This window comes from Delphinapterus leucas, chromosome 8 (genome assembly GCF_059928025.1).
Source record: "Delphinapterus leucas isolate spDelLeu-1000000601 "Yukka" chromosome 8, BTC_Dleu_Yukka2, whole genome shotgun sequence".
In the NCBI taxonomy this organism is placed as follows: domain Eukaryota; kingdom Metazoa; phylum Chordata; class Mammalia; order Artiodactyla; family Monodontidae; genus Delphinapterus; species Delphinapterus leucas.
Window position 1 is genome coordinate 87,126,390 of NC_143136.1, and position 144,179 is coordinate 87,270,568.

At 35.1% G+C, this 144,179-nt stretch overlaps 1 protein-coding gene across 3 annotated transcripts; it reads right to left on the reverse strand.

The window, feature by feature from the left end:
- Nucleotides 1–9,359: 9,359 nt before the first annotated feature.
- KYNU (kynureninase) lies at nt 9,360–99,566 on the reverse strand. 3 transcript variants are annotated; one of them, XM_022569647.2, is made up of 14 exons: nt 99,244–99,566; nt 94,969–95,150; nt 85,258–85,378; nt 77,335–77,417; nt 67,968–68,029; nt 66,332–66,403; nt 65,052–65,126; nt 62,115–62,261; nt 42,448–42,546; nt 41,567–41,640; nt 19,794–19,846; nt 17,848–17,933; nt 12,030–12,260; nt 9,360–10,718 (listed from the first exon to the last, which is right to left on the reverse strand). In XM_022569647.2, exons 2-14 carry the CDS (start codon nt 95,135–95,137, stop codon nt 10,572–10,574), a joined length of 1,419 nt encoding a protein of 472 aa, XP_022425355.1. In that variant the 5' UTR covers nt 95,138–95,150; nt 99,244–99,566; the 3' UTR covers nt 9,360–10,571. The 3 variants fall into 3 exon arrangements, with proteins under 3 accessions (XP_022425355.1, XP_089772996.1, XP_022425356.1); XM_089916870.1 differs by lacking the exon at nt 99,244–99,566 and having other exon boundaries at nt 94,969–95,335; XM_022569648.2 differs by lacking the exon at nt 94,969–95,150 and having other exon boundaries at nt 9,361–10,718; nt 99,244–99,542.
- Between the last annotated feature and the right edge of the window lie 44,613 nt (nt 99,567–144,179).

The window sequence follows — 144,179 nt, forward strand, 5'->3', positions numbered from 1 at the left end:
TCAGTGAGTTTAGGTGGTAACAATCCAATGCCCCCACTATGTACTTTCTCATCAACTTTTCCTATAATGTTTGATCTTTGCCTGAACCAATTATTCTAATAAGAATTGAAAATGAATTATTTTCTAATTCTATTATTCCTTAAGTATTAACTATAATTTTCTATAAAGGAATGTTTTTCCAAAGTGGAAGCAAGTATTTGTAACATGCTACTATATTTATTATATATTATATAAGGAAGGAGATATATATATATATATATTTACCTATATTTATATCTATATCTATATGTAAAGTAAAAGAAAGGATAAACCAAAGCATGAAAAAAAATGTATAAATACTGGGAGGAAATAGGGTGAAGGGAATAGGGACAGAATCTAGAGTTTTCTGAGTGTACCTGGCTTGCAGATTTGAAGTTGAAATTGTCCAATTATATGACACAATTCTGAAATAATTTTTATATTTAAAATGAAGTTTATAAAGATTGAAAAGATAATTCCAAAGTACTGACCCTAAATATGTATACAATTGGTGATGGAACCATACAGAGAAGAGTTATTACAAGTGCCTTTAAAACACAGTAATCTGACTTACTATTCCTAGTCAGATGTATTCTAAGGCCAAAAAGAAGTTTCCAAAAGATCTTAAACTGTTTTCATCATATTGTTTATGATAGCTTTAGTATTACTAATTCTAAAACTATATATATAATATATATGCATATATATGATAGTGTATATTATACATGATAATATTACTAGAACAAAGATTTTCAGCACAAGAGATATAAAATAGATTAAGTTAAATAAAAACTCTGTTATCCTAAATTAAATGGAATGAATATGAAATAAAGATATAATTTCTCATAAAAATATATATTTCCTAATGCTTTTACTGAAAATCATGGACATAATGATCAACCTAATTATAATGAGCACTTGTACTGTTAAGATTATAGTTTCTAAATGCCACTTTTCTCCAAAAGAAATTGAATATTCTTAAAGAAATGAGTGATATCAAGTTTGAGGTAGGAAATATACAAAGTAAGCCTACATTTTGTCAGACCAAAAGCAATGAAGCTATCAAAAAATAGCTGAGGTAATGTCAAAAGGACTCAGGAGCCACTTTAAAGAGTCAAAAATCGGAATACTAGATCATTAATAAAAAGAATAATTGCAATAAGCCAAAACCACATCAGAAATGTTTAAATCCATTATAATGATCCTCTTTATCATTTTGTTCTTTGAGAGTACATCTTGCCGAGATTAAAAATACTACTACTAGAGGGCTGGGTACATATCCTGTACCTTTCTCAAACACATAGTGCAGATGCTAATGGCCCACACAAGCATCAAATCCATCATCTCAGTAATAGGGTGCCCTAATCCAGTGATTACCATGTTGTGCTTTATGGTGTGCTTTCAGGGTGTTTGCAAGTTTCTTTCTTAAGATTATGCCAAAATCCATTTACTTAAAAACCAATGCTCTAGCAACTTCAGTTTGTGAAACAAAGACATAACAAAATTTGAATGTAAACCCGTATAGTTTTGAACTCAAGAATAAGTAGAAAGTTATTGCGCAGAAACTAGCTGTAGAAAAAGTTTATTTCTTTAATTTGAAAATAAGTTATTGACTTCACATCCAGCTTTTTCTCCAGTAAGCTTTGTATAATAATTTCACGTTACACAAACAGACCTATGTATTACAGTAGCACCCAAGGGCATCGCTATAAAAGAATTGATATTTATATAGATGTGCATGAGTTATGGAGAAAGTGCAATTCATTTTTCACACATTCTACTTAAGAAAACAGGAAGTATATATATATATATTTTTTGTTTTGTTTTGTTTTCAGTCATAATCCATTTCTTGACAGTTTAGCATGTTGTAGGGGATTAGATACCAGAAAGAAAAAAAAAAAAGAAAAACGACAACAAAAAAGCCTTTTAAAATGAGATGGCACAGAAGTGAGAAATTCTCAGAACCCCAAAATGAAATAAAAGCAGGAAACTGGGAAGCAAGAAAAGATCAAAGTAAGCTTAGGATCAAGGCATGGCTTTCATCCTCAGAGTTTCTGCTGAATCCCAGAGTCACTGAGCTTCAGTGTTGATAACTAAATAGGACATGAGACAAGCCTAGGATTGGCCAAGGTAAGTAAGCTGATAGGAGAGCCTGGCATAAAGGATCAGCAAGAAAAATTAATAACTTGTGAAGATTTGTAACTATTAATTGGTCCTCACATGGATTAATATATCTAGTTACATGCTGTTCATGTGATTTGAAAAACCTGAAAACAACTCAGAAGTGATCCTCGGCAACTGGCAGAAGCAAATGTGAATACCTTTCAAATAACACACTTTAACCCAGTTCTCAAAGAACGAGCACTTTAAAGTTAAGAATTACAATATATACAAGGAAACTAGCATTATATGTGAAAAGCAACAGAAACAGAACTGTAAATTCATCATATATTAGATATAGAATATAAAATACTTATGATTATTAAGACTAGTAAGGAAATGGTGTCTTAGATTTGGTTCCCTAGGAACTTGAGACAGGAATTTGGATAAATATGTTTTACTGAAGGAATTATACAAAAAGCCTGTGAAGGAGAGGATAGAAAGGAAAAGAGGCTGATCAAGTGTAAAATTCAAGTAAAAATCTAGTTTTGGCTTAATCCACAAATTAAGGATGGTGTCCAAAGCATAAACTGATGTGTTTGTGTGTGTGTGTGTGTGTGTGTGTGTCTTAATTCTTTTTTCCCTTTCTTCTTGTGTGGAAGTTAAACATTTATTCTCTGTTATTTTAATAATCACCTTGGCTATTTTTTTTTTTGTGGTACGCGGGCCCTCTCACTGCTGTGGCCTCTCCCGTTGCGGAGCAGAGGCTCCAGACGCGCAGGCTCAGCGGCCATGGCTCACGGGCCCAGCCGCTCCGCGGCATGTGGGATACTCCCGGACCGGGGCACGAACCCGTGTCCCCTGCATCGGCAGGCGGACTCTCAACCACTGCGCCACCAGGGAAGCCCCACCTTGTCTATTTTTATATGTATACTACTGGCAAGGATAAGGAGCAAGGGAACCCTCATGTCCTACTGGTTTGGCGTGGAAACCGGTACAACCACTTTAGAAAAGTTGGACAGTACATAGTGAAGTCGACCATGTGTGTGGCCTATGACCAAGCACTTCCACAATTATAGGTCCTGGACAAACTTTTGACGTGTGCACTAAGAATGTTAATAGCAGTATTGTTGCAATATTACAAATATTTGGAACAACTCACATCTTCATCAGTAGTAGAATGAATTATAATTCTAATTATACAATAGAATACTGAGCAGCAATGAAAATGAATGGAAAGCTATGTGTAACACATGAATGAATCTCAAAAAGCAGGATGCTGAGCAAAAGAAGTAGAAGAATATATACAGTATGATTACATTTATATAAAGTTCACACACAGGCAAATTTAGCTAATATATTTTTATGGGTACATGCATAGTTATAAAATTTTAAAGAAAGTAAGGGAATGATTAACACAAAATTTAGTTCAATGATTATCTCTGGGTTTGGGGGAGGAGGGGGTGCAAGTAGGAGAAAGCAAGTTTCTTTTTTTTTTTTAATTTTTATTTTACTTATTTTTTTATACAGCAGGTCCTTATTAGTCATCAATTTTATAGACATAAGTGTATACATGTCAATCCCAATCGCCCAATTCATCACACCACCACCACCACCCCCCTGCCGCTTCCCCCCTTGGTGTCCATATGTTTCTTCTCTACAACTGTGTCTCAATTTCTGCCCTGCAAACCGGTTCATCTGTACCATTTTTCTAGGTTCCACATATATGCGTTAATATACGATATCTGTTTTTCTCTTTCTGACTTGCTTCACTCTGTATGACAGTCTCTAGATCCATCCACATCTCTGCAAATGACCCAATTTCGTTCCTTTTTATGGCTGAGTAATATTCCATTGTATATATGTACCACATCTTCTGTATCCATTCATCTGGCAATGGGCATTTAGGTTGTTTCCATTACCTGGCTATTGTAAATATTGCTGCAATGAAAATTGGGGTACATGTGTCTTTTTGAATTATGGTTTTCTCTGGGTGTACGCCCAGTAGTGGGATTGCTGGATCATATAGTAATTCTATTTTTAGTTTATTAAGGAACCTCCACACTGTTCTCCATAGTGGCTGTATCAATTTACATTCCCACCAACAGTGCAAGAGGGTTCCCTTTTCTCCACACCCTCTACAGCATTTGTTGTTTGTAGATATTCTGATGATGCCATTCTAACTGGTGTGAGGTGTTACCTCATTGTAGTTTTGATTTGCATTTCTCTAATAATTAGTGATGCTGAGCAGCTTTTCATGTGCTTCTTGGTCATCTGTATGTCTTCTTTGGAGAAGTGTCTATTTAGGTCTTCTGCCCATTTTTGAACTGGGTTGTTTGTCTTTTTAATATTAAACTGCATGAGCTGTTTATAAATTTTGGAGATGAATTCTTTGTTGATTCGTTTGCAAATATTTTTTCCCATTCTGAGGGTTGTCTTTTGGTCTTTTTTATGGTTTCCTTTCTGTGCAAAAGGTTTTAAGTTTCATTAGGTCCCATTTGTTTATTTTTGTTTTTATTTCCATTACTCTAGGAGGTGGATCAAAACAGATCTTGCTGTGATTTATGTCAAAGAGTGTTTTTCCTATGTTTTCCTCTAAGAGTTTTATAGTGTCTGGTCTTATATTTAGGTCTCTAATCCATTTTGAGTTTATTTTCTGTATGGTGTTAGGGAGTGTTCTAATTTCATTCTTTTACATGTAGCTGTCCAGTTTTCCCAGCACCACTTATTGAAGAGACTGTCTTTTCTCCATTGTATATCCTTGCCTCCTTTGTCATAGATTAGTTAACCATAGGTGCATGGTTTTATCTCGGGGCTTTCTATCTTGTTCCATTGCTCTATGTTTCTGTTTTTGTGCCAGTACCATATTGTCTTGATTATTGTAGCTTTGTAGTATAGTCTGCAGTCAGGGAGTCTGATTCCTCCCACTCCGTTTTTTTCCCTCAAGACTGCTTTGGCTATTCAGGGTCTTTTGGGTCTCCATACAAATTTTAAGATATTTTGTTCTAGTTCCATAAAAAATGCCACTGATAATTTGATAGGGATTGCATTGAATCTGTAGATTGCTTTGGGTAGTATAGTCATTTTCACAGTACTGATTCTTCCGATCCAAGAACATGGTATATCTCTCCATCTGTTGGTTTCATCTTTATTTTCTTTCATCAGTGTCTTATAGTTTTCTGCATACAGGTCTTTTGTCTCCCTAGGCAGATTTATTCCTAGGTATTTGATTCTTTTTGTTACAATGGTAAATGGGAGTGTTTCCTTTATTTCTCTTTCAGATATTTCATCATTAGTGTGTAGGAATGCAAGAGATTTCTGTGCATTAATTTTGTATCCTGCAACTTTACCAAATTCATTAATTAACTCTAGTAGTTTTCTGGATTAGTAGTTAGGATTCTCTATATATAGTATCATGTCACCTGCAAACAGTGACAGTTTTACTTCTTCTTTTCCAATTTGTATTCCTTTTATTTCTTTTTCTTCTCTGATTGCCATGGCTAGGATTTCCAAAACTATGTTGAATAACAGTGGTGAGTGTGGACATCCTGATCTTAGAGGAAATGCTTTCAGTTTTTCACCATTGAGAATGATATTTGCTGTGGGTGTGTCATATATGGCCTTTATTATGTTGAGGTAGGTTCCCTCTATGCCCACTTTCTGGAGAGTTTTTATCATAAATGGGTGTTGAATTTTGTCAAAAGCTTTTTCTGCATCTATTGAGATGATCATATGGTTTTTATTCTTCAATTTGTTAATATGGTTTATCACATTGACTGATTTACGTATATTGAAGAATCCTTGCATCCCTGGGATAAATCCCACTTGATCATGGTGTATGATCCTTTTAATATGTTGTTGGATTCTGTTTGCTAGTATTTTGTTTAGGATTTTTGCATCTATATTCATTACTGATATTGGTCTGTAATTTTCTTTCTTTATAGTATCTTTGTCTGGTTTTGTTATCATGGTGATGGTGGCCTCATAGAATGAGTTTGGGAGTGTTCCTTCCTCTGAAATGTTCTGGAAGAGTTTGAGAAGGATGGGTGTTAGCTTTTCTCTAAGTGTTTGATAGAATTCACCCGTGAAGCCATCTGGTCCTGGACTTTTATTTGTTGGAAGATTTTTAATCACAGTTTCAATTTCATTACTTGTGATTGGTCTGTTCATATTTTCTGTTTCTTCCTGGTTCAGTCTTGGAAGGTTATACCTTTCTAAGAATTTGTCCATTTCTTTCAGGTTGTCCATTTTATTTGCATAGAGTTGCTTGTAGTAGTCTATTAGAATGCTTTGTATTTCTGCGGTGTCTGTTGTAACTTCTCCTTTTTCATTTCTAATTTTACTGACTTGAATCCTCTCCCTCTTTTTCTTGATGAGTCTGGCTAATGGTTTACCAATTTTGTTTTATCTTCTCAAAGAACCAGCTTTTAGTTTTATTGATCTTTGCTATTGTTTTCTTTGTTTCTATTTCATTTATTTCTGCTCTAATTTTTATGATTTCTTTCCTTCTGCTAACTTTGGGTTTTGTTTGTTCTTCTTTCTCTAGTTCTGTTAGGTGTAAGCTTAGATTGTTTATTTGAGTTTTTTCTTGTTTCTTGAGGTAGGCTTATGTAGCTATAAACTTCCCTCTTAGAACTGCTTTTGCTGCATCCCATAGGTTTTGGATCATCGTGTTTTCATTGTCATTTGTCTCTAGGTATTTTTTGATTTCCTCTTTGATTTCTTCAGTGATCTCTTGGTTATTTAGTAACGTGTTATTTAACCTCCATGTGTTTGTGTTTTATATGTTTTTTTTCCCTGTAATTCATTTCTAATCTCACAGTGTTGTGGTCAGAAAAGATGCTTGATATGATTTCAATTTTCTTAAATTTACTGTGGCTTGGTTTGTGACCCAAGATATGATCTATCCTGGAGAATGTTCCATGCGCACTTGAGAAGAAAGTGTAATCTGCTGTTTTTGGATGGAATGTCCTATAAATATCAATTAAATCTATCGGGTCTATTGTGTCATTTAAAGCTTGTGTTTCCTTATGAATTTTCTGTCTGGATGATCTGTCCATTGGTGTAAGTGAGGTGTTAAAGTCCCCCACTATTATTGTGTTACTGTCGATTTCCTCTTTTATAGCTGTTAGCAGTTGCCTTACGTATTGAGGTGCTCCTATGTTGGGTGCATATATATTTATAATTGTTATATCTTCTTCTTGGATTGATCCCTTGATCATTATGTAGTGTCCTTCCTTGTCTCTTGTAACATTCTTTATTTTAAAATCTATTTTATCTGATATGAGTATTGCTACTCCAGCTTTCTTTTGATTTCCATTTGCATGGAATATCTTTTTCCATCCCCTCACTTTCAGTGTGTATGTGTCCCTAGGTCTGAAGTGGGTCTCTTGTAGACAGCATATATATGTGTGATTTTTTCGTATCCATTCAAGGAGCCTGTGTTATTTAGTAGGAGCATTTAATCCATTCACATTTAAGGTGATTATCGATAAGTATGTTCCTATTACCATTTTCTTAATTGTTTTGGGTTTGTTTTTGTAGGTCCTTTTCTTCTCTTCTGTTTCCCACTTAGAGAAGTTCCTTTAGCGTTTGTTGTAGAGCTGGTTTGGTGGTGCTGAATTCTCTTAGCTTTTGCTTGCCTGTAAAGGTTTTGATTTCTCCATTGATTCTGAATGAGATCCTTGCTGGGTAGAGTAATCTTGGTTGTAGGTTCTTCCCTTTCATCACTCTCAGTATATCATGCCTCTACCTTCTGGCTTGTAGAGTTTCTGCTGAGAAATCAGCTGTTAACCTTATCGGAGTTCCCTTGTATGTTATTTGTCATTTTTCCCTTGCTGCTTTCAATAATTTTTATTTGTCTTTAATTTTTGCCAGTTTGATTTACTATGTGTCTCTGCGTGTTTCTTTTTGGGTTTATCCTGTATGGGACTCTGCCCTTCCTGGACTTGGGTGGCTATTTCCTTTCCCATGTTAGGGAAGTTTTTGACTATAATCTCTTCAAATATTTTCTCGGGTCCTTTCTCTCTCTCTTCTTCTGGGACCCCTATGATGTGAATGTTGTTGCGTTTAATGTTGTCCCAGAGGTCTCTTAGGCTGTCTTCATTTCTTTTCATCCTTTTTTCTTTATTCTGTTCCGCAGCAGTGAATTCCACCATTCTGTCTTCAAGGTCACTTATCCGTTCTTCTGCCTCAGTTATTCTGCTATTGATTCCTTCTAGTGTAGTTTTCATTTCAGTTATTGTATTGTTCATCTCTGTTTGTTTGTTCTTTAATTCTTCTAGGTCTTTGTTAAACATTTCTTGCATTTTCTCGATCTTTGCCTCTATTCTTTTTCTGAGGTCCTGGGTCATCTTCACTATCATTATTCTGAATTCTTTTTCTGGAAGGTTGCCTATCTCCACTTCATTTAGTTGTTTTTCTGGGGTTTTATCTTGTTCCTTCATCTGGTACATAGCCCTCTGCCTTTTCATCCTGTCTACCTTTCTGTGAATCTGCTAGTGTTGGAGGGTCTCCTGTAGAGGCGGGGGGTGGCTGTGGCTCATGGTGGGACAAGGACACTGGCAGCAGAAGTTCTGGCAAGTACTCCTTGGCATGAGCCCTCCCAGAGTCTGTGAGAAAGCGAGTTTTTAATGCTCTTTCTTCACCTGGGTGATGAGGACAGAGTGCTGATGATGCTTTGAATGGTTTGTTTACATAATTTGATGTAATTTTAATGTGATTAACATCAAATATTTTAGAACTTTACCTGATAGGCACCTTCATATACCTTTCCTTACTCAACTGTCTAGTTAATACCCTTAAGATTTTTCTCTCATAGTATCACCGTTTATCTTTAATAGAAGAACTTACAGTTTGTAATTATATATTTACTTGGATGTTTATAGGTTTACTATCTGTTTCCCCACTAAGCTACCTGTCCCCTGAGAGCTGAAATTATGTCTTTTTTGTTTACCACTGTGATGTTCAAAAACAGTTTCTTCTAGATGAAGTCATGTATGGTCAGATTTTAAGGTTTTGAGAATTTTTCCATCTATGAAAGATGAGTTTTACCAAAAGTGGAGGCGGGAAATTTTTCTAAAGCAATTATGCAACCACTCAATTAAGTGAGATAACATGTAAATAGAATAGCACAATACATGGTACATGGGAAGTACTCGATAAATATCAGTAGTTGCTGATGCTGGTGTCGGAGCTCTGCAACTTTTTATTTAACTCTACCACTCAAAGTGGTTGGCTAAGCTAATACCATCATAGTCACTCTTGCTGCTTATGTATACAAATGTAGAATATTTTGCCAATTCATGAATAGTGGTTATGGAATCAACAGCTGAGAACTAGGGGAATCTTACAGGGCTGAATGTAACTGTTGTGTTTTCATAGTGATTAACAAAGGTCCATAGATTTGGGATAGAGGTTGAGTGGTGAAGCACTTATTTCCTAACTTTAATCCTCAATCACAAGTATCTTAGAGTGATTTATTTCACTATTTTAGAAACATAGTAGCATCTGAAGTCTTTTATCAGGAGAAATTCCCATTAAACAAAACCAAGAGATTATGATAACATTAAATAAGGGGACATCCTTGAAAAATGGATTAGGACCCTAGAGTGAGTAAAGAAATCAACTTAATGAGCTTCAACCACCATTAGTTGTAATGAGATAAAATAATAAATATGAAAGCACAAGCAAATAATTTATGCAACTTTTGTTTTTACTATATATACCATTTTTAAAACCAGATCTAGGATGATATCTACTCACTATGAAAATCATGGTAATGTCAGGGATGGTAACATGAAAGAATGGCCAATGGCAATTGTAAGAAGCTGTGGAATGAAAACTGAAAGACATTTCTTCTTTACCAGATGTTAACATATGATTAAAAAAATTGTGTATTAGAATCAATGAAATAAGGCTTGTACACAAATTAAACTCTGATATTAAATGTATTCCTTAGTGTGGATTGTGACCAAAATATTTGAAAGCCACTGCCCTAGACAATGCATTTTCTGTTCCTCAGATTGGAGTTAGATGGAACATTGTAAAAAGCATACATACATCAGACTGTTCAACTACAGTGCCTATAAGAAACTCTTTGGTAAATTAAAATTAAAGTAATATTTCTAAAATTGACACAAAAATTTCCACGTACATTGTGAAGTTGTCAGTCAAATTATAAATTAAACCAACAAAAAACATTTCATTAACAATGAAATATGACAGCTAATCAAGACTGTGTACATAATACTTGCACCAGTAAAGACTTTGATCCACCAAACACCAAGAAATTGGACAGCCATGCAGATATCTCAAGGCCACAGACCCTTAAAAAATTGTCTTGTTTTTCTGTAAAGTATACAATTCATTGCCAGTTATGTGTAATCAGTTTTGAAATAATTAAAACTTGAATAATAGTAATAAAATAACCACAGGCTTTCCACATTATTTGCTTAAGTTGCTATGGAAAACTTGGCTATTTTTGTTTCTGCAGAGTCAAGTGCAGAAATGAGCAGATTGATAAATTTATAAACATCATGGAAAGAATTGTAGAGAGGAACTGGAGCCACTCGAATCCCATTTGGATCCCGTTTGTCACACTGTAGGGGAAACAAAAAGTAAAACCACAATAATGTTGGCATCATTCATATAATGGAAATCCACATTTAAGAGAAACTTACATAAAACATTCATACTGATTTCCCTAAAACTTAATATATAAGCAATTTTTTTCACTTTAAGTAAAGCATAGTGTTTCTATGTTATTTGAAACTCCCCTCTTAATAATAATTAAAATATTAATGGGTTGGTACATGAATATCCTAAGTACTTTCCTGAAGTCCAGTCAGCAATGATCCTTTTTAAGCAACCAATGGATCGAGTATACGGTTTATCTGTGGAGAGACCCTGGAGAGACTGGAACCCTTGCACACATTTCAATGATTGAGAACCTCACTGAGATCTGGATAGTTTTAGTTATATTTCCATTAAATTCAGTAATCCCTAATCTCATGAATTGGGCTCAGATAATTCAGCATAGTCTGAAGATCACTATGACTATCTTTAAGAAACACGCCCTATGGGCTAGACAATATAATAAATGGTTTATGTGTGCTGGCACATTTTATTCCATAACAACTTTTGAGGTAAGTATTTTTGCAGCAAAAATACAGATGAAGGATCTGAAGTCAATAGTTGTTTACTAACTTTCCCAGGAGCACATGGCTTGTAAATGGTAGAGTGTGATTTGAAATGCTGATATTCTGATTTGTGTCTTCAGAATCTGGGGATACCTCTCCTAAAGGTTTGGAAGACTGAGTGCAGCAGTTTCTAAATCTGGAAATAGATATGTTATCACCATTTTTCCTGAAATTACTCATTAAATACTTATTAGTTCTCTTCAAGAGACTAAGAGGGCTACTTAGGCCCAACAGTTAAAAAAAAAATTCCATACAACATTAACACTCTTAAGATGTGTCTACATATCTTTCTTGACTGAAGTGAAAACGTTGAAAATAATTTAGTTCAATCAAACAACTAAGTAAGACTGATTTCCTTTTTCTCCCTCTACTATATTGTATGTTCTTTAATTCCACTTATTCAATAAATATATAATATATTAGGGTTTTCACTAAATTTTTTTCTGCCCAAACTATAATGAAAATAATGGATAAATTACATAAAACTCTTTCCTGCAACCAAAATTTGTGGTTTCTTCCCTTTTATCAGAAATGACAGATCTCTGTGCCCTTCAGTTAGCACAGTGCTGAATACTTAGTTGGCATTTAATTTATCCTCACTGACTGATGTGAAATAAAATGGAAAAATGAATAAACAAAAAAATCCAAATTTTATCCTCAACATGCAACCCATAGAGAAAAACCTGGTAGCAGAGCAAGAGATATACGTACAACCACTCCTCTTTTTTCTAGTTCTTGGAAAATATATTTAATTGGAATAGAAAATGTTAGGGTTAGCTGGCAGCCGCGATCCTCTATATGGGATGGAGTAATTATGTTCACAACTGTTTTCTTGGTTTCTGCTTTATCCTGGCTGAAGTGATGCTTGATCATGTATTCCAGATAACCAGTTAGCAAAATAGATTTTCTCCTCAGTGCTTTCATAGTTGCTTGCCTAAAGATCTGCAGAATGAGAAACAATCAGGTTCACAGTTTCTTGTTGATTTATAAAGAAGCAAAATTTAACTGTAAATCACACATAAAACAAGGGAAATGCCCACTTTTGACCTTTCCAATAAAACATCCGTTTTAGATAATCTTTTTGTGAAAACATGTCCTCTTTTAAGTGCTTTGCCATTAAAAATTAAACACAAAGTGTCCATGACAGAGAAACTGTACAAATGTCATTTAAACAATACTTGCAAAAGCAGAAAAATATAAGTGAACATAATGTTCCTTCAGAGTTATTTTAAATTAGCTTCATATAATTAGTACAAGTAAAACATACCTTAATAAATGCATTTAACTGTTATAAATGTCAAAAATTTTCCTCCAAACATTTTATACAATCATAATCAAGATTTTTTTCTATTCCCATATAAAGTTTGTTTAATCCACAGAACGGTGCAGTAAGAGCTAAACGCTTATGTGGAAGGCAATGTTACCAATATTATTTATATTCGTTTTACCAATTCCTAAATCTCCTTCAGTTTAACAGCAAGAAAACAAGTAGTTAAATAGTGATGCTAAGTTTGGTCAGAAAAGCAAATAATGTTAGATAATGCATGTTTTATTACTGAAGCATTTGGTCTTTCTTTTTTTCTTCTTTCATCATTTTCTCCCCTGCTAAACTCTAACACTGGTGTGAAAATACTGCCAGTTGCTGCGTGGGGTGTCTTATATTAAGATGAGTGACAAAAGGGCACAAAATAACTGGTATTGGAACATTAGGGGTCAGAACAGACATGCTTTTCTAGCTTATCTCTTAAGGTCAAGTAGAGTTTAAAAATATATTCTACATATAAGAACTGAAATAACTGCAAACAGAGAATGATGCACTGGCAAGCCACTTAATGTCCCTATTCTGTATCATGTTATGCCACTGAGCAAACATAGGGTCATTTGGTGATATCTATACTTTATGAAGTCTATGAAAATAGTTTTTTCTCTATATACACATGGCATGTGTGGGCAGGCATTCTACTAGAACTCAACCATTCAGGCATAGATTTTCTTGACCTATTGCATGGAAGCTATGGATGTGGCTGAAGGAGAGGATGGGAGTTGTATGTAAGGTAATGTCTTGAAGGAAGAGAGGAAAATCAGAGGATAGAAAGCTATCTGCCTCTCTTCCCAACCAGACCTCGTGGACTGTGTCTGCAGCCTGGGAAGAGTTCAGCTGCAAATAGAAGCTGAGGTCTTTGAGGTCCATGTCAAAAGGCATCTGACATATTCAGTGCAAAAAAATGCTACTTTAGGCCAGTTACATGGACTTTGGTAAGAGGCATCTCTTCATTTCCTGTGTAAAACAAAATGTCCATAGATTTGGCACAATGAAGACTCAAGGGAACACCTCCAAGATTTGGATCAAGAGAGCCTGATCCAAGAATCAATATTTGTACAGAGGGCAGGAGCAGGGACAGGTAAGGTGTAGCCCACCAGTGGTTTGGCTATCATGTTTGGAATTTAAAAAAAAAAAAATTGTGACAGGAATCTTTACAAGCTTCTCTTTGGAGATTAATAATAATTTGAGGACATTTTAATTATTTAAATAATTCTAGTACACTTTCTGGATCTGCTTTGGGACCCATAAGATGCAGATGGGGACAATGTGTAAAGTAGTACTTTTAATGGTATTTCATTTGTATTCATAGGTTAGTAAGACTTTGGGGAATATTAAGTTTATAGGAGTTTTTTTTAATGAAGTTTTTTGCTCTTGCAGATTTGATAACAAGCAACCAATTTCTTTTCATGACAAATGTGTCAATTTTAACATATCATGACTCTTTGTTAGTAATAAAATAACTTTTAAATGTAAAACTAATTTCCACATTACAACCACAACAAGAGAAGCTGCATTCTGAGGCGGTCGTAAATTCTTCTCAGAGTGTAAAAGTCTCTACTGAGGCCTCAGATAAAAATATCAAGAGGGGATAATAGGAGTTAACAGTGAAGTAGAATAAATGTTCCTTTTTTTTTTTTTTTTGCTTCTCATTATTTTCATGCTTTAAGTACTGTGAAATATTTTTTTTTTAATTAGGAAAAATGAGAAGTGTAGTTTGAAAATATTCAGCTTATAACAATTCTTGGCAGAGTTTCCACTATTTGGGTGAGTTTTCTTGCTAACTAAAATAAATGCAAAGCTAGAAAAGTTAGATATGTTTAAATAGGAAAAATAAGTATAGCATGATGTTTTCAATTCTTAAATTCTTAAAATTGGCTCCCTAATAACTCTGAGGAAAGACAGTACATTTCTTCTGACTTGCCCTGTATTTTAATTGAATGCTCTAATTTTATATATTTAAGCTATTTATTTAATTATATATTTATGTACTGAAAAAGTCTAAAATTGTCTACCTATCACTACATAGAAATATGACCCTTCAAAATACAATATAAGTATTGTTTAATTTCAAGTTAGTAATTAGAAGGTTGAGGTGACCTCCGAAGTAATCTGGTCCAAACATCTTCATTAAAAAATTGAGGCAAATGAATTCAAGAGTAGTTGTCACTTGTTGAAGGTCACACTTAGTGTCCCAGTGAGGGATAGACTATTTGCCTCCTGCTTCCTACCTTATTGCTCTTTCTCTTGATCCACAATATTTTTTAAATTATTGTACAAAAGATTAAATAGGCAGCACTATGAAGAAACAGTTTGAAACTAATTATAAGGTGCTGTTTTTCATGGTATCCATCAATCAATCAAATACACATTAATTGTGAACAAAGCCATAATTAATCTTTTTTAAAAATTCTCTGTATTGCAAATCCGAAATCATATCCATGTACATTGATTCTTAAGTATAGAATCTCTTCTTCGGTTGGCATTTGACTGTGTAAGAATATTTTTTGAAAGGGAAGTAGAGATAACAAAGAAAGGTAGCTTGATTCATGTATTTATTTCTTTCATTTACTCAAACTTCAGCTACGTGTCTCCTATATGCGTAACTTTTAAATAAATTAGGTAAGTACTGAATAGGTTAATTCACTGACACATGGCAAACTCAGAAACATCTAGAAGGTACAGTGTTTTAACAGTTAAGTAGAGAATGGGAAACAATGAAACGTATTATTTTGTAATTTCAGAATTTTGTAATTTATAATAGGAAGCAAGAATTTCGAAAACACCTTCTTTAACACAAGGTTTGATTACTTAAAGATAATTTTGGTTAGAACATAGCCTCGACAGTGAATGATTTAATAAGATATCTCCAAGAGGATGCAGAGAAACACTTAAGTGATAAGAAGCTCCAGAGCAGTGTACATACCTCTTCTGTGGCATTTAGAGTCTTTTTCTCAGGTTTAAGTTTAGATATTAAAGGAGAAGATAAATCAGTCTTCAGATTCCAGCTGAGAATAGAAACCATGTCTAGGTGACTATAATACAGTGTGGAAGAAAACTATTGGTAGGGAAAATAGGAATAAGACTTCCTGTGGCAGAAGAGGTGAATACTGAAGAACAGTCAGTCCACTGCAGAGAATACCAAAGTGATAGTGTCTAAAAGACATTTTCTAGATACGGCTAGGAAGTCATTTGCAAAGATAAAATCAGAGGAAACTTTAAGTACTAGTTTTTCCTAAGGTATTCCTTGGTGCCTTGTTTTTTCTTACTATAATTCATCTTCTCCCTGATATAAACTTTCAAAATAAGCAAAACATTATCTTCTTTTAAAATGTTTAATGGGGGACATCCCTGGTGCTCAGTGGTTAAGAATCCGCCTGCCAATGCAAGGGAAACGGGTTCGATCCCTGGTCCGGGAAGATCCCACATGCTGCAGAGCAGCTAAGCCTGTGTGCCACACCTACTGAGCCTGCACTCTAGAGCCCACAAGCCACAACTACTGAGCCCTTGCGCCACAACTACTGAACCCATGCACTGCAACAACTGAGCCCGCATGCTGCGACTACTGAAGCCTGCATGCCTAGGGCCTGTGTTCCGCAACCAGGGAAGCCACCGCAATGAGAAGCCCGCGCGCTGCATCAAAGAGTAGCCCTGGCTCGCCGCAACTAGAGAAAAGTCGGTTCGCAGCAACAAACACCCAATGCAGCCAAAAAAATAAAATAAAATAGAATAGAATAAAATAAAATAAAATAAAAATGTTTAACGGAAGTGTTCCTCAGGTTGGATATTTGGAAAGCAAATCAAATATCATTATTTGATTTGCCGAGTAGATTTCATCACCCCCCTTAAAAAGATTTTTTTAAATATGTATCACTGCCTGTGAAATCTTGTTACTGGGTCTATTTCAACTTAAAAAAAAAAAAAAAACCTGCCCAAAAGTGAAAACAGCACAAGCTCCATCTAGTGGTCATACCGAGTATGTGCTCTTTAAATTGGGATGAAATGAAACGAGTTGATTACTACTATCTAGTGGTGAAGCTGTATAAAAACAGCGGAACTTGACGCTGCTGTCCAGTGGCCAAAATGAGAAGCTGCTGTGAATGTTCACAGAATTCTAGAATTTTAAGTTTGGAAGAGATTTTGGAAGTCTTTATCCGGTCACTCATGCCAGAATACGCCACAGTAGAATTTCCTAAACCTAGATGATTTTAGGAGGCTTTCAATTTAAAAAAAAACAGAAAATCAAAATTTTATTTGAATATCTATATATTTAAAATCTCTATTGGAAACATGTATATTTACTTAAAATATATTTTACTTAAATGTATGTATATAAAATATATATTGCCTTAATATATGTATTAATACTATTATTATATAGATATAATTATTAACAATATATACTTACTTAGATAAATTTAGTCTTAATCTGAAATTAATGAATATTCAATATTCCAAATAATTAGTTAGGAGACATATATATGCATTATATGTGCGTAAAAATGAATAGATATAGGTAAGTACCCTATTATTTAGGGTGAGACTAATTTTAAGTAGAAGCATGAATGAACTTAAAGAAAAATATTGAGCCAATAATAGTAGAAATTAAACATGGATATAATGTTATAGAAACCCCAATGAGGAAAAAGAAAATCCGCCCTACCTCATGGGACAACCTTTCTCATCTTTGGTCTACTCTGACTATTCATACTCTCCCCAACCCCCAAAGTCTTCCTATAGTTTTGTCACATGGCAGTTTGTCAGTTCATTGACTCACGGAACTAGAAGAAACAGAGTCCCCAGTAATCACAGCATCGTCCAGCACACAATAATTTCTTAATAAGTAAGTTTTTGAATGAGTGAATTAATCAAGACTTAAATATTGCATGTTTCTTTTGTATAGAGAGAGACCAGTAGAAGATTAAATAACTTATTCAGGTTCACACAAATTCTAAGTGGAACTAAAAATATGTCACCCCATGTAAGTTTCATTGATCATTTATTAAGTGTGCCAAGCCTTGGGTTGGGGGCTGAATATATAAATAAAAAGTGACATTAGCACACAGTCACTGTCCTAATGGAGAACCCTGCCCTTCCTCCATTGTTTATGCACATTGCATATTAATCTAGCTGATTAGCAGATAAACAACATGTCTCAGGTAAAGAGAAAGGTAAAGATGTGGGAAGGCTGAAGCATAGATCACTTACCTCTAAACTAGCATGTAAGGAACAGACCAATAGAATGGGAGGATTTGAAATTCGGAATCCATTGACCCCAGGGATTAGCTGCAGTTCTGAAAAATTAATATCGTGTCACTTTTATAGAATGTGCCTAAAAAGGTATCCTTTATGGATTTTTTTATGACAGTAAAGTAGAGAGGAAAAATATAAGACTTAAAAACTTTTCTTCCTGAGATTTCTGAGATATTTAAGAGAAACGCCATGGACCTAAAATACCGGCATATTTCTCCTTCACCTACAACTTCCATCTCCTCTGCCCCCACCTTCATAGCAGCCTACCAAAAATTAGAGCCCTTAGACACAAGACAAACATAATGTCATCTAGAAGATTTTCGGCACCCCATCCTCTGCCCTCCCATCCCCAAGTCAACATTCCTTGTTCTGCTCCATGCTTTGCCTTTCTATTATGAAACCAGGTCAACAAGGGGAAGATATCAATATTCGAATGGCTTGTAATTGTAATGTCACCCAAAGGCAGAAATATAAATGAAATGACCTAGGAAGGTGACTTTTAACATTAGGATTACTAGGTCAAGTAGCTTCTCTTGGGAAAGAAGAAAAACAAAGGCTTTAAAATAAATGATCTGCCTAAGTATGATATATTAAAAAGGTAAATTAATATCAGACATTATCCTAATTATAATTAATTAGATTGAATATTTGCAAGTTAAATCCAAGAGTTAAAACTGCTAGTTAGAGATAAAGTTAAAAACTAATACTGACTAAGAGTGAGAATTTTCTGGGTCTTTAGAGGTGCATCTAATTAAGGCTAGTCAAACTATATCCTGTGGGTCAAATCTGGCCCACCACTTGTTTTTGTAAATAAAGTTTTATTGGAACGTAGCCACATTCATTCATTTATGTATTTCTGTGGCTGCTTTAGCACCACAATGGCAGAGTTGTGTATTTACCACAGAAACAGCATAGCCCCAAAAACTTAGCATATCTCCAATCTGACCCTTCACAGAAAACTTTTGTCCACCCCTGATCTAATCCAGCTCCCTCATTTACAGGTAAGAAAACCCACTACAAACAATTTAAATAACTGGCATATTAACAGAGTTCATTATTTCAGCAGCCAAGATAAAACACAGCTTTCCTGATATGACTGAAGAGCCCATCTTTATTCTTTGCATCTTGGTTGGTGTAAATGTGAATATATTTAAAATCCTATCTCAGGGTTGGAAGCAGTCTGAAGGATCAAATTTAAGTTTAATTCTCACATTTAGGAAGTTCTCTGTATCCCATGTGATGGAAGAATAAAGTCACTCAGGAAAAAGAAATAGTGCAATTTGATAACTCCCTGCGCATGGTGTACTTTCACTTCTACCCATTGGGGTTACTATTTGGTATGTGGTGAAAGCCACAAAAGAAGGAATATTTGGGTAAATAGAGGGATAAAAATGAACATTTATTAAATAGTATGCTACTTGGTTTATAGCTTAGAATGTGTCCTGCCCTCAAACGAAACCCTGAAATAGTTATTATTATTCACATTAGATATGTGAAGAAAAAACCCAAAAAATCCAAAATGATAAATATGTGCAACATCACAAAACTATTAAGCAGCAAAGTGGGTTTGATACCTAAGTCTCTCTGGGTCTGACTCCAAGCCAACAATTCCTTCCTGTTTTCCCTGCCTGATGTTTTAGGTACTCCATATTGATGAGATCTGAGTACTTTAGATTTCACTTCTTCTTATTTCCCTACAAAAGGATAGGCTCAAAATCATGCTAAAATCTATGAACACTTAGTCTTACACTGAAGAAATGTCATTTCTTATTTTAAGAATTCTCAGTGGCATTTTCAAAGTGCACTCTCCATGAGGCATGTATATTACATATCATACAAAGACGAAAATTGAAATAAAGTTAAGACAAAGTGACTTGTGAAGTAAAATTGAATACACTTACTGTTATCCATCTTAAATCTGGTGCTTAATTCATGGCCAAACCATCCCACTAACCTGAAACATAAATAATAACATTTGATATTTTGGTCTATAAAAATAGTCACAATTAATATAGGACTCTAGGGCCTGCATTTTAAAATCATTTGTGATACGAGTCATCAGATACTTAAGCATATAAATACTATATGATATCATAAGGCAATTAATATTTATAACCTTCTTGAGATTGAGTATAAAATCAATTTATTCTTGTTATTAGTTGTATTACCTTTGCAAAGTTAAATCATCTGGAGACCTGTACTTAATGACCTTGTTCTTATTTAAAATTAAATAAAATGAACAAAAATGTTGTTTTTTTTAGATTTTAAAACAAAGGTGAAAAGAAAGCTCCAAAAAAAAGTGATTAATACAATAATGTATTTTTCTTGCAGTAAGCTCTCTAAGGAGAAATGGCATAAAAATAACCTATATAATTTTTGAAAATTTTTAAATAATTTTCTAAAGAAATTGTTACTTTCAGATTTTAATAAGAATGTTAATTAGCCAGATATAAAATACAGTATATATAGGAAAAATCATATGTATGCGTGTGTGCTTATTAGATAAAAAAAATACAAAATATCTAAAGAAAAATATAAAATTTGAGAAAGAGAAATACAATATTCCTGATAATCAATTCTTCCTAAATAAATTGCTAGTTTTAATACTGCCAAAATTAAAAATTCCAAGTATGTTGTTTTTGGATTTGGCAAAATGTTGTTAAGTTTATATAGAATATATGAGTGAAAATAATAAATTTTGAAATAGAAGAGTATAAAGGTGAATATGCTCTTTATTATATAGCATATTACAAAATTCGTTAAATGAATGAGCACAATACTATTAAAAGAAGCATCAGGGAGACAAATGGAACATGGCAGAAAATATAAAAAACAGTCCTCGGATCATACAACAATTTAATAAGTGATAATTGTAACATTCCAAAAAATGCAGAGATGAAGAAAATATGTTCCTATATTTATATGATTCTTAAAAGAAAATTTTCTAACTATGAAAACCAAAGAAAATATAAAGGAACATATCTATATATTCAGACACATTGCAAATTCTGTATTACAAAGAAAAACCAAAAGAAAAACCAATGATGGGGAGAAGGAAGCTGTTTGCCACATTTAAAAGAGTTTTCACCAAGAGTTTTTTCATCAGAGAACGGGCAGTGCCCCCAAAACCACACAGCCACGAAGAATGGACAAGGCATTTATAAAAGGAGAAATGCATATGCCCCATGAATTCTGGGGGGGAAAAAACCCCTCAATCTCAGTAATAATTAAAAATATGAAAAAACAAGAAGATCAGACCATGCTTCACCTATCAAATTGGCAAAGTCATTTAAAATTTATATGTCTATTTGCATCAAGGATTTAGTAAAAAGGAAATAAGCTCTTTGTCTAATAATGAATATATAAGTAATAAAGCCTTTATGGTGTACAGTTTGAAAATATAAATTAAATATTGTATAGTTTTCTGTCCCAGTACTTTTACTTGTTCCAGTTTATCCAAAGGACTATTCGGATTACACTATTTGTAGTACGCTAAGATGTGTGTGCTAGGACAATGAACACAATACTATTTACAGTGTCACAGCAACCCCAATATCTTGTAACAGAGAAACAATAAAATAAATTATACAACTTTTATATGATGGAATATTATGTAGCCATTATAAAAATCATATTTGAAAGAATGTATATTCAAAAAGAATAAAATGGAGATAACAATATTTAAACTATGTTTCCAATTTTAGGATAAAATATATTGCATGCATTTATATGTAATTATGGCCAAAATGTTAAAATTTTTAATTTTTTCTTTATTCACATCCAAGTCAAACTTAGATGAAATGGAGAAACACCAAATGTACTTTCATTAGTACTAAGATTTTACAGTTATAATAATTGAAAAAAAAGGTAGTAAATTGTCACTACTTTCAAATTATACAATTTTGTAGCTGGTATGAACAAAAAGATAATTTAGTATGGTAATCTGGTACAAAATTAATATGAGAACTAAATATCTGAAGTTTACAATTTCAACAAGCTGATATAATAATAAGAAATATTCCAGACCTACATAAAAAAGTTTAAATACTTCTGAATCTGAACAACAAGAGCAAAAAGACTTGAATAATTTTCAGCATCAGGAAAAACAACAGGACTTCCCTGGTGGTGCATTGGTTAAAAATCTGCCTGCCAATGCAGGAGACATGGGTTTGAGCTCTGGTCCAGGAAGATCCCACGTGCTGCGGAGCAACTAAGCCCATGTGCTACAACTGTTGAGCCTGTGAGCCACAACTACTGAAGCCTGTGTGCCTAGAACCCGTGCTCCACAACAAGATAAGCCACTGCAATGAGAAGCCCACGCACCGCAACGAAGAGTAGCCCCCCATCGCCCCCCAACTAGAGAAAGCCTTGTGCGCAGCAAAGAAGACCCAACGCAGCCAAAAATAAACAAATAAATAAATTTATTAAAAAAGAAAAAGTCAGTTCTCCTCAAATTGATGTATAAATTTATATAACCCCAGTAAAATATACAGATTTTATTTTCATTTGGTACTTGCAAGCTGATTCTAATGCCATATGGAAAAACAAATAATATTAAAAAATCCCTAAAAAATTACAGCTATGACATTGACATAACAGCTACAACATAACAGCTATGACATAACAGCTATGACATAACAGCTATGACAAAATATTACTATATTATAAAAATTCAAAATGAAAACAATGTGGAACTGTGTTAACAAATCAATTAATATACCATTCATCATATTAAAAAAGCTGAAGAGAAAGTTATAGAATCATCTCCATAGACCAATGAGTCATAAGAGAAAGTTCTATCAAGTGATATTTGCAACTTATGTCACAAGAGGTTAATCTTTGTAGTATAAAAATATCTAGAGATAGGGCTTCCCTGGTGGCTCAGTGGTTGAGAGTCCGCCTGCCGATGCAGGGGACGCGGGTTCGTGCCCCGTTCTGGGAAGATCCCACATGCTGCGGAGCGGCTGGGCCCGTGAGCCATGGTCACTGAGCTTGTGCGTCCGGAGCCTGTGCTCCGCAACGGGAGAGGCCACAACAGTGAGAGGCCCGCGTACAGCAAAAAAAAACAAAACTCTCCACTTAACTAATGATAAGAAAAATACAAATGAAAGCTACATTGAGATACATTTGCTGTCCTCTTAGATTAGAAAAAATTCCAAAGTTTTATTAAGGACTCTTTTAGTATTAACATGTTTTATAAGTAACGCTCATGTATTATTGTGGGAATATGTATTATTGATGCACCCCTCTAGAAAACAAAAGAGTAACAGCTATAAAATTTACGAATACATGTATTCTTTGACCTGGCAAATTCAATTCTGGGAGTTTTTTCTCCAGTAGAACTTGTACAAGCATGAAGTGAATTATGTATAAATATAGCCATTGCCTCCCTTTTAGTAATAGTCCAAGATTGAAAATAACCTAAACTTCCTTCAATAAAAGACTAGTTTTATAAATTATGCTAAATTTATATTATAAAATATCACAGTCATTATTTCAAAAGTGAATGAGAATGAGTTCTGGGTCCTGAAAGGGAATGATTGCAAGAGATAAGAAACCAAAAAATAAAGATATACAATAGAACATGTAGTATCTTTTATGAACTTGATAATTATCTTGCTTATCTTCATTTTTCTCCCCCAGCTAGAATGTAAGCTCATGAGATCAGGGACTTGTCTCCTAGTGTTTGTAGAAGAGTGTTTGTAATGTGGATGTGTGACGAATGGTAAAAGATTGTTAGGAGAAGCATGAGTTTGGGCAACTGACTAGTGTGGTGATGGTCAGGGGAGGCTTTGACGAGGAAGCTGAGCAGAAGAATGAGTATATTTCAGCAAAAGAGGAAGGAAAAAGTGTTCCAGATAGTCAAATAGCATATTCAAAGGCCCAGCACATATGAAGATTATGAGGGCAAATTTCACACCACCTCCCTTTTCAACTTTTATTTTTTTGTGTGTGTTATACTGTTTGACTTTAAATGAATTCTGCTGATTTTTTTATTGAGTTTACTAAATTTCTAGGTGTAGACTTAATATTCAACTTCAGAATTGTTTTCAAATGATTTTTCCAGAATAAAGCTCTAAAACTTATTAGAAAACTGATGATCCAGTTTGGGTTCTGCTCCTGCTATGTATGATATCTTTAGTCACATATTAATTGCCAGTTTCTCTTGACTTGAAAAATCTATGGCTTCAGGGACAACTACTGACATAATATTGTTTGGAAAAAAATGTTTGGGGTGGTAAAAAAAAACTTTGAAGGTATTAATTAAAAATTTTCTCATCATTTGCAAATAATTTTCTAAAACTTTCTTCTCCACAATGAATCAATAAATTTTATTGCTTCAGGGTCATTTGTTAAGTGGAAAGCACCAAAAGATGTATACTCCTTTTAGCTTTGAGTTCAAAACAAGCTATTGAAACTTATAGCAGAGTCAATAGTCTTTAAACGCCAAGGCTTTTGACTTGCAGTAGATAGACATTTTGGAATTCTAATTATCAAGTGTCTCATATAATAGCCTAGCATAAAGTTTATGCTGTAAGCAGCAAAAAGAAAAGAGAATAATAAATCTAACCCATGAATCAAATGACCTTGTGAGTGCTGAGGAATGGGAAGCTTCAGAAAGGAAAATAGAAAGACTGGTTTCATATTCCTAATACAGAGCTGGGCTGCACTCCCTACCCCCAGTTAAGTTCTAGGGGATGGGAGTTGGGATGCTTGAGAGGTCAGTGGGAATTCCAGATATGTTTGGGAGGATCTAATGATACGAAATTCCTGAGCCATGTTCCCTCAGTCCTACGTGGCAATCCAAAGGGTTTGTAAGAATCCCTCCATGCCAGGTTGGTGCCATAATCTTCATACAAAAAAGGTTAGCAGAAGGGCCTGTGATAGCACCTCCATTTATAATCTAGGATCATACTAACCCAAGAGACCCAAGAGAGTATCCTGAAATTCCTGTTTCCCCAGAGAAGGAAATCGAAGTGACTGAGAAAGTCAGCATCCCCATTGGAGCTTGAGATAAAGGGCATAGGGTCATGGTAGCTCCACAGACATCTTGGAGGATGTAGCAGTAATGGGAGCAGATGACCAAGGGAGTGCCAGGTACATTTTAATGGATTCCAGGAGATGGCTGTAGACAAGATGCCTCTCCTTTATCTATGTCTGGGCACTCTATACGTCACCCATCGTGCAACCTTAGATGCCATCCTAAGGAGAGAAAGACAAGAAAAGAACTCTGAACTGACAGAGCTTAAATTCTGAATTTACTGAGAAAAGTCACTAAGTATACCTCAAAGTTATAAGACTGAATTTCCTGAATCAAATGAGTTGAGAGATGAAAATAAAGAAAATAAAATTATTTGTCCACCTAAGTTTATGGTCTGGTGACATTTACATATGTAACTTACTAAAAAATTATTAAATTTCTGATGACAACTGAAATCAATTTTAAAATGAAAAGTATGTTTATCAAAGTTCTCATATGTTTTTGTATTAAATATCCAGAATCAGAACCTTTCTTTAGTTAATCTGAACACATAACTGAGCTATATGGATGAGTTAAATTGAGTGGGAAAACAAATCAGTGTACAATGTAATTGTTTATTTGAGGTACTTATATTTATCATGGTGTATATTTATTGAAAACCCATTCTTTGAGCAGGCATAGAACTGTGCTGGGCACTGAGGGGAACTCAGTATCACCTTTTCTATTGAGGCTAAGATTATGTTTGCATAAAAAAAGAGGAATAAAGAAAGGAGTTCTAGCCTGAGTGAATTAGATTCATTCACTATCATTTAATACAGAGGCATTGACTATTTTTTTATGTTATTTCTATCTTTTGAAAGAGAAGAAAAATACTACAATTTGTTAAAGAGAATGATTTCTTCTATAGTTACAAATCAAAAAATAATAATTTTGCACGTAATGCTTTCTTTGGAAACGGATTCAAAATTTTCCTCTTGGCATTTTCTTTTTTAAAAATCTGAGGCAAATACAGTGGCTATGAGACAGGGTAATGGAAAACTGGAATTTTTTTTTCCCATTTTTTTTCAACAGGTTTAAAATAAAAATTGGGAGAGTACTTCAATACTTTTTTTCTTATTTAGCAACTTTTCCTTCATTTTTGTGTGTTCATTAAAAAGACTAGGTATTTATCATTTCTGTTTATGGAGTGCTATTAAAAATTCAGGAGTATGAGTTATGATTGCTGGGCATATCTGACAGAAACATCAAAGACCTAGATACATGGTATCCAAAGATACCATCAAAGACCTAGATATGAATGTGGTATCATAGAAAGAAATTATAGTTCATGCTTAAAAGTACTGATGGCACGTTCATAGCCCAAATATAAAAGGAACAAGTAAATACACGGAGGGAAAAAGTTTTCTTCTTTAGAGGAAAAAATACTTGGACCTGAGTCTATAACTGAGGTCAAGGCATCATTTTTTATGCTTTATTTACTGAGTCCATAAAAGTACTTTAACTTTTTATCTGAAAAAGTACAAATATGATATTGTAATTTTTTCTGAGTTGCCTCATTATTTGATGATAATATGCTTCTTTTGAATTTATTCACTAAAGAGATTATATTTTTCTATCCAATGGCTTCGTACAAAAGATACTGGGAGACTAACCTCTGGGCCAGCCGCATTGGAGATTCTAATTGTTTGCTATCCATCACCCCTAGCCACCACATCTATGTCACTTCTGGATGGAAATTATATAATCCTATAGAACATTTCGGAGTGATCTATCAAATCAAATTGCTTGTTCTTATGCTAACAGGAAATCGTATTCAAAAGGCATGGTTGGACAAAGCTTTTGCATAGTGAACTGCTCAGGGAAATAAAGGACAGAAACAAAGATATGTTTGCTGGAAAATGGGCAAGATCGTTTCACGTCATCTTACTTATTAATCTTTGCAACAACATTCTGAGGTTGGTATTGTTTCCATCATTTTATATTTGAGAAAAGTAAGACTTACAGAGTTTGAGTGATCATCTAAAGGAATGTAGCTAGTTAAGCCCACATCCTGCCCAGTAAGTGAGCAGAAACACTGACCCACAGTGAGAAGCTGTGGTTGATATAGCGTCATCAGAAGGAAGTTGAAGGAGGGGGTTCAAAGCAAGTATCTTAACAAACCAATAAGCAAATAGAAGCTGAGATGGTCAGTCCCTGGAAGCTGAGTAGAATAGCAGATGCTAAAAGTAGACTCAGGTAAAATAAAATAGTTTAATGGAAATTAGTGTGAAGTTAGAGTAAAGTTGATGCTTGTTATAAGGGACTCTATTTCTATCATTTATGTGACTAATTAAATTACCTTTCTTTTATCAAGCTTATTAGAGTTTTCCTATATTTCACTCCATAATTCTTCAAAAATAGTTGAGACACCTTGATAGAAGCAAGAGATAGAAATGGTACAGTGAGCTGTACTAGAAATGGTTCCTGCCCACAAAGAGCTTAAAGTCTGTTGGGTGTGGGTGTGACTCGGGGTAGAAACTAATTAAGCAAATATTAATTCAACAAAGGGTGGGTGGGTAGCCCCCCATCTCTGACCCCTGGTGTTCATGCCTTTATGTGGCTCACAATTAAGAATTGTGGGTGGGACCTGTGTCTCTTCCTCAAGAAGAATGGATTCAGGTGACATAGCAAAGTAGAAAGAATTGAGAGAGGGAAAATGGACTCAAACCTAGATGTCTGATGTTAAACAAGAGCTAAGGAAGACAGAGTTGCTGACAGATTCTGTTAGGAGTGAGACATTGAGTGGATTGAAACCCTGAAAGAAATGAAATTAGAGACTCAAAAGGTAAGAAGTTTCAGTTTCATCAATGTGAATATTGAACTCATTAAGAGAAGGAAAGTAGAGTAGGAGAAACAGAAGAAAGAAAACATGGCTCTTCATAGAGGCTATTTATACCATAATTCCCTAACGATTAGTAGTAAATTGGGTGAGAGTTCTCCAGAGCAGGAGGATAATATATATGGCAGTAAAGTCTAATATCTAGATGTGACAGTGACATCACTGAACTCTGTTACCAAAGCAATTACTTGAAAATAAGAAAAGGAAAAAGAATTCTGTTTATTAAAATAGTATGTTCGAAAGATGAAGTCTTTTCCCCGTTTATTTTCCAGTGCTGGAAAGTGAACAATGTGAAACCAGGTGACTGACTCCTCAAACATCAAGCAAAGATCTTGTAAAAATACTCAAGAGAATTTGATTTGATTTTGTGGGTTCGTCCTGATTTAGGTTCTTGTAGTTGTTTTATTAGTTTTGAGAGCAACAAAAACAAATGTTAATTGAGATTTCATTATGAATCAGACATTGTTCTAAACAATCAATCTTCAAAAGAATCCTGTGATGTAGATACTATCATCATCCTCATTAAACAGATGAGAAAATTGAGGTTCCAAGGTGCTGGATAAATAGTCAAAGATAGGGGAATTCTCTGGCAGTCCAGCGGTTAAGACTCTGCTTCAACTGTCAGGGGCGTGTGTTCCATCCCTGGTCGGGGAACTAAGATCCCACATGCCTCACGTTGGTGGCCAAAAAAATTAATTAAAAAAAAATTAGTTGAAGATAATACAGTTATTAGTCCTTGAAGCCCAAATACCGGTCTAGACCATCATGACCAAGTATATTCACAAACACACGCAAAATCGCCTGGGCAGTCTTTTTTTTTTTTTTTTAAATTCATCAAAGAGTCTAAAAAAAACCCAATATTCCTTAGATTACTTAAATACTGTGCTTAAGGTTCTGACCTGGCAAAATGGCAGGCTAGATGACAGCCACATTTTTTTATACACAATGTTTTTCCTTCCTCAAAAAAAAAGGTTTTTTGACTCTGTCCTTTCATAATCACTGTAGTCAGTTTCTTTTCTTCAAAATGCATGGACCTAGGTATCTAATTTAATGAATCTGAGTATGTGTATCGATCATATATTACACCTTGAAGTCTTGACAGATGGAATGGGGGCTGTTTAAAGTCAAATAAAGAAATGATTATTTCAAAGAATATTTATTCAAACTCAAAATACATTTCTAAGAACCTAGGGGAAAATTAAATTCATTTTAAGACTCCACCACTTGGAATGCAGGAAAGGGAAAATCAAAATACAAAAGAAATGTAATATAAATGAAATCATGGCATGAATTCTAAAGACAAAGGTTCTAAAGCTAATGCAGTAAAATTAAAAACCATTAAATTAGCTTATAAGTAGCTATTATCACAAGCTCATAAATCATATCTACAAATTGAATGTGAACAATAACAATTAAGACACAATCTCATCATACTAGGATAGAAATTTGAATCTTTTGCCATCAAAAATTAAAAATCAAGCAGTGAGTAAATTTACTTAAAATGAGGATGTTAACAGAATTTTGAGAGAAGGTGTTGGGAGAGATCCAATAAATAATAAAAAGTAAAGATTTTAATATGCTTTTTGTTCTTTGAACATCATAAATTTCCTAAAAGGAGTTTCAAATAAGTATTATCAAATGGAAAGCATCACTTACAATAAAGGCATCTTTGAGCCATGATATTCAGATTCAGTAAGAGGAAGCCACTAGGGATCCAATCAATATGATTTTGGATGCTAAGAGTTATGAAATGAAATATCAAAATGCTCCTTGATCTCCTTAGCAAGGCTTTAATGGCAGAATCTCCAGTATGAATCCCTAAATATTTCATGCACTGAATTAATTTAACTTATTCTGCAAACCCCTTACCTCTCCTCACCCCATACCTCACCAAAACTAAACAAAACAACTTATCCCGGTTTTCTTAGCTTATGTTAAAAGTGCAATTATTCATTGGAGCAAAATCCCACATATAAAGAAATAGATCACAATCTTTTCTAAGGAAGTACATTTGCATTAAAAACTGCTTTCATGCTGTCCTTTAATTTGGCAATTTATCACCACACATTTAATAATTTAAGTCTGTGCTTAGGAATATAAACCTGACTGGGAGTAAGTTTCTTTTTTTTTTCTTTTCCTTTTCCTCTTCTTTTCCCTCTTCCTCTTTCCTTTCTTCTTCCCTCCCCTCCCCACCCCTCTTCTCTTATTTCTCTCTCTCTCTCTCGGGCACAACTTAGAACTAAATACAATTGTCTACTGCTTTCATGGTTTCAGAAAATGTGTTGAATCAACAAAACTGTTATAGCATTACAAAAAAAATGGAACATTTGGGGTACAGCATAACTGTTTATTTTTAAACAAAATCTGTAATAGCAATTGTGAATAAGTTTGTCTGTTATCTCATATCCTAATATCCTCCATAACCGAACCTCAAGTGAAAGTATATTACTTAAAATCCTCATCAAATAATCAGGTTTCACAGAATCAAAAGTTCCACAAAGGTTGTTTTATTGAGGATGTAATGAGAAATATATTCATTCAAATAGCTTTTATATAGTCTTAATTTTCATAATAAAAAATTTGGTAGCTGAACTTAGGAAATGTGAACATGGTACTCTTTCATACTTGAGAAAATGAAAAAGATGAGAAAGTTACAGTAAAGTTTGTTATAAATTTCTCTGAACTTACTGGGCATTACTGTATCCACCTATTACAAAAAAACAGAAGGGAAGAGGGTCATCAAACTCATTAATATAACCGATGATGCACAGATTTCCATTAAATTGGTTTTAATTTCTGAGTTATCCCTATCAGCAGTTTACCTTATTCCAAAGCTTCATGTTTATTACTGAAGAATCAGAGAGTTTGAAAACTGGAAGGGAATCTTAAAGATGCCCCAGCCTAATTATTTATTTTTCCCATAATCAAACCAATACCTGGAGAGGTGATGAGACTTGAATTTGCAGTCTTGTTCCATATGAGCAGTCAATGGCACCCCTTTGTTTTTAAGATAAAAATCAAAACTCCTTAACTTGAAACACAAGGACCTCGATGATCCTGCCTGGAACACCCCACCACTGCCTGTTCCCTTTCAGTCTGACTAAGAGTTAGGAGGCTTCCTCCAACGTCTCTCTTCCTTTTCCCTGTCACACAGAATGATAAATCCCAAGAAAACAGGCTTATTCTTGTCTGTATCCCCAGGGTTTGCATACTGCTTTGCCTGTAGTAGATGCTCAAGAAGTATTTTTTAGTTGATAGTTGAAATAACTGTATGACATTTGAGTATTTTAGTATCATTTAGACAGACATCAGTCTGATTCTCCCCTCATTCTTGTCCCTTTAGCCAAACTTTTCTCTATGTCCTCTAATTTCCTAATAACTTTTAACTCTGTCCTGCTTTCTTTATCCCTCTTGCCATTACTATATTTTAGATAATGAGTGGCTCACTTCTGTGTGATTGCAAACATCCCTTAACTGACATCCACATTTCTGTTTCTGACCTCCTTCAGAGTGCTGCCACCTATCTTTTGTAATAGATCTAGAAGCCTACAACTTCTCATCACCTCCTTTGCTGCTCCCCTGCTTTGAATTGTTGTCACCTCTTGTCTGCATTCCTTAATGGTTCCCCAGCAGGTCTCCCAAAGTCTACCCTTACCCTCCTACAACCTATTCCCAAGAAAGCCACCAGAATGATCATTTTAAATTTGCTGTCATGTCACTTTTCAGCAAAATGGGCAATGTATCCCAAGTCTTTACATTGCCTTACAAGGGCCTGCATTTTCTGGACCACTTTGTCTCACTCATCTCCAACTTATTCATTCTATTCCAGCCATGCTGGCTTTCTCAACACACTCTTGTCTTTGAGCTTTTGATAAAATACTCCCACTGCCTGGAGCCCTCTTCACCAAATAATTATTTGGTCCAGTCTCCACCTCATTCACCTCTTCATCCACATCATATTTTCCCAATGGTGAGCTTTCCTGAATGCCTTTTTAATACTGTGCAATGCCAAGGATTCCACAGAGTATTCTTTTTCTTTTTTTCTTTTGTCTGCATTGGGTCTTCATTTCCGTGCGTGGGCTTTCTCTAGTTGCATTGAGCGGGGGCTACTCTTTGTTACAGTACACGGGCTTCTCATCGTGGTGGCCTCTCCTGTTGTGGAGCACGGGCTCTAGGCATGCGGGCTTCAGTAGTTGTGGCACGTGGGCTCAGTAGTTGTGGCTTGCGGGCTGTAGAGCGCAGGCTCAGTAGTTGTGGCTCATGGACTTAGTTGCTGTGCGGCATGTGGGATCTTCCCGGACCAGGGCGAAAATCCGTGTCCCCTGCATTGGCAGGCAGATTCTTAACCACTGCGCCACCAGGGAAGCCCCACAGAGTATTCTTATACCTCCTTTTAATGTCCTGTTTTTCCAGTTGTCTATAGGACTTATCAACTTCAAACATATCATACAATTTGCTCTTTATTATGTGTATAATCTATCTTTCTTTACTGGAATGTAAGCTCTATAAGGGGAGGAATCTTTGCTTTATTTGTCCATATATCCCAGACACTTAAAAAAAATGCCTGGAATATAGTAGATGCTCTATAAATATTTCTTTAATGAATGCAAATGTGGTACAAGGACATTATGCAGCTGTGCCTTAAAAGATTATAAGTCAAAATTCTTCCACAATGTTCACTGACAATATTAACTTCTTTTCATGAACAATTGTATACTTTTTTCCTCTTTCTTTTTGGTTTGTCCAAGCTCTATTCATCTATAATCAGCCAAGGTGTTTTTTCAAGCCTCCACTGACAGTCTTTTCTAAGCAAGCCATCCAATAGGATGACCAAATGCAAACAAGCGTGAGTTTGAGCATACTAAAACACTGCCTTCAGGGAAGTAATATCAGTTGGGTAGGATATGGGCATGGTTGCGTGGGTACAAAAGTATCCCAGAAAGTTTTTAGGCCATTTCTCACAATGAGGCATTAATATTGCTAAACTACCATGCAGAGTAGGCTTGGGAAACAGGAGCACAATTGTTAAAGTTCAAGTTGATATTGAAATTCAAAAATAACAGTAGTTCAGGCACATATAGGAAAGGTGGAGCTACAGCATAGGAATAAGGATCAGAGAAAACAGATATAAACTATAACAAAAGGCAAAAAAACAAAAACAAAAGCTCAACTAAAAATGAGAGAAGGAGCAAGGAAAACCTAAATCCAGGCAGTTGGTGAACAGCATATTTGAAGGAAAAGTAAACTTACGGCTAAGTGATAGAAGCAGATTCAAAGGTGCTAGTGACAACAAAAATCTTGACAAAACAGGATGTTTCAGCCCGTGAATTGTGCATTCATCCCTTGATGTCAGCAACTAGTCCCTAAGCATGACCATTATAAGGCTCAATATGGCCATGACATTAGACAGGTAAAATATTACCAACTCACTCTTAGTAAAGAAGATCTTTATCAGTTCCTATTTTCTAAAAAAATTCATCTATTCACAATTGCTCTGCTCTGTTCTAAGTCAGCTGATTTAACACTGCTTTGGAAAGGGGTTGTGGATGTATGGGGGTTCAATTCCTTTTCCTCCACTCATTTGCCCAATCATAATGTAAATATCATTAAGATAGAGCGCTTTACTTGGTTCTGTTACATATTCAATTACATCTTCAAATCTTACTCAAAAGGAGGCTTGTTAAAATATGTTCAGTGAGCTAACAGTATGATAAGCATAGTTATAAGAAAGTACTTCCTGTTATTGTAAGTTTTGGTTAATGAAAATTGTTTCCTGAAGATTCAGAATAATATGCTGTCCTTACAAGAGCTAAATCAATATTTTCTTAGTGTGAAAGCTTCATTAAGAAAAAATTTCTGCATATGATTCATTGAAATGTATTATTACTATAAAATATTGGTTTATAATCTGTGGTAACATTGGTGCTAAAAGCACAAAACACATCAAGAAGATGTCTGAATTTAGGACTTTAGAAAGAACTATTTACAATGTTGATTAAAATACTCATGAAGGACTTTTGAAGTTGTATATAGCTGGTTTTCATGGATATATTTGGTCTTTGTAGAAGCATATGGAAATGCATATTTAATTTGACAGTATTTTGCAAATCATACCCACTTCAGAATACCTTGCAAAGTAGAAATGCTTCCATATGCTAGAAGATGGTTTGTCTGTTATGCTGAGAGTAAAGAAAGAGCCATATATCCAACAACAAAATTTTAAAAATATTTTCTTGGGCCTTGTGGATTATGAAAGTAAAGGAAAATCAAAAGGACAATGTCCTTGTACTTAAACATTTAGAATTAATTTAGTCAATTTTTCAAACAATCACATTGGACATACTAAGATGAATTCTCACAAGGATCACAGGCCCCCTTAAAAAAAAAAAAAAGAATCAAATGGGCATTTTCTGCCTAGGTTTCCATGCCTGTGCCAAATCTTCTGAGACTCTGACTACATCTGATTGGAGCAAGGATTTATAAGAGAATGAAGGCAAGCTATCTCTACAGGACGTTACCATGATGGGGACAAACCTCCATTCTAGAGAAAATGATAACTCCCACTCAATCAAACCCTCTCCTCTGGGGTAGAGTTAAAAACAAGTGACCAAAGAGAAGATGGATCATAGGAATTCAGACCTCTCTTCTGAGTAATGCATTCCAAGTATTCCTGTGGCCTGTGAAGTTGGCACAGCTCAGTCTTGGAAGCACCAGGACCCAGTGGGTCTGTGTGCGATGAGCAGTTTCCCAAGCTGCCCCGCACAACAGAATCATTGCACCGTGGCTGTTTTGACAGTCATAAAAAGTCAGATGGATACATGTGTTTTCTCAACAAGAACAAATAAAAGTTTAGCAGTAGCTCTTCATAGTTTATATTAAAAACCCTTGCAGATTCTGAAGGTACTTTAGGGACAAAACTTGAAGTAATTAAAACAAGAGCAGAAGTTCTTTGACAAGTTTTACTTTTTGTGTTTAAAAGGTTCACTGACCTCATATATCTCCAGGGACACAAGTCTGCAATTTTCAAAGAGAAAATAAATTTTGAGGTTTCAAAGGACTTCAGTTTTCTCAAATTAATCTTTATGTCATCATTATCTGAGAATAGTGATTTGCGAGCAACAATGTCTTTAATGTATCCTTTTATACTGATGATTACTATTTTGGTTTTCTTTTAAGAGCCAGGATTCCTTTATCTCTTAAATTGAGAAAATCAGATTATTTACTGAAATTATTTTTAACTCTGATCATGCCTCAGTGCATAAACGTTATTTTTATGATCCCAGCTTAAATTCACACGGGAAAATTGTCTAGATGATTGTGCACAGTAAAAAAGTGTCAAGCCAAGAAGATGAGGGATCCTTTTAGAGTTATTGATCTAAAATGGTTTCTGAATGAAGACAGGTATAGGTTATATGCCATGAATCCATAAATGAGTTTTCTTCAATCAAATTGTCTTCTTTTAGATCCCTTACAATGAGGCTTTGGGGACTAGGATTTGCAATAGGTATAACCCACTCCTGAGCATGGCTCTGGAACTAAGTGTATGAAGCATACTTGATTTTACCACTGTTTATAATTTCTAAAATATTGTAGAATAGAGATAAAGAGCAATTTTATGATAATCGGCAGACTTTTAAATGTTAAGTCAATAACTCAGATTCCATAAAAATTCTAGTAAAGAGTATAAAAAGATAAAGATCACCTGACATATCCCTTAAAGAAATGTCATTTAAGTAACTCTTTCTTCTTTATACTTCCTTAAATTTATGAAACCAATCAAGTGAAATCTCCCTCATAGGCAACAATTTCAGCTTTCAAAGTAACAGAGAGAAAATTTACTCACTTAGTTAACATAGCATTCCATTTTGCAGAGGAATTGTATCTGTAAGTTTCACCACCAACTTCTTCAAGCTTTTCCAAAGCAGCTCTGAGTTAAAGTTATCTATTCCTTCACTGTTCCTATGGCAATATCTGAAAATTCACCCAGCAATTATTAAGAAACTGCCTTGTGGCACATATTCTATCCCTGTGTTACCTGTTATTTAAATTGTTTATTCAGCTATTGAAATGGCATCTCTCCAAATAGATTGTATGATTTAAAAATCATATGAAATATCCTATATTTATTTCTATCTATTAAAGTTTCTTGTACAAAAATCTATGTTGTTTATATTTGCTCATGCCTCCTCAATTGACTCAGGAACATTCTCTTTACTTGGTAAAGCAGTGAGCACCTTAGAAAGGATACTCGTTTTGGAGTAGGATAAAATGGAAGGTTCATCATGTTTAATTCCTAAGATTGGAAAGATGTATGAATATATTGGAAGTCCTCATTATTTGATTACAAATGGAATACTGGGAAAAGGCCATTTAAAATACATCTATTTTAAAACAGTAAACCATACTTTTTGAAGTAAATAATGGAGGAAAAAAGAATAAAAGATTTGATTGAGATGCTCTTGAAAATAAAATTTTAAATTGTAAAGTAAATATAATTTGACAAAACTTACATTAAAATTATAATATGCTAATTATTAAAAAGAATAATAAATTGTGGGGTTTTTGTGTGTATTTTAACAAATGTGATAGCAAACTACAATCTTTTTTGTATTATATTTAACTTTTTTAACATGAGCATAAAGATGATCATTTCCACAAAATTTTTGAAGCATTCATCATTTCCTTTTAATCCCTGATATTCTAGTCATTTGCTTTTGAAGTACCGTGTCTAATTTCGTCTACTTCATCTGTTAATGGTTCTGACTCTGACATATTCTCATTGTCCATGATTTTGTGATTCAGCAGTTCTTCAGTATCACTTGCATCATGAAATCCTGAATCTCTTGAAAAATGTTACTTTACAATCCATTTGCATTAAGTTTTTATTGTGTTATGCTTATAACATTCTATAATCAGCAAGAGTCTAAACTTTTTTATAATAACATAGAGATAAATGCTAATACTAATTGGGAAAGGGTATTTAGAAAAGGCTAATTTTATAAATGGGTAGTTCATTAGTGAAAATTTCCTACTATGACAGTTTTTGCTTCCCTACATTGTCATATATCTTTGGGGACTGGAATAATGCTTTGGTAATCAGGAACTCTTGCAATTTGCAATCAGATGAAAGTAAGGGCTAGAAAGTAAGCAAGTGGTAAAGCTGGAAATGCAAGTTGGTGTCTTCTACAAATGTCTGTTGTTGACATAATGACTGTGGATGAGAAACTCCTGGGCAAGAGGACCAATGGTTGAGGCATTGAGAGAATCAATGAAAAAGTGAAAGAGAAAACCTTATAAAATATAGAAGAATAATCACATACATTGGAGCAGAAGCAAGGGAAAGTGGTACACTAGAAGATTAGGGCTGTGGGAGGTACACATTAAGGACAAAGGGGATGGCCAAGTACATTTAATATGGCTGTCTGATAGGGCAGGAAGTTGTGGCTGAGAAGTCATCCATGTTAATTCATACTGAACATCTAACTCCAGAAACATGCTAAATAGGTAGAACAGATGCCCTGGGAGGTCTAGGTCATAGATCAACTAGGAATTCTGTGAAAACTCTCACTGAGAAATCTATTGATACTGGCCTGTTCCATTTGAAAGCATTTGGAGTCTTGTGAATTCACACACCTACACTTCCTTGTTCTCTCAGCGTTTAACAAGACCTTATGCAGATAGTAGACAAGGATGTGATAAGTAGTAAGTCAGAAAGAATCACAGAAACCAAAACAAGGTTTAAATTATAGATGAGTTTTGGGCTATGGTATTCTCCAGTATTGCCTGGAGAAGTATGTAGAATCAAATATTTCAAGTCAGCACTTCCCAGAACAAATGTGCATTAGATGCTCTCTCCATATAACATTAATTGTACAGTTGGGTCAAGCATGGTACATGCTTATAATTTTTTAAGTCTTTTTTTCTAAATTTTCTTGATGCTTATAATTATCCTTTCTTAGACTTCCCTATATTGTTTTATAGGAAACAATGTTGTTTTCTTATATTGTTCCTCTTTTTTTAAGTTCCCTAATAATAATAATAATCTACATTTCTGAGTTCTAAAATATGCCTTAACCATGCACTGATGTCAGCCAGCCTCTTCTATTGGTTCTTTTTAACCTGCAAATTACTTATTATAATAAAGGGGATGACCCAAGTTCTCAATAAAGCTTTGAAAATGTTATCTCTACTTAAAGTCTTCAATCAAATGCTTCTAGCTGTTTATGGAAATGTGTTGGCATGATTTGAAATTCCGGCATTTAAAAAAAATTATCAGTTGGCCCCATTCTTGGCCACTCAGAAAACTTAAAAAAAAAAAAATTGTAGGAGAAACTAGCATTTCAAGAGATATATGAGACCATTTGGAGGTTTTTTATGCCAGCATGGAAAGTGAGGAACAGCAGTTTTCTTGTATGTGTTATTTCATTGGACAGGGTAAAAAAGTAAGCCATAGAAGGAATCTTAATAGCTCACATAATCCACTCCTGTTTTCATGCTAGAGTCTCTCTAAAAAAAAAGAAGAGGTGGGTGGTGGTGTCTTGAATTGCAGTCTATAGGTTCTCACAGAAGAATCTTTTTATGGTCCTCAGATATGCTTGAATCCCCTAAAACCAAAAGGTTAAATATTGATCTGAAGTCTATCAGAAAGGTCAACACTTATAAAGTTAAAAAGAAAAATTCAAGATTTTGAAGTATATTTTTTAAAGTGATACATTTCTGATTGTCAGATTCTTATAATTAAAATATTTTCCTTCATATTTCAGAGCAATAATTAACTGTGTAGACTAAATTGAAGTCAGCCCTGAAGGAAGAAGACACAGATAACATTTACTCACAACCAGTTCTAACTTTGTATAATTCTTAGCTACAGACAACGTTCAGAATATGACACTGGAATGAGAAAAAGTGATGATAAACTAGGAAAAGGTCAAATTCTAGTTGAGAATAATAGCTTGAGTTATAATGCTTAATGCAGTGGACTGACTCTGGCCTCTACTCATTCTTTTTATTGGCAAAGGTTCTTGGAAAAAGTCTTAGGTCATCATCAGGTTTGAACAATGGCCAAAATGCCTATTTAAACTAAAGAAGGAAGTGAAATTTCTTGGTACAGATATAATTTACCAGTTGCTAATGGGGACATCATATAAAAGATACTTCGAAATTATATAATGAATATTAAACTTTTAGAATGCAGGATTACATGTTCCGGGATCCACTCACTATAGCAGGTAGGCCAACTGCCAGCCACTCCCATAATGCCCTTCTTCTCAGCCTTGATAGACATTTATGCGTTATGTTGAACCATGCACCTAGAATGCCCCTCACTAACTTCCACCTTCGTCCTGTCCTGCCTCTTTATCGAAGGCTTTGACTACACAATAATTGCACTATAAATATGGGGTCAAATGATATAAAATAAAAAATGATTTAAATATATATACTTAAAAAATACTTGATAAAAGGATGAATGGACCAGGAAAAGTTATATGTACTCTTTATTTGAAATAATGTGTTTAGCCACTAGATGTCACCCTTTTTTAAGCGACAAAGTTTACAACATCAACAGTAGTTATGTTCCACTATAGGGTAGAAGTTGTTACCATCGGAATTAGTCCCTCTGATATCACATAAAAAGAAGCTTTAACAGACAAACGAAGAAACAACAAACAGGCTTTCCTGTAAGAAGGGCTACATGAGTCAGACTGAATTGAGTCGTCAGTCTCCAAAGCCAGATAGTTAAAATGCAACTATAGTTAATAATGTATAATTTTCAAAAAAGTTAACAGCATGGCTCTCATACAAATATAAAATGAACACATATAAAGATCTCAATCAACTCATTAATTAGCAAGGGAGCCAATTAAGATGGTGAGGCCAGTACGAGAGAGAATTCAAGGAATAGAGACTTACAGGGTCAGTCTGAGCTTGGCAATAGGTACAAAACGGTTTAATGTCCCAAAGGTCACAAGCTGTAATCTTTGAGGCTATGTTTCCTGCTTGAGAGAAATGGTCTCTACTAGGCAAAATTCTACAAGTTAACATGCAGCTTCACACTGAGGCAACAAAATACTTAGCCTACATGTATGGATCACCTGTCATGCTTCAGTGGCTATGCTAAGTGCTTTCCATGCATCATCCCATTTTAATCTCACAGTAATTGCCTATGAGGTGGATGCTGATGTTATCTTTATATAGAGGCTAGAACACTGAAGTCAAGGACATTCTTCAGGTTATGGACCAGCAAGTGAGTGATCAAGCTGGAATGTAAATCTGGTCTGTCTGCATGGTCTTTCTCCTGGGAGCATAGACTTAACAATTGCTTACTGGGTCTAGAGGATGTTGGGATTCTACAAGATGAGGCACATGCGAACACACTACAACCCCTCCACCCTCTCCAGTTCCTCATCCATGAAAGGCAAATAACGGTGAAAGAAATCTGAAGTGCAATAGAGATGCTGTAAAATCAGTTAAACTGCTAACACTTGCATTCTCTAGAATTTGTGTAGATTACTTACCCTCGCTTCCCTTTGCTGATTCCTCTATTGCAATTTAAGTAAGTGGAGAGTTGGAGATGCTCAAGGTAGTGAGTCTTCACACAAAAGCAAGCAATACCTTATATACTGTCTATATGGAAAACACTTATGCTAGGTAAAATGTTATCATTGTGGTTTGCTAAAAATGAAAAAGAGACCTTTTAAAATATGTATCGTATTCCTATAATATAATATACGCTTTATATTCTTTTCAGAGAATTTGGGACAAGGGGAGAAATCTAATGTACTGACAAAATACTCAAGGAAGATGTCTGCCTAACAAAATACTTGCCTAAAAAATGCTCTACTTAATTTTAAAACTTTAAAATCTTGTGGAAATTTTAGACATAATTAAATTAGCTATAGAAAATCATCTTAAATTTGTAAGATTTATATGCACAGAATCTCAAAAATGTGAGGTGCTCCAAGCTTTATTACTAATTCACTTTCAATTCTTATAACGATTATACCACTCAACCAGTGACTGAGAAGATTCAGAAAAATAATCAAATGTTATTATATTACCTATTAGGAGTCTAGACAGTCTCCTCATCACCTACATTCTGATACAACTTTGAAAGGATTTTTTTTACAGGATATTATTTCTTTATCTCCATACCAGATTAAAAAAATAGAAACACTTAAGAGTTCCCCAGTCAAATAAAAATGTGTAAATTTGTTGGTGTATCACATTTGCATTTATACTTGCTCTAAAAAAATGGAGTGCTATATAAAAATTGAAAAGTATTTCTTTTTATGTAGTCAGTCTGTTGTTCAGTGTTCAGCTTCTTCAGTTTTCATGGATTATAAAATTTTTTAGGACAGAAGATACTCCTTACAAGACCATTTTACAAGCTTCCAGCTTTAAAGGTAGATGTAATTTTAATAATCACATACCACTTTGAAGCTCTATTAGGCACAGCTCTAGTTGCCTTTGATTTATTCATCAATGTGAGAAACCTGAAATTTTCTAAAGTCTAATTTTTGAAAAAAAGTTAAGTAGTCTCTTCGCATTAAACCATCTGCTCTGCATGATTACAGGGACTCATTTTTAGCCTTGAAGCTTCTCTTTTGTGATTAAATTTCTTGTTCAACCAAGAGAACTCTTTGGAAACCATTTATTTCCGATAAAGCATATCATTGTTCATAGAGTAGTAAAATAATTATAATCAGTCCAGATTCTTATTGGATAGCATCTTAAAGAGCTCATGTAAATTTAGCATATTACTAATGCAAGTTCATTTATTCATCACCAAAGAAGAATCTAAAGATAGTACTCACGCAGGTTTAATTGTATAGGCATGCTTTTCATGGACAAAGGCACCAGCAAGACCTCCTGCTCCTGCATTTAAATACTGGATTAAAAAAAAAAATACTGGATTGAGAATAAATTAAACTGTATGGGTTTACCTAAATATGTATGACAAAAGTAAACAATGTAATAATTGGACTTTTTTGTTATGAAACCAACTTTTGACAAGATCAGAATGTGTGACTATTTGAACTTTTATAATAAAACAGAATTTAGAGTTACCTTGTTTAAAGAAAAAAAAATGAAACATAGCATTATTAATCGAGAATAAATAGCTATTACTTTTTTAGCCAAATTTTGCCCCAACTAGTAGATAATAGTTCCAGTGACATTTATCTCATTTCAGAGCTCATTCATTTCAATTATTTTGTCACAAACTATTTAAATAATAATAAAAGATTATATTTTTAAAACACGTAAATTTAAATAAAATTGGTTTTATATCCATGCCCCCTGTCAATTAACTTGTCTTCAAATGTCAGTACAAAGTTGTTTCCATAAGAATTATCTTTACTTATGTAGAAATTTCACAACATATCAACAAAAAACTCAGATCAATTTGAATTAAGTTCTAAGTGTGGACCTTTTTTTCCAGAACCTCCTGACTTTTACAGAGCAGCCAGGGAATTGAAGGAATAGTATTCTATAGAGGATGGAAATAGCAAAATTTAATAACCTATACTATTCTATCATGTGCTCTACAGTTAACTAGAGTCAGAAAATACAGTAATGAAAGAAATGGAGGTAAGTAATTCAAATACTTAAAATTGGCCACTGATCCAGTTTTACATTTAGATTAATGTCAATATGGAATAAAAGAATAAAAATATATTAACTAGTTTGTTGATACCTTGTAGGAGCACCAGCAGGCAAAATCAACTCCCCACTCATGTAAGTGGAGTTCAACATTTCCAACTGCATGTGCCAGATCAAAGCCAACCAAACAACCCTGTGGAAGAACATAATAAATTTTGAATTCACTTAATGATTTGAAATAGTAAAGACAGTATACTTAAGAAAATCTTTGACACACTGCTGTACCATAAATATAGCTCATCATCCTTTGGTACAGTGACCCACAAAGTGTGAGTCACAAAATCCTGGGCATTCCCAAGACCCTTTCAGGTCAAAACAATTTTCATACCATGAAGAAGACATTCTTTGCCTTCTTCACTGTGTTGACATTTGCAATGATAATGCAAAAGCAATGATGGGTGAAATTGCTGTCACCTCAGCACAAATCAAGGTAGTGGAAGCTTGTACTGTCATTGTGTGTCAAAGCCATTCAGTTACAGCATAAAAAAGTTAATTTCACTTATATATCTCCTTGATAAAAGTATAAAACTAATACATTTATATTAAATCTCAATATCTTAATTTTCCTATTTTTAAGATTTAATGTGGGAATTATGCATAAGACACTTGACCATATCCTGAAGTAGGATAGTTGTCTCAAAGTAATGCACTTATGCAATTATTTGAGTTGCAAGCTGAATTAGCCACTTTAGCTTACTGGAAAACCGTTTTTGCATGAAAGAGCAACTTATATACAAACAATAGTAGGCCATACTTAGGTATTTGACAGACATATTTTGGAAAATTAAATGAGTCTGTCAATTTAAGGAAAATAACTCACAGGATTTGTTGCCAAGGAAAAAAAGTAGTTACCAAGATAAAATAGAATTTTGGAAAACTTGTATCCACTTTTATGAATATGACCATTTCCCAGTATTTAAAGATATTTCTGATGAGTTTAGAAGTAATATATAATTTTTAAAAGAACATATACTGAAATATGTAAATATCAATATTTGTAAGATATGCATAATAATGAACCAATATTTTCCAAATGACCAACGCTTATTGTTACATATCATGCATGGATAAAAGATCTATTCAAAATGAAAAATCAGCCAATGGAGTTTAATGTAACAAAGCATAGAAAGATCAGTGATTTGGTTTCACATTTCATACCACAACTCCCAAGAAGTTCTCACTTGTCAAATTCTGGTGTAGTATCAAAGATTATTCACAATTAACTGAAAAAGCTATTAAACTACTTTTGCTTTTTCTAAATATATATCTGTACAAGGTCCAATTTCATTCCTGTGGTTCACAAAGGAAAAAAAAAATCAAGAGATTGAATGCAGAAGATATATAAAACCAGTTGCCTGCTATGAAGCCAAACAGTAAAGATCTCTATCTATATAAAATATCTGCCAAATATAAAACATTCCTTTTATTGTTTCTTTTAGAAACTACAGTTTTGCTTCCCTAACAATATATTATTTATGTCAATATGTAATGGGTTTGCCACTTTTGTCCTAAAATAAATAAGTAAATGTATTTTAAAATTCTGTTTTAATTAGAAATACAGTAAATATAGATAGATATAAACAATATTAAAACCTCTTTGAGGTGATCAGTGATTTTTAAGAATATAAAAGGTTTGCATTACTAAAAAGTTTGAGAACTGCTGCTTTAGTATATCCTGTTAACCTGAAGGAGTTAATAAATTTTTCAGTTTATCACTTAACCCCACATCATGTCATTTAATTTGATCAAGTCTATGCATGCTGTAGTAAATTGCCTTAGTGGTTCCGATTCTATGTCCCTTCCTGTATCCATGTCCCTTGCCACGTAACTTTTCAGTTCCTTCACTGAGAACAGGGTGCAATTCTCCGCCACTGGGATCAGTCAGGTGACTTGTTTTGAGCAAAGGAACATCAGCACATATAATACAAAGAGAATGTCCTAATCACTTGAGTGATGAGGCTTGCTCTCTCTTGCCCTCTGCCACCTATATGAGAAGGACTTGCTTCGGCCAACCTACTGGCCCAGATGGAAGATGAAAAAATTGTGGATCAGAGTCATCCTCCCCTGGGCTCAGCCTGGATTCTACTCTCCCACATTCTCTTAGTTGGCCAGAGATGCATGAGTGACCTCAGCTGAGATTAGCAGGATCCCTGCGACTAAGTCCTGTCTAGATCAGTTGACACAAAGGTGACCCATAAAAATGATGCTGTTTTTGACTCTATACTGTGTTCTCCCTGTACATTGACTTGAGACCCTAACAGTCTCTTACTATCTGACTCTATTCTGTCTCAGTTAATGACATGAATTTTTTTAAAAAGCTGATAGTTAAATGGGGATGATAGTTCACTTTGCAAATGTGTCTAACCTCTGAGTTCTTCTGTTGTTAGCTTACTAAGAGCAAACATAATAATTACCTTCTTAAAACTTGTAGATTTCCTGCAACTTCGAAGAAACACATCTATGGATTGAAGTTTTTGAAGTAAATAATTGCAGAGGTACCAATTTTAGATTGTTCTAACACCTCTTAAGAATAAATAACCCCAAACTGCTATTACAGGTACTTTCCCCAGAACAGAGGGATGCAAACCATGACCTGTTCTTTTTTTTTTTCATGACCTGTTCTTAATGAATAAAGTTGTATTTGAGCACAACAATCTCATTTGTTTAGATATTGTCTATGGCTGCTTTTGCAAGCACAAATGAATCACTGCAACAGAGACCATATGAACGAAAAAGTCTGAAACATTGGCTATTTTGCCCATTACAGAAAAGATTTGCTGACCCCTGCCCTATAGCATTGGTTTCCATAGAGAAACTCAATATATTGGGGAGTCAGTTAATTAGAAACCTTACTGTAATGTGGCCAGAACTAGAACATCATAAAAGAAAAAGTTCTTACAGGTATTTTGTTTCTAAAACACAAAAAATGAGCAATACATGTCATAAAAATATGACAGATGCTTCATGCTAACACAAATTTTTGAAGCAATAGAAAAGAAATACAGTTAATCTCCATCAAGATTTAGAGGTCATCAAAACTGAGGTTTGCAGACTAGGTTCAATAGATATATATACAGAGACATACATATGTGCAATTAGTTTGTATTTTAAGATACACTTTTAATATTGAAATTAAATTTGGGGGAAAAAAGTTCTGAATTTAAAATTCTCTTTTTTCTCACCAACACATCCAATTAAAGTGCTTTTTTTTATGAAGAAATTTTTACAACTTAACTTCTCTTAGACAAGTTTTTACAACACAGCTTTTCTTAGAAAACTCAAGGAATAAAAAGGCAGCACTTTTATTTTATTATCAATTATTTATAAAGAATGGCACAATGAAGAAACCATGAAACTTCACCTACCGTATCCTGTTATTAAAAGCTCTGTGGTCACATCTGTGGCACAATGTAAAATAATCACTTGTGGCTCCTACAGTATGTTTTAATGCATGTACAATTCTTTCCCCATGGGTGGCAGAGAACATAAATTATTAAAATGTGACTGTTTTTAGGAAATGACCGTAAGATACAAACTTGCATGAGATCATCACAAAGCGATTTTACAAAAGTTTCACTAGATGGCAGCATCTTAAAAATAAAGAAAAAACTAATAGTTCTCCAAAACCTCTGTATAGCCATGCAGTTAACATTTTCATTATTTTACGAATAAGAGTAGGTAAAACAATATGAATGTGTGAAAACAGACCTCACCCTTGAGTGCATACTTTATGTAATTTTAAAAATAGAAATCAAATATTTTTCAACAGATTTTTATTAAAATTACCCACAATTGCTCAGACTCTCATTGATACAAGGACAGCAGCGGTGTTCAGCCACCGTGTCACCTGGCTTTACAGTCAGTCCCCAAACTATGGCAGTAGTCTTCTAACCATTCGGACTACTTCCAGCCTGCCTTCTTCCAATGAACTTTCTAAATCATACATTTGGTTATAAGACTTCCTGTGTCCCTTCAAAGATCTCCCCATTAACTTGAGAATGTAACTCATTTTCCTTGGTATGGCTTTTAAAGACCTTTATGATCTGGTTCTTTCCAGCTTTCCTGTCCCGGGTGCCGTACACCTACTTTCATTTATTCACATAAACTGTTCTCTGTCTCTGGGGTATTCTTTCCCTCCTCATTTGCCTGGGTAGCTCAAATTTTGATCACAAGATAACTTCCATAGGAAGATACCTTTGCCAAACCCTCTCGCTTCTCTCATCTTACAGCCCTGGTTGCATAAATCTCTTGTAGCAATTTTCCAATCTTAAACTGTCTTCTATTTTTATATAATATGAACTCAAATAATTCAATTGTTGAATAAATAAGTAAAAAAAAAAGTCATACAATTGTCAATAAATATTCTGTAAACTGAAGCTAAATGTTAAAATATTATTTGATATCCTTTATTTCTGTTTCAATTTTATTGCATAAACCATTTATTCAGGCTTGGCATATTTTAAAATGAAGTTTCTTGGACAGTCAAAAGTAGTTTAAAATATATTTAAAATCCCTTTCAATAAAACAAGGAATATCATGGCTTTTTGTCTTTGCCATCTTTACTAGCACAATACTAAAAATTTTTCTAACCAGTGGAATAATACACAGGGTCTGTGCTGAGATTTCCAGGTAAGGAGCTAGATCACTGTCTCTCAAATTTAGTTTATTATTTGTTTATTAATTAAAATGAAATATGGAATAGTACAGTTTAATTTTATCCCTTGTAGCATTAAAGTCCTGATAACTTTATTGATTTATTCTATAACAGATTGGCTTTAGACAGATATTATTAGTTTGTTCTTTCTTCACCAAAAAAAAAAAAATCCTATAAATTATGAAGACCATCAATAAGTAGCAAATTTGGTGGGAAAAGGGTTAATTATATACTTGTAGCTATACACAGAACTGAAAGTCAGCTTGTATGCATTTGTATGTTCAAATAATTGTTAAAATAATAAAATACTTAAGATAGGTAAGTAGCCTTTGTCTTTGAGCCAGTTGAGTAAGCGCCCAGGTTACTTAGGAGGTACCTGCAAGAGATGCCTGTCACACAGCCTGTGGTCATTCATACATACCAGCTGGGTACATGTCCAGACTTCAGTGGATGCCCTTGGCAGTGGCATTAGCATCGTGGTGGGTAAATTACAGGGGCCTACAAGTCCCTTCAAGGCTAGTAATTGGATACTAGTAATAGGAGTGTGACTTCTCTCGTGGCTGTTTATGGGAACTACAGTTTCCACACCATACTAAAGAGATCTTTATGTATTCTAAATATCACTCCTGTTTTGATATAAAGTCACAGGAGACAACTGAAGAAGTACATTCTATAAATTTGAACAATATTACCTTAAATAGAAAAACCGATGGGAAAATTTGAGGACAGTGAACAAAAATTTTTAAAAATGATATGAGTGTGTGTGTATGTGTGTGTTGTTGTTCAACTCTACATAGATGATATGGACAGATGGTGAATTAATAACAACAGGTTGGCTAGTTAGCTTTGATCCTGGGATTTCCCAAGGAAGCTCATACTTAGGGAGGTGTTGACTTGTACTGGGGAGGGTGAAAATGAACAAGAAGCACATGAAAGGTGGTAGGGTTTCTTGCCATAGTCTTGAAGCACTAAAATTTGTAAAATTCATTCAAGTGCTATGATTCAAAAAAATCCACAGATGCTAAGTTAAAAGAAAAAAAAGTAATACCTAGTAAAGATCTCTGTAAGAGGGGCCTCTACCATCTCTGTAAACATAGTATATCATTTCAGAGTGAATTTTTATTATGAAAGTCTTTCCTTTCATCCTAAAATTTATTGTGATCTTCAAATATCCTTCTCACTTTTTTTTTTTCTTTTCATCCAACTCTGGTTATAAGCAGGAACTATGCATTATTTCTTAATACTGTGTTTACTCTGCACTTAAAGTCAATATGTAATTTGTATTACAGTTTCCTTCCCCAAATTATTTAATACAGCTGTCTACTGTTTTTTTAACTACTATATTAAGCCTTCACTTATTTATATCAATAGTTTGATGGGAGTAACTCTTCCTCACTATTAAAACATAAAGCAATACAAAATGAGAATGAACTTTCACAAGTTAAAAGGGACAAAACACAATCTTCCAAGTGGAACTGCAGGGAATATTTTAGAAATCAAGTAGCTTGGCAACTAGAACCAAAACTTAAAATTTTCTGTAAGGCAGAACCTGAATGCTACTCAAAGTTATTTTAGTCCTGAGGCTCTTATAGATAATATATGATACCAGAAAAACATAAGTAATCAGCATATGTACTGCAGGAGAAAAAAATACACACAGTATTCCATCCAGGAAGCTAGTGACTTGATAATTCTAAATGTTCATATTAAGTTCAGCAGCAAACAGGAACAGAAAGAGGAAAAATTGGGAGGGTAGACAAGATTCTACCCTAGACATATGATGAATTACTCCAAGGTTAAGGTCTAATAATTTCAAATGTATCTTCTATCAAAATATCATTTTAAAATGCAAGTGTACAGAGAAGGATGGTATCACACATAACCCTTAGTCTACATGATAATTTGAGTAAGAAAGCTCCCCCATTGTCCTAGAGCTATTGATTGATGGTATTTATGCCAAAATGTGTATACAGCAGAGACAACAAGCCCTGATAAAGTGAACATTGTTCTGTGCCTCTCATGTGGGCTATTGCTAGGGATTTGGAGAGCCATGACTATACTTCTCGGTTTCCAGAGAGCTTAATTTGGAAAAAGATAAGATATCGAATAAGAGAGAGTTTTGAATCAAGAAAGAGTCTTTCATGACAAAGGTTGTGCATAGATATCAGGGAATTAATTAAATTAAAAACGAGTACCTTTAACTTGAAATCAAAATGAAATCAGAATGAATGCTTTCACTCGGTGACTTAAAAACTCTGGTTTGGATTCAAGGGTAAGCTAAAAAGTGAAAGTAGAATCAATTCTGAAATATTCATTTATTTGTCAACCTGTGCAAATTAGACTCATACAGTATTAGGATTTTATTACCCACTTATATCAAGCCATACTTCCATATTTTCAGAAAGTATAGTAACTTATAGTTACCCAAAAGAAAATATGAAGGAAGTGTCCTGTTCGAAAAGTAAAGTGACAGGGGGTGGAAATTTGGGAAGAAGATGATGGACACAGGAAAACTAAGGAGCTTGTCTTTGGATGGAAACCTTGGAGACCTGAATGGGGTGGTAGAACTCTACTCAGGTGCTGAAGATGGCCAACCTAGTGCATTTTTGGAGGCCTTTCTGGGCTCTATTTATGTCACAGGAAATGGAACCTGAATGTTTTTTGAAATTAATATATAACTCAAGGTGCCCTTTGTTTAAATTCCAGAAGTGTTTTAGCTGTGGAACTTACACAGCAGGCCACGTAGCCCATGGGGAACACTGGCAACCAGAGTCTGGAATACTAGCTATGTCCTAATAGCTATGTCCCCTAGTTCTGTGAACAGATGCCTGGAGGAAAATGATAGCTTCCGAACTTGAGTGGGAAATTTTCCCCACACTATCTGACTTCCTCTTGAGTCAATTTGCAATATGTGGTTTTGACCCAATCGTAAGGTAGAATGAATTGGAGCATGTATAACTGTTTTTTGTGGTATTAGACTGGATTGATTTTCTAAGACATTTTCATGGATTTGTTTTTACCCTTGTCGAGCATTAATACACTCTAAAGCAGTTTTCTATATATATGTCTCTATGTCCCATATGATTCTTTAAAGGCAGACACAGTGGGGTTTTTCTTAATCTATTCTCTCTCTGTCTCCCTCGCTCTCTCTGTCTCTCCCTCTCTCCCCCTCTTAAATCCTGGAAACTGATATTAAGTGAGGGGTCAATATACCTGTGAAACAATGAAATTTCTTGAGACTACTCTGCAACTCAGCTACCATTAGAAGGTTCAGTGGACTTCCTGTTGAAATTCTCCCTATTGTCATGTAGATTAGCTTCCCAGTCATATAGGAGTTTGTAAACTCTTAATTAGAGGGGGGGCACCTGCAAATACATCTAAAGGTCCTGAAGAGCTGCTAACAGGAATGACAATGGGGCAATCATTGGTGGGAGCTATTGCCAATAGAACTACCTAAGAGAACCATCAGAAGGAGACCCACCAGTGTCTTGGGGCATCTCTTAAAAAGAGCGGTTGGGAAGAGTGGGTTAGAGGTTCCGAGTTGGGCCACTATTGAATGCTGGCACTGAATAGAATCTTATTCAGCAATAATTCTGTTCCTTATACTTGACATCTAGGGGCAAAGTAAAAATTGTGGTTTTCAATATTCTCTAAACTGAAGAGACAGTTATATCAACCATAAAGACAAAGGTTTCAGGCTCCCATGGAGAAAAATAACCAAGAAAGAGGGCTATACGTATTTTCTTTGACTTTCCAAATGTTGAGACCTCTTTGCCCTTAGACAATCAGTTTACAAATATAAAAGGAGAAAATATAGTGGAAAGAGAGGTATGGTATCGGCACCAGACTCCAAGTCTAACCTTTACTGGCTGGCTAAGTCAGCTTGAGCAACTGCTTAACTTCTCTTGGACTGTTTCCTCAACTGAGCCATGGGAAAAGCTCCCTATTAGGGTAGCTGAGAATATTGTAAATACTACATGCCAAGTGCCTGAAGCACAGTAGGTCATCATCAGCACCTAGTATTATTCACATTTGTACAAAGCACTATTGCAGAAACTAGATTCATCCTTTTAGCCTGGCTTTTTAAAAGTAAATATTGATGAGACTGGCAAATCCAGAGATGAGAAGTAGAAAGTGGGGAGTGTTAGGAGCATTTTGCTAATGAAATTTAAGGAGGGAGGTATCAGTTAAGAAGGTTTGAGACAGAGCTAAGAGCTAACAGCTACATGGGGAGAAAGAGTAAAGGATTTGAGAGGAAAAGCAAAAAAAAAAAAAAAAAAAAAACCTTGAGACCCTAAAGTGTTGTGTAATTTACAGGTAGAAATGTCTTACTATCTAATAGAGTGTGCTTTCAAGAGTAAATTTTAGCTATTTCTTTTACCAGGAAAAAACAGCAATTGTCTCCTCTGTTTATGGTCAGAAGTAAGTACAAAACCAAAGAAGAAAAATAAAACAAATCAAGTAACACTGTTCTCTTCTGGAGTCTTTCTCCAGCTGGCAAGGATCTCACACAAAATATAGTTTGTTTGATTTATTTCAGATACTCAAGATGGGAAAAATAGCTCAAGGCAATTTTTCAAGCTTAATTTAGTTCATTTAACATTTAATAACTTAATGGAGCAGTCTGCATGCCCTAAATGTGTCAAAGAGTAGAAATGGAGTTTGAAAAAGAACTCAAATTTTACAAGTATTTTGATTTTTAGAGCAATTGACCATTATAAGTAATTCTTCAGAATTTTCTGATTCTAATTAAATGGGAGCATAGTTATGTCTTTTATGCAATGTGTGATCCATAAAATCAGCCTAATCCATTCTTGCTGATAACACACATTTATCCATTCACTGGCCAAACAGGTATGCACTTAATGATAAATGACTATGTATGTGTAAAGCACTAGTATAAGCCTGTGAAGTTTGTAGGGTCCACCCTCAATCAGTCATTGAACACACTATTGACAAAAGCTTCCTAAATTTCATAGTGAAGATAGGCATAGAAATAATTACAAGATACTGCAAAAGAGGACCAATAATAAATTTTCTGTCATGCTATGGAAATACAGCAGGAAGACAGATTTAGCCTGACACAGAGGAGCAAGAGAAATTTTATGATGAAGGTGAAGGATCACCCCCTCATGTTTCTACAGGAGTTAGTTAAGAAATATATGAGTTGGGCCTATAAGAAATACTCCACTTTACTGTTTTTGGTAAGAATGCTGCAATGTAAGCAGAAATATATACACCAGCTGTTATTCTGCTTCAGTGCTGAGGTCAGTAGGTAGACATGGGAGTTGTGTTGAAGAACCGAAGTCCCATCTAATGGGCAGAGCTATGATTCAGGCTTGCCACTTGTTATCGTACAAGAAAGATGGTCTAGTGTTGCCAAACCTGTAATTTGCAACTAGGAGTTTTTATATGAAATCTCTTGATCTGTCATTATTGGCATGTGATTAAAAAAATGTTTAATGTACGATGTTTGCATATACAAAGAGGGTTAAACAAAGCAAATCTCTAGGACAGATCATAACCTGTGAAGCAGGTAGTGGTTGAGCTAAGCTGGAGGAACAGAATCTTCATATGTGGGAATTCTAGGAGGAGGGAAAGCTAAGAAAAAAGGCCTGGAGACTGAAAGTATGACATCTGGACAGAAAACATTCAACACATTTGGTTTAGTTTAACTATTAGTATGTGAAGGAGAGCAGAGGAAAATACGATACCGATAACTTAGGTATATGCATAATCATAAAAGACTGAAGTGTTTTTTGTTTCTTTTTTGCGGTACGCGGGCCTGTCACTGATGTGGCCTCTCCCGTTGCGGAGCACAGGCTCCGGACGCGCAGACTCAGCGGCCATGGCTCACGGGCCCAGCCGCTCCGCGGCATGTGGGATCTTCTCGGACCGGGGCACGAACCCGTGTCCCCTGCATTGGCAGGCGGACTCTCAACCACTGCGCCACCAGGGAAGCCCTGAAGTGGTTTTGACTCTATTCTACAAATGGTAGAAGCATGATGGTCATAATTTGGGAAAGATATGAAGCAAGGGATCAAATATGGGATACATGGGCCTAATCACAACCTTTCCAACAATGGGCAGTTACTTTTTGGATGGGTGGTGACTTTTAACCTTTACATTTCTACTTTTATCTACCTGTCTTGTTATAAAGTGGCGTTAAAGCAACTATTTAATTTATCCATCACACGAGAATGATACTGTATATCAAAGAGAGCCCCATTTAGATGGGAAATGAAAGTACACTCTTCCATAAGATATTTTACTAGTGATTACTATGCCAATCTAAATGGTCAATTTCTCAACCAAATTTGCTTATATTATTAAGTTTTACTTACATACTGAACTTGATAATCTTGCAAAGAAGCTTATGGGATAGTTTCTGAAGATGTCACTCTTAAATTTCTTCCCTTAAAGCTACTTTTTATAGACAATGTGATAGTTATCTTCTTTGTTTACCACCTTACTTAATTTGCTAGGAAAGTGAACATTGTCTCTTCAACTGAACTAAACTTTGATACCCCTAATCTTGTTTGCATAAATAATTTAACTGATTAAAGAAGGGGGGAAGTCCCTGGTGGCACAGTGGTTAAGAATCCACCTGTCAATGCAGGGGACACGGGTTTGAGCCCTGGTCTGGGAAGATCCCACATGCCGCGGAGCAACTAAGCCCGTGCGCCACGGCTACTGAGCCTGCGCTCTACAGCCCACGAGCCACAACTACTGAAGCCCGCGTACCTAGAGCCCGTGTTCCACAACAAGAGAAGCCGCCGCAGTAAGAAGCCCGTGCACCACAATGAAGAGTAGCCCCCACTCGCCGCAACTAGAGAAAGCCTGCACATAGCAACGAAGACCCAACGCAGCCAAAAATAAATTAATTAATTTAATAAAACATTTCTTAAAGAAGGGGATCATGAAGAAGGACATTAAGAGAAATCTCTCACATTTTATTGGGGATTTTTTTTCCTGGGGTCTTCTGAAATTCCACCTACCTTGATTGCCATGAGACACACTTTTTCCTTTCCATTCTTATGGTGATTAGTGAATAAATTAAAACGGGTGTGCACATTTCATGTTGTAACACTTTCATTTTTCAGCTTAACAAAGACTTAAATCAGCCTTTTGTTGGTCAAGTGGCATGAAAAATACGGGTTTTAGCCTGGGTCTAAGACAACTTAAGTATTTTATAAAATGCATATCCTCTAAAAAAAAACATAAATATAATATTTCACTTGGGGGACCCTGGGTTTAGATGAGGCTAGATCTGGAGAAATAATTGTCCACCATGGCTTTGATGAGAGTGGTTGCCAAAGCAACAATCCTGATTGACAACTGAGAGTCTTGCTTTTCTCAAATCTGTAATTCTGAAGCATCTTGAGTGCAAATTTCTCTTCTGTTGAGAACTACTCAGTCTTTCTCACATGGTCCATTTAATGAAAAGCTTAAATTAAAACATCTGATGAAAACTTCTTAGAAACAGCTCAAAATTTTTAGATTCTTGGGCACTGATCCTTACCAACATATTTTGACTTAGAGACTCCGGGCTCCTGCTTGGATAAACAGGATAGTTTACTTTATATTTCTAAACAGAATAATCCTTCACTATTCCCAGAGTAAATGATGTATAGTTAATGGGACATTCCATCTAAACTTTAGGTCATTTTTCTCTTCTCTCTCTCTGTCTCTTTGTCTCTGTTTCTGTCTGTCTCTGTCTCTGTTCTCTCTCTCTCTCTCTCTCTCTCTCTCTCTCTCTATATATATATATATATATATATATATATATATATATATATACTTAATCCTTGGATTCTGTGGCTAGAACTAAATCTGGGTGGGACAGCAAGAGCTCAGTATAGATCCTTCATTTCTGATGGTTATACAAAATCTGTCTTTAATAACAATAGGATGATAAGATTAAATAAGAACAATCTCTTAGGAGATCAGAAAAATATTTCATGTAGTATGAAATGGATCTGCTCTCTGGTACCCCTATCTTTTGAACTGTATCATGATAGCGAGTTTTAAAATTCTTGCATAGAGACTGCAACTGACTCTTTACTTTTGCCTACTCATCTAATTCCTACCCATTCCTGTAGCCAGGGAAAATCTTTTTAAAATTAAAACAAAACCTAGTTCTTTCATTGTCTAAAAGCTTTTAATGGCTACCTGTGGCACTAAAGAGAAGCTCAAGATGTATAATATGGCTTAGTGGGCCCTTCTTTACTCAGCCTCTGTCTGCTTTATAAACTCATTTCTTGTCATATCTTTTCTAACTATGAAATTATACAATCTTTTCTACAATCAAATTATACTGAAATATTTGCTTCCTTGTAATTCTGTCATTTTTTAACACTATCTAGAATGGCCCCACCATACTGTCCGCACCCTGGAGGGGATTTTACCTAGTTAACTCCTACTCATAATGTTAGAATTGGCTCTTGTCTCATCTTCCCTGAGAAGGTCAGGCTGACACTCCAGGCTAAATTAGGCATTCTTATTTAGAATTCCGTTATTATAATTTACTACTCAAATATTTACTGATAGAAAGAATGTATAAAAAATTAAAATGCATATCGCTCTGCTATAGAGAATATAGAGATAAGATTCTTTTTATGCGCTAATGATAAGATCCTATTTGGTGAACTGGCAGTGACTTTAATGAAAGAATGGCTGTATTAGTATGATTTCTAGTAAAGATTACTTAATATTGAACATCTCAATGTTAAACCTTTTTGGAAAAGGTTAATTTATTATGCATAAAAATTTCATACAACATGCCAGTTTATATTATAGTTATATACAAAAGCATCAGGTACTGATTTTTCCTAACTGATTGATTGCTCAAATCCTGATATCTCATGCAAGTATTACTGATATTATTCTGTTGTAATAGTCCATGAGACTTGACTCCCAATCTTCAGTACTAGAAGCAGCTCAGCCAAGATGATGTTGAATTTTGAGGCTTGATCAATCATTTGTCTCCTACAAAAGTCTGAAAACATTTTTAACAATAATTTAAACTTTCCCTGAAGATAAATGGATGGATCAGTGAGGTAACCATTTATATATGAGTGTTATTTAGATACCTCAGTTTTTATTAAATGATATTAAAGCTAAAATATATCTTTCTTTTTTATAATGATGTCTTTATCCATATTTCTGCTTTCGTCTAATGTTCTAGATCCAGAATTAATTCATTTTGTTTTTAAATTGTTTGGGCTGTAATTGTGATTATTACTTATTAATAATTTAGGCAACTTATAGTTAGGTCTAAGAGATGTTTGTACTCATACCCAGTAGAGAGTGACACATAACAAGGTAGAAGCTAATAAAGCAAAGCAGAGGTTTGCAAAATTCAGTCTTTTTGGCTGTCATTTGCATTTCAATTTTCAGTAGGCTAAAAGAAAACTAACATGCCAGCATCCATATAAGGTAGAGTAAGATAGTATAAAAGATGTGATAAATAAGAGAATCAATCATTCATTCACTCAAAAATATTTATTTGGCACCACTGTCTGCCAGGCACCATGAATTCCAGAGTGCTGTAGGCCATTTTATGTGGCACTGGAGAGGGAAGGTAGAAAGCAAGCAGTTGGCACTGAGTTTTTTTAGGGATAAGATTATTAAAATTTTTATCAGTCCATTACCCAGACTTTAAAGTTTTCAGTCCAGTCTATTGAGTCCTAACCATACTGCTTAGATTATTGTTTTCTTTTATAATCTAGAGTAGAAGTGTCTAATGAGAGTCTTTAGTTTAAAGTTCTTAATATTTCACTTTCTAAGGATTCATTATTTTTTGTAGGTTGGATATGCCAATGTGATATTTTTATATATTGATAACGTTTACTGATTACTTACAATGCACTAAGTACTAAGTGTTTTAGGGATAGTTCCTTGTTTCTCAGTAGAACAAATCAATGAAGTAGGCACTATTACCTTCCCCATTTGTTAAGTGGAGAAATGAAGTCATATTGGTAAATGAATTAAGCCATTTAAACTATTCTAGAAACTAATGGAAAGATGTGGGTTCAAGGCCAGGTGTGTCTCTGTCTCTACTATCTAAACATTTCATTAATGCAAATGCTATACTGCATTTCAGAATAAGTATCCTACTCTATCAGCAACCAAAAACGCCTGAATTCCAGGTGTGGCAAGGCTAATAACTGTTCCTCTTAAGCACACAAATATACTTAATTTCCCAAAAATGACCATGTGTTAGTCGAGGGAATATAAGTGGAAATAAATTTTTTCATTGTTAAGCTAATGTTTTTAAGATGTTAGTATTCCCCTTTAAATCCCTTTATCCCATTTCTTTGGCTGAATAGTGACAGAAGCTCTAGGGTATGAAAGCCATAGGATACAACCCTGAACCGCTGGTAACCTGAATCATTGCACTGGAGAAAGCTGATCCCTGACTGCTGCGTGAGCAACACAAAAACATCTATCACAGTGAAGCCATTTATGGCTCTATTTAATTGTTACCAAGACTTAGTCTACCTTATACACCAAGAGTTTCCATTGACAGTAATTTCTAATTACCTATTTCTTATCATAATTCAACTTGAGAAATTATAATTTGTGGGGAGCCTATTCATTTCACCAGATGATATAGATTTTCTCTTTATTTTGCTCTCTTTATATTTCATTATGGAGCCTAATCAATTTTCCATGAATTTTTTTCAAATGTTTTGTGAAATGAGGCAAAGAAGAAAATAGAAGAAAGAAAAAAAGCAGGGAGGGAGGGAGGGAGGAAGGAACGAAGGGGGAAAAAAAGGAAAAAAATTAAAGAGGGCTAGAAGAGGAAAGAGGGAAACAGATTAGAAACAATGATGCTCCACGGGGGTGTAATTGGGAAATGCAAGAAGTACTGTCGGTAAATTAACCCCAACCCCTCTTCTCAGCCTCTCTCTAATATAGGGCCATAAAAGCTAAAAACTCCTTTACTCATGCTTCTTTGAAACTACTACTTCAGAAGGCAATGAATCATAAACAGGAAACTGCTAAGTTTTTCTGGGAAAGACTTTGCACTTTGGATGAAAGGGACAGATAAAGCTGTACTGCTACTTCTCCCTTCGTCTTTCTCTCTGCTGTAAATAGAATTGTGATATCTGGATTTGGGACAACTCTCCCTGTGACCATGACATGAAAAGACTGAAGAAAATATAAGAAAGCCCTGGAGATGTCACACAAACACTACTCAGTTGCTGAGTGCATCCTAGCAGCCTCCTGCCTCAAGTCTTCTGTGGTGAGAAAAATAAATCCCTAATCTTTGGCTAATTTTTCTCTGGGATTTTGTTTCTTGCAGCTGAAAACCTTCATAAGTGATTCAGGAATATTAAAGGAAAGACTAACCCTGAGGGTAGAATTAAGAAGTGATTGGTTGAAAAGGTAAAGAACAGGAAAATGTCAGAGTTGAGTCTAAAGGTCTATAACGATGGTGGCATGAAACAAACAGTAGGGATATTCTGGAGGGAGACAAGTCTGGAACATACTGATCTCAAGGTGCATATAGGACTTCCATGTGTAATAGGCAGATGCTCATAAATAACAATTTTCAAGTGTGTGAGTAGCCTGTAGCTTTTACTTGACAGTGATAGCTGAGTCGTGGCAGTGGTTAAAAATCTTTAGGGATAGTAATTCAAAGGACAATGGGGAGCATTCAGTGAATGTAGACAAAAATAAATTATTAGTAGAAATAAGTAATAGTATATGAAAAAAATATAAATATAGAAGTAAGGCAGAGCTCCAAGATGGTAGGTTGGCCAATAATATAAAATTAAGTAGATGGCTTCTAAGACAAAATATGAAAGTGTCTTCAAACTGATGTCTCTTTTCACATGCTGGCCTTCCCTTATAATATGGCTCTCTAGCCTGATCTTATGCTTAATTTTCCTTGGCCTCTCACATTTGTCACCATCCCAGGGCTTCTCCTCAGTTAAAAAAAGTCTCAGCATTCTCTAAATTCATTATGTGAGTCAAAGCCATCCTACCAACTGTTCTTTTATTAATTTATTTATTTTTCCCTTTAGATGATCACTAGAAATCTTATATTTTCTCTTTCCATCAGAGTCAATTTCTGTACCACTTACAACAAAAAGTCAGATAACCAAATACAAAATTGGGAAAGACACTTGAATAAGCATTTCATAAAAGAAGATTCTGAGACAGCTAGTACACATTTGAAAGATCTTCAACCTCATCAATAGTCAGAGAAGTACACATTAAAACTATAATGAATTATTATTACAAACTAATCAGATTTGCTATTGGTGAGAATGAAGAGCAACAGAAACTCATACATGCTAGTGGGAGTATATGACAAATTGATACAAACCTTTGGAAAGTTGGCATTGTTGATTAGGATTTAACATATACATACTTTATGTTCCAAGGATTCTAATTCTAGGTATGTATTTAACAGAAATGGGTATGAAGGCATACCCAAAGAAATTTATAAGAATGTTCACAGTAGAATTTATTGTAATGGCCCTCAAATGGAAATGAAACTCAAATATCTATTCTGATTAGAATGGAAAAAAATAAATTGTGATCTATTTCATACACTATAATAATATAGTGAAGTGGAAAGAAAAACAGGCAAAACTGCTACATACAATATGGATGAACCCCACAAATATAATAGCAAATAAGCAAGACACAAAAGAATATATGTTAATCCATTCATATACAGTTCAAAGATGGGCAAAGCTTATATATATTTTATATATGTATATATTTTATATATATATATATTTATATATGGTTAGAAGTCAGGAGAGGAGGTAATAGGCAGTATTTGGGAGAAGGAGGATTCTGAGTGTTATAAATGTTCTAGAAGTTTCTTGATGTGGGTGATGGCTCTAAGGGTTCAAAATAATTCATCAAGCCACTTATGATTTCTGCTTTTTTTGGTATACATGTATTTCTTTAATAATATATTTTTCAAAATTCCTATCCCCACTTCCCTTTCATATGAAGATTCTACTTCAGAATCTACTCTTGTTGACTTTTATTAATCCATCATTTTTGGTTCCAACCATACTTCTGGAAACTTTCGTCTTTTTTATGTCACTTAGCCGTTCCTAACAGTGGCTCTTTTATGGCTTTTTTTCCCCTCGAATTTCCCAACTCTTTCTTGATTGACACCTTTAATTTTCTCTTTGTCTCTCTCTTCAGCTTTATCTTCATAGACCACCCAAGAGAGCTATTTAAGTCTACATTATAAAGAATTTTTCTAAATCTCCATTGAGAATGGAGGGGATTGTCTAGCAAGAGTATAAATGTCTGTTAAAATAATTTTGATAATGGATAAATTGAAGTCTGCTAGATCGCCATTTCACTCCCATAGTGTCCATCACTCCTGTGCAGTTACATTTATATGGAACTGCTCATTCCTACCTTCCTTTCTTTGACTGAAAACCCAATGAGAGTTTTACCTGGTAGGCACTTACCATATTTTTTACATAAAAGAAAGCGTGCAAAATACTGAGAGAATGGTTTTAGTAAGCAAGGTAGTTAAGAATAAGAATTACATATAACATCTACTAAACAAGTTTATTTTGCTTTTTAATGGGAAATGAAAGAAAATTTATATTTAAGCCACTTTCTATAACTTCATATTTGTTGAGGACAGTGGAAGGAGGGAGGGAACCACCATTTAACAGTAGAATGTGTACAATCCAAGGCATATTTTATATTCTTCATAATCAACACTGCATTTATGAAGTGGGTCCTGTTATCCCAAATTAACAGTTTTGAAAACAGAAATTCAGAAAAGTCAAGTAACTAGCTTGCTTGAGATCATGTAAGAATTAAATGACCTAGCCAAGATATGAATTTCAGACTGAGTGATTCCAAAACCCATGATCTTTCTTCTTTACCATCCTGCCTCATTTCTATGAAGTTTAATGAGACATGCGTGTATACTAAGGCAATCAGGGACTTCTGATTACTTGCATAACATTTTAAAATATGATATTTTATTGGCCTCCCTTTATTTTGGTGCTTAACATTTAATATCTAAATTAAGAAGACATCTTTATATCTTTCATAATGCACCACTTTCACGGTTATTCATCAAACCATTTGGAAGTCTTGGTTGGAAACTCCTAGAGACTGCTGATAACAGTGCTAAATTTTTTTTCATTAGTTCCATTCATTAGCTTCAATAACTGAGTATATTAACTAGATATCACACATATATTAATCACATAACTTATTAATGTTCAGAGTATAATTCAGTTGTTACCTTTTTAAATACATGATTTGATTGCTGAATCAAATAGAACTGTTATTTAAAGATTTTAAATACAAATTGTAACTGTTTAATGTTGTTCCTCTGATTTTTTTTTTCAGGCAAACAAATACTAAAAACACTTTCTTACAAGCACTTATATATAAAGAGCTACTCTTTCACAATAGTAAACTATGTAAGTGTCATTCAGTAGTATTGAGGGAAAATTGCTCGTTATAGGCAGTATAATGGCTTCCTAAAGTAAACTGGGTAAAACTCCATCTACTGATAAACTTTTATTCTCCGTCTCCCCTTTTTCAGGTACATAGTGTTAATGAGCATGAATTATATATAGAATGAGTTATAATATGACAAAGCACCAGAGTTGAGCTTCTAACAGTCCTAGTATATAGTTACTATCCTAAGTATTGTCTGCTTCCTGCTGACTGAGCAGCTCTGTACCAATGACATCACTTACAGGAAGCTCACCTATACTGCTGATTAGAGGTACACATTGGGAGAGCAGATGCTAATAAGGAGGTAAGACCACAGAAGTGACAAAAAGAGGTTTAAATAGAGATGCCTAAAGCAAAATATATATATTTTTTTCAGATATATTTATTATTTATATGTCATATATCATATATATGTCATATATCATATATATGATATATATCTTACTCTTTTTTTAAACTCTTTAAATAATTTTACACAGACACAAACAAAGGTATTTTACTAGAAGTACAGTTGAATACTCCTATAGAGTGATGTTCTGGACAAGGGGCAAAGGAGGAAATGACGTACATACCTTTGCTTGTCCGGCTTTTGTGATGGCAGGCATATTAAAGAGCTGGCCAGTATAAAAATGCAGACCACTGAACAGGATCACTGCAATAGAGTCACCTTCATTCTCAATTACTTCAAGGATATCCTCTAATCTCAGTGTTTCTTCCCCCTAAAGTCACGTTAGGCACAAGTTACATTATATCCACAATAATAAATTTGTCCCTTTACATTTCCCAATCTAAAATTCACCTTGAGATCTTTCCTACCATAAGAAAAATCAAAGATAATTTTTTTCAAATTAATAATCTTCAAAAATCGGGCAAGAGCATGTATTTGAATATCTTTTTGTTATTAAGAAATGATAATAAAATAGTAAAAGAGAGGTTTATAAAGTATCTTTGCAAAACCCTACTGCTTGATTTTATTCTTCAGTTTTTCACTTAATCTTTACTATTTACATACTTATAGATTGTTTCCTTCTTATTCCCATCAAATAAAATACCAGAAAGTACAGGATGTCCATAAAATTTAAATGTCAAGGCAAATTTCTTGGAAATTAGTATTTTACTTATCAATCTAATATTTTTTTCCAGAAAAAAGAGGCACGTATACATCATTCATCTGAGTGTAACTTAACCAATATTTTCTATTAGTTTAAGAGTAAAATCTCCTCCACACCAATCTAAAGATCAAGATCCCAACATGAAGAAAATATCAATAAAACTCAATATTATCAAAGTTACTTTTCCCCCACAACTCCCCACCTAAGACTAGTGATCAGTGACTTTCTGAACATTGTGAATGAATTTAGATTTGGTCTTATAAACAACTTGAGTGAAAATAACTCACCTAGATACATATGGTCTATTTGTATCCTGATAATTCTCACCTATTTATGAAGTCTTCATGTATTTTCTACAGTGCTAAATCTGACATGATTATGAAGTCAAAGCATCATTAACTACATTAATATGTGGGGAAAACTCATTAAGGCATTAATGAATTTTCCGTCAATTATTTTTAATTTTTGGTAACTTACTATTTGCCAGTTACTGTATCCCACATTAGGCATATATAATATGTATCACAAATATAATAATACTCTAATTTCTGCTAATAGTCTGAGACTTGTTTACAAAATGATAATCTATAAAAATAGGATTGACAATGAAATCTTTGAATTATTAAGTGATGCATACTTTATACATAAAGAGAAGGATTTCAGTGATTCTAAGAAAAAATTCAGAGTAAAATTAATAATATCATAACCCCAAACTCTTTTTTTCCCTTAGAGGAAGCTAATACAGTTTGTCCACCATCATTTCAAAAAAAAGTAAGGAAAGTGTTATATCTACTAATACTTTATTTCTTTAAAGAATCAGTATTAAGCAAATAAGAAATATATTTTTCAATGATAGATATGGTTCTCTCTCATGTTGATGTGCCCTAATCCAGTAATGCTAAAGAGTGGTCCCCAAATTATGATTAACTCATACAGCTCTACAACACTTGTCACTTTTATTACTTTTTTATTTTTTTATTTTTTAAATATTGAGTATATTTCCCTGTGCTATACAGTAGGTCTTGTTGGTTATCTACCTTATATACAGTAGTGTGTGTGTTAACCCCAAACTCCTAATTTATCCCTCCCCTCCACCCTGTCCCCCTGCCTTTCCCCATTGGTAACTGTAAGTTTGTTCCCTATTTCATTTTATTTATTTATTTATTTATTTATTTATTTATTTGGCTGCATCGGGTCCTGGTTGCGGCACGCGGGATCCTCGTTGTGGCATGAAGGATCTATCGTTATGGAGCGCGGGCTTCTCTCTAGTTAGTGGCGGGCGAGCTTAGTTGCCCTGCATCATGTGGGATCCTAGTTCCCTGACCAGGGAGCGAGCCTGTGTCCCTTGCATTGGAAAGCAGATTCTAAACCACTGGACCACCAGGGAAGTCCCCACTTGTCACTTTTAAAGTAAAAACTTGTGATATATTAGTGGCTATGCTCATTTTTGCTGGAAATAAGCAATTTATATACAACATATGAAACAGATGTTGTTCCAAAGCTGTGAGAACTTTCTGTTCCATTAATTTATTGCATGTTGGCAAATAGAAGTGAATAGAGTAGACCGTTAATTTCTCAAATTAGTTCTGGGTTGAAAGAAATAAATGTTCAAACACTGGTTTAACAGCCTGGGAGCATCGTACATATGTGAAACCTAAGATTTATTCTGTGTGGATCTCTTGGTGCCAAAATTACACAAGATGCAGGGTTTATAGGTCAAAACCTGTACAACTTAGCCTTATATCTTTATTAATGTAAAGTGCACAGTATTTTAGACCTTGAACATATGGTCAAGCCTGACTAGGTATTTCCTTTGTTGTCTGTTTAAATATAAAGGAATCTCAGAGATAAAGTAACTATCAGAAAGTCACATACCCAGTGGTGGGTCTGGGATTTCCCTGGGGAGTAATAGCGAAGTTCTAAGCCTAGTTTTTTTCTGCTACACCACATCCCTTTCTATTCCCCAGGCCAAGCTCAGAGGAAAATATTTGATCCTTAGATTAAGAGGGGCATAAAAGATAGGCATCATTCAATTTCAACAAGTATCACTAATTTTTAACATGATTTCAATGGCATCCACAAGCAATGGCATTTAAAATTGAAAATGATGTATGCAATTTGTCATCTCCTCCCATCCCATTGAAGAATATGGCAGACTCCAGTGGTATTAATAGGAAAATAGTTTGCTTGTAATAGCCCTTGAAAAATTAAAAAAAATACACTTCTGAGTTAATTCTCTATTTTAAGCAAAATGATCTAACAGTAACAGAGTATAGGCCTTTTATACTTTCTTGAAACTTCCATTAAAGTAATGAAGATAATAAACTTTTGAAGAAAATGAAGAAAAAAAATCAATACTAAATAGAAGAATGATATTTATTTATCTTTCTCATATACCTCTCTTGGTTTTATAAGCCGCATACTTTTCTCAATGTTAAGTCCATGAAGTTGAAGCTGTGACTCAATAGCATACTGGAAAAGAAAGATGATTTATTAAATCAAGTCCAGTGTACAGAAGTATATTGAAATAACTCAGAAAAAAAATAAAATACCAATAAAAGCATATTATTATATTAAATTCAAGGTCAAGGTTAAAAGTGACTAAACAGAATATATCAGAGAAGAATTGCTTAGCATAATTTACATGCAACAGTCTGAACATTCTTTGAAACACAAAATATTAGAAATGGATGGAAATGTGGGGGTCATCTAGACTTTAGGAGTACAAGAGATTTTTAGAATAAGATATTAAATCATCTAATGCAAGTCAAAACAGAATTTACAAAATAACCAAAGTGAGCAGGTGGGGATTTGCTAGGCTACAACAGAGAGTACAGAAGTGGCTTGTCCTAGAAAGAGTAAGCTAGTAAAAGAAAAGGGCATCAAGAAGTTCCCTTCATTGAGAGCCCAAGATATAAATGGGAACAAGAAATTTTAGAAACCCTGAAGTTTTTCAAAATAGGGGTTTGATCCTTTTTAGTAAGATCATGGTTATTAATTTGCATTAATTAAGTGCCTTAAAATTACAAGGTGTAGGCTAGAATACTTAGAAAAGACAGAAATCAAGTTTCTCCAACACTAAAACTGAAATACAGCACTGAAACTGCAATATACTTTAATCTGTGTCTGTCTGTGTCTGGAACAATCATATTTCTTACCAACTGTGATTCCTGAAAAAGTAGCATGATTTTTTTTCTTGAACCACAAGAAATTCTTTTAGTCCTTAATACATTTTTTTAATTATAAAGCATCAATAATTATGTTAGTGTGCTATGAAAACAAATGGACAAACAAATGTTTATATTCCTACTTTATGTACCTAAAAGGTTAAGTACTGGTATATGTATCGATTTAATTTCATAAAATAAAACAGCAACAAGAATTAATAAAACGTTTATAACTGCACTTGATTTAGACCAGCAGTTTGCTCAATGTCTTTAAAAAGACTAATAAATCAATGTTCCCATTCAATTCTTTCCTTCTTTAACACGTTTTACTTGAACCAAAGAAATAAAGCTACAATCTATAAAAAATGCATAAATCAAAAGCATTTGACAGATCTTTTTTATTATAAGGTTACTTGGAAAAGACTAGTGAATAAACATTCAAGTCAGGCAACTGATATGCTCCTTTAGGAAGAGCAGAAAGAATATAAATATAATTTGAAGAATCCTTACATGATCTGAAGGGAAGGCTTTAGCTTCTAGGAGAATTTTATACCGTTTGGGTGTAGGCTTGAAAAACGATAACTGCAATGAAATGGATTTATTGAGAAATGCGTTAATGCACAACTTAGACATTTGTTCGTTTTATATATACCACACTTTCATTTTATAATCTCCAGCATTTTAAAGGCATTAATTAATTACACAGCTAGATGTCTGTCAAAGGTACCTTCTCTGATTAGCCTTGTTTCCAGTAAATTCTAAAACGGAAGAAGATACTTGCTCATTATATTTATCAATAGGAAAGCAAATTTGGGAGAAAATGTGAATCAGATAAAAACACATTCTCAAACTTTACTTAAATGTTAATTGAAAAATTAACTTCCCAATGCGTTTAATGGCAATTTCTCTATTATGAGACAAATATCATGTTCTGTGTATATTTTATTTATATTGATTTATCTAGCACTGCAGATTTGGTTTCTAGTACATAAGATTTCTACAGTTTTATGATATTATGAAATCTAATTTTAGGTTCAACTAGAAGTACCTTTGCCCTAATGAAACATTTGGCATTTCTAGAGACACCAGAGAGAAGTAGCTCATGTGTTCAGTGGGGCCTTTTCATTTCTCCACACAGTTCCTGGAGAAGCAATACTGACTGACAATAATAACAATGAGGATGATTACTACTGTTAATTGGATGTTGACCATTGGCCAGGGTGCTAAAGCAATTTTCACATATTATCTTGTTTCATATGTACGAGGTAGGTATTATCCTCATTTTTACAGAGGAAAAAATTAAGATTTAGAGATGCCAAAACCCTTGTCCAAAGTCAAACAGGTATTAAGTAGCCTAGCTGGGAGCCAAACCAGAGGTGTCTGAACTGAAAACTATGCTGTTTACCATCATAGTTAACATACTCCACAAGTACTTTCCTTCAGGCATATTTAATAATCATGTCTATATTTTATCAAAATAAAATATCAATATCTTAATTGTGCATCTTTGTCTTGTAGACATGTTTTCAAAATCTCACTTAAAAATGAAATACAAATTTTTCATAGCATCAAACAATTACTATAGGTACCATATTTCAAATCAATAATATATTTGACATTCTAAGGCATACACATTATTAAGTTCTTAGGATATAAGAAACACCTAAACACAGTGACTCATTTAAGGTACTAGGTCCTTTTTCTCCAATTTAGTTTTATTTTCTAATTCTTTTTTAATCTACTCCCCCAAAATTAGCCTACAAAGACATACTAATCCATAGTCCCATCCTGCTAAAGCCCAGCATATTGGAAAACTGTCTTTCTGAAAAGCTCACTGTTTGTTACCATTCGTACATCATTGTTTTGTGTGTGTGCAGCAGTTTTGCTTTTTACCCACTGTGACTCTTATTCCTTATGTTCTGAGATAAGAGCTATTCATTATTCTAAAGCTCTTTGCAAGAGTCAACTCTCCCATGGTTACGAAGAAGCCATTCTGTCATGGTCCAGCATTTCCTGGTAGAAATGAAAACAACCTCACAACTTATTTTTAAATAAGTAAACCTCCAAATGCTCATGAATTAAAGATTGAAAAATGTCAGATTCTGTAAACAGTGTATACTAAACATTGGTGGAATAGGAAGCTTACCAATAGAAGATGTAAATTAACAGTCAAACCATTCATTAGGGCTATTTCTTTCTCATTGGCTCCTGCAAAATAAATATATCATAATTTAGATTGTTCTATTAGTTCTAAGAGTACCTGGAAAAACAAACTATCACTCCATCATCCTTAATGTTTTTAGAGATAAGGACACATTTGATGTGTCATCACAAAGAAATGGAAGTTTTCCCACTTGACTCATTTTATCAAACAATAGCTGGACTCATATGCATATAGCTAGCTAAAAATTATATTTCCTTTTTGACATAGTAAATAATAATAACATAATAGTGAAGCATTTGCTAAACTAAAAATGATTTATCCTATCAGCTACGTTGCCAAATTCCCACAGAGGACATTTTTGTGGTAAGTGTATCTCCAAAAGGAATCTAATAAGAAATGAAAGCCCATCACATTTTTAAAGCTGGTTGTTTGTAACATCAAATTAAAATGCACCTTTAATAAAAGAAGGCAATGTTGCTAAACATAATTCACTGTTATTACAGTGAGATATACAATACTGTAGTTCATAAGACAAAAGAGCTAGGAGCAAAGTACAAAGAGCTAAATAGCTCTGGAGTTTATTTATACACACTGATATAAGATAATTAATATAGATATGTATTGTCTGATGAAGAAAACACACAAAATTAAGATATCCACTACACAATCATAATCTGATATAATTCCTGTTAACAAGGGTTTTGCCACTGGAAACAGACCCAGAGACAAAGCATACATTGAATACTTAAGAACTCAGAGCGCAATAACAAAGATAATAATACTTTCCCTATTTTTAGTTCTTATGATGTCTCTTAAAGGCAATTAGACCTGTTTAATAGGAATGATTTCTCTTTACTATCACTGAGAAAAATGGGCTGTGAGCTTTAATGTTTGTAAGGCTGTACTAGGTGTTAGAGAAAATGCATCATACAAGTCTTGCACTTTGTATCCAATGAAATACTTCTGATAGAGTCCCATTTTTACTAAAAGAATAGACAGTAAGTAGAATAATTAATCTAATTAATAGATGGATTTTAGGTTAAGTTCACTTGAGGGAAGGCCACTGGAAATAAGTGTATAATTTAGGAATTTATATTTCAGCATAGCCATTTAAGGAAAGGCCTGTGTCTTCATTTAGTCAAGAAAAACTTTTTGTTGCATTTGATTGATGGATTTCCCCATTTGAATGCAAGGTTGGTAAATAAATGGTGGCTGTTAAGAGATGTATCTCTGGTCATTGTAATGTGAATAGTGTCTCAAGTCAAGGGACAATAACGACAACCTCATTCTGCCTTCCTAGCACTAAATAAAATGTCTCAAACATACTAGAAAGCTTAATTTGTATACAGGGGCATATGTCTTCTCCTACGGTATAAAAGTCTTTTAGAAATATGGTGAAAGAAATGCTGCAAGCTTTATTTTATTTGTTTCTTTGCATTATGGTATGAATTTTTACTGTTATTTCTAAAACAAAACATTATCTATTATATTAATCTTATATAACCCTTAACTCCCTGTTAGCTCTTTACACACATCTTTTCTGAACACTATTCATTTTAATAAAAAATATTCTGGCAGGGAGCGTGGAAGGAGAAAAGGAAGGAAAAATAATACATTTGGCCCTCCTTATCTGTGGATATGAAACCTGCGGATATGGAGGACGGACTTTATTCATGGCACGACTCACTTTATATTAGGGACTTGAGCATCCTCCTATTTTGGTATCCATGGGGGAACCACGCCCCAAACATACTGAGAAAGCAGAATTAGTAGAAAGAAAAGCATTTGAAAGAATGTGGTGGGAAGAAAACAAAAGAGGAGAAAGTTCATAAATTTTATCACAAAATGAAAACAAAGAAATAGAAGAGGCAGGGAGTGAGACTTTCTGTACAAGGTCAGGCATTCCATTTTTGCTTAGTGATTACCTTCTGATTAAAATAATTATTCATTCCTCAGGAATGTTAGTCCTTCAAATAATAGTGTTCATTTTGGATCACCTAAAATTTTTCTTGCATGGAATGTGATGAACCACAAGTGCTAGGCTGAATTAATCTAGACATACACGTGGCGTTTCCTCCCCTCACTCTCAATGGCATGCTAACATTGGATCAATTCTTTGTAAATAATCCCTCACTGAGTTGAATAATTTGCCCGCAAAAATTATCCCGCCTTGGCACACTTTAAATTCAATCAAGCTCTTCACAAAATGCCCTCCTCACCTGCTAACGAACTTTGTCAAGGAGAGGTTCGGTGTACTTAACACGTGCGTGCGTACCTATGTATATCTAAGGATGGTGCAAATATTAATGCTGCAGAACATTAACAGTAATGTTTATTCCAAATATGACCTAAAGGCACTAAAGAAACAAGCATTGTTAACATGAAAGGGCCACCAGTCAGACTGATTTTTAGCCTATTTTCCAAAGGAAATATATCTAATTGACCTATCTCTTTTGGTCCAATATGTATTTCTGAAATCAACATTTGTTGTTTTAAGATATTTCAATATTATCAGCATTCCATAAGACAAAATTTTTTTTAAGCAAGCTGAAATTATTTCAAGTTGCTTTTCTTTGTACCTTTTCCTTCTCCCAAGAACTTTTTGTGAAATAATGTTGAAACATCAATAACTATAAGTATGAGCTGTAATTCCCTGTGCTATACAATATATCCTTGTTGCTTATCTATTTTATACATAGTAGTTTGTAACTCCCCTATTTGGCTCCTCCCTCTTCCCTCTTCCCTTTGGCAACCACTTGTTTGTTTCCTACATCCATAACTCTGTTTCTGTTTTGCATATACCTTCTTTTGTATTATTTTTTAGATTCCACATAGGTGATATCATACAGTATTTGTCTTTCTCTGTGCGACTTCTTTCACTAAGCATAATATGCTCTAGGTCCATCCACGCCCCTGCAAATGGCATTATTTCATTCTTCTTTATGGCTGAGTAATATTCCATTGTATATGTATACACCACATCTTCTTTATCCATTCATCTGACTAAAATTCAAAAAAAAATAAAAGAAAGAGCCACAAGTATTGAGGGCAAATTTATTGGAGGCCAAGGTTTTTTTTAAAAACTTCATGAAAACTTATCAGGATTTGAAAGAGTCTTTATTTTAGAAGATCATATAAAACTCACTGCAGTAAATGTAAAAATTTGAATTACTTCATCTGAGATGGGTGTGAGCCAGGGTTCTCATTTGAAGAGTGCTTTCTTGCTTGCTTATTTATTGAACATAACTTTTTGTTTACCAGAAGGTGAAAGTTATGTACAAGCACTGCCTTCTTATCTCAATGCCTGGCATGCTAACGTTTATTGAGCCCTTATTATGTGCCAACACTTCACAGTAACTTGATAAGGTATCTACTTTGATTTCCATATTTATCAATGAGGAAACTGATGTGCACAGAAATGAACTAACTCGCTTAAGGTCTCACAGATAGGAAGTAGGAGACAAAATCTTATAGAAAAAAATATTAATTAAAATCTTTGTTCAAGGTAACATTTGGAAGTGTTGTCTACATTATCCACTCCCTGTAAGTCAAATATAGGAAGCCCATGTTCATTACTAACATCCCTCTGCACCTTTCTAATCTTCATTTAATTTCAAATATTTTGCAAAGTGAGGTCAGCAGGGTTCCAGGCTGCTTAGTGTTTGATAAGAAGGTTAATGATGGATCTCATAACTGCCATACCATGTTCTGTATATTTTATTAAGCAGATGCAAATGTTAATTGTGGATTTTGTTATAAGGTTTGTAGTTCGGCTAAGTCCGAGAACTTTCCACTCTGTTTTTCAAATAGCAAATTCCTATGGCCTTGGAGGTGGCTAGTGTGTGGTTGAGGATTTATGACTTTGGAGAGAGCTCCCAGGGATTATTGCTTCTCTGAGGGTCAACCACAAGTTTCATAAAGCAAATTTATGTTCACTTTACAACATTTTTATAAGCCGAAATGTATGTATCTAGCCCTTTGTGATGTTTATGTACCCAGGGAGAAGTAGGCTTAATAATAATACTAACAATATTCTTCAGCAATTCTATTTCTAGCATCTTGATAATATGATATTAACTCTAAGGGAAAGTTATTCCATGTTTTGCAGAATTGTTAGCTCCATATAAAATGTTTTATTAATGGTTTTTCTTCTCATTTGAAATGGAAATTCTTTTCTATGTCTGTGGACATAGAAATATAGGGTTGCTCACTGTGTCTTCCGCTTCTCTATCCACTCTATCAATTTGTACAAATAATAATTTTTATTATACTCTTGTTACTTCTTTTTGAGAAATTTTATGGCAAAATACAGGTTGTGGTTTTAAGAACCTGGAAGATTCAGTCATAGTCCAAAATATACAACTTATCTGTTCATGACACATTTAGACAGCCCACAAGTAGCAAAAATCAATTTGACTTCTGCTGCTCTCTTCCGTAGTTACCACATAATTTTAACATTTATTTTGTGATTTATACAATATCTACTTCCAAAGAGGATTTTAGGTTTCTTGCATTACATGTGAGAAAGAATGATTTTAAAAAATTGCAACAGAGTACTATATATGTGGATGAGAAACAAATTAGGAGCTATTAAATATATATATATTTTTTAACTAAATATTTTTGCTACTTCGAACTCCACCAAATTTTCTCAGAACTTACTATCAACCAAGGCAAAAGGGAACCTGCATAGGATTTGCAGCAAAGAAAATAAACATGAACAGACACACAATACCTTCTAAAAGAATCAGTTCCTACTAAATCGAACAAAGTGAACTCATTCATTTTTCAACTTAAGTTAAGAACCGTTTCTTGGACTAATATATACAGTTTTAAAAGTAAAGAAATTTGGGGATAGATGATAGCTACTGAAATTAAAAAGAAAAACAAGCTTTTAAAATATTGCTCATAATATACTTTTGAAGATACTGTCAACAACAAAAATAGTAGAAATATTTCTCCTGATACAACATAAATTGTAGAGAACAAAATAAACATTTAATAAACTAATCATTAAACTAAATATTTAGTTTAATGCACTGACAATATTTCAAATAAAATATGACAATGCATTTGTCATATTAAGGCTTGAAACTTTGAGAATATATATATACTATATATATATATAAAATAAACAATACATATACTGTCATATGTACAAATGTGACTTTGCCCATTTCAAGACATAATTGTTATTTTTATATCCTGTATAATTAGGATCAAATGACTGTAATTTAATTTATACAACATTCAAGGACAAAAATCACAGAAAACATAATGAAGTTTGTCCCATACATTACAGCTTTGTATGGTATTTCAAAGACACACAAAAATCCCTAAAGCTAGAACTGATAAATATTCTTTAAACATTTTTAGTAAGCTCAATCTTCTTACTTATCTAAATAAATCTGAGTATTTAGTTGTTGTTGTTGTTTTTTAATTTCCTTAGTAATCATCATGAGAGGTGGGCTGGTTTAAATTTCATTGATCATTCTGACATATGTGTATTTGCTGGGCAACAAAACACATGCACATTTAATAAGTTGCAATAGAGCTATAAACTTTTAAACGATCAAAGGAAATCTTTTTGCAGGTTTTATGGGCTTCATAAATAAATCTCACTAAATGATAGCCTTACCACTTCCCTGACCTGTATATAAACATCTGAACTCCTCTTTAAAGGATGATAAATACTAATCACAAAATAATAGGATTAGAATGCAATTTATGTTCTGAAAGCAAATCTAGCAAAGAAAGAGACAGTCCACATCTAAGGAAAACATATATGCTCAGGTCAAATTAATGCAGGATTTTTTTCAGTTTTTTTTTAAATTTACATGTTAGGCATTTGAATGAATATAATAGGCGTCTAAAAAATGAGCATAAATGAAAGCATTGTCAAACAACTAATTAATACACCCGTAAATGTAGTCCAGGATTGTTCAGGTGGGAATTCCCTCCATGAGAATATACACTCCTCTGGATAATGCTGGCAGTCTGATCAAATGCTCTGTGCTCCCAAGATCCTGACTGGTTTGGCAGGAGATGCTATGTTTTCACCTTTACCCACCCTGGCTGACAAGGTTCTGGCCTTGAGTTTGAGCCCCAAGCATCCAGGGCTCTGCAGATTCGCCCTGGGGCTTGTGAGAGTCCTGCACTCAGGCCCTACACACTCCTGGCTCCATGCACTACCCCCCAGATATTGTGCTTCCAGCTTTCAACTGCTTCTTTCTCAGCAATTGCTATATTTCTGGTCAGTAGGGATTTCTATTTAATTTTTTTTAGTGTTGCTATATGTTTGTTAATCTAAATTTTTTTCTATCATTTCTCTGTTTTTGGAATAGAAGGGAGCATTTTCAGTTTGTACTTAATGTGTTATCTTAAACTAGAAGCCAATCTTCTGATCCTATAATATAACCACATAAAACAGAAATGTGTGTAGTGTAATAATTACTCAGTAATAACTAGCAGCAAACCGAGCTTGTTGCTTTTGCTTGCAACTCTTCGATGGAGTGTTGGTTTTTTTTAACTTGCTGAATGGAACAGGTTACACATTCATATAGTTCATAAACTAAAAACAGGTTTTCCTTAAAGTCTGGTAGTTTGGGGTGTGTTAAGCACCCACTGTGTTCCCCGCTGTGCATGTGGTGGGGTTTGTCGTGCTATGAAAACCCATGTCAGAACCTTCAGGCTGCCCAAATATCGCAGAGAAGACTTTTCCAGTCTCCTGCCTAGATACTGGGAGCTAAGTTAGCGTAGAGGTGGATAAACATTTATTTAACTCTGTTTTCACAGGGAATATGTTATGGACTGAACTGTGTCCTCCTTGCCTTTACCAGTGAGATTTTAGTCTAATAGAGAATTCTAAGGACTAATTTTTAGTTGACTGAATACCTAAACTTGGGCAGTAGTCCTGCAACCTGGGCTGGGCCATCTAGGCCTCGTTCTCTACCATGTTGAGGCTTTCTGGGAAGCCAGCCACTTTGGGCAGGAGTAAAATGCAAAGTTGTTTACTGAGGATCTGGTTTGTGGGGGTTGATTGGGGCAGAAGACTATATTTATGCTGGGGTGACTCCCAGAAGAAGCTAGAAAAACAATGTCCCTAAATTCTTTGTGGTGTGTTTGCAAACTGCCTTAGATTGTTTTGACTATAATAACTTTGAATTTCTCCTTGTTAAACATAGTACAAAAGCTTGAGGTTTCCTCTCCCTCTTGCAGCCAGTACAGAGGATGTAAATGGTGGCTGAAGACTGAGTAAGCTTCACCTGATTGGTGTGGGTGCTGGTCTCTTGTCAAATGTGTCCCTAAACTTCCTTCTCCTCGCAGGCAAGCCCCCAACCAAACATCTAAGATAGGAAGTGCTCCTTTCTTCCTCTTCTCCCTACATGGGGTTACCAGCAAAGCCAATACAACCACTACTTAGATAGAGTAATGACTTCTGCAAATTCAAGGGTGTTCCTTCTCCCAACCTCTCCTCTTTCCTTCCCTTACAAACCCTCTACCCTAGACAACATCCTCCCCACCACATACACCCTCCCCCAGAGAATCTCTGCTTACCCTTCTAGTGTGGTCTGGTAATATCACCACCTTGAATGTGAATTGCTATCCTTATTGCCCCTGTTCAAGAAGAGCCAGCTGGCATGTTGTCAGGAAGCACTATTTAAAATGTGAATTGTTACAGAACAAATGAATACTGTGTAAGAACATTAAAACAGAGAGAGATTTCTAGTTGTGGCCTTTTCTTTTCCACTTACAGAAGTTTCTTTCACATTTCTTGTAAAGCAGATTTAGTGGTGCTGAACTCTTCTAGCTTTTGCTTATTTGTGAAACTCTTCATCTCTCCTTCAAATTTGAATGATAATCTTGCCAGGTAGAGTATTCTTGTTCGTAGGTTTTTTTTTTTCTTTACCACTTTAAATATGTGATGACATTCCCTTCTGGCCTTGCAGAGTTCCTGCTGAAAAGTCAGCTGACTGTTTTATGGGAGTTCTCTTGTATGTAATTACTTGCTTTTCCCTTGCTGCTTTTAAGATTTTCTCTTTATTTTTTGACATTTTAATTACAATGTGTCTTGGTGTGGACCTCTTTGGTTTGATCTTATCTCTGTGATTTCTGGACCTGGATGTCTGTTTCCTTTCCCAGGTTAGGGAAGTTTTCAGCTATTATCACTTCAAATAACTTCTCTGCCCCTTTCTGTCTTCTCCTTCTGGGACCCCTATAATGTGAATGATAGTACACTTGATATTGTCCCAGGGGTCTCTTAAACTGTCCTTATTTTTCAATTCTTTATTCTTTTCTCTGCTTAGCTGGAGTGATTTACACTACTCTGTCTTCCAGTTCACTGACACGTTCCTCTGTATCATCTAATTTACTGTTGATTCCATCTAGTGTATTTTTATTTCAGTTATTGTATTCTTCAGGTCTGTTTGGTTCTTCTTTATATTTTCTAACTCTTTGTTTAACTCCTCACTGTTTTCATCCATTCTCCCTAATTCATTGAGCATTTTTATAATCACTACCTTGATTTTTTTATCGAGTAGATTACTTATCAACACTTCACTTAGTTCTTCAGTTTCATGTTGTTATTTGTTTGGAACATATTCCTCTGTCACCTCACTTTGCCTAATTCTCTATGTTTATTTGTATGTTTTAGGGAAGTTTGTTACATTTCCTGATCTTAAAGAAGAGGCTGTATGTAGGAAACTTACTATGGGGCCCAGAAGCACACTCGTCTCTGGTCACCAGAGCTATATTTTTTGTTTGTTTAATACCTTAAATTTCATATAAGATTTTAGGCAATGCTGAATAATCAATCCAATTAAACAGATAACTTTTTTTGAAATGTTAACACATTTACCATCTAAAACTATCTTGAATAGTTTTACCAAGAGTAGATAGAATTCACTTTAAGGAATACATTATATACCAAAAAACAGCATCAACTATATTATTTTCAACAGCACTCAGCCTAATTTTAAAAGATCACCATGAGTTAAGTTGAAATGAACCAAAACATATTGGTGTTTTAGACCTTTAGCATGTTACGGTTAATGTTTATTTTACCATATAATAAAACCCTAGAAAATTCTTTTAAGTTGATTTTTATGAAACTTATTTAATTATAAATATGTGTGTTTCTCATTGGTGAGCAAATACTAGTCCTAGAATATACAATAAAAAATAACATTAGCAATAAGTCTTAATTAAAGGCATGCTTACGCCTTAGTGTTATGGATTAAAATAGAAAATCAGGACATTCTTCAATAAAATTTTTACCGTATAACCTATGTGTATAACTAAATGATTATATCTTTATGATTCTTTTGGAAAAAATTCATTTTATACTTACCTACAATGTCAGTCATAAGTCCTAAAATAGTCTCATCTCCTATAATCCAAGGACGTTTCCCTACATCATGACCATAGGCTCCCCTGAAATTGAAAAGGGAGATGAACAATCTTAGTTTATGTGTGTGTCTGTGTGTATCTGTGTGAGTGTGCGTGTGAGAGTTTTCAGATATCAGCATTAGCAACTGGACATTTCTAAATGAGTCTTCGTAGTGTTTTAAGAAAAAGCATGCTTTTTTGAAAACCAAAAGTAATACTTGAGAACTCTGCTTTTTAACTTGTCATTTAAAAAAATTTCTTTGATTTCCTTTCTGTTGGGGAGCGTAGGGGCGATTACCCGTATATTTCATTATTTTTCTCTATTTTGGAGTCTAAGATGTTATTTGTTTCTCTTTTCTTTTGAAAATTTCAAGACTATTTGAGTACCTTACTTGTATACCATACCATATAGTTGTACCTATACTAAAACATATTAACTGTTATTTGAGGCTAGAGATTAAAATGATTATTAATTAAACATTAAAATATAATTACAATCTGTAAATTAAATAGAAGTGTATAAAATGTGACTATACTCATGGTAACATTTTAAGTAGATAGTAAAACGTGGCAATAATCAAAGCCAACACTATTTCTTGACCTATTTTCCAGCAATTTCATCTATCATATTCTAGCTCAATTTTATTATTCCAGTAAGTATCCCAGTAGGCATAATGGAAAAAACACAAAATACATAAGAGAACTTCAACTCTCTGGTAGTTTCTATCAAATGAGGAGGCAAAATATTTGAAAAATATAGGAGAAGAAATTAAAACAAAGGATTAAGAAGGGAGTGACTTTGTGTACTGTTACAAACATATCTTAGGAAGCTTTGAATTAGATTGTTTTTAATTCTTTTGGAATCCAAAGACTATTTAAACTTGGAAGAAAAGAATGAGCATGTGCTCTATGTATAGTGCTAATTGTGATGAATACATACTCTGAAATTAAGTAAGCTGGCAGTGGTGAGCTGGTAAACCTACTCTCAGAGGTGAAGGGTAGCAGAACACACCACACTAAAATGTAGCATAGTGGTATATTGATCATCTTGAGCTGTAGGCACTTGAAAAACAGAAAATGCATGGAGAAGCTTTCTCTGAACTTCCCTATCTGCCTAAAGACAGATCCTTCAAAGGGAATTCAGTTGTCATAAATCCCCTCCTCAGGAGTTTCATCAACCAGGGAAAATTGATTCTTAGCACAGAAGAGATTAGAAGTCAGTGACACCCAGATAAACTTTGTCACAAACTATACCTCTTATCTATTCTTCAAGGACCATCTTTCATAGAAATCCTTTACTCTCCTCTAAGAGGCCTTCGTCTCTCCTCCTCTTTCCATTTTAACAAGGGATTTAAGTTTGAATTCTAAGCCACTTTTGGGAGTTACTCATTTTTCCCTGGGTGTTTCCTATGTATACATGAGGTATTCATGTCAATACACTTCCGTTTGTTCTTCTCTTGTTAATCTTTTATTACAAGCTCTCAGGTAAAAACTCAGTAGGGTAAAGGAAAATATTTTTTCTCCTCTACAGAGCAGTGGGGAACTGGAAGGGAGGAGCCCTGTTTTTTAGCCCTTGCTGTTTTTTGCGGTATGACTACCCCCATTCACATGGCCAATTTGGTATCAACAAAAATCTTGAATATTTAGCAATTGGCTCCATCACCTGGGATGAGACAGGTCCAGGGCAATACTGGGCCCGAGGCTACATTTATCAGAGGTGTATAGGGCCTAATTTTCCACTTTTATAAAAGTAAGTGGGTTACAATATATAACTTAAAGGATAGCTATGAAAAACAAGTAACATGTGAAAAAGATTGGTACATGGTACCCCTTTTCTGAGTCTTCTTTCCTAATGAAAATCTAATGTTAAAACTCACTTCACCAGCATGAGGTGTAAAACACAACTTTTAAGCTAATATTTCAATTACCATATAAACTGAGATGAAGGAAGAAGACTTTCTTTGAGAATAAACATAGACTATAAGAACTAAGGAGGAAAAGAAGGGCAACTGTTAGTGCATATTATTCATATTATTATTAGATAGCCTGCAGCTTGCCTCTTTCTTGACTTCCATTATAAATACTAAAGACAAAAATCATTATCATTAAATAGTATTTAAAGGCAGATACTTGGATACATTTTTATTTTAATCATATAGAGCTCCATGGCCTTGCTGATAGCACAATACATCTTATTACATTTAGGTAGTAAAAGTCTATGTTCTGCCTCAGAGAATTTATATCTCAGAGTATGATGCCACCTACTTCTCACTCTGGTAGACACCATGATAATAATCTTTAAGGATACTTTCTTCTTGGAATGCTTTTGTCATCTTCCTCCCTTTAAAATATCACACGCAGAGTCAGCTTCTTCATTTTGTCAGTCTCCTAGCCTGAGATAGTGAAATGTATTTAGAAAGTGTTACCCAAATAAACTCAAAGTAAAGTGGCCTGTCATTAGAAAGAGCTGATGTGGATCACACTGCATTCATAACGTACATATTCAAGTTAAGAGAAAGATTATGTTGTTCTCATTCAAAACTGCTTAAAATAGTTGCAGTGTAGCTGCAATCTTCTTTTACAAATGCTGGAAAGGAAAAGAGAGCATAGGAAAGCATTCACTCACTACCATAGCATCAATCATTGCCTGAGTGAGCTGTTCTCAGAGAAGTCTACAAAGCAGTATTTGCTCAGAAAATTAAATTTCAGAATATAAAATCTAATTAGGAAGTTAATAGAAATGTGGATCCTCTTTGAAATATGACTGTGCTTTAGCCATCCTACAAAATGAGAAGTGGCCCTGCTTTTAAAAGCTCCCCCCAATAAGCGAATAAATAAGACTTCACAGTCTTCCTTAATGATATCACAAGTTTTTTTCTGTGACCCAATTGTTGATTAGCCAACAGAGATGTCAGGAAAAGCTATGTCACATGTCATACCACGTATTTTCTTATTCATACTGAAAGGTGGCAGAATATGCCACACTAAAACTGGCCTCTTTGGCATAAGGATTATTTTGCACAAAGCACAAAGAATGCACTTGAGGTCCCTAGTGGTGCAGTGGTTGAGAATCCGCCTGCCAATGCAGGGAACATGGGTTCAAGCCCTGGTCTGGGAAGATCCCATATGCCATGGAGCAATTAAGCCCATGTGCCACAACTATTGAGCCTGTGCTCTAGAGCCCACGGGCCACAACTATTCAGCTCAGATGCTGCAGCTACTGAAGACGGCGTGCCTAGAGCCCGTGCTCCACAACAAGAGAAGCCACCACATGAGAAGCCCACGTACCGCAACAAAGTGCAGCCTGCTCTCGCCGCAACTAGAGAAAGCCCGCGCACAGCAACAAAGACCCAACACAGCCAAAAATAAATAAATTAAATAAATAAATTAATAAAAAGGAATGCACTTGCAAAACAGCAAATACATGGGGAAGATATCTCTGAACTCCCCTTATCTGCCTGAAGACAGATCCTCCAAAAAGGACTCAGTTGTCATAAATTCCCTCCTCAGGAGTTTCATCAACCAGAGGAGATTTACTCTTGTCACAAGAGAGGAGACTAGAAGTCAGCACCACAGCCAGACAAACTTTGTCACAAGCTATCACACTTCCCATCTATTCTTCTAAAGTTCCATTCATCCTTCCTAAAAATCGTTTACTTTCCCCAGAGTAGACTATATACCCCTCCTCTGTCCCTATTAAGACAGTACGTAAGCTCTCAAATCTCATTGCTTTTTTGGATATTCACTTTTTTCTTTTTCCTGTGATGCCCTCATGCACGTAATGTTAAAAATGTACTTTTATGCCTTCTCTCTTGTTAATCTGCCTGTTGTGTTTATTTCATAGACCCAGCTAATGGATCTAGGAGAGTAGGGGGACAGTCTTTCCTCCCTTACAATACACTTTTTTTTTTTTTTTTAAAGAAAGAAACCCATAAATTGAACCACTGCAGGTCTGCAGGAGCAGACCTCTCCCATGTGCTTTACCAGTACCTTTTCTGCACACACATTGCCATGTAAGTTAAGTCACTGTCTGCAAACCAGGCCTTTTGTTCCTAATATGTAATTCAGTGGGCTATTTTTCTCTTTAAATAATTCTACCTAATATGTCTCAATTCTTAGAAGAATGCCTATAAAAACACAAATGTGGCAAGTTTTTGCTCTTATGAAAAAGAAAGAAATTTATTTATCTAGCAGATAAGACAACCCAGAAGACCTAAGATATAGTGATTATATCTTAGGGACACAATATACATTTCTCAACTTACAGTGTGCTCTTTAGGACTGACATATCTTTCCCTTCTAGCCGAACTTTACCGCTATGAATATTAACCCATGTTATTCTCCTTTAAATAATCTGGGCCATTGGTAAAATATATAATTTTAAATGTCCTCAAAAATTATTTAAGTTTATTGCCTATCCATCCTACCAGACCCACAGTGAACAAGCATATGATATTGTTGCTTCTTATTGTTTATGGTAGCTTCTTGCTGATAACTAATTATTATATATCAAAGAATGAAATTACCCTAAAAGTTTTCTATTTCAGAATATTAAAATTATCTAAATATTATCATTTCACCAAACAAATAATATATTCTCCAAAGTAAAGTGTCATTAACCTACTTTAGAAATCACATACAGTTGAAAATGACTTTGGAAAATAATGATAATCATTTATAAAAATCACAGAGGTAAGTATTTTATTTTCATAGTTTTGCCTTAAGGAACTTGAAGTTTTAGAAGAAATCATTTGGGTCCTAAAATATTTCTAAGTATGCCTGTATCCTTGACTTTTCTTTAGTATAAATAATCAAATATGGTAGCCATATGAATTATAAGATTGGATGGCATTGTGACCAGTGATGGTTTATTTTGTAGATAAGTAGGTAGTATGTCTACAATAGGCCATAAAAGATGATGACATAGAAGATGAAAACCACGAGCCAAATGTCATTTCCTACATTATAGGTCATGGATGGCCAGAGACTTGACATCAATATCCCAGAGTAATATCTTGCTTAGAGCACTCAAATTTCTATGTTACTGTTAAGATTATAAATTTTTAATATTATTTTTTTTCCAACTAATTTCAATGTGCATTAGAGTGTTTAGTGACTGTGTAGCTCTCTTTGACTCAGTTCTTCTCAAAATCTCTCAGTGATCTAGAAGAGGGGGAGGCACTGGCCTGGCTTGGGTATCAGCTAAGAAGTAGGGCAGAAGTGGGGTTGGAGGAGATGAAGAGGAACAGATAATCGGATAAAACTCACCACAGTAATGGGAGGCCCTGGATCTAGAGGCAAATCAAATATATGCAGGGGAGATTTAAAACAAAAGCAATAGCCAGAAAGGGAATTGAAGTAACCAACAGGCCACCAGAGTAGCATGAAGATTACTTTAAACTAAAAGCATGTGGACAAACAGCAGCCTAAGAAAGAAACATTATCTAGACTTAAGGAAAGCCTCCTGAAAATGCCATTGCCATTGACCCACCGTCAGAGAAAAATGACGCTTAGCACTAGGAGTTACAAATTTACTTCCCCTCCATCTTCCTCTTGGGGGGCTTCCAGCCTGGAAAAATACTGCCCATTATCATCAGGATGGAAAAGCCCAACAGAACCTTCCATACTTTCCTACTGAAGCCCTAAAACTCGCCCCTTTTGTTAAGTTGGTTTTAAACCTTTACTCTGGCTGATCAGTGAATCACTGTTTGTAGAGTGCTTCTGCACACATGTGAAATAAACTTTTCTCCTGCTAATCTGTCTGTTGTCAATTAATTCTCATGCCCCCAACCACTAGAATGTAAGTTGGTAGAGGAAAAGTTTTCCTCCCAACACAACCTTAGCTGGAAAAGGCCAGAGTGGAATTTTAAGCTAAATATTTAGGAGCAAAAAGTAATGAACAAACCCATTTGAGATGAAAGATCAAGGGTGGGATAGGGGAAAACAGGATTGCGATCATGCACCAAAAACACCACTGACATTGAGCTGGCAGGGCTATGATGTTGACTGGGCCACCACAGTTTACAGCAAAAAGACTAAATAAAACAAACTAGCTACCTAATCTTTTTCTCAGAAGAAGTCTTTTTAAAATTTACTTTACATTGCTTGAAGCATTACAGTGCACCTCCTTGCTAAATCGTCTGTCTGATGAAAAATAGGTAGAGGGTTTAAGATTATGTAATTTTCTGTTGTCACAAGGTAAAATATAAAATTGAAAGGTAACAACAATAGAAGAGCATTATAACAGAGAGGCACTTTCCTGGAACATAACTGGAATACATGTCTTGAGAATAATCAACCATTCTTTTAATAAAGTAGGATAATCATAAGAATATGAATAGGATAGAAGAGCAGCATCTTTTTAAAATACCTGAAGGATAAAAATACACAGTCTTGCTGAATGAATATCCAAGAGTCAAGGACACTCTCCAAAGTTCAAATTCAATCTAATTCTTTGCTATCTTTTACGTTAAGGCCAAAAATGAATATTAACCATTTTTATTAACTATGACCCTCATTTTTTAAATACTAAAGCTTGCTAGTGCAAAATGCTTCCAAATGTGGTGATATTTATTTTTCAATTTATGCATAAATGTTATGCAGGTAAAGTTATAATATGCCTAATAAACTATACAAAACTCTATTATTCTTGCATTGAGTTGTGAACTTACATTCTTAACCACTTAAATTAAGAAACTTTGCAATGTTATCTAACAGCCATGGTAGTAATCATTGGCATAGTCAGTGTAAACTAAACTTTATAGAAGAGGTTTTGGTCTCAATGTAAAAGACCACTGACCTGAAGAATATAGAAAGCTGGAAAAGACATTCTGAGTTTCTATAAGAACCAAATATCTTGCTCAGAATTCTTATCTGGTTTAGTTTCATCTTCCTTCCTGAATTTTTCATCTTCCTTCCTGAATTTTTTTTTTCCTGTCCTTCAGGTTTAGCTTCCCCTTCATATCTATTTTTCAGATTCTAAGAGTCAAAAAATATTTTTAAAATAGTTGTACTATTTTTAATATTTTAAATATAAAATGTTTAAATAGTTAAAAATATTTTAAAATATTTTCAGTTCCAGCTTTATCAGTAATCACTGGGGAAGGATAAGAAGTACATAAGATTAGGTTATTTTCCTTAAGGGATTTACAATATAGCTAAGAATATGAAACTAATGAAAGTAGACACCTCTAAACTGCCTATTGTAGAGCACTGATTATTAATGCAATAGACATTCAGGGAGGGCTAATCAGTGGTTGAGAAGGTTGATATTAAAGAGGGTAAGCATTGAGGTAAGCAGAGAGTATGAAGGGTTTCATAAGCAGAAGAGTAAAAGCAGAACATAAAAGAAGGAGAAAAAGATGAATCCTAATTTAAGATTCCTGCATGGTTAGCTAAGCCCAAATGGAGCATCTTCTCAATAATCATGTTCAATTTGGGGAGGGAAGCACCTTCTGTTCCACTCAACCTCCTCTCCCCACCTCAACAATTTTTATTTTCTTATTTATAAAAATTAGTGTGGTAGAGTTTAGCCAAGAACTAATCATGAAAACACTAAATTGAATCCTAAATATTAACTGCTTTGTTAATCATTTAGAAAATAAAATAATTGCATATGATGTAGATGTGTCAGTTCAAGGGAGGAACTTAAAATTTTAAATATTTCAAAAGTTTTACTATTGATTCTGCAACTAACTTGCCATAATACCTTATTTACTGATCCTCAGTTATTTCATCCAGTGTTGAATGACACAATTCCTCGGGTTCCCTGTGCTCTAAAATTCTAAGAATCTACTATACACCTTTCCAAATATTAGACAACCTGGTGTGATTTTTAAAATTCTTATATGAGATGTTGAATGATAGCTTTTGAAATAATACTTACATTTTGGCCCACTTATCTAGTTCTTCTTCCAGATATGTTTTAACCATTTTTGGTTGAAGCCCAAGAGAATTTCCCAAGAAATAGATGGCTTCTTCATCCTTATTCACTAAAGATAAATCAACTGAAATAGAAGAAAAGGGAAAATATACTTATTCAATTAATTAACATTCTTCCATTTGGCATTGTTAATCCACTACAAACAATGAATGTAATTAACTCCAAGAAAGATGACACATATCTTAAAATTCCTCCCAAGGATAACATCAGGTTCTCTGAAAAATAATCTTTTACATTTATATTTTAAAATACAGTTTAAACAGAGAGATGCTTTTGTTCAGGTCTGTCATATTTATCATGCTCCACGAGAAAATCTAGATTAACAGCTACTCCCAATCATAAATAGCCAATAGAAAAGAGTTAAAACCAGAATTTTTACAGAAATTATATCAGCCTATCTAGTCATAGCAGAAGGTTACCAGGATTTAGACAAGTAATAATCCTGGTGTTGTAGATCAGGCAAATTAAAAAAATCTAAATGATTATTTATATATCTGAAGTAGATATATTGAATTTATAGATTTTTGTTCTTTGTATGCATATAATATTAATACATATGTAGGCAAAGATTATTCTCTATATCTACTTTTTACTCAAATAAATCAGAACTTTAGTGATTTGTTTTATAATTTTTCCTTGATTGCAGTAAATGCAATTTCATTAGCAAACCAATCTATATGCTTCAAGTATTTTCTAGAAATGCACAAGTTTATAATTGTGTTCTACTAAGTTTTATATTGATTCTATGGGAAGAAAGATTAAGCTTCTTGCTGAAATTTGAATCATTTGGTAGTATACTTGTCTTTATTTAGACTACTTAAATCTTTGCAGGCTTTTTAAAAGCATACCATCTAATTCAACCTACTTTTATAGATCCTGTGTCACTTTTTCATTGGCATTTCTTAAGTCAGACCCAATCAAAGAAGTGTAAATACTGTTCACACATTTAAATTTGATTAATTAACAGTTCTTTGTCGATCTAGAGAACAAATACTGAAGGATTTTTTTTAGAATCCAGAGATTTTAATTGGTGTACCATGGCTCAAATTTCAACTAAGCATTCAAATAAGTAGTTTAAAGACTAAACATGTTCTGTGTGTGTCAGCCTTATCAACTACCCAGGAAGAGGAGGCAACCACCCAGATCTCTGCTCCCATTTTTTTTTTTTTTTTGTCTTGTTCTTTCATTGGTGACGATTTTACAGATAAATAGGTATTGGGTTACTTTTACTTAGAAAGTCATTTTTAAAATGTGTTCAGTGTGAAAAAAAAGCGGAATTGTAAGCTGAATTATCTCATCTCATGCCTCCCCAAAGTGTGGTTCCCCATCCTAAACTATTTTCCTTTTACTTGGTTGAGTTTTGTTTTTTTTTGTTTGTTTGTTTTTTGTCTCAAAGCACATCAAATGTCACCATGTGAGCATTCAGTTGGCATTATGTAAATAGGTAGAATAGAGTATCAAGAAAGTGCTTTGGTAATTACCCACAAGAATGAAGAGATAACACACCACTCTCCAACCTAATGCCATCAGATCTTTACAACATGAAAGACAAACAGGACTTTAAGCTGTGGGGGCCTAGGCTTCTCTTCTCTGAAGAATGATAAGAAAATTTCTTATTAAAAGTTGGTACTCTTGGCAGTCATGGGGTTCAGGACATGCTACCTCAAAATATGGCACCTTGGACTTCTCTGGTGGCACAGTGGTTAAGAATCTTCCTGCCAATGCAGGGGACACGGACCTTGGTCCGGGAAGATCCCACATGCCGCTGAGTAATTAAGCCCGTGTGCCACAACTACTGAGCCTGTGCTCTAGAGCCCACGAGCCACAACTAGTGAGCCTGTGTGCCACAATTACTGAAGCCCTTGCACCTAGAGCCCGTGCTCTGAAACGAGAAGCCACCACAATGAGAAGCCTGTGCACCGCAATGAAGAGTAGCCCCTGCTCACCGCAATTAGAGAAAGCCTGCACACAGCAACAAAGACCCAAAGCAGCCAAAAATAAATAAACTAATTTTTTAAAAAGTATTTAAAAAAATACAGCACCTTGGCATATTGGATGTTTTAAGCTGAAGGAATTTGAGAAATGGCTAGTGTAGGAAGAACTTTCTGACCTTCACCTAACCAAGTCATGAGATACTCACATCATAAGATAGCTGCCAGCACACCCTGGAAGAAGATGTGACTAGTATCCATATCAAATCCAGCTCTCCCACCAAAAGCATTGGGCACACGCAGTCTGCACAGGGATGCTCCAACCTAAGAACATCCCTTCAAGACCACAGTAGGTAACTGTTTCATGTAAATTCATAGAGGCAAAGTTAAGTGAACTGAAAAGTCAGAAGAACTACCCACAATTGAAAGAACAAGAGGAAGCCGTTGAAAAAAGTAATAAAACATAAATAATTTACCAAAGAATTCAAAACATTGATAATAAAAATGTTGACTGAATTAGGAAAAAATAATTGATCTAAACACTGATATTTTAACAAGGAACTAGAAAATATAAAAAAGACCCAATCAAAACTAAATAATTCAGTAGCTAAAATAAACACATTAGAAGGAATGAATAACAGACTAAGTGATACAGAAGAATGCAAAAGTGATCTGAAAGATACAATTATGGAAATCACCCAGTTGGAACAGCAGACAGAAAAGTAAATTTTTTAAAAACTGAAAGCAATTTAAGAGATGTCTACGATAACATTAAGCATGCCAATATTCACATTATAGGGATTTTAGAAGACAGAGAGAGAAGGGGATCAAAAATGTAATGAAGAAATTATGGAGATTGGTTCAAGATGGTGGAGTAGAAAGACGTGCTCTCACTCCCTCTTACAAGAACACCAGAATCACAACTAACTGCTGAACAATCATTGACAGGAAGACACAGGAACTCACCAAAAAAGATACCCCACATCCAAAGACAAAGGAGAAGCCACAATGAGATGGTAGGAGGGGCACAATCACGATAAAGTCAAATCCCATAACTGCTGGGTGGGTGACTCACAAACTGGAGAACACTTATACCACCGATATCCACCCACTGGAGTGAACATTCTGAGCCCCACTTCAGGCTTCCCAATCTGGGGGCCTGGGAACGGGAGGAGGAATTCCTAGAGAATCAGACATTGAAGGCTAGTGGGATTTGATTGCAGGACTTTGACAGGACTGGGGGAAACAGAGACTCCACTCTTGGAGGGCACACACAAAGTAGTGTGCACATCGGGACCCAGGGGAAGGAGCAGTGACCCCATAGGAGACTGAACCAGACCTACCTGCTAGTGTTGGAGGCTCCCCTGCAGAGGCAGGGGGTGGCTGTGTGTCACTGTGTGGACAAGGACACTGGCAGCAGAAGTTCTGGGAAGTAATCCTTGGCGTGAGCCCCCCCAGAGCCTTCCATTACCCCCACCAAAGAGCCTGGGTAGGCTCCAGTGTTGGGTCGCCTCAGGCCAAACAACCAACAGGGAGGGAACCCAGCCCCACCCAGCAGCAGACAAGTGGATTAAAGTTTTACTGAGCTCTGCCCACCAAAGGAACAGCCAGCTCTACCCAGCATCAGTCCCTCCCATCAAGAAACTTGCACAAGCCACTTAGATAGCCTCATCCACCAGAGGGCAGACAGCAGAAGCAAGAAGGACTACAATCCTGCAGCCTGTGGAACAAAAACCACATTCACAGAAAGACAGACAAGATGAAAAGGCAGAGGGCTATGTACCAGATGAAGGAACAAGATAAAACCCCAGAGAAACAACTAAATGAAGTGGAGATAGGCAACAACCTTCCAGAAAAAGAATTCAGAATAACGAGAGTGAAGATGATCCAGGACCTCGGAAAAAGAATGGAGGCAAAGATTGAGAAGATGCAAGAAATGTTTAACGAACACCTATAAGAATTAAAGAACAAAGAAACAGAGATGAACAACACAATAACTGAAATGAAGACTACACTAGAAGGAATCAATAGCAGAATAACTGAGGCAGAAGAACGGATAAGTGACCTGGAAGAAAGAATGGTAGAATTCACTGCTGTGGAACAGAATAAAGAAAAAAGAATGAAAAGGAATGAAGAAGGCCTAAGAGACCACTGGAACAACAATAAGCACAACAGCATTCACGTTATAGGGGTCCCAGAAGGAGAAGAGAGAGAGAAAGGACCGAGAAAATATTTGAAGAGATTATAGTTGAAAACTTCCCTTACATGGGAAAGGAAATAGCCACCCAAGTCCAGGAAGTGCAGAGAGTCCCATACAGGATAAACCCAAGGAGAAACACATCAAGACACATAATAATCAAATTGGCAAAAATTAAAGACAAAGAAAAATTATTGAAAGCAGCAAGGGAAAAACGACAAATAACATACAAGGGAACTCCCATAAGGTTAACAGCTGATTTCTCAGCAGAAAGTCTACAAGCCAGAAGGGAGTGGCAAGATATACTTAAAGTGATGAAAGGGAAGAACCTACAACCAAGATTAGGATCTCGTTCAGATTCGATGGAGAAATCAAAAGCTTTACAGACAAGCAAAAGCTAAGAGAATAAAGAACCACCAAACCAGCTCCACAACAAATGCTAAAGGAACTTCTCTAAGTGGGAAACAGAAGAGAAGAAAAGGACCTACAAAAACAAACCCAAAACAATTAAGAAAATGGTAATAAGAACATACATATCGATAACTACCTTAAAAGTGAATGGATTCAATGTTCCAACCAAAAGACACAGGCTTGCTGAATGGATACAAAAACAAGACACATGTATATGCTGTCTACAAGAGACCCACTTCAGACCTAGGGACACATACACACTGAAAGTGAGGGGATGGAAAAAGGTATTCCATGCAAATGGAAATCAAAAGAAAGCTGGAGTAGCAATACTCATATCAGATAAAATAGACTTTAAAATAAAGAATATTACAAGAGACAAAGAAGGACACTACATAATGATCAAGGGATCAATCCAAGAAGAAGATATAACAATTATAAATATATATGCACCCAACATAGGAGCACCTCAATACATAAGGCAACTGCTAACAGCTGTAAAACAGGAAATTGACAGTAACACAATAATAGTGGGGGACTTTAACACCTCACTTACACCAATGGACAGATCATCCAGACAGAAAATTAATAAGTAAACACAAGCTTTAAATGACACAATAGACCAGATAGATTTAATTGATATTTATAGGACATTCCATCCAAAAACAGCAGATTACACTTTCTTTTCAAGTGCACACAGAACATTCTCCAGGATAGATCACATCTTGGGTCACAAATCAAGCCACAGTAAATTTAAGAAAATTTAAATCATATCAAGCATTTTTTCTGACCACAGCGCTATGAGATTAGAAATGTATTAGAGGGGAAAAAAATGTAAAAAGCACAAACACATGGAGGCTCAACAATACGTTACTTAATAACCAAGAGATCACTGAAGAAATCAAAAAATACGTAGAGACAAATGACAATGAAAACATGATGACCCAAAACCTATGTGATGCAGCAAAAGCAGTTCTAAGAAGGAAGTTTATAGCTATGCAAGCCTACCTCAAGAAACAAGAAAAATCTCAAATAAACAATCTAACATTACACCTAAAGGAACTAGAGAAAAAAGAACAGACAAAACCCATAGTTAGCAGAAGGAAAGAAATCATAAAGATCAGAGCAGAAATCAATGAAGTAGAAACAAAGAAAACAATAACAAAGATCAATAAAACTAAAAGCTGGTTCTTTGAGAAGATAAACAAAATTTATAAACTATTAGCCAGACTCATCAAGAAAAAGAGGGAGAAGACTCAAATCAATAAAATTAGAATTGAAAAAGGAGAAATCACAACTGACACTGCAGAAATACAAAGCATTCTAAGAAACTACTACAACTAACTCTATGCCAATAAAATGGACAACCTGGAAGAAATGGAAAAATTCTTAGAAAGGTATAACCTTCCAAGACTGAACCAGGAAGAAACAGAAAATATGAACAGACCAATCACAAGTAATGAAATTGAAACTGTGATTAAAAATCTTCCAACAAACGAAAGTTCAGGACCAGACGGCTACAAAGGTGAATTCTATCAAACATTTAGAGAAAAGCTATCACCCATACTTCTCAAACTCTTCCAAAAATTTTCAGAGGAAGGAACACTCCCAACTTCATTCTATGAGGCCACCATCACCCTGATACCAAAACCAGACAAAGATACTACAGAAAAGGAAAATACAGACCAAGATCACTGATGAATATAGATGCAAAAATCCTAAACAAAATACTAGCAAACAGAATCCAACAACACATTAAAAGGATCATACACCATGATCAAGTGGGAGTTATTCCAGGGATGCAAGGATTCTTCAATATACATATATCAGTCAATGTGATAAACCATATTAACAAATTGAAGAATAAAAACCATATGATCATCTCAATAGATGCAGAAAAAGCTTTTGACAAAATTCAATACCCATTTATTATAAAAACTCTCCAGAAAGTGGGCATAGAGGGAACCTACCTCAACACAATAAAGGCCATGTACAACAAACCCACAGGAAACATCATTCTCAATGCTGAAAAACTGAAAGCATTTCCTCTAAGATCAGGAATGAGCCTAGGATGTGCACTCTTACCACTATTATTCAACATAGTTTTGTAAGTCCTAGCCATGGTAATCAGGGAAGAAAAAGAAATAAAAGGAATACAAATTGGAAAAGAAGAAATAAAACTGTCAGTTTGCAGATAACATGATACTATGCATAGAAAATCCTAAAAATGCCACCAGAAAACTACTAGAGCTAATCAGTGAATTTGGTAAAGTTGCAGGATACAAAATTAATGTACAGAAATCTCTTGCATTCCTATACACTAATGATGAAAAATCTGATAGAGAAATTAAGGAAACACTCCCATTTACCATTGCAACAAAAAGAATAAAATACCTAGGAATAAACCTACCTAGAGAGACAAAAGACCTGTATGCAGAAAACTATAAGACACTGATGAAGGAAATTAAAGATGATACCAACAGATGGAGAGATATACCATGTTCTTGGATTGGAAGAATCAATATTGTGAAAATGACCATACTACCCAAAACAATCTACAGATTCAGTGCAATCCCTATCAAATTACCAATAGCATTTTTTACAGGACTAGAACAAAGAATCATAAAATTTGTATGGAGACACAAAAGACCCCAAATAGCTAAAGCAGTCTTGAGGGAAAACCGTGGAGCTAGAGGAATCAGACTCCCTGACTTCAGACTATACTACAAAACTACAGTAATCAAGACAATATGGTACTGGCAGAAAGACAGAAATATAGATCAATGGAACAGGATAGAAAGCCCAGAGATAAACCCAGGCCCCTATGGTCAACTAATCTATGACAAAGGAGGCTAGGATGTACAATGGAGAAAAGACAGTCTCTTCAATAAGTGGTGCTGGTAAAACTGGACAGCATCATGTAAAAGAATGAAATTAGAACATTCCCTAACACCATACACAAAAATAAAGTCAAAATGGATTAGAGACCTAAATATAAGACCGGACACTATAAAACTCTTAGAGGAAAACATAGGAAGAACACTTTTTGACATAAATCACAGCAAGATCTTTTTTGGCCCACCTCCTACAATAATGGAAATAAAAACAAATATAAACAAATGGGACCTGATGAAACTTAAGAGCTTTTGCAAAGCAAAGGAAACTATAAACAGGATGAAAAAACAACCCTCAGAGTGGGAGAAAATATTTACAAATGAATCAATGGACAAAGGATTAATCTCCAAAATATATAAACAGCTCATGCAGCTCAATATTAAGAAAACAAACAATCTAATCCAAAAATGGGCAGAAGACCAAAACAGACATTTCTCCAAAGAGGACATACAGATGGCCAAGAGGCACTTGAAAAGCTGCTCAACATCACTAATTATTAGAGAAATGCAAATCAAAACTACAATGAGGTATTACCTCACACCAGTTAGAATTGGCATCATTAGAAAATCTACAAACAACAAATGCTGGAGAGGGTGTGGAGAAAAGGGAACCCTCTTGCACTGTTGGTGGGAATGTAAATTGATACAGCCACTATGGAGAACAGTATGGAGGTTCCTTAAAAAACTAAAAATAGGGCTTCCCTGGTGGCGCAGTGGTTGAGAGTCTGCCTGCCGATGCAGGGGACGTGGGTTCGTGCCCCGGTCCTGGAGGATCCCATGTGCCGCGGAGCAGCTGGGCCCGTGAGCCATGGCCGCTGGGCCTGTGCGTACGGAGCCTGTGCTCCGCAACGGGAGAGGCCATGGCAGTGAGATGCCCGCGTACCGTAAAAAAAAAAAACAAAACTAAAAATAGAATTACCATATGACCCAGCAATCCCACTACTGGGCATATACCCGGAGAAAACCATAATTCAAAAAGACACATGCACCCCAATGTTCATTGCTGTGGTATTTACAATAGCCAGGTCATGGAAGCAACCTAAATGCCCATCAACGGACAGATGGATAAAGAAGTTGTGGTACATATATGCAATGGAATATTACTCAGCCGTAAAAAGGAAAAAAATTGTGTCATTTGTAGAGATGTGGATGAATGTAGAGACTGTCAAACAGAGTGAAGCAAGTCAGAAAGAGAAAAACAGATATCGTATATTAACGCATATATGTGGAACCTAGAAAAATGGTACAGATGAACCGGTTTGCAGGGCAGAAAGTAAGCAACTTTAAATTGGATACTAGGCTTCCTTTTATTTTACACTTCCATAATTTTACAAAGTGCCATCCTGTGTTACATAATAAAATATAAACCAAATATGACAGTTATGTGACCCAATCTCATCTTAAAATCATATTAGCTAATGCTCTTGGATTATGACTATCCAAAATTGTACCCGCCACAGTTAATCTGAAGAAAAAAGGAAATTAGACTGAATTATTAAGTATGTGAAACCCATTTTGGTGGATCAATTCTATTCAACTTGTAAACTTTTTCATCGATGGAAAATGGAGCTAAGCCAAATATGAAAAATTGTTTCATTTTTTTTACCTGTGCTACCTAGTTTTTTTTAAACAGAACATCCTCCAAAACAAGAACAAAGTCAGTTTACTGTATTAATTTTTTGAAATGCAATATGCATTTCTTAGGCATTGATTTTATTTATTTAATTATTTTTTGTAAGTCATACATGCCTCAACACACAAAGATGGCTACTTATGTAACATCCTCCCTAATATGTCCAAGTTCCAAAATAATATTTTCTCTTAGACAAATATATTATCATGAACTAGGTGCCACAAAACAAGAGGTATTCTAGTACTGTATTGAAAAAGAATTGTTTTGAGATCTGAGTGCTTAAGAGAACAAGTAAATGCATCTGCTACAATTTTCAATCAGTAACTCTATTGTTCAGAGAACTAGATGACAGTATAAGAACCCTGTAAGTATTTTCTTCAGAAGAGGAGAGGAAACACATAGAATCTGAGACTAAGGTAGGCTGACAAGTTGGATTAATACCACCAGGAGCCTGCTGTTTTGTGGACACAATTGCAATGGCTCTATTATGTAACAGAACAATGATTTTCAAAGATTTATGATGAACACATGCAGTAGCAAATATGTTAATAAATTAATTAAGAAAAGTAAAACCCTTTCCAGTATTCTTACTTGGAGGCAGATCCTGCATTTTGGGAATATAAAAACACTCTCTGAAGTGCCTCAGCTTATCTTCCTCATCGAGGCGGAGGGCAACCCTCTCATCTGTTGGGTGACATCTAAGTTCAGATGCGATGCGTCGGACTGTGTTAGCTGGTAACTCAAGAGGTGAAGGTTCCATTATAACTTCTCCTCTAAAAATTAATTTGAAAAAAATTAAAAATAATCTAGCCACCATCATTTTTTTTTGGTAGAAAATTAGCTTTTAGTTAAAACACCTTTTGTTTTAACTAAGCTTCTCATCTTCCCAACCTCACGAATAATATAATTAACAATCAGCATTAAACCCCATGCCTGAGTTTTTCTCATGCACATAATAATGAAAATAATAGTGACTTAGGGATGCTGAAAGGACTGAATTAGGTAATGGTGCTCAAGACAAAGTAAGCTCTCAATAAGTGTTAGCTCTTTCCATTTTTATTTTCTGAGAAGTGGTCCAAATTAATGTTCAAACATATATAATGTCAGCACTTTTTCCTTTAGGTGTCTTACTAGGAGGTAACAGTAAAGATGCTTTTGTGAAAAGTATAGAAGAGCAGTGCCCCAACTAGCTTATCCTCCTTCTCTCTAGCCCACCTCCACTCTCTCCTCCCCAATGATTCTTGGATCATAGTTTTAAAAATATGAACATATATACAATAGAACCTTAACAAATTCTTTATTGTGAATAAAAACAATATCGATGAAAAAGTATTTAAACACCTTAAATAATGTTAGTAATTTTTGCCATATGAAGACCAAAGAGATCTACCTGCTGCTGCTAATGAGAGACTTCTCTTTCACAGTCATACACAGCATCTTTTTTTTTTTTTTTTTTTTTTTGCGGTACGCAGGCCTCTCACTGTTGTGGCCTCTCCTGTTGCGGAGCACAGGCTCCAGACACGCAGGCTCAGCGGCTATGGCTCACGGGCCCAGCCGCTCCACAGCATGTGGGATCTTCCCGGACCGGGGCACGAACCCGTGTCCCCTGCATCGGCAGATGGACTCTCAACCACTGCGCCACCAGGGAAGCCCCCAGAGCATTTTTGAACAAAGCAGGACCCTTTCTTGAAACCACATCCTGCTTCCTTTAGTCATCATTTAACACTTCCCACCCTTTTGGAAAGAAAACTTAAATTTTGGAAAGGGATAAATGACAATGGAGTTTTATATTTATATTTATTTTGTAATTAGTTTTTATATTTGTATTTTATTTCCCAAAGTTTTAGTTTTTTGAAATTGAGCAAGAATAGGAGAGGCTTCCTGTTTAAGATGGCAGTGCAGGAAGATACTGAACTCACTTGACCCCACAGACACAATGAGTCTACAACTACATATGAAGCAGTTTCCTCTGAAAAAACCTAAAGGCTGGCTGAGCATCAACTACACATCAGGAGAACGAGGGGAAAACCACACTGAAGTGAGTAGAAGAGGCTAGGACACAATCTAGCCTTGACACCCTCTTGCCCGTGTGGTGACCCACAGTCTGGAGGGAATCAAAACCTGGAGCTTTTCTGTCTATCAAGTGTGTCTTTACTATAAACCCATTACTTATGGTAGCTTGATTGAGTTACTATTGAACTGTATTCTACCTGGGCGCCTGAATCTTGTTTAATTTATCTTTGTAGTCAACCCATTCCTGAGCAGTGCCTTTCAGATAGAGTGTTCCCCCCGAAATGGCAATTGAATAAGATTCACAAAATAGCTTGGTGAATTATTTGACAGGATTAATGACTGTTACTAGAGGAATACCCTCCTCATTCCAACCACAGAGGAAATAATTAAAGGAACATTTTCAATGGGATTCAGAATCAAGAGAGCTTGCCTTGTATTTGAGACTTCCTTTGGAGAGTCAGCACTTTCAGAGTTCATCAGGGTTGACTCTAAACTCTAACTGGGTTATCTAAATCAATACACAAATTAATTTTCTACCATCATATTAGCAATAAAATTCAACTTCATTTAAAAAAAATATTTGTATTAACTCATTAGCCTCTTTATATTTGTTTCTTATTTAATCCCTTTAACAATTCTGAGGGATCAGTGTCATTTTCCCCTATTTTGAGACCAAACTCTGGAATCAATAGAGTAGAAACAAAAATGAAAGAGAAGGATAATAGAGCTCACAATTTGGGACTGCACTTGCCTGAGGAGCTGAGTCAAATTGTGCTTGTCTTTGACAGGGCATGTGGGTGGAATGTGCAGAGAAGAATTCCTGACCCAAGACTTGAACCTCTCACTTCTTTTTCTTTCAATCTTGTTTCTTGATTTTCCTTTCGATGTTTCTTTGGTTCATTCCCTTTCTCTCCCTTTATTTCTTTTTTCAGCCCTGTACTCAGTCTGCAAAGCACCACAGGCTATTACTCTTTTTAATCCTTTCAGTGCCAGCCAGGCAAAGGTTAAAGTGCTGGTCCTACTTCTGGGCCTGTCATAGCCCAGGTGTCAAAACCTCACCTGCACTGACAGTAAGATACCTGCTGGTGAAATAGTCTTTCCAGAAGAGCAAACTGGGTACCACTCTGCCAACAGGCACAGCTTCCGACAGAACAGAAGTAGGGCTTCCCTGGTGGCGCTGTGATTTTGTTATAACAGAGAAGACTAAAGTAAACACTTTAGAAAACTAAACAGAAGCAGAAAGCTTTATTACACTTTTCTTCCTAATATACTTTATTTTTTTTTGCTATATTCTCCCAAATCAAAATCTAAATCTTAGTTCAAAAGTACAGTTTGGGGGCTTCCCTGGTGGCGCAGTGGTTGAGAGTCTGCCTGCCGATGCAGGGGACACGGGTTCGTGCCCCAGTCTGGGAAGATCCCACATGCCGCAGAGCGGCTGGGCCCGTGAGCCATGGCCGCTGAGCCTGCACGTCCAGAGCCTGTGCTCCGCAACAGGAGAGGCCACAGCAGTGAGAGGGCCGCGTACCGCAAAAAAAAAAAAATTCCAAATTTTATACTTCATGTATTTAGTGTTAATTTTATTTTAAAAGTGGACATGTACATATATGGTCTTAGGCGAGTCTCCTAACATTTCTCTGCTGCAATGTTATGTAAAACTATCTTAAATTCTACTTCAGAAGATCATGGTTAGGATCAAATAAAATTATTTAAGTAAATTCCTTTCTAAAGAGATAAAAGATAGTCTCATAATATATTTTCATATTAGTACCTTGTGATGGAAATTGCCATTTTACTGTCAATTTAGCTTTTGAAATTTTGTAAATTGTGTTTTCAATTTTATTTAGACAGCTAAAACTTTAAAGCTGAAACTCTTATAATCATAAAAAATTTTTTATGGAATTATGGAATTCAGGATCTCCTAGTTACCCACAGGTCTAAGGTTAAATAGTTAAGTAAATGAAAATGAGTACCCAGTAGTTAATCTTTACACAGTTTCAGGTTTCATGCCTGAAATGAGCAAATTATTCACTTGAGTCCAAAGATTAGAACCTGGTAAAGCAAATTATGAAGAAAGTGTGTAGCTTTTCATTGAGAAAGAAAGTATTACTTAATATATGTGCATAGAACAGTGTTCTTTAAATATATCATTGTTTGAGGAATGAGTGACATCACTGACATAGCTGCATACTTCATATCTAAGCTTATATGAATTATATGCTGAGTTTCACATTAATAAGTTCAATGCATTTGCTCCAATATTACTACCTAAAAAACACCCCTCCGTCCTCAAAGTAAAAGCAGGAAAGAAAAAAGAAACTCTTTTAGCTATATAGAAAAAATGTGTATCAACTTTCCATTCTTAGGCAAACATTTCACAGAGTGAAAGGGGAAGAAACCTCACTCAAGAAATCGACACTTTCACTTCTCTAAACAAAAATTGAGTATGACTAACAGCACTAAAGACAACTAGAGTTACCAGAAAACAAAAGACCTAAAGTTTATTTAATAATTTGAATTTTGATCAAATCTTATCATTTAAACTCAAGTACCAAGATTAACTTATTCAACTATAACTATCTTTTAGTAGATGAATTGCAGTATACTATTGACATCAATTCTTTTTTTACTATATTGGTAAAAATCTCTTCATTTAACTCGCAATTTTAAAGGTGAGAACACTTTTAGGGTGTTGCACTGTTTTTATGAAAATAATTTGGAGGAGAAAAAGAGAAGAAACTGGCAGAAGAAACCTCTAAAGCATTATGACAAGAATTCTAGCAGAATATTCCTTTAGAAAAATCACTGAATGTATATTTGTGTACAGAGTATATATATCAGTGTCTCAGGGCTTACCGGCTAGGATTTCAGTGGGGTCCACAGCTCCCAGTATTTCTGCTTCAACAAAAAAAAAACCTCTCAAGAGTTCCTTACAAATTTATAGGCCAGACTTCTGGGTGAGAAATTGAAAGCACTTCTGCTCAGACTCCACCCTCCGGGGAATCTGTGAGCTAACTTTAGTTCTTCCCACTCTGTATGCTGATTGTAAATCTCCAATCACTGACAAACATCTAAACAAAATGCTGCTTCTGCTCTCTATTTCAAACACTAGGGGCTCTGCTTAGGGCAGCTCCATAAGGGGCTCTGACCTTTACACTTAGATAAACACTTCTTTGTCCTCCAACTAAGACCTTTGAGAATGTGAGCTATATCCTATAATAATCCTATAGAGTAAATAGATTATCCTCATTTTTGTGTGAAATGAACCAATGAGTTTGTCCAGGAACTAAATCCCCAAATTTGCAATCCTTCCTTGCTTTGGGCTATGGAATACACTAAGGACTGGAGAAAAGTTCTTTCCCAACTCTGGGAGATAAGGAAAACTTAGATTTTGAGGCAGTACCCCACTGTCAAAAGCACTGTAAGTTTCTAGTCCGAAGGTAGAGTTTGATATTTAATGAATTAACATTTTAGTCGAAAGTTTAATATTGGCCCTCAATTCTAGAATATACTTTATTGCCCAATAGGTGGATTTTAGAAAGTCCTTAATTAACAGTTAACAAAACAATCAAGGAAGAAAGAGAGTTTGAAGATCAAGTGGAAACTAGCCTAGGAAACTTCATAAATGGAAATTATTCCTTTAAGCCTGTGGGCTATCTATTGTTCTACCTTCATTATCTCTTTAGCTTATTCCTGAGCTTGGGTCTTTTAGTGAATATCCTTTTAGGTATCAAAAACCAAGAGCAAAATGTTTCAGAATGAAGACCAAAGATAGAGACTGGGCCTGAATAATTAACTCACTTGTACATCCATCCGTTGTTGAGCCCCACACCATACCAGGTATAGCATTATTTGATTCAATCATCTCTACCATATGTTTGCTGTGTAACTCTGGACAATTTACCTCACCTGTGGTGAGTCTCATATGTCATCTATCAGATGGAGACATAAAAGTACCTTTCCATCTAGATTACTGAGATATAAAACAATGTACCTAGAGAGCCAGTGTACCAAGACACATAAGTTAATAAGTAACATGTCCCTATTTTTTTTTAGTTAACCAGACCAAAAGCATTACCCTCCAGTGTATGAGAGATGGGGATAAAAGACATGAAGTCACTTTCATACAAGTAATTGAACAGTGAAAAGAAAATGTATTTCATCTCATGAACCTTATCATTACAATAATACTATAGAGTAAGTAGAGTGTCTTAATTTTATTAAGTTGGAAGAGTAAAACTTTGAATCCAGAGTATCTCAAATTTTGTGGGTTTTTTTCTATTTTGCTTATTCCTTATGCTGTAAGAGTGTTAGACAATTTGTCCAGTTCTAATATCCAGGAAGTGAGCCTGAGGATGAAGTCTGTGTCATTTTTGGTAGGAGAGTTATACTCCTTTAACTACAGGAGACAGATATAGGTACATATAGAAGTAGAGATAAAGTGTCTTGCTTTCACACTACTTCTTCTAAAGTCTTTTGATAATGTTAAAGACCATGCCATAAAAATATTGTCTTTAAAACTATTGTTTAACATAGCCACTTTTAAAGAACTTGCGTGGAGGTCTAAGCTGTCATTCTAGTTCTTATATTTTGTATATCTGTCTTTTTTAATCTGTTACCTTCATTCATTTTTTAAAAAGTATTAAGAATATTCTTTGTTCCTGGGGATATAATGGTTTTCCATTATAAAATCTTTATAATACTCACATAAGCCCCTAAAAATATAAAGGATTGTGAGATAAGTCGTGACAGGAGTGGTGAAAGAAAGATCCCCTGCAAGGCCAGCTGTGGCGGGAAAAGAAAGAACAGAGTGAGCTTCAATTTCTTTTTTGGAAACAGAAAGAGGAAACATGTTGCCAGGATAAATGCACCAATTCAGAGTTGTCTTTTAATTTCCATGTATGTCATCTGGCCTGTAACATGATATGTCTCTGAAAGGCAGAAAATTTGATTTTATCCTCTTCAGAGTTTGCCCATGAATAGAACTAAGAAAATATCTGTTGAATTAGGTTGGTTTTTTTTCAGAAGATGATTCATTTCCTTCCATCAAAATTGCTGATTGGGGATATGAAGGAAAGTCTGTTCTCTCAAAAACTGATTCTTAAACAGTGAATTTTATATTTACTCTTCAAGGCTTATTCCCTAAGGCTGGACCAGTGTGTGGCATAAAGTAGTAGACTTCAGTCGGGGCTCACAGTATTATTAATCAAATTAAATTCAGTGTAGCAAACTGTTTCTGTAAGAATCCAAGGCTACAGATCCAACTATGACGCTCTAATGCTAAATGTTCAGTAAGTAAAAACGAGTATGTGACTAAGGCAAAGATGCTGGTTGGTGGCCAGTTCAGGTCCAACTATTAAAAGTGTTCTGTAGAAGTAAAAGAGAACCTTGGGGGCCAGTGAGGACAGACTGATAAAAAGCTGCAGTCTCAAACTTGGGTGTTGAAGGGTAGCATAATATGCCACCCCAAAATAGAGCTGTAGTAGTTCAGGACATGTCACCACAAAATATGCCACTGTGGCATATTGACTATTATGAGCTGTAGGCACTTGAAAAACAGCAAATGCAGGGAGAGGATGTCTCTAAACTCCCTTTATCTGCCTAAAGATAGATCCGAAAGGAACCCAATTTTCATAAATGCCCTCCTCAGAAGTTTCATTAACCAGGGGAGATTGAGTCTTATCACAGAAGAGACTAGAAGTCCACACCACACACAGACAGACCTTGTCACAAACTATTTCTATCTCTCATCCTTTCTTCTAAGGGCCCATTGATCTTTCCTAAAAATCGTTTATTCTCCACGAAGTGGCATACATTCCTCTTCCCTTCCCTATTAAGATGGGAATTTAGCCTGAATTCTAAGCCAGCTCTGAGAGTTATTCATTTTCTCCTGGATATTTCCTATGTATACATGAGGTATTCATGTTAATAAACTTACGTGTTTTTTTTTTTTCTCTTGTTAATCTGTCTTTTATTACAGGGATCTCAGCTAAGAACTCAGAAGGGTAGAGGGAAAATTATTTTTCCTCCCCTACAGTATATAGGAACTTTCACATAGATCTATTTTTTCTAATTAAGTAAAAACATGTAGGAACTCGCTTCTCACTTCTGTGGAGGGAAATTTAATCTGAGTCATTATTAGGACTCTCCTTCCTTCTTCTTCCAAGGGGATGTTGGAAATACCCCAGACATTTTACACATAGCAAAATACTCTGGGGCCAGCCTAGTAGCTTCCTTCTCTCTCTTCCCTTCTGCCTCTCCTTTCCCAGCCTCATCACTCTGCACTGCCAACACTCTTTCCCCTTCCTCTTAGGGTTAACCAACATAACATAAGTTCTCTCAAAAGCCAGGTCAGGGGGTTCTTGTCAAGCAATTTCATTCTGAAGCCAAGGAATGCCAAATCTTTCATGGGTAGGGGAAAATATTGGAACAATATCAAGAACAGAACACCCCCCCCCAAATTCTCTCTCCTCTGTTCTTCCCCCTCCCCTTTCCTTTTCTCCCTCCTTTCCTCTCCTTCCCTGCCTTCTTCTCTTGCCTTCCCTTTTTATCCTTCCCCCTTCTTACTCCCTCCCCTCCCCCCTCTTCCTCTACTCTCCTTAATCCTCCTCCCCTGCCTTTTCTCTCTCTCTTGCCCCTCTCCCTTTTCTTCTTTCTTCTCCATTACCTCCCTCCTGTCCTCACCCCTTCTCGCCCTTCCTCTCCTTCTCCTCCACTCTTTTCCCCTCCTCTCTTCCCTCTTCTCCCTCTCCGTCACATCTAACAGGGAAAGCAAATAATAGTAAATCACTAGGCTAAATAGATAATCTGTTCTCTCTTTCCTATGAGATATATATTCTGGTTATTAGAAAAATTCCCCAGTAATGAGCACGGGCTTTCCTATCCTCTATATGCAGTGTTTTAGTTTTTTTAGTTTTTTTTTTTTTTTGAGAAAAAATACAAGGGTTTATTATAAGCAAATGACATTTTGCCAGTTGGTACTTAAAATTCATTTGTAGGGACTTCCCTGGTGGCTCAGTGGTTAAGACTCCAGGCTCCCAATGCAGGGGGCCCAGGTTCGATCCCTGGTCAGGGAACTAGACCCTACATGCATGCCACAACTAAGGAGCCAGAGAGCCTCAACTAAGGAGCAGGTGAGCGGCAATTAAGAAGCTTGGCTGCCGCAGCTAAGACCCAACACAACCAAATTAATTAATTAATTAAATATTAAAAGAATTCATTTGTAGACTAAAATTCCTATAACCCACGCACTTTTTCCTAGATCAAATTTTCCCCCTCAGTGTTAAATTCAGAGGCATTCAAGTCAATCTATATGTTGTGCTCTAGCAGGGGAAGTTGAATATTCTCTGTTAGATATGTTTGCGTATCGATTTGCCCAAATATCTGATTGTGTATATGAAGAACTGGAATTAACAAAATTATGTATTTTTTCCTCTGTATTCAAATAGTAAGCAGATAAAAGAATCAGAACTGAGCTACAAAGAGTTTCAAAACAGTTTTGAAATAGGCAAATGCTTTTAATATTGCTGGCCCTATTTCAATGAGTCATCACATCTGAATAGAGGGAACTTTAATGAATTAGAAAATGACCATTAAGGATTTTAAAACTCCCACTTTAGAGCAAGGGCTTGCTTTCAAATAAACCATTTTGTAGTAGTAGTTATGCCTTTACTGTTTGTTTATTTAATAACTGACTTTCTCAAAGTCATGTTACTGCTATTATCCTCTTGACAAGGAGAGGTTTTCTGAGGTTTTGTTTTTTATATGCCACATATGAGTGAAATCATATGTTATTTGTCTTTCTCCATCTGACTTACTTCACTTAGCATAATACCTTTTAGGTCCACCCGTGTTGTTGAAAATGGCAATATTACTTTTTTTATGGCTTTGTGTGTGTGTATGTATATATATATATATATATATATATATATATATATATACCACGTCTTTTCCATTCATTCCATAAATGGGCACTTAGGTTGTTTCCATATCTTGGCTATTGTAAACAATGCTGCGATGAACATAGGGGTGCCTATATCTTTTTGAAATAGTGTTTTTGTTTTCTTCAGAAAAATACCTGGAAGCGAATTAGCTGAATCGTATGGTAGTTCTATTCTTAATTTTTTTTGTAATCTCCATATTGTTTTCCATAGTGACTGCACCAGTTTACATTCCCACCAGCACTACACAAGGGTTCCCATTTCTCCACATTCTCTCCAACACTTGTTATTTCTTGCCTTTTTGATCATAGTCATTCTAATGGGCATAAGGTGATATTTGTGGGTTTGATTTGCATTTCCCTAATAATTAGTGATGTTAAACAACTTTTCATGTGTCTATTGGCCAACTGTAAGTTTTCCTTGGAAAAATGTCTCTTCAGGTCCGCTAGCCATTTTTTAATTGGGCTGTTTGTTTTTTAGTTGTTGTTGAGTTGAATGAATCTTTTACATATTTGGATATAACCCCTTATCAGATGTATGATTTGTAAATGCCCCATTCAGTAGGTTATCTTTTCATTTTATTGACAATACATTTTGCTGTGCAGAAGCTTTTTAGTTTGATGTAATCCCATTTGTTTATTTTTGTTTTTTTGTTTTTTTCCTTGCCTGAGGAGACATATCCAGAAAGACATTACTAAGACTGCCATCAAAGAGCATACTGTCTAAATAGTAGTTTTATGGTGTAGGGTCTTACATTCAATTTCAATCCATTTTGATTTTTGTGTATGGTGTGAGATAGTGGTCTAGTTGCATTCTTGTGCATCTGGCTGTCCAGTGTTCCCTACACCAGTTATTGAAGAGACGATCCTTTCTCCCTTGTATAGTTCTTTGCTTCTTTGTCATAAATTAATTGTCCATATACGTGTGGTTCTATTTCTGGGCTCTCAATTATGTTCCATTGACCTATGTGTCTGTTTTTCTGCTAATATCATGCTGTTCTGATTACAGTAGCTTTATGATATAGTTTGAAATCAGGAGTATGATATCTTCAGCTTTGTTCTTTTTTCTCAGGATTGCTTTGGCTCTTTGGGGTCTCTGGTGGTCCCATATAAATTTTAGGAGTTTTTTGTCCTATTTCTGTGAATAATGATAGGGATTGCATTGAATCTGTAGATTGCTTTAGGTAATATGGACACCTTTAACAATGTTAATTCTTCCAATCCATGAGCATGAAATATCTTTCCATTTATTTATGTCTTCTTCAATTTCTTTAAACAATGTCTTGTAGTTTTCAGTATATAGGTCTTTTACCTGTTTGGTTAAATTTATTCCTAGGTATTTTATTCTCTTTGTTGTGATTGTAAATGAGATTGTTTTCTTAATTTCTCTTTCTGTTAGCTCGTTGTTAGTGTACAAAAACACAACAGATTTTTCTATATTGATTTTGTGCTCTGCAAGCTTACTGTATTGGTTTATTATTTCTAATGGATTTTTTGGTGGTATCTTCAGAGTTTTCTCTATATATAATCATGTCATCCACAAATATATATAATCACGTCATCCACAAATCATGTCATCCAGTTTTACTTCTTCTCTTCCAGTCTGAATGTGTTTTATTTCTTTTCCTTGCCTAGTTGCTCTGTCTAGGACTTCCAGTATTACATTGAATAAGAGTGGTGAGAGTGGGCATCCTTGTCTTGTTCCTGATATTAAGCGGTAGCTTTCAGTTTGTTACCATTGAGTATGATAGCTGTGAGTTCATCATATATGGCTATTATTATGATGAGGTGTATTTCTTCTATACCCATTTTATTGAGAGTTTTTGTCTTGTCAAATAGTTTTTCTGCATGTATTGAGATGAACATGTAATTTTTATCCTTCATGTTGTTAATGTATTGAATTATGTTTATTGATTTATGATGTTGAACCATCCATGCATCCTGGAATAAATCCCACTTGATCATGGCAGTTTCTGCTGAGGAATCTGTTGATAGCCTGATGGGGGTTCCTTTGTAGTTTACTATCCTTTTTTTTTCCTGGCTTCCTTTAAAATTCTTTTTCATTGACTTTTGACAATTCTCCAGAAAACAAACTTAAAGTCACAGAATCTAACTGAGAGAGAGTTAAAAATAGCTGTCATGAAGAAACTCAATGAGCTACAAGAAAACTCAGAAAGGCAGTTCAATGAGGTCAGGAATAAAATTAATGATCAGAAGGAATACTTTACCAAAGAGACTGAGACTCTAAAAATGAACCAAACAGAAATTCTGGAGCTGAAAAACTCAGTAAATGAGATGGAGCATTGCAAATAGAGCAGACCATAAGGAAGAGAATTATTAAGCTCAAAGACAGAAAGCTAGAAATGATTCGGGGAGAAGAGGAGCAAGAACTAAGTTTTTTTGTTTGTTTTTTAAATGAATAAACTCTATGAGGACTATCTGACTCCAAAAGAGAAGGCAGTATAAAGATAATGGGTATTCCAGAAGAAGAAAGGGAGAAGGGAGTAGAGAGTTTATTTAAAGAAATAATAGCTAAGAAATTTACAAACCTAAGGAAAGAACTGGATATACAAGTCCATGAAGCTAAGAGAACACTTTTGTTGAGTTACGGCTGTTTCATTGGTTGTAGTGTGTGTGTAGATTGAAGGGGTGAGACAAAGAAAGTGTCTTCTGCCATGATGCTGATGTCATTCGTGCAAAATTTCCATTAAAAGGCAAAGATTTATACACTAGAATTTTTTTCACAGTACAAGTACAAATACAAGTGCCCTCCTTTTACTTTAATAACTCACTTCTCCTTAAAACATTTTTAAAATATTAAAAGTGACTATCAAGAGAGGCAATGAAGGGTGGATGTTCATAGGTGACTCTTCAAGATCCTCCTCTAGCATTTGACTTTTCTTCCTGTGATTCTCTGGCAAAATGGTTTCTAGCACCACTAACAAATGCTGTAAAAATTCTCATTGTGCATGTGTCCATTATCTAGACACCAGCTTTGCTGGTTCCTACTCATTTACTTCCCACAGCTTTTACAGTACACATCCACCAAAATATAGCAATTTCCTAAATCCCACACTGAACATGGGAGAGATTTTATTAGTTAGAATCCAAAGAATGTTACAGTAAGTTCCTAAGGGCCAACAGGAAATGCTTCTAAGGGGCTCTTCTTTAGAAAAGGAAAGTACATTGTATTAGAGAAGAGTTAGTAAGAAGTAGAAAATAACATTCATAAACTTGAAATTTAACTTGCATTTATATATGAGAATAATATCCTGCTTTATAGAAATATTTCTATACTCTGGAAAAAAGAGATTATTTTTTAACACGATACGCATTTTCAAAATTGACTGAACTGGAGGAATACTTGAAAAGAACAATTCTTTCAGAAGAGGTTAGAAATGAGTTTAAAGAGCTGTCATACAGAAGACAATATGAAGTTTGAATACTTTTGTACAACTATTGTTAAATTATAGTTCAGCTTAAAAGAATAGGAGATTCCCATATTATTCAAACTATTCCAGACCACTGGGGGAAAAATGAGCTTTCCTGTTTATTTTCTGAAGTTTTTCTAATCTCAATTCCAAACTTGATAATGTAGGAGTCTAAGGTACAAAAGTCTGTTTTCATTAAAAAAAAAAATAGTGTTGATAAAGAATCATGTTGCTTAACTGTTTTCATTAGAATCATTTATCTTTATTCATGATATATTAATTCTGTTTAAAATAAATTATAGCTATTTTCCACTGCATTGTTTTAACATATTTTGTTCTTCTTTACATGGCTTTCAACTGTTTTTTTTTCTTCTTCAGCTTATTTATCTAGTTTTTCTTTTTTATTTTCTTATATAAGCTTTGCATTTTAGAGCAGCTTTAGATTCACATCAAAAGTAAGCAGAAAGTACAGAGAATTCCCATATAATACTTCCTTCTCAACTTATTTTTAATATTAATTTTTCCAATCAAATTTCTTGCCTTAACTTTTCACTTTTGTCCAATCTGATCCTTGTGTTTCCTTCTTATTACTTATTACTCCAATATTGATTCTTTTACAATTTTAACTCTTTTTTACTTTTTAAAATCTCTTTCCCTGCTTTATTTCATAACTCACTTTTACATTTTCAATTTTTATTTTATTTATTTTAATCTGTTATTTTAAATTATTTTCTTTACACAGATGGACCTTTATTATTGCTTGTTATGCCATTTTAATTTATTTTATTATTTATTGTTTATTATTATTTATTTTTACTCAACTTATTTGTTTGTATTCTGTTCTTTCATTTTATTTCATTGGTTTTATTTCATAATTCTTTAATTCTTTCCCATTTATTTCAAATATTCACTATTAACAATTATAATTGCTTTTAATTTTATAAGTTATTTTCCTATGAGCAATAAGAGCTAGAGAGGGTGTGGAGAAAAAGGAACCCTCCTACAGTGTTGGTGGGAATGTGAACTGGTACAGCCACTATGGAGTACAGTATGGAGGTTCCTTAAAAAACTTAAAATAGAACCACCGTATGATCCAGCAATCCCACTCCTGGGCATATATCCAGAGAAAACCATAATTCAAAAGGATACATGCACTCCAGTGTTCATTGCAGCACTACTTACAATAGCCAAGACATGGAAGCCAACTAAATGTCCACTGACAGAAAAATGTATAAAGAAGTTGTGGTATACACATATACAATGGAATATTACTCAGCCATAAAAAGAATGAAATAATGCCATTTGCAGCAACATGGATGGACCTAGAGATTATCATACTAAGTGAAGAAAGTCAGAGAAAGACAAATATCATATGATATCATCATATGTGGAATCTAATTTAAAAATGATACAAACAAACTTATTTACAAAACACAAGCAGACTTATAGATATCAAAAACAAATTTATGGTTTCCAAAGGGGAAACATGGCAGGAGGGATAAATCAGGAGCTTGGGATGAACACACGCACAGTACCATATATAATATACATGACCGATGGGGACCTACTGTATAGCACAGGGAACTCTACCTGTGATAACCTATATGAGAAAATAATCTAAAAAAGAATGAATATATGTATATGTATAACTGGATCACTTTGCTGTACACCTGAAACTAACACAACATTGTAAATCAACTATACTCCAATAAAATTAAAATATTAAAAAATAAGTTATTTTTCTATGGTATATAGAAAACCATTTAATCTGGGTGGCCCAAGCAGGAAGAGTTTGTGATGGACAAGGAGATGAGAAAAAGACAAAGAACCTTAGTGATTGTTCATGTTACTGTCCTGCAATGTAAACCTTTTTCTACATAAATTTCCAGCCAAAAGCCTTGTGTCTTATTCTTGATGGAAATAAAAAAATAGTGTTGGTGTTCAATACATTATGATTTGGTAAAGAGACAACCTTTAATGGACTGAGATAGTCTACAAAATGAAATAAATTTGTTCAAGTAGGAATGCAGGAAAGAGGTGATGAAAAGTATATTCTCCCCCTCACCACACATATCCTTGGAGCAAGGGAAGGCATTCTGAGGATGAATATCCTCAGGTATCATTAGCATTTAAGGGAACATGGTGAAATCCGTGACAACTGGATGACTTTTGAGGATCTTCAGACTTTACCTCAGGCTGCACAGTTGAACCTTATTGCTTTTGGCTCTTAATGAATTTGGATCTTATAGAACTCCAATTTGACTTTCTGCTTCAGTGTGACTTGAGAGGAGTAAAAGGAGCAGAATCATGCATTTCACTTTATATATATTTTACCTCAAAACATGATTTTGCTTTGAAAAATTATAGGAGAAATATCATTCAGGTCTTAGTTTTTGAAAAACCATGAAGAATTGTGCTACTCTTTGCTTTGGCTGCTAGGGAGGTTAAAATCAACTTTTTGCACTACCTTTAGTGAGACTTTTCATTTACATCACTGAGTTCTAATTTCCTGTTGTATTTACTGTACAATAGTCTTTCTATGGGATCAGTATGTTTATTTATTTTTCAACCTACATGTGGCCTTTTAATTGATAATATAAATTCACCACCCTGGTTAAATGATAATAGACAAATAAGTAATTAAATAAGAAGGTGATTATTACTCCCATACAAATTTACCCTCTCTCACTTTGACTGGTCCCTAATTGCTCCTCAATAATCCAGTTACTCCTTACCTGTTGATTTAGTATTATATGCTCTAGAGAATCCATATAAAATATTCACCCTCATGGTCCTTCCTCTGAGGAAGCCTTCAGAATGCAGGGTCAGATCTCCATAGCCTTCCCTGTTGGATCAGAGCATCCCTAGGCTATTCTATGAGACAAGGAGCCTTTATGGTCTGGATGTTTGTTGTGGTGTCCAAGCCAGGAAGTAGCTGTAGAGTGGTCAGTAACTAGCTATATCTCCTATGCAGTTTACTTAGGACCTACTTTCAACAGGGCAGTTTATAAATCCTCTGACTTCTAACTTTTCAGTTATCTTTGTTCCTTGTTCTTTATAATTATTCCTAAGGAATTCCTTGTAACTATTACACTCACAAGAGGCTCCTGTAACTTTATTGTGCCTACAAGAGTGGACTTTTGGACTCACTGCCCTAATCCAGTACAGATGAAATAGGAGGTTAATGTTTTACTAAGAGCAATTAGTAGGCAAGTAGGACAATCTGAAATTTAAATTTATAAAAGAAAACTAATAGAAAACAAAAATATCACCAATAGGAAAAAGATGTGCAAGAGGAATTGTTCTTAATTTCCTTTTATCTGTGACTCTTTATGAGATCACAGAATCATCATCCTGTAGGTACTTTACAGAAAACATGGAGTCTTCAATTTGCCCAAGTACTGTTTAGTCATTCCTTCCGCCCCTTTCTATACTCACTGCTTGTCCGAGTCTAACATGTCATCACTTTATGACTTCCTTTTGACTTCTTTTGGACAGTCTCTTAACTTGCTTCCCTGTCTCTATATTTCCCCTGTAATCTAAATTCCATGTCATTCACAGACTAATCTTTCAAGTCATGTGTTAAATGCTACTTACAGGACTTTTAAAATTGTATCCAGGAAGGATGTAGTTATTGACATGACATAGAAAGTATTATATGATTTGGACTGTGCCTACCTTTGGAGCCTCATTTTGGGCCCTTCTTCCCCATGGATGCTATAATCCAGCCATGCTAAACTCACTATGAGAATTTGATGCCCAAACTCTCCATCCACTTCTGTTTTTCCCTATGTTGTTACTTCCCTCTGGTTGAAATGTTCTTTTCTCTCTTGATTGCCCTCTTCCAAAAATGAACTTAAGTTTTCACTTAGCTCAGGATTTTCTTTATATTCCAGTCAGAGTTTATTGTCTGTTTTATAATGCTGCTTATGATATTTTATTTAACTGAGTGATTATGCTTTGACAGAGTTAAAGTCAGAAGCATGACTGAGGTATCCAGGAGGTGTGAGGGGATTTATCTACCCAGTATGGTCCAATTCTTTTTTGTTGTTGCTGCAGCAGTAAATCAGCATGGCTTAGCATTTAGACCCAGGTGACACAGGTTTTTCTGTTGTGAGATGACTTAGCTAACTCTTGTCATTGTGGGTAAAGTGAATTGCTCCTGCTCTTTCCTCCCACTACCATAATGACTGCAGTTTCTTATGATGGCGGCTGATCTGTGTACTTTCCTCCACTCTTATGTCTCTTTTCTATATTCAGAGTGGAATGGAGTTTAGAGATTGTTCTCTAGCCTGTCCTATTTTCCAGAATTACTTTTTTGGATAAGATATTCTTTACAGTTTCCCGTAGGACCATGCCACCTGCTTTGGGAGAACTCCAGGGCTCACCATGTGAGATGTGAATGCACTCTTTGCACCCAGACATGTTAGGTCTTTATTGTATTCAGCAGCTATTCTTCATAATTTGTCATTTGCAATTATAGCCATTACCCATTTTATTAAAGAGAGAGTTTTCTTCTCCATTTTCTAAGAAGTTTTCTTTTGTTTTCTCTTGGCTTCAAAGAGAAGAACAGAGTAGAAATGCCTTTAAAGTGCCTTCTTAACTGCAAACTCCCCTTAAATCTTACTTCCACTTCTACTGTATTACTGAACCTCTTCTCTAGTACAGTTCTAATGATTTCCTAATTGGCAAATTCAAACTGCCTTCTCTGCTGACAGCCTCTACATTGAAAGCTCTTGTTCCTATCAGTTCTTTTAGAGTGCAAATCTCAGTTTAATCTTTTTTCTCATTCTCCTTTGTCTCTTCTTCTTTTCCAGTCTCATTCTACAGTTTTTCCCTCTCTTGCTAATAAAAATACATGCATTCATTTTTGTACCTGTAGCACTTTCTGTACTGCTGTTAATAGCCCTTAGCATAGGCTGAGTTCTTAATATATCTGTATGCACAGTTTTCTTCCTTTCTAGGGTACTTGTTACTTGAGCATGAAGTTTTATCTTTCTTTACTTCCTTTTGCATAGTAGATAATAAAATGTTTCCTGAATTCAAGTTGTTAAATTATTTTATTAGTTAGATTGCCTCTGCATTGTTTTTATTCACCAGGATCTATTATTAACCAGTTAAACTGATAAATTAAATATATTAAAATATCATTAATAGTGACGAGAACAAAAGGAAAAAGCATTATGGCAATGGAATATGAATCTAAAAACAAAACAAAACTCTGGACCATAAGTCTGGGGACCTGTTTACCACATAGACCCAGCATTATCAGAATTGAACATGAGGTCTTAAGCAGGCACAAATCAAGTTGATAAAGGTGAAAGTTATATTTATTTTTAAAATGTTAATTTTTAAGGTTTTTCTGATATTCAGAGATCTACTTTTGGTCTTCAGATAGAAAAGTATGTTGAAATACTACCAATTTTTGGTCAATGCTCTGTAAAAACTATTTTAATGTATATATCATTGTCATAAAAATTATAAATAAAACATGGTAGAGGTATGCAATTTTTTTTTTTTTTTTTTTCAGTACGCAGGCCTCTCACTGTTGTGGCCTCTCCCATTGCGGAACACAGGCTCCGGACGTGCAGGCTCAGCGGCCATGGCTCACGGGCCCAGCTGCTCTGCGGCATGTGGAATCCTCCCGGACCGGGGCACGAACCCGTGTCCCCTGCATCGGCAGGTGGACTCTCAACCACTGCGCCACCAGGGAGGCCCAAGAGGTATGCAATTTTAATTAAAATATAGGAAAGACCCACCAATAAAACAAACATATTCTTTGAGAAGCCATCAGCTTAATAAAAATACCCAACACGTACTAAAACTAGCTGTAGAAGCACTAGAAAAAATATGCTTTATCAGAGCTTCTTTCTTCATTATCACAACCTCACAGCCAACCCTTTCAAAAATGAAGTTGCCTCTATTATGAGCCATTGTAAGTTTGGTTGGGGAAATATATACACACATATCCACAGAGTTAGAATTAATCCTTTCCCTTGTTTAACCACAAAAATGATTGTGCTTACATTTTCAGCTAAAGAGATTTTATGAAAAGCTTATTTTTTGCAACTCTGCCTCTTAGCCTGAGTTGACCCAAGGTCTTTGCTTATTAAAAGAGTCCTATTCATGATTTATAAGATATGACTAGTGCGTTTATTACTATTGCTTCTTGTACGTTACATCTTGATTACAGTATAACTACACAATTAAAAAAAACACCTCTTACTATGATTGTGAAACTTGGGTCCATTAACACAGAGTTTACAGAACAGTGTACAATACCTTCTTAATAATCCAAACACCATAAGAAAACACATATATTGCTCGTTGAATTACATAAGAGGGTTAACTCAGTTTAGATAGCCCTAGCATATGCACAGTCCTTAAATACATGATTTGTACATGGTAATCCACTTGATTAATTAATTGAATTTATTGATTAATGTAATAAAGGTGAATAGCTGATCCAAAAACTTCCAAGAATATTAGTTATTTCATATTTACATTTGATCTATTAAATCTCCAGAGAACATAATTAGAATTTAATTATTCAAAGTATCCTGAAAATACATCCCCATGGAATTGGGAAGAAGCAATGATGTTTCTGCTTGGGGAAGTCAGAGTATTCCAAAGAAGTGTCTACACTTACCTGAAGCTACTCCTTTCTTCCTTGCCTGTGGCAGTCCCTGTTAATGGAGCTCACACTGTACTCTTTTCCTCTGTGCCTAGATGTGGTCTTTCATGTTCTTTTTTTTTTTTTTTAATTTTATTTATTTATTTTTGGCTATGTTGGGTTTTTATTACTGTGCACAGGCTTTCTCTAGTTGCGGCGAGCGGGGGCTACTGTTCGTTGCGGTGCACGGGCTTCTCATTGCAGTGGCTTCTCTTTGTTGCAGAGCACGGGCTCTAGGCACGTGGGCTTCAGTAGTTGTGGCTCGCGGGCTCTAGAGCGCAGGCTCAGTAGTTGTGATGCACAGGTTAGTTGCTCCGCGGCATGTGGGGTCTTCTCAGACCAGGGATCGAACCCGTGTCCCCTGAATTGGCAGGTGGATTCTTAACCACTGCACCACCAGGGAAGTCCGGTCTTTCATCTTCTTAACAGAGTACTCCAGAAACTAATTTTAAAAGGGATGGAATGTTTTTACCAACCTAGGCTGAGCATCTTAGACAAACCTGACATAGACAAGTGAATATAAAATGCTCCCCAAACTCCTTGCTAGTAAAGAATCTGGCCGAGAACAGAGGTATTGGTTGAAGGAGCCACGGATGGACACTGGAGTGAGAATTTATCAAACACTAGCAATTTACTTTAATGATCATTTCCTGAGAAGTTCTAAAATATTTTCAATGTTTAGAGAATTTGTTTAGTAACTAAATGGAAAAGTTTCTACTAAGAGAAAACTCCATGCACTTATAAGAACATTCTACTTGCCCCACTGTTTTTCGTACCTATCTCTGTTTGCCAATATCTATAATACAGATTTTGGAAAACATATTTTGCCTCATGAATTTAAGAATGATTCCATTTTCTATCATGACATTGGCAGTGCTGTTTTTTCTTTCCTTTCTAAGTTTGTTCTTCAGTAAAGAAATCAGATACAACTTTGACTTTGTGTTTCCTGATACCTTTCTCAAAATGGTTTGACATGTTGGGTGATAAATCATGCACTAGAGGCAAGAGTAATGGTGATGAAAGTTTTGCAGTTTGTCCATAATATATGTCCATAAATATATGGATTCAATAGATATATTTGGCCCAAATGAAAAGATGAGAGTTCCTCCATCATTAGCAGGTCAGGTGCTTGCTGCACAAAGGCAGGTCAGCTTTAAGGGCAGGGTCTGCTTCCCACACAGGCAGGAGTGCCAGGCTAATGTGAGTTCAAGAGCAGAGTTATGGCTGCTGATTTCCCAGCTACATCCTCCTCCATTTTTCACCATACTGTACGTTCTCAGAGACTTTGGTGAGGGAGTAAATATAGGACAGAACAAATTATTCAATTTCAATTTAGACTAAAATTAAATTTAAATCTCATTTTATATGTGTATCTAAGTCCCACAAAAGTGTCAGTTCAATTTGAAACTAGATTAATAAATAACTAGTATATATTTAATCCTATCTAAGTGTCAAGTATTGTACTAGGGTTTCATTTGTATTATCTCCCTTAATCTTTAGAGGAAAGAAAAAAAGAGTTATAGGTACTATTACTGTTTTACTTTACAGAGGAGGAAATGCGTCAGAGGAAATAAAATGTGTGTGTGTGTGCGTGTGTGTGTGTGTGTGTGTGTGTGTGAGAGAGAGAGAGAGAGAGAGAGAGAGAGAGAGAAGAAGGGAATATTCCATGCAATATAGACCCCCAAATCCACACTAGTAGATACTATAGTAAAAGAGAAAAGCAAAACAATTGTAGCTGGGATCAAAAAATAAATAAAAAGGCAAATATTTCTGTGAATAAGAAATAGAAAAACAAAACAAAACATAAAACCAAAGCAGTGAGTAGGGCTGAAGTTATGGTCCTGCAAGGCTGTGGATCTGGGTGAAAAAAAGAAAGGCTACATATTTGGCTGCTGTAGGAAACAAAAGTGCCAATTACAGGTTGAGCTAACAGAACTATGACTGCTGCCTTAGAAAAAGAGAGAGGGGTGAGTGGGCTGGCATGATTCTGATAAGGCAGTTAAAGTGGGGGAGAGAGAGTGTAAATAATCACATGACATTCTCTTTTTCAATATAAGTCTGCATACTATATTAAGTAGTATAGTATTAAGAAAGACATACTCAGTGATTAAATACTCATGATAAACTCACTCTGCATACAATTATAATAGGAATAAGTATGTTTTCAATTATTTAAAAAAACATGAAAACCAAAACAAGAAGATATGAATATAAAAGAAATATCAATTGGAATCTTGGTGATAAAAAGATAGACACACAAAAATCCATAGCTATAATAACCCTAGGCTGAACACAGTTGAATAGAGAATTATTATAGAGCAGGACTTCGGCTGCTCCCTGACGTAAGCTGACCAAACTATATACCTACTATATGGTAGTGAAATTCACTACAATTTCACTTCTGGCAACCCCAATCTTTTCCCCCAGATACATAATTCTAAACCTGTGCCCATGGACCCAATTCAGCAATTCCATATGCACCTGAAACACAGTTACCCTATTTCTAAAGAGAGACAATCCAAACTTCATCCAAATTAAAGTTTCCCTCTAAAAACAGGAACTTTAGGATACGTGTTGTTAGGAAACTTAGGATATTCTTGTTCTTTATAAATATGGTTTCTCATTATTCTGGCATTCATGACTAATAATAAAAATGAACCCAGATACCCATTCCCACTTTAAAGCAGTGGAGGAAAACTATTATAAAGAAATGTCAGTGAAATGAGAGCAATATGCCCTTGATATAAAACATACACAAATACTACAGGACAGGGATAACAAAACTCACTTTTCTTGTTTGAAGGAACTCTCTTGCCCATCATCCTTCATAATGATATATAAGGATACTGTTCCACTTATTTGTTTTTTGGTTTTAAATCCATTCTCGAGTATTTCCTTTGATGGATATAGAATAATATGGTTTTGAATATTTGCCTATCAACAAATATGTTTCTTTTTTTTCAGGTGAATGATTCTAAGCTGGGTGTAGATACTTAGGTTCCAATCCTTTTCTTTCAATAGCCTATAGATGTTATTCCATACACTTCTTCCTTTGGTATTATAAGGGAAAAGCTCAATGCCAGTCTAATTGGTTTTCCTTTATAAAAAACAAAAATACAAAAAAACAACTTTTTTCTTTTGTGTGGAATCTTGTTAGAATTTTTAATCTATTTTTAGAATTCAGAAGTTTGGCCCAAAAATTTCTTCGTGGGTGTGCGCGTGAGCATGCTCGTATGTGCATATGCATGGGAAAATTCTTCGCTATCATTTCTATAGGAATTGTCTCTCCCCAACCTCTTTGTTCCCTTTTTCTTTAACTCCTATGTTTCAGCTGTTAGACTTCCTGGATATGTCTTACAAGTTCCTTGTCAGTCTCTTTGCATTTTTATCATTTCAAGATTTCATGATACTGCCTTATTTTTAACAATCACCATCTACTTTTTCAGTATTTCTAATATTTTTTAAATTTAAAAATTATGTTTCCGTACCTGAAAGCCTTATTATGATCATTGAATTAATCTCAGTGTTCCTTTTTATTTCTCTAACAGTTTCATCTGTTTCCTCCAGATTCAAGGTGAGATTCAAATTCAAATTCCAGATTCAAATTCACTAGAAGAACCTACTTGTTTGGATTGTTTTCTTTGGGTGTTCTGTGTTCTGTGCTAAATTTTCTTAAGTATATATTTACTCTTGGCTTTATTTGCCTTTATGACTCAGATCAAGCTATTGAGCTATCATGAGGGATACAAGTGGTGGGAGGTTCTACAGTATTTACAACTGGGCATTGATGATGTACCACCCACAATCCGTCTGCCCTCTGTTGAGGCTCCATCAGTAACACTTTATACTTCACAGTCTCTTTCACTGAAAAAATTGCTATTTTATGAGATTTAGGTTAAAGTGTGTCCAATGGTATGATGCTCCAGCATTTCTTCCAAGGCTTGAATGCTCTTAGCACTACACACTTGTTCAAATACCAATATCTATGGATTTCTACAGATTGAGTTTTCTCCAAGAACCTCAGAATGTAATTCTCATCACAAGACTGTCTACCCTCTGTCTCCAGGCATCCTTCTGGCTAAAAGAAGATAAACTTTCTGCGTATAGCTTCTCTTTCTTTCGAGATCCAAGTTCGGGTTTGGGTTTGAGGGCAGGAGTTCTGTTTTTCTGGCCTCAAGCTTTCATGTGGAGAAGCTTCAGCTTGAGTTACTGTTTTGCTCCAACCACGTCTGAGTCTTCTGTATTTTAGAACTGGTCATCTGTGGAAAAGTTGCATTTTGTATGGCTCACCCATGTAGTCAGTTTATCAGGACAGGATTGAGCTCAAAAAGGGCAAAGGCCTATGTTTTTACTGGGGGAATAGATTTGATGCAGTGCAGAGAGGTAGGAGCCCACTGCCTCTACACTTCAGACCAGTTTTGAACAGTAATAGAACTATCCTGAACTTAGAGTTTAGATAGTGGTATGCTTAATTATTTCCTCATTGCCTCAATACCCAACAAAGCCTAAGACTTTTATGATCTATTCAGTAGTGCTTCATATAAAAGCAGTAGTTGAGGATACTGGAATTGAGAGGGTTGGATGGTCAGAACATCTATTGAGGAATCATTTTTCCAGAATTTCTTTTGGTTATTACATTTTTACTTGATGTTTGTGGAGCTCCAGCTCTTTTTCTAACAATAACAATACGTGGTCTGTCCATTTACCATGGATATATTACACTGATGAATTCAACTACTTCTTTTGCTCATCATTGCATAGAGAGATCATTCTAGTATCTATATTTTCAGATTTATCAGTTTTTCTTCTCCTAAGCCACTTTACATTCATTACAAAAGATCTATTGAAAACATAACCAATGAAAAAGTACCACCATCATGCCTCATTTATCTTCTTCAGGAATAGCTTCAGAAAAAAACCCCACACCATCCTACAGCACATTCCTATAATTACAGACACTCACTGTGGCCCCCACAAGCTTTAACTTAAAACTGTGATTGAAATCAACTTGTTCTTACACCATTGGGCTTATTCTTTATTACAAAGTTGTTCGTGTAAATGCCTCTGAGTTATAGTTATATTGGCCATCAATTTCAAAGGAGGCCTCTCCAGTGCTTTTTATATATAATATCCATACCATTCTTAATGATGGTAATCATAGGCAGTGTTATAGAGAAGTCTTGATTACTAGGTCACAATTGGAAATTGTTCAGATATGCACTCTATATAGTAAGAATGTGATCTTACTTCTAAAATTCATTATTCAAGAACTCTTTGTCCTGGTAACTCACTTTGAATTCTTTTTTTCAATTTCAAATTTTGATTTTTTCCTTACCATTTAAAAAATACCTAAATGCCTCTGTAGATAAAATCATAATAAGCCTGCATAAAATGTTACAAAGAAAGAAATTGCATTGAGATACAGAAAAATCCCAGCTATAGTTTATATAAATCCATTTCCTTATAGGCCAGATTTGTTACAGACTTCATGGAATATTTCACGGAACTCTCATTAGAGGAAGAAAATTAGTTTTGCAACTCAGGAAAATAAAACAAAAATATATAATCCCTTTGTATCAATATTCTATATAATATTTTCTCTTAAAAGAAATCAATTTCCATTTAAAATACACGAACATTGAAGGCACCTGCTTTGTACCCTGAAGAAATGTACTGTACTTTCTTCTAATCTGTATTACAGTCTATTATCTAGTTCCTGTATGAAAACTATTTCAGCTGTATTGTTTTAAAAATTAAACTATTATAATGTAGCTCAAGCAAACGATAGATCTTAAATTCAGTATTCAGTGTATAGCTCTCTACCAGTGATAGAAATTGATCATTATAAATCTCCAAAGTCAGAACATATTCAGGGGAGAAAAGCCTCAATTTGACTTTTAAAGCGACATATTTCATTCTGCCCAGACAATAATTCTCTGGTATTATTTGGACACCTCTTATGTGCAGAATGTCAACAGACCATCAGTAAGAAACATGATTTTAAAGCTGTTTTAATTGCTGAACCTTTTTTCAATACCTTTTGCACTTTGTCCCTTGAATTGTGGCCCCTTTGCCTATGCTGAGTGATTCATGACATTTCCAACTGCTTAAGAGCTGGTGTTCTTGTTATTCCTGACTCTGTCTTGATGAAAGCTTCTCTTGAGTGAAATCTCACTATTTCCAGAATATTCCACCTTTAGCCTTTCCTCGCTTTCTCTGCTTCATTTGTTCCCACTTCTTATGATACTTACATATTTGTTTCTGAAACTCCCTCATCTTAAACCCTGCTACAAAGTCCTACCCAAAAAAAATCTTTCCCTGAAAATTTCAGTCCTAACGGTTCCATGTAACATTAATATTTAACTATTTTTAATGTCACCATTGGCTCTTACAAGTTTAATTATTTAATAAATATTGGAATTTTGGAACATTGGAATAAATATTTGGAAATATTTGAATGAATATGGGATCTCTAAATCAGATCTTGTAAGGCAAGGCCCATGTTATCTCTTCCTTTAATGCCAGGCATGGACTCTATAGTAGGAACACCATATATCCATGTTGACTGATTAAATTGGTTGTTTCTTCTGTCATGCTATCTGTCATTCCCATTTCACTCCCTGCCCAGGAGCTCACTAGTTTCATTGCTCTTATCTATCTTTAGAGCTATACCATATGGTGAGACTGGGTGTGCAAAGGATTTGCCCAGCACTGTATGGCTAGCACTCAAGGTTCTCGTATTGAATATTATGCCTAGGCATGGAATGAAATTATATAGCCATAAAAATTTGCAGAGAAACTCACAGAATTTTGGAATTAAGTGATGTAGGGGAAGAAAAATCTCTTTTACCCACCTTAGGTTCTCCAGCTGGGGCCCTATAAATTAGACTGGCCAAAAACAAGTCAACAAGAGAAAACTGAAACAGAAGTTTATTAACATGTACATCATACATATGGCAGTGACTCAAAGATTTGGTTAGAACTTGGACTTATACAGCATCTTAACAAAGAAATAATACATTTTTAGAGAAGTGGAAAGGTCCTGAGTCTCTAGGGGCAGGAAAATGTGGAAAGGTAAACATATGAGAAACTAATGGTAGATAAAGCCTCATTAGTAAATCTCATTATGTAGATTCCTCTGATGCTGTCTCCAGGCTGTTAGGATCTAAAATTTTCTTCAGTAATTAACTTTTTTTTTAATTGAAGTACAGTTGATTTACAATATGATATTAATTTCAGGTATAGAGCATAGTGATTCAGAGTTTTAACAGATTATCTATCAAAAATTATTACAAGATAATGGTTAATTCCCTGTGCTGTACAATATATCCTCGTTGCTTATCTATTAAGGGAGGGTGCAAGTTAGGGGTATGGGATTCAGAGATGCAAACTAATGTTCAGTGATTAACTTTTGTCCTTCCTGTTGGAGAGGGGAGGAGAGACACCTTCCTAAATTTATGTTCTACTTTTAGAGAAATAGGAGGAGGGCAGAGAACTTTTTTGTATCTAATTCCTCTCAATTAACTTCAGATCAAAATAACCCCTATGCTAAAGTGGCATATTTTGGGGGTGGCATAGTCTGCTACCCTACAGTGATTAAGTACTTTGCCCTGACCATTTACTTATAAGACAGAGTTTAAAGTATAACAATTTTCTAAGATTGGGATAATTCAAAGGTAGGAACTCAACATGTATAAGTGGCATATACACTTCTTTTTTTTCTTTTTAGATTGACTCTAGTCACAAGATCCTCCAGGAAAAGTTTTTTAAAAATCCTCTCTCTCTCATTTTAGAACACTGCTACCCAAAGGGCAAGACCACACACACAAGTCACTGAAGTTAGAAAAGCAGAACTAAAGCTTCAAAAATGATTGAAGGAATTAACAAGAAAATGCTAAGAACTCAGCTTATCTGATGAGTAACAACAATCCTTAAGCAGGAGAGAGATGGCAGTAAATCTAAACAGAGCATCAGAAAAACTGGCTAATTGTTTACATGATTTCTTTAACATGAGCAACTAAACATTAAAACAAAAACCCCTGGGTGGATGTTAGAGTTCATTGCATATAAGTATTTACAGTAACATATACTTGACTCTCATAACAGATATGCGTTCACCTATTTTCTACATATTCTTTCTTTCTCTTTATACAGTCCTTCCAAGAACACCTCAAAATTTTGCTATAGATGGAGCATCCTGGTCTGGCTGTACACTGACTTTCTGTTAGGTATACTATATTTCTGTTATATTCTGATATACAGAGGATGAAGAAGTACAAAAGCCACAGCCTATACAGAATGCTCCCTTAAACATAATTATTTTTTCTCCATGTGCTATAAGTGCTACTGTGCTGAGATGTCAAATGTGATATAAAAATAAACCCAAATTATGGTATTCAATAATTTCACTGAATTCTACAGTTTTAAAATGATCTCCTGTTAGTACCATGAACTATTTTAATCAGACTAACCTTTTAACTTTGCAAAATACCTCTCCTTTTTCTTCCACCACATGCAGCCCCCTCCAGACACAGACACAGATGTCATGTGGTTACACTATTTCTGTACTATCTATCCCTAGTCTTGTTGGATGGCTTCTTCTTTCCTCTCAGCCCATCCATATCCTGACTATTCTTTGGAAGTCGTGGGTCAGGTGACACTCACTTGACAACACTGATGCCTCTCTTCTCTAATGTCTTTTTATTGTTGTCAATTATATCAAATACAGTCAAGCACATGTACATAGGACACACTCAGTCAACTTTATGATGATTTATTTCTCTGAAGATGACATCAAGTAATCAGGGGCCATGCATATGAGCCAAAAGTATGATATTTGTTACTCTGAGTCAGTTGGGCACTGTCCCTATCAGAATCCTGCCACTTACTAAGGCAATAAAGAATTGCCATGGGGAGATGTGGTTGTACATGATGCTTACCTGAATGTTAAAAAAGAGCTCCCAAAACACCACTGTTTCCTTGAAAGCCTGTATGGAACTGTCATCAGTGCCTTTTTAAAGACATTTATGATGATATTTATGTCTCTAACTCGTACAACTTGATTTATGAGCAAGATCAAATATAAAGAAATAGTGAAATGGAGAGGGCTTTTTATAGGTATCCTCCTTCATTCTCCTCTTTCTCCCACTTCAGTTTCTCCAGTGCTCCCATACTGCTTGCCTTTCCAATTACTTAAGAAAATTAAATATGTGACACTAATTTCAGTGCCCCACTTGTTCCAGAGATATTTGCAACTTGAAGCATGAGAAGAAAATGCCTAACATGAGTTAATAGAGTAAGATTGGTGGAATTCGAAGCTGTCAGGGGCAGGCCACAGGAGAATATATGGAAACTTTTGAAATTTTTTTAATCGAAAAATTATATACATTACCATTTACTGTAATGGGCACAAGACTGACTCTTACTGTTTTCTACCTTTCTTCTTTCCTTTTTTTTTTTTCTTTTCTTGCAAAGCAAGAACTGGTGCTGTATAACCGGGCCAAAAAGTTCTTAGAGAGCAGAATAACAGAACCCAGTAGTTCATTGTGCTTTGCGGGCATTGCCAGCTGTGCTGAGATCTGCTTTAGGGGCTACATGATGTGGACAGAATGTGGACTTTAAAGTCAGAACACACAGAATTCTTAGTGAGAAACTGCCCCTTTCTAGTATGTAGCCTTTGCAAAAGGCAGCCTCTGTGAGTCTCAGGTTCCTTATCTGTAATAATATATCATGTCTCCCTTCCTCACAGAACTGCTGTGAGGATTCCATGAGATAATATTCACGTAAGAATATTCCTACAGGAGGCTCACTAGATGAGTCATGGCCCAGGAGCAGCATGCACATAATAACCTCCTCGGGGATTATTTTTTTCTCCCATATCCCATCCATCTCTTAATGGATACGGAAGATTAGAAACATCAGTCTGGATAGAGAAGGGTTGTATCTGGAAAGAGCTCACCTTCACAATTATTTACTGTAGTCTCCTTTGAACCAAAGGGAGTGTGCTGTTTTGCTTTTAATAGTATGAAGCCACCTTGAGACAGGAAACTGCTATGCTACCACCCCAACACTAGTCTATATAAGTCCATAGCAAAGTGAGGGAACAAATAGAAACAAAAGATACGTGTACAACTTTTCATTATTTTTCTCAGTGTTTGGTGAAACATGGCTTTCCTGTGATCATGCCAAACCAACAGATTCCTCCAAATCCACTATCACTTAATATACACACACACACACACACACAAACTTATAAATATGCATACTGATAGGTGACAGGTAAATAGTGTTTCTAAGAACCATACACATCTCTGAGTGATTTATAAATTTTGTCTTTTTGAATGTAAACTTAGGATTTCTAACAAAACCAGCCTTACATATAGCAAAATATTTTAAATTTAATCGAGTTAAAAAACAGCATTTGTAACAGGTATGTGCATTTTTTATCATTGATTTATGTAATCAAGGAATTCTCTGAATGGGTGGTGAATTTTACTGTATAAGGTGTTTTTCTCCCCTAATTTAAGAAAGGTAAAAATGGATGAACCAGTATATAAAAGTTCTGATAAACTTTAATAGACATACTGCAGTAATTTTAAAGAAAAAAGTAGACAGTCAGACCAAAATTAAAGTTCAGTGCTAAATACACTCAAAATATTAAAGAGTTGAATGAGTATAAATGGAAGGAATAGCATAGAAAAATGCCACAGAAGGCATCAAATAGAAGAACCAGAGGCTAGAGAGAAACAAACTACAATAAATATGGAAGAACAAAGGTAGAAATGTATTTAAAAACTGCAAATTTTAAGACAGAAAATATAAAACACAATAGCTAAATGCATAAGTAACCAAATTAATATTGATTAATAGTTATTAGGGTCAGCCAGATTTGAATACCTTTTGCTAGGGACAAAATGTACTGCACATTTTTCATATAATCTTATTTATTCCATTTTATGTTCTGAAAGTATGTCCTATTTGTCAAAATGATTATGCTCTTACATAACTGTATGCTAAATAACCTTTACAGAAAACTTTTCAGAAAATGAAAACTTGTTTCTCTGCAAATTACTCTTGAAATTGTAATCATGCAGACAATCAAAATGTGGGAAAAACTATCTGGAGTATTGTTTCAGTCTTCCACTTTATTTTTTGTGTGTAGATACTGGCTAAAGTTACCCATAACACATGGGTGATTGTCATGAATCTTGTCAGGAAGCTCAAATGCAAAGACAGTACTAAATCTAGATCAAACACTCCCAAATTTTGTTGGACACTATTCATTATAATGAAGATTTAGAGTTAATCCTGCACTTAAAGAGGTGACTAAAAAGACATTAATATATTACACTTAATTGTACTTGAATCACAAGTTGTATTACCTCCTTTGTGAGTCTGTCACTGGAAGCTCAGCGACCCCAATTCCAGCCTTCACTATAATTAATGATGGCGGTTTTCCTATATCTACTTGCTGATGCCATCTACTGCCTGTGATGTCTCACTAAGATAAATGACTTAGCCAATTGCAGATAAAAATGTTTTCTATCAGAAGTAGGCTGTGACACTGCAATGGAGAACAAGCTCAGCCTGACTTTATGAATGGTTAAAATTTCCTTGCCAAAATATGCAATGGTAAATTATATTGTTAATATTGATTTCTATCCATACAAGGGTAGCGATGTCAACAAGATCAATTCTTTTAGTCACATCTGTTGTTGTAGGATAAAAAATATCTACTAACTGCCAAAACTGAATTTAATACAACATTGTGGTTTAGATTTTAAATTTACTTTAGCCCATCAGGCTTTAGTTTGTTAGGAGGAATAAGAAGTGGAATATTGATGATTTTTACCCATTGCAGTCTGCCAACGTTAATGTGCAATTTCACTGAAAAGGACTGAAGTAAACCAAGATTTAGGGATACTTCTATCAAAAGTAATATCCTTGGACTGGAGTAACTGTCAGTAATTTTTTTCCTCCACATTGTGGAGAACTTAAGTTAGTTCTAAAGAAGTAGACACCTTTTAGACAAAAATTAATGATCAATTTAAAAAAATTGTATTTGTGGTGCACATCAATAAAATTTCAGAACTGTGACTTTTAAAGCATAAAAGGCAAGACGCGTAGAATTGTAATAGTAATTCAATATACTATCTTTCCTCACCGAGAGATTTCATAGGAAAAAGAAAATTACACATGAGGAAGATATTTTCCCCCAGCAGTGCTGGTCATTTTCTATACACAGCTAGGGATATTTTTAAAACTGAAATAAATCAAATTTTGTTACTTGAAAGATGAAACCTTCCAGCGAAGTACAAGTGAACAAGAAATAAAGGCCAAACACTGTCCGTGTCAACAAGGCCCAGAGTGATTTAGGTCCCTGAGACCTTTCTGACTTCAACACACATCATATTCTTCTGTTCTCAGTGGCCTCCAGCCGTACTGGACTTCATTCCTTTCTGTACCTGTGCTCATGTTGCCTCCCTCTAATCTCACATACTTGTTCTCTCTGCCTAGAAAACTCTGTTCTTCCACGTTCCCATAGGGTGTGCAGTCTCTCCATTCTGGTCTCAATTCAAAAGTCACCTCTGATGGAGACTCCCTGATTACCTTGACCAAAAGCAAGATCCTCATCCCTTCTCCATTTTAAGTTTTCACTGCATTTAGCACTCTCTGAAATAACTCAGTGTGTTTACTTCTTTGCATGTGTTTCCATGAGTTCAGTAATATTGTCCTCCTTTTTCAAAGCTATACCCCCTGACACATAGCAGATGCTCAAAACATATCTGTTGAACTAATGAATGAATATATTGACCATCATATTAGAATATTTTTAAAATCCCTATATTTGCTCATATGAATTATTACCCCAGTGTTTTTCACATTATTTTCTTATATTTTAATAAAACATATAAGTAATCAAAATTAGAAATACTACTCAGCCATAAAAAAAAATGAAATAATGCCATTTGCAGCAATATAGATGCAACTAGAGATTATCATACTAAGTGAAGTAAGTCAGAAAGAGAAAGACAAATACCACATGATATCACTTAATATGTGGACTCTAAAATATGACAGAAATGAACCTATCTGTGAATCAGAAATAGAATCAGGGACATAGAGAATAGACTGGTGGTTGCCAAGAGGGAGGGGTGAGGGAGAGGGTTGGATTGGGAGTTTGGGATTAGCAGATGCAAACTGGTATATATAGAATGGATAAACAACAAGGTCCTACTGTATAGCACAGGGAACTATATTCAATATCCTGTGATAAACCATAATGGAAAAGAATATGAAAAAGAATGTACATATATGCATAACCGAGTCACTTTGCTGTACAGCAGTAATTAACGCAACATTGTAATTCAACTATACTTCAATAAAAAATGTCATGAAAATTACTTATATGTAGAAATTATACCAGCTTTCTATAGGAGAAAGGAAAAATAGGGAAGATTAAATGGGTCTACTTCAGAGAGCTTTAAAAGACAAAAATGCAAGTTAATTTTAGAATTCATCCAATATTATTCATTTTGAAATTATTAGATTCTTTGTTGGTTCATTTGTATACTCATTTACTTACATATTTCTTGATTTAACAAATATTTATTTAACCCTGCTATGCGTAAAGTACTATTCACGGTGCTTGAAATTCATCACACAAGAAAACCCTGATCTTGTGGAATTTACAGTTTATGGGAATAAATGAGCAATAAACCTGGTATATAAGAAACATATATAGGATTGTTGGATGCTTGATAAAACTCTGGAATAACAGAGCAGATGGGGGATGAGGGAAGATAGCAGACCACTCTTGCTGGTTATGGACTTCTGCATATAATGTATGCTTTGCTACTTGTTCCTCAGAATCTATATTATTTTCAAAAGATAGATCCCTGACATGCCAAATTTGCCATTTTCTTTACATATTTAATTATTTTTATTGCTACCACTTTTAGTTTCACTATAGTGAAACGCTTTTTTGTAACACTTTTTTGTAATATTTTCAACTATTAACCCAGCTTCTGTACTTTTTAGACATAACATAGACAATGATATTTTCAAAAATAAGATCATACCCAGAAAACATACTATTGCTGAACAAAGCACACAGTGACTGAAAGGATGCCATATCATCACTAATGCCATCTGCCATTGTTTTGCACAGATCCCTGTTTCCTTCATGAAACTTACAGCACTCTATAATAATATTTTGGTTTTTAACTTATTTATTATTTCTCTAACACTAGATTTTTAGCTTCAGAAGATAGGCTCATGTTTCAAAATTTTTTTCTTAATTGTTTTTATTTTCCAGTGCCAGGCATATCATTAGCAATTAAAGCAATTTTTGAAATAAATTAATGAGTGCATCTGTAATTGTTCATGGTATCCCATAATGTACCCAACTGTTGTTCTGTGGGAAGAACTGACGTGTCCCTTTACCGAAATGCAGATGATTTAGATGAAGAAGCTAAATATTCAACTTTGCAATATAAAATTGTGTACATTTGGCTGAGGGAGAGTTTCTGTCCCTGTTGACTTCGTTGCTGTATTTGCCTGGATGAGAAGGCTGGAGGAAACAGATGGTAGAAATGCTTCTTCTCTTTAGAAGACTTAGAATGGATTACACTACATTAAACTGTATTGTTATATTGTAGAGATGAGAGTTTTTGTTGAAAATGATTCAGAGGAAACAGCAGATTCTGGGATAAACCAGAATCTGAAGAAATTAGAAAATTGAGAAACAAGTCTTCATTTGGGGTAATGGGAGAATTTCTTTCTCTGGGTATCATAATTATTAAATGTAGAACAGAATGCTCCACTGCCTTTTTGATAATGAAAGCTAAACTGACCTTACTGCTTGTAGGCAAGTTGTCATCTAGAGTGCCAGACTGTTAGGAAATCCATGTGGGTAATCTTGGGCTAGAGTGCTCTGAAATGAACCACATGGATTGGCACTTGAAAATAACTGCTGATTGTGTACCCCTCTGTTAACCATGAACTTTCAGTTAAATCTTTTGTAAAGTTGCAATTTAGTCACAATCCTGCTGAGAGAGTTTTTGGGGAGGACCTATTTTAAGTCCCTATGTCAAAAGTTAAAGTGGAGGGCTGTTCCTTCCCTACCATCATGCCCTGACTCCCATCTGCTTTCTGGTTCATATCTGCAATGGTCCAGAGGATATGGGGGCTGGAGAGGGAATGGGAGGGTGAGGCAGTCATGCAGGCTGGCATTCAGTACTGGTAATTATAGAGACAACAGCCACAGCAAGAAGCAAAACGGTCAAATTATTAATGCTCATTGAATGCTTACTTTGTTCTAAATGCTATAATGTATCAATTCATTTAATTCTCCCAATACTATTGTTGACCTGAAATAAGCAGACTGCCCTGTATTTCTCCAGCAAAGATAGGTTTATTTGGAATCAGCAGAGAATTACAATTTGGAGTCTGCAACAATGGTGGCCACATGCAAGTTCCCACCCCACAAGGGAAGGAGAAAGCTTTTATAAAGAGGAAAAGGAAGTTGGTAGTTCTTTAGTAAACAAAGAGTCTATGGCTTTTTATTGACTGAATCCTTGCCAGGAAAGAAGAGGAGTTTTTCTACCGTCGGGCTCTGCTACCGTCACGGGGTATGAGAATTCCCCTTTCTGATCTTGCAGCTCTGTTTAATTGAGGCTTCTGTTTATTAATTTTTTACACTATGAAGTAGTACTATTCTTAACATGTGAGTCATGACCACATTGAACGGAGAAGGAAAAAAACATTAAACAAGAGACTGCCACTCTGACTGTGGTTCAGAGTCATCATAATGTTGACAGTAACTGATATACACATCCAAGTTGATTCTCATTAACTGATGAAAACCATCACACTTGTTGTAGAAGTCCTATTTATTGAGGGCCCCTTTGAAACAGCTTATAGGCAAGGTTAGACTAGAACAGAAAACTGGAAAAACTTCTATTAAAATCTAAGTGTTGTGAGCTATCTACTAGGATTAGAATATTTTTCCAAAAAGTTGAGAAATCCAAAGGACTTTGTCTTACTTATTGGACACTCTATAGCTCCCATTCTCCCAGGAGCTTCTTTGCTAAGAAGAACACTAACAGCAAGGGTGCAATTTATGAAAGGATTTGCAGGAGCATAAATTGTTATCTGTTTGCTCACAGGGCTTTCCTGCAGAGCATGAACCTTGCTGATCAATTCACCCTGAGTATAAGAATAGATAGTTGGGAGCTAAATGCCTTGGTTACTCCATTTTCAGTCATTACTACATATCAAAACCAAAGTAAAGTTACTGAGGACACTTGAGTCTCCCTATGCCCCTTCCCGTCTTGACCTAGGTCTAGGAGTGAGAGAGAGAGAGAGACCTTTTTACTTTTATATTAAAACTCTTGTGTTGGGACTTCCCTGGCCGTCCAGTGGTTGGGACTCCACACTTCCACTGGAGGCGACATGGGTTCGATCCCTGGTTGGGGAACTAAGATCCGGCATGCCCTGTGGTACGGCCAAAATCAAACCCCAAACCAAACAAACAAACAAAAAACCCCTCTAGGGTCAAAAGTGGGCTATTTTCTATAAAATGTTTGAAGATAAAAGAGAACTAACGAAGGGGAGAGTGAGAGAGAAAGTTCAGTATCTGGAACCATGGCTGCCTAGCCTGAACAGCTGAGCGAGGACGCAATATAATTGGGGGAATGATTCTGTCTTTACTTATTTACATCAGTCACTATTGTCGAATGGATCTGGCAGTGATCTCCACTGAATATTAAGGTGGCTTTGTAAGCAGAATCAACTAAGCTGTAGTGATGTTTTGGTATACATCCATAAATCCACCTGTTTATTTTCATATTCTTGGCATTTTATCCGAGGGAAAATACGTGTTTATTTTCTGCATATGGTGAGCTAGTTTAACCTTTTCATAAGCAATTTCAAAATAAAAGCATTTATTGCTGAAAGATATAAATATCAACCAACAAGAACTAAACTGTAATATCAATGGGCTTTCTAAGGTTATTGGGGTGAAGACTTAATGGAGCAGAGATTTCATAAACATTCCAGGATAAAATATGAAATGTGATCCTTACGTTGACATATCTGTTGTGACGCTTTTTGTTTTGAATTTATTTCTCCAAGCAAACAAAATATTACAGATATTTTAAGGATATATGATATATACACACTAAGAAAAACATCAGCAAGTATCATCTAATTATGTAGGTTCTAATCTTAATAAATTTTTTCACTAGCTCATTAACTGCTCTGCTTTTTTCTTGCATGTGTCTTGGCCCAATGCACCAAAAATCAAACCTGTTGAAGGGCTTAATCTTTGTATTTTCATGTGGATTCCTAACATCATGTCTACAGGCACAACACACAGTGGGCTTAAATATATTTAATCCTTTTTTCCCTTATTTCCTTTGTTTTTTGTATATGCAATTAATGAAAATAAATATGTAGAAAACAGATAACCTAAATGTCTGTGTAGTACTAGGAACTGGAGAATACAGAAATGAATACTTACATCAATACCTTCTGCCAAGAACCCAAGCCTTTTGCCTGAAAATGGAATTTGAAAAAAGAAAGTAAAAAATAAAAAAGAAAGGAAAATGCACACTGTGTAAAGAGTAAAAAAATCATATTTTACTTTTTTCCAGTTAAATATATTTTCAAAAAGAATTCCACCTAAAATAATTGGCATAGGACTCATGAAGTCTACTTGCTTCATGGGAATAGTTCATCAAAGCTCTCACACCAAGATTCCTGGTACTAGAGGGGAGGATCTCTGCTGTGTTCACATTTTCCCTGCCTATTGTTATGTATCTAAGGTGAAAGGCCATCCATCCTTCTTTAGCCTTCTATAAGGGAACCTATGAGATTCCAGACCTTACAAACTTCCTTCCCCTAAAAATTCTTAATCTCCTCCTAGTGGTTAAATACACATTACATTTCCCCATTTTATTGCCAACTATTTGAAACAAGAGACTCATTACATCTTCTACTTCTTTGTATATACCGTAAAAACAATTGAGACTTCTACAAGCAGCCAATAAACATGTATTAATTGTTAATTCAAGCTGTTTGAAAACTCATGTCTAATAAAATTATAAAGGGGAATTTTTTTATCTGTGTAATTTTATTTGTACAGCTTGGACAAATAGCTCACATTTGAAACGCCTTCAAATATGTTTTTCAGTCAATAAATATTTACTGAAAGGTTTCTATGTACTCAGTAAGGCACTGGATGAATCAAAATAAGGTTGAGCAAATCTTTGAAATCTAGTTTTATCCCAGCTCTGTAGAAAACATTTCTCTCAGTATATTTATACCAGTCTCTAGATGACTCTTTTTTGCATCAAATGTGACATGTTTTTCTAATGTGTTCTGAGATGATCATTTCATATTGTTACTTTAAGAATAAACAAAGTAAAATATTCAATAACTTTTGAAAACAAGAGTAAAAAATAGTGCTTTGTTTTAGAACATATTAAAATATACATGTAAAGTCGAGATGCTATATTTAATTTGGTTACTAAATAAATATTAAGTAAAAATTTAATGACTAATTAATATGTAATTTAATTCTATTTATTTAACAAATAGTCATTAAGAAGCACTATTATAAAGGTTAATGGATGTATCAATTAAGCAGAGCAAAATACCTAGATACAGGGGTGTATGTGTGTATGTACTGAATTCACATGTATTCATATAATTGTAAATATTAAGTATTTTATTATTGACATCTTAAAGCTATGGGGAAAATATTATCATATAGTATATAGTGATGATTGACATTTAGGAAATGATAATTTAGATTCCCTATTTACAACATAAATCAAAAGAAATTCTAATGTATTTAATACATACTAACAATAAAATTTTAAGATGACTTAAAAACTTGAATGCATCTTAGGGTAGGGAAGTACCTTCTAAGTGTGACACATCAAGAGGAGTGATAAAGAAAAAGACAGATTTAACTGCAAAAATTCGAACTTTGGTATGGCAAAAAAATTACAATAAATGTCAAGAACTTTTAAAATATGTGCAACAGATTTAATAAAGATTTACTAATCTTACTGCAAGATGAATACATAAAATACTTTGAAGACAGTTTTTAGTAGAAAACAAAAATCCCATTAACTGTATGAGTGAGTTGAGAACAAAAGACACCACTAATGTTAATTTTCTTCACTTGCATAGAAAGAGATGAGGACACACAAAGCAAATTTGGCCTAAGTATTGATAAAAATAAAATAATTTCATGTTTGTTAATTGTTCATTTCACAAGTCAATCAAATCTTGCAACAGTATACAAAAAGTGACTTGACTTTTTAGGTAAAAGCCTTACATATTCACTTCCCTTTTATCATCTCCCTTCCTCGGACTTGAATATTATTACTAATCTCTGCATATAAGTGACTTTGCAGATGTTGTAATTGTATTCTCTTTCTCTGCTTAGCTAAATCCTACTTATTTCTTCTTCACTTTCTCCATTTCTTTGGGTATGATTTTGCTATATAACTTTTTATATTGTGATGCGCACTGAAAGAGTAAAGTGAAAAAGAGTGTACAGAAATAGTGAATAACAAGGGAGTATGAGATTACATAATGTGATTAAGGAGGGCCTCTCTGAAAAGGTTGCATTGGGATCAATCACGGTCAATCATGAGAAGAAGTAAGCTAATAAAAGAGAGAAGAGTGTTTCAAGCAGAGGTGAGGGGGTAGCCAAAATAAAGGCCCTGAGCCACCAAGAGGCTTGTTATGTTAGTTCTGTCTTTTGTTTTTAATTGAAGTATAGTTGATTTACAATATTGTGTTAGTTTCAGGTGTACAGAAAAGTGATTTGGTTATATATAATATATATATATATATGCTTATGTCTGCGTTCATTTTTTTCAGTTCTTTTCCATTATAGGTTATTACAAGATATTGGACATAGTTCCCTGTGCTATACAGTATGTCCTTGTTGTTTATTTTATATATGGTAGTGTTATGTTTCAAGAGTTGCAAGAAGGGACATGTGGCTAAGTAACTCTGAACATAATGCAGCAGTGGCTCTAGGTGAACCAGAAGAGATAGGCAGGGTCAGATTATTCAGTCCTTTTAGGTCAAGGCTAAGTATCTGAATTCGTTCAAAGTGTAGTTGGAAGCCATTGAAGGATTTTAAGGTTGGAGAGTGGGGGTGACTTGATAAAATTTATGTTTTTAAAGATGTGCTCTGCTAACCTTGGTTCTATCTGTGGATGTCCCTGAAAATAATTACTAAATATGGACAAACTACACAAAGCAACTTTTGGAAAGCCCTGGAGAGCAACTGAGACAGGCTGGGTATATGGCTCCTTTCTTTAAGAGAAAGGAAGGAAAATGATGTTACTCAAATATTTTGGCTGTTTCGTCTGAAGATATTTTTTGGTTTTCAGTTCCTAGGAATAGAGCCAAGGCAGAAAATGGCCTATTTTACAAAAGTGAACTTTGAACTGAGAAAATGGATGGGACTTGAGGGAGAAACATCTTGGCAAGATGAACTTCAGCCAAGTGGATACAATAATCTGTATGCAAATTTTCTCTCAAGTAGTTGGCTTATTCTTCAGCTATGCCTGTGTAGAGCAAGATTTCAAGAAACCTGGTAGAAAACAGTGGCTAACAGCCAAACAGGTGAGCAGGAATTTCAGGTACACAGTGCAGGGAAGGCAGACACTTTATTCAGACCCTGACAGGTTGGAGGGGCCTTGTTTGATTCCAAGTGCTTCCAGCCATGACCCAGAAAGGTCATGAAGAGCAGTAAGATTCTGTTGTAGGAGTATAGCCATAATGACTCTGGTCCTAGAGTAGGGGCAAATTGAAATAGCTGCTAAGAAATAGATTACATGGCAGATAGTGACTCAGAACCTTCAGGAAAGAGAAAGTTGATAGAATGAAAGCTCAAACTTGATTTTCCCAGTAGTAGCATTATGCAAGATTCATAAAGAAAAATAAACAGTATTTTTGGCTACCTCTGAGATGTGGACTCTGAATCTGCCTTGGAATGGAATCTACTGTCTTGGAAGGATTTCCTTGAATTAGCATATTTTTTCTGGAGAATTTGCTTTATACTATTTTCTGGATTTGAGGTACATATTAACCATTGTTTGCCAGAGAAAAAATAGGATGTGTGTTTGTGTATATGTATATATGAGAGGTAGAGAGAGAGATTTGCTGTAAGAAATTAGCTCACACAAATATGGAGACTAGCAAGTCCAAAATTGGCAGGGTAGGGTGGCAGGCCAGAGAGCCAACAGTGCAGATGAAGTCTAAAGGTAGTCAGGAGGAAGGCAGTCCTCTTGCTAGGGAGGCCAGTCTTTTTTGCTTTATTCAGGCCTTCAGCTGGTTGAATGAGGCCTACCCATATTATGGAGAGCTTTACTCAAACCGCCAATTTAACTGTTAATCTCATCCACAAATACCTTCCAAGTTAACACATAAAATTAACCATCACAAAGTATAATTTGAATAAAATGCATAGGTATTAAGTTTTCAGTGGAATGAGTTTTGACAAATATATATTCCTATGTGACCACACTATAATCAAAAACATTTCCATCACCTCAGAATGTTTCCTCATGCACCTTCACATTCAATCTCTTACATTCAGTTTCTCCTGAAATACAAGGCAACAATTGATTTAATTTCTATTACTAGTTTTTCCTGTTTTACAGCTGTATGTAAATGGAATTTTAAATACCTGGCTTCATTTGCCCAAAATGATTTCTGTGGAATTCATCCATGCTGTTGTGTGCCTTGATTGTACTTTTATTTATATTTCTAGCTAGTATCCCCTTGTATAAATATCTACAATTTGTTTACTCATTCACATTTTAATTTGTTTCTGGTTTTTAGTATTATAAATAAAACTGTAATAAACATTCTTATACGAGGATTTTTGGGACAGAAGTTTTTATTTTCCTCCAGAAAAGTATTTTGAGGTGAATTTTCTCAATCACGGGGTAGGTATGTTTTAACTTTATAGTGAACTGCCAAGTGGTTTTCCAAGTGATGGTACCAGTTTCTCTTTCACCAGCAAAATATGGGAGTTCCAGTGGCTCCACATGTCTACTACTAACAATTGATTTTGTGATTCTTTTTAATTTTAGCAATTCTAGTGATGTGGTTTTTACTTGCATTTCTATGATGAGTAATAATATTGAACACCTTTTATGTGTTTACTGGCCAGTTGTATGTTCTTGGGGAAGTGTCTGTTAAGTTGTTTGCCCATTTGTATTGTGTTTGTCTTTTTATTATTGAGTTTTAGGGATTAAAAAAATATATATATATATATATGCATACATGTATATTCTAGATACAAGTTCTTTATCACATATAGGCATTGCAGATATTAATATCCAGGTCTGTGATTTATGTTTTTATTTTCTTAATTATTCCTTCTGATGAGCACACATCTTGTTGCTGTTGAAGTGTTATTTACCAATTTTTTCTCTTATTGTTAGGGCTCTTTGTGTTCTGTAGAAACCTTCGTCTATCTTAACATCATGAAGATATTTTTCTCTTTTATTCTAGAAGTTTTATATTTTTAGCTTTTAAATTTCTTTCTATCATTCACTTTGAATTAAGAAAAAATTTCTTAACAGTTAATTATTGAGGTATAATTGGCATACATTAAACTGCACATATCACATAGGACGCCATGTATGGCATCTCAAGGGAGTCTGATGTCTCAGTCTAATGGAAATTATGCTATTTCACTTTTTTTTATAGTTCTAAGCACACATTTGTAACATATACTTGCTATGCATTTTTTATTCCACCAGTTTGATGTATACTTTAAAGTCTTGAAGCATTATTTTATTCAGTCTTTTAACCCCAGCCTTTAAGTGAGGCAGTGGTTTTATCCCATCCTACTTGATAAGCCACACATTAGTTAGGACCAGAGGTTGCTATGAGGGCCGCCCTGCTTTCCAAAGACTCAATTCCTTTTCTCTTTTCAGTTGTATTTTTTGGTAAAATATATATAACATAAAATTGATGATTTTAACCATTTTAAGTGTATAACTTACTGGCATTATGTACATTCAAACTGCTGAGTGACCATCACTACTATCCATCTCCAGAATTTTTTCACCATCCCAAACTGAAACTCTGTATCCATTAAACAGTAACTCCCCATTCCCCTCTCCCCTTAAATTCCTGGTAGACACAGTTGTGCTTTCTGTCTCTATGAATTTGCCCATTAAATATTTTTTTATGTATTGGGTGAAATAGAAGGGAATGTTTTTTCCCCATATGAATACTTGGTTATTCTAGCACCTTCCAACCCCATTTTTTAAACTTCAGTTTCAGCTTGTTTCTAGGCAACTTTAAATCTTTCAGTAAGTTTCCTTTAAGCACAAGGTAAAGCATTCTTCCAGATATTGGGAAACCACGCCATAAATACATGCTTGGCACTTGAAAATGATTTTCTGGCGTATTTGGAGTAGCTATAATACATGTCTTTTAAAAAATGTGGAAAGAGAGGAGGGAGAGGTTACGTAGTATTTCTAGAGTAATGTGTTAAGCCAGCAACAGGGTGAAAAAAGAATCCAGAGTTGCTGACTCCCAGTGCAGGGTTCTCATGAGGGGCAGTTGTGAAAACATCAGTTTAAGCAATACTAATAAAGATGCCAGTAGAGATGTGGTGTTTATTTGCAGATGAAAAGGAATAAAGTCCTTTCAATTATACTTACAAAAGGGTATGACATTTCCTATTATAAATATTCTTAATATTTAAGGGTATTCTAATACATGGTTCTTGGTTAAATACAAAAATGCATTAACAGGTCCATTATCACCAGGAGCACTACCATCAGTGACTTCATGTTCCAGAGAATATTTGGATACCTCTTTTACAGGGACTGTTTTAAAAAATGGGATTCATTAATTGTGTAATACTGGACCTTATTCATATTCCTATTTCTGAAATTCTTTGTCAAAAGTAAGTATTTTAACTGTTTTGCATGATTTCTCAGCAATCTCTTGTTTATTACATGAATCACAATATTTTACAAGTTACAATTAATGATATATCATAAAGAAACTGTCTTCCACTCTTCCCAATATAGATTCAATAGAGGCTAGATCTTCAGTCTCAGACTTTGTTCAGTTCCAATACATTTCTGTATAATATAAGTAGTTTGTGGGCCACTTTGAATTAAAACCATCTCAGTTTAGAAAATAGCCCAATTATATTTAATAATCAAAATTTTGAGTTTATTTAACATAAGATTTTTCTACCATCCCAGGCTGAGATCGGCTTCAGCTGAAAGACTTGCAGTAGGAGGGAGCAAGAGGCTGGCTTTCCCATCTGGCCCTTTCACATCTGTATCTTTACCAGCATTTGATGTTGACACTATTTTTATTTTAGATATTCTGATGGATGTGAGATGATATCTCATTGTGGTCTTAATTTGCATTTCTCTAATTTTTAGTGATGTTTAACATCTTTTCAAGTGCTTATTTGTCAGCTATATATTCTTTTCAATAAAATATCTCTTCATGTTTTTTGCCCATTTTCTAATTGCATTATTTGTTTTTTACTGTTGAGTTTTGAAAGTTCTTTATGTACTATAGGTATTGGTCCTTTGACAGACAAATGGTTTGCAAATATTTTCTCCCACTTTGCAGCGTATATTTTCATTCTTTTATCAGGGTATTTAGCAGAGCCAGAGTTTTAAGTTTTGATATGGTATAAGTTATCTATTTTTATTTTATAAAATGTATTTTTGGCATCAAGTCCAAGAACATTTTGCCTAGCCCTAGATATCAAAAATTTTCCCTTAGTTTTTTTTTTCCCTAAGTATTTTATAGTTTTACATTTAAATCCACAATCCATTTTGAGTTAATATTTTTATGAGATGTGAAACTGGTTGTGTTCTTTTTTTTTTTTTTTTTAATCTATGGATGTCCAATTCTTCAAGCACTACTTGTTGAAAAATCTATCTTTACTCCATTGAATTAGTTTTGCACCTTAAAAAAATGTCAGTTTGGGCATATTTGCTGGGTCTGTTTTTGGGTTTTCTGTTCTATTCCATGATTTGTGTTTGTCTATCTGGCAGTATCACATAGTCTCGATTACTGTAGCTATCTAGTAACTGAAATTGGGTAGACTGATTCTTCCCACTTTGTTCTTTTTCAAAACATTTTTAAGCTATTCAAGTTTCTTCCTTTTCCTATGCAAATTTTATAATAGTTTTAGTCTATTTCTACAAATTCTTGAATTTTGATAAAAATTGTATATTACTTATATATCAATTTGGGGAGAATTGATATTTTTGCTATGTTGAGTCCTCCAATCCATAAACACACTATATCTCTCCAATTATTTAGATCTTTGTTGACTATTTTCATCACCATTTTATAATTTTCAGCATACAAAACTGAACATGTTTTATTGGATTTACTTCCTAAGAACTTCATTTTTTTTTTTTTGAGCACATTTCTTAAATCTTGAGTTCTCTAGCTATTTTGCCTTCTCTCTTTCAGAAACTTTTTATATTTGTTTTATATATAATGTACAGAATGCATAACTATATTTAATGGAGGAATAGAAAAATTTACATTTATTTCATCTTTCTAGATGTGGAAGTTTGTGGTGATTTTTTGAGATTTAAATATTAAGAAAAAATCATATATTTACCCATTTAGTTGTAATTTATATTTCTTTTCCCCTACCTTTGTATAGATTCAGTGTTCCAGCTGTTATTATTTTTCTTCTGCTTGAGGATGTCCTTTACCATTTCTTTCTTTTTTTTAAAAACAATAGTAATCCTTTTTTAAAAAAAATTATTTATTTTTGGCTGCGTTGGGTCTTCTTTGCTGCGTGGGCTTTCTCTAGTTGTGGCGAGCAGGGGCCACTCTTCTTTGAGGTACGCGGGTTTCTCATCGTGGTGGCTTCTCTTGTTGTGGAGCATGGGCTCCAGGTGCACAGGCTTCAGTAGTTGTGGCACACGGGCTCAGTAGTTGTGGCTCGCGGGCTTTAGAGTGCAGGCTCAGTAGCTGTGGCACACGGGTTTAGTTGCTCCGCAGCATGTGAGATCTTCCTGGACCAGGGCTCGTACCCCTATCCCCTGCATTGGCAGGTGGATTCTTAACCACTGAGCCACCAGGGAAGTCCCAACCATTTCTTATAGAACAGGTCTGTTAGTGAAGAATTATTTCAGCTTTGAATGTCTGAAATCACCTTTATTTCACCTCGTTTATGAAATATATTTTTACTCAGAACAGAATTCCAGGTTGATTTTCTTTTTAATTCAGTATTTTAAAGACATTGATGCAGTGTTTTCTCACCTTGTGTTATGTCTGATAAGAGCTCTGCCATCATCAATATTTTTGTTTCTCTGTATGTAATGCATCATTTGCCTCTGGCTGTTTTTAAGTTTTTTCCTTGTCTAGTTTTGATCTATTTGATTATATTCTGTATGGGTGTAGCTTTCTTCAAGTTTCTTGTATTTACAATACATTATGTTTGTTGGAATTGTAGTTTTATAGTTTTAATCAAATGTAGAACTTTTTCTTCAAAAATTTTCTGTCTCCCCACTCTCATCTCATTAAGAAATATCAGTTACATGCATATTAGATAATTTGAATTGTTCCACAGGTCTCCTATGCTCTTTTCATTTTCTTAATCCTTTTTTTCTTTGTGTGTTTCACTTTGGATTATTCCATTAGATAACATAATTTGGATAATTCTATGACTGTCTTTCAAGTTCACTAATCTTTTCTTTTGTAATTTCTAATCTGCATTAAACTCATGTTGTATATTTTTCATTATATGCATTGTAGTTTGTATTTCTTGAAATTTGATTTGAGTCTTTAAAAAATGTTTTCCGGGTCTTTACTTAGCATTTTCAGCATATACAGCAGAGTTATAATGGTTTTAAAATTCTTCTCTGATATTTCTAATATCAGTGCAAATTTTGATCTGGTTTCAATTGATAGGTTACTCTTCTCATTGCGGGTTTTATTTTTCTACTTCTTTCGTGCCTGGCAATCTGATTAGATACCATTCATTTTGAAATTTATCCCTTGTGTGTGTGGGTGCCCACATGTGCATGTGCATGTACTATATATATATATATATATATATATATATAGTATATATATGTGCATGTACTATATATATATATATGTATAGTATATCCCCCCAGAGGGAGCATGACGGGAGCGGGGTGGGGGGGCGGTGTGAGCGGGTAGCTGATTGCCCGTCAAAGAGGATGCTGGGAAGCCTGATGGCCTCACCTTCACGGAACTTCTTCAGCGGCAAGGGTCTGCCCTCCTCGTGCACCATCACGGTGGGAACATCCAGGAAGACGATGCTACCACCCTCAGTGCCCAGGGCTGCCCTGTCACCAGAAGCCACCAGACGGACCACTGTGATATGCGAGAGGCTGAGCAGGCCAGTGGCACTGTCAAAGTCCAGGCGCCTAGGCAGCTGGAAGCTGAGGGCTCCCTCCCGGTGGGCGCAGCCATTGTGGTGTAAGATCTCCCAAAGATGGAGGTTGCTGTCATCCAGCAGGGTCAGGAGGTGGCCCTGGCCGGGCTGGAGGTGCATCTGGGTGATGGGGGCCATGTCTCGGTGCAGGCGCGTGAACTCCACACCAGGGGGCACCATAGATCTTGACGGCCCCAGACCTGGTGTAGCAGGCCATGACGCGAAGCTCAGGGTCGAAGGCCAGGGCGCTGGCTGGGCTGGTTGGGGAAGCCATGCTCCTCGGTCTTGGGGAAGGCGAAGAGCTCCTGCTCTAGCTTCTCGTGCGGCGGGTGGAAGCTCTGCATAAGGAACCGAAATTTCCTCATCTTGCGCCCGGCCGCCTGCCCGCCACCGCCTGCAGGATGTGCCACGCAGCCCCTCGTGCGTATTTTGTTGCATTTATATAAATATTAAGCTTTGGGAACTCAGAGAAGTTACTTGGAAAGAAGTTTGGTCCTTTCAGGTGTTTTGTTTTTTTGTTTTTTTTAATTTGTTATATGTGCCTGGAACAGTGCTCAGTTTATGGATAATTATACCCCACTACTGAGGTAAACATTTTCTTAGCACTCTGTCAAGTGAATTAGGAGTTTACACAGGCCGCCTGGAGGAGTCAGACACGATTCGCGCCATGTCTGTGTTCCAGGCCCCATTCACTCTAATTCTTATGGTTGGCATTCCTTCAGCCTCAGGTGGTTTCCTCACTAGCAGATCTCCAGAGCTCTAGGTCTCTTCAGCGGCCCCTTCTCTTCAGGGACTCTGTTCTGTGGAATCTTGCTGCCAGGTTCTCCTCAGACTCTGCTTGTCTCCTCAGCTCAGTGCATTCTCCAGGTTACGGCTAGTTTCCTCCTCCCTGTGCCATGGCCTGAAGAGTCTCTTAAAGCATTAAACTAGAAAACTTGTTGGACTGCTTTTATTTGTTTCGTGCCTGTCAGGGATGACTAACATTCATTGCATGATATCCGTGGTTTTGAAAACTACTTTTCACATACAGTTTTTTTTTTTTTTTGGTAGTTTGGGTTTTGTTTTGTTTTTGTTTTTGTATTCAATATGTTGGTTTGCTTGTTTTTGCTTAAAACAAACTTTTGGTAAATCTTGGCCAGAGGTAAAAGTGTGAGAAGTTCTATTTAACAACCGTAATTTATTAGTTTTCAAATGCTGCTCAATCAAATTGTTATAAACTTAGTAGCTTAAAAGAACATGAATTTATTTTCTTATAGTTCTAGAGGTCTAAAATCAAGGTGTTGGCAGGACCTTCTGGAGGCTTTAGAAGAGAATCCATTTCCTTTAATTTTCCTTTCCTAGAGGCTCCCTGCTTTTCTTGACTCATGGTCCCTTCCTCCGTCTTCAAAGTACATCACTCTAGCCTCAGTTACCATCTTCACAACTCCTTTTCATGACTTTGATCCTGCTGCCTCCCTCTTACAGGACTTTTGTGATTACTTTGGGCACACCCAGATAATTTAGCATAATCTCTCTATCGCAAGATCCTAAACTTAATCACGTCTACAGAGTTCCTTTTATCATGTAAGGCAACATATTTACAGGTTCCAGAGATTAAGACAAGGACATCTTTGAGGGCGGTTATTCAGTTTACCACACATGCCAAATTCATTTTAGGACAACTGCAGAGCTAACAAGTAGATATTTCTTAGGCCCATATACCATATCTCTACTTTTTCTGAATAATTATTTTCTGATACTTATGTTATTATTCCTTTTTTTATTATTCCTGTTTAATTATAAGTATTAAATTAATATAACATGGCAAATGTTATGATCTATAAAATAATATGAGTATGTTCTGCAGTTTACTTTGAATGAACTTACATTGAAATATATCTAGATAATGTGACAAATTGTAAAGCATATAAATAATAATTAAAAAACACATGGGTCAAAGGAGTCATCTGTAGTAAAATTTTTGAGCCAAATTACAATGTGTTGAAGGTACAATGTGGGTTTTTGGTTTTTTTTTTTAAGAATAACAGAAGATACATTGGAGGTCTCCTTATTCAAATTAAAGATCTGCTCATCATACTAACTAGTATACCTTAGAATTTTCTCAAATATACATCAGTTTAAGTCCTCTCAAGTGTGGTGTTTGAGACATAGAACTATTAGGAATAACTATAGTAGTAGTTTTAACTAGCTATATTTCATTGTAGTAAAATTGTGTAATTGACAAGGTTGTATTTTGTAAGATAATTAATTATTTCATGGCATTTCTTTATAGCACTGATGTCAAGA

What these genes read in the sequence shown, in the direction of transcription:
- KYNU (XM_089916870.1), bottom strand. Translation starts at nt 95,197, where the DNA reads ATGATGGTGGCTAGATTATTTTTAATTTTTTTCAAATTAATTTTTAGA. An exon ending in AAGCCTTCCCTTCAGATCAT is followed by an intron (nt 65,127 to 66,331) that starts GTAAGGATTCTT and finishes TTTCTTTTCCAG; the next exon opens with TATGCTATTGAGTCACAGCT. An exon ending in TAGAAAAAAGAGGAGTGGTT is followed by an intron (nt 10,719 to 12,029) that starts GTACGTATATCT and finishes TTTCCCCTACAG; the next exon opens with TGTGACAAACGGGATCCAAA.